General features: G+C 39.8%; 1 protein-coding gene and 1 long non-coding RNA gene across 2 annotated transcripts; one reads left to right on the top strand and one right to left on the bottom strand.

Moving 5' to 3' along the window:
* Positions 1-5,934: 5,934 nt before the first annotated feature.
* PTPRC (protein tyrosine phosphatase receptor type C) lies at positions 5,935-114,244 on the bottom strand. Its single transcript, XM_045028476.1, has 31 exons — positions 114,205-114,244; positions 114,003-114,120; positions 67,272-67,298; positions 63,537-63,677; positions 62,619-62,654; positions 59,002-59,226; positions 58,495-58,611; positions 52,687-52,755; positions 45,236-45,367; positions 42,872-43,006; positions 35,881-36,033; positions 32,141-32,331; positions 27,132-27,192; positions 25,478-25,586; positions 24,268-24,302; positions 21,560-21,669; positions 20,619-20,709; positions 20,423-20,499; positions 20,114-20,150; positions 19,538-19,635; positions 18,099-18,224; positions 15,030-15,187; positions 14,460-14,595; positions 13,622-13,771; positions 12,345-12,435; positions 11,868-12,001; positions 10,539-10,673; positions 10,061-10,183; positions 9,318-9,496; positions 8,140-8,275; positions 5,935-7,264 (listed from the first exon to the last, which is right to left on the bottom strand). The coding sequence occupies exons 2-31, from the start codon at positions 114,073-114,075 to the stop codon at positions 6,983-6,985; spliced, it is 3,567 nt and encodes a 1,188-aa protein (XP_044884411.1). The 5' UTR covers positions 114,076-114,120; positions 114,205-114,244; the 3' UTR covers positions 5,935-6,982.
* LOC123376469 lies at positions 106,074-120,582 on the top strand. The gene is made up of 3 exons (XR_006581796.1): positions 106,074-106,207; positions 114,355-114,492; positions 120,111-120,582. It is a non-coding gene; the product is annotated as an uncharacterized LOC123376469 (long non-coding RNA).
* Positions 120,583-134,181: the final 13,599 nt, after the last annotated feature.

Genomic DNA, 134,181 nt, shown 5'->3' on the forward strand with positions numbered 1-134,181 from the left:
CAGGTCCTTGACTTTCACGCGGCACTGCATCGCATCCCGGCTGTATCCTTTGTCTATCATGGCTTTGGAGACCTTCTCGAAGGTCTTTGCATTCCGCTTGTTGGAGCGCAGCTCCGAGAGCACAGACTCCTCGCCCCACACAGCGATCAGATCCATGACTTCCCGGTCAGTCCATGCTGGGGACCTCTTTCTATTCTTGGATTGCCCGGACTCCTCTGCTGGAGAGCTCTGCATCGTTGCAGGTGCTGCAGAGCTCGCCCCGATGTCCAACCAGGACGTCAGATTCAAAGTGCCCAGACAGGAAAAGGAATTCAAATTTTCCCGGGACGTTTCCTGTGTGGCTGGTCAGAGCATCGAAGCTCGGACTGCTGTCCAGAGCGTCAACAGACTGGTGCAGTGTGGGATAGCTCCCGGAGCTACTAAGTTCGATTAGCATCCACACCTAGCCTAATTCGAGCTAGCCATGTCGAATTTAGCGTTACTCCACCTGTCGGGGTGGAGTACCAAATTCGAACTAAAGAGCCCTCTAGTTCGAATTAAATGGCTTCCTGGTGTGGACGGTTGAGCGGTTAGTTCGAATTAACGCTGCTAAATTCAAATTAAAGTCCTAGTGTAGACCAGGCCTATGGCTGGATAATTTTAATGGCCGTTTTGTCATTTTGTGAAAATATATAAAAAGTCATTCAAATCTCATGTTTTTAGGGTCCTCTGAGGCTCAAAAGAGCATCTCACCTCACCACACCTCCTCTCACAGCTTTGCAGATATGGTGGGATTTATTATGGGGCATGACACCGACAGACTGGCCAACTTGGGAATGACCCATAATAAGTTAACAAAAGGTATTAAAATGTAATCAAGACAATCTACTAGTATGTAAATTTCAAAGAGATGCATTAGACCAGCAATCATTAACCCATTTATTTGTAGTAGAAATCAAGGGTACATGCTAAGTCTATTTGTATGTGTTACCTATCTCTTGTTAGAAGTTTAACAATATAACCAGACTAATTTGTAGATGCAAATTAAAATAGAATAGGATAGAATAGAATCTCAGGGTTGGAAGGGACCTGAGGAGGTCATCTAGTCCAACCCCCTGCTCAAAGCAGGACCAAACCCAACTAAATTCCCTTTCCTGTCTTAATTGCCTTATATTATGCATGCAGATGGTTCAATTAACCTTAAGAGCAAAGATGAAAGATACTGCAGGAAATTAAAAATATTATCTATATATCTATAAGTCTTCAACTTAACTATCTATGCTATAATGAAGTACCAGGCTAATTGCCTTATGTGAATGAATGCCACTAGCTTACCTGTGTATGCATAGTAAATAGAAGATTAGCTTCAAAGCAACAATCTGCACTGCCTATTCTTTCTTGGGGGAGGTCTTGCTGTGACAAGATGCTTGTCAGATTGCTAGAGAATTATAAAGGAAGCTTTGGGCCTGATTCTTTTTATCTCTAGTCTGCTTAAACTTTGAACGGGGAAAGTATAAGTTGTAAAATGGAGATCTTCCAAATAATGATTTGGTATAACCTGGGAAATGCATAGAAAGACTGTACACCTGGATAGCCTTTTGGACTATAACCCTTTAAATTGATTCCAGAAAGAATTTTACAAATCAGCAGTCTCACCTTCTCTGCTATGAAACTGACTTAAGGACTTTACATATATTTGTATGTCTAGAGAACTTTTAACCATTTTCAACTCTCCTCTTTCTTTTTCCCTTTATAATTAAACTTTTAGTTTTTAGTTACTAAAGGTTTGGAATCAGCATGAATATTGGGTAAGATCTGAAACTCATATTGACATGGGGATAAGTGTCCAGTCCCTGGGGATTGGAGAACCTCACAATGGTTTTCAGTAACCTCTCACTATATTACACTTGGCTGTCTAGATGGGAGTCAAGGACTGGAATGTTTAAAGGGAACTGTATTAGGCTTCTTGATAACTGGTGTGATATTACAGAGGCTGTTTTGTTACTGGCTTGGTGAATTTATCATAGAATAAACCACAGTTTTGGAGATTGTCCGCCCTATTCCTTGCAGTCTGCCCTGACTATAGCATTCTCAGTGTAGCCCATCCAGGAACCCATTCACATGGGGGTTCACTTTCCTTCCAAGCAACAGCCCTTGACCACTGTAGCAGATTACCCTTCTATACAGACCAATGATCTGACTCGCTCAAGCAACTGCTCTCTAATTCCAAGATTTTTCTGAGCCTTAGCTTGGCTGTGCAGCCTAAATTCAGCAATCCTCTGCCTTTTACTGGTTCATGTTTCAACCTTAATACTGTTTTGATATTGTTTCCTATTAATACTTAGTTTTAATAATATTGGCATTTAATATTAGTGATTATTTAGTTAGATATTTATTAAAACTAAGGTTGTTGCCCTGTTAAAAAATTAATCGTGCGGTTAAAAAAATCATGCACTGTTAATAATAGAATACTATTTATTTATATATTTTTGGATGTTTTCTACATTTTCAAATATATTGATTTCAATTACAACACAGAACACAAAGTGTACAGTTCTCATTTTGTATTTATTTTGTATTACAAATTTGTGCTATAAAAAACAAAAGAAATAGTAATTTTCAATTCACCTAGTACAAGTACTGTAATATAATCTCTTTATCATGAAAGTTGAACTTACAAATGTAGAATTATGTACAAAAAAATAATTGCATTCAAAAATAAAACAATGTAAAATTTTAGAGCCTACAAGTCCACTCAGTCCTACCTCTTGTTCAGTCAGTCACTCAGACAAACAAGTTTGTTTACATTTGCAGGAGATAATGCTGCCCACTTCTTATTTAAAATGTCACCTGAAAGTGTGAACAGGTGTTCACATGGCACGGTTGTAGCTGGCATCGCAAGATATTTACGTGCCAGATGCATTAAAGATTCATATGTTCGTCCCTTCATGCTTCAACCACCATTCCAAAGGACATGCGTCCATGCTAAAGAGGGGTTCTTCTTGATAATGATTCAAAGCAATTCAGACCGATGTATGTTCATTTTTATCATCATGAGTCAGATGCCACCAGCAGAAAGTAGATTTTCTTTTTTGGTGGTTCGGGTTCTGTAGTTTCCACATTGGAGTGTTGCTCTTTTAAGACTTCTGAAAGCATGCTCCACCCCTCATCCCGCTCAGATTTTGGAAGGCACTTCAGAATCTTAAGCCTTGGGTGGAGTGCTGTAGCTATCTTTAGAACTCTCACATTGGTACCTTCTTTAAATTTTGTCAAATCTGCAGTGAAAGTGTTCTTAAAATGAACATGTGCTGGGCCATCATCTGAGACTGCTATAACATGAAATATGTTGCAGAATATGTGTAAAACACAGAGCAAGAGACATACAATTCTCCCCTCAAGGAGTTCAGTCACAAGTTTAATTAATGCATTATTTTTTTAATGAGCGTCATCAGCATGGAAGCATGTCCTCTGGAATGGTGGCTGAAGCATGAAAGGGCTTATGAATGTTTAGCATATATGGCATGTAAATACCTTGCAATGCCGGCTACAAAAATGCCAAGTGAACACCTGTTCTCACTTTCAGGTGACATTGTAAATAAGAAGCCAGCAGCATTATCTCCCGTAAATGTACACAAACTTGTTTGTCTTAGTGACTGGCTGAACAAGTAGTAGGACTGAATGGAATTATAGGCTCTAAAGTTTTATATTGTTTTGTTTATGAGTGAAGTTACGTAACAAAAAAAAATCTACATTTGTAAGTTGCATTTTCATAATAAATTTGCACGATAGTACTTGTATGAGGTGAATTGAATACTATTCCTTTTGTTTATCATGTTTACAGTGCAAATATCTGTAATAAAAATAAAGTGAGTAGTGTACACTTTCTATTCTGTGTTGTAATTGAAATCAATCGATTTGAAAATGTAGAAAAAATATCCAAAAATATTATATAAGTTTCAATTGGTATTCTATTGTTTAACAGTGTGATTAAAACTGATTAATCATGATTAATTTTTAATCATGATTAATTTTGAGCTAATCGCATGAGTTAACAGTGATTAATCGACAGCCCTAGTTAAAACCCAAGGGCTCAGTTATCCTTCCGTTAATAAAAAGAACATTACTCCAAAAGTGGTTTACACTAGGCACCTGAGATGTTTAAATGTAATTCAATTACCCATTCATTAGGATAGAAATGTGGGTGTGAATTAGACAAGATTTAGCAGAGCTGTGAATCTCTCTTTGCTAGTGTCTATACAAATCAGGTCACAGCCTGCCATGCACTTTTGCAATAAATACGTAAAAGTCAGGAGAGCACTAAGTCACCTGCAGAAAGCAACTCAAGCAATAAGTATCCTCCAGAATTTCTACAGCCCCAGCAGCTTTGCAGGAATTTAAAAGAACTTGGGGTCCAGATTTTCAGATGTTGCAAATTAATGAAGCAACACTGATGTACACCAGAAGAACATTTAGCTCTAGGGCCCAGATTATCAAAAGGTATTTAAGCTCCTAACTTCTACTGATTTCAAGAGTTTAAATACCTTTTGAGGATCTGGGCCTAGCTGTCTACTGCCTTGGGAGATATTTACAGTTCTTCCTATAGTTCTGACATTCTCTGTTTTGTGCATACATACTACATAACCACATATCACTCTTGGTGTTTTTAGCTGGATGACACCTTGGGAAACAACTAGAGATTTGCTGAAGACCAAATCTTAGCGGGGGGGGGGGGAGCAAGGGGGACAAACTAAGAGGATTGCATGTTTCAGAGGTAGACCAAGCACCCTGATTGTGCCACAGGGAGGGGTCAGTTAACACAGGATCAGCCTGATCTGTACCCCATTCACTTATGGGGCATTCACGTTTTCCAGAAAACTCCTCAAATTGTTGGTGGCCTTTGCCTCTGAAAATACAGGAGGGGTTGGAGCTCTTCATCCCCAAAGCTGCCCCCTACATTTGCAACTCTGCTACATTGATCTTCTCAAAATATGCAAACAGGTTTGGTGTCCTAATTTTGTTTTACTGAGCGGGGCCAGGTTTGCCTGAGTCTCTTTGGCTATAGGTGCTCTTGTCTCCTGAAAGGATTCATAAGCCAGTGAGGCTTTGGCTGGAAAGGAAGGAAAGTTCAACTTGCAGGCAAGGAAGGTCCCACTGTTTGTGCATTCTTGCTGCTGTTTCTTCAAGTGAACTGCTTGTGTAAGCAGAGAATGAATGAAGCATCTGGCCTAGGAAAACTGAAAAATTAAGTTAACCCCTTTACACTTTCATTCTTTGGCTCTCAGGGGATCAATCACTTTTTTGGGCAGCTTTCAGATTCAGTGTTTTTTAATCAAGTATACACATAGCCTATGGCATGGCTCTCTACCTAGGAGTGTGGTCCAAATAATAGCATATTGGAATGGAAAGTTAGGAATCCTAGCTCTGCCACCTGTTGTATGACCTTGAATAAGCCATACTGTAACCCACACGCCTTCTGGGTGTGGTGTTCTGTCCCATCTAGTGGCACTGAGACAACTTAGAAAGAGAGATAAAATGAGTCTGCTCTACAGTCTGAGCTAACACCCTGCTGGCTTTTAGCCCATGTGGTAGAGGCTCATGCACTGAGGTCCCAAGTTCAATCTTGCCCACCTCTGACTGGGGTCTACCCATCGGCATAACAATATCACTTCTGTATTCCTTATCCCCATGTTACAGATGAGGAAGCTAATACTTACCTACCTTTCTAAAGTGTCTGATCTTTTCAGATGAAGCGAATGATACAAGAATTAAACACTACCATTGGTTCTGCTGAAATCAGCAGATAAAGGGAGCTACAAAACTATGCGCTGAGTGTAAATAAAAACCAACCCATTTGCATAGTCTACAAAAAGCAGGTGCATTTCAAGACCCTTCATTCTTTTACATATAAGTAATTTTACACAGAGTTTTACATATTTCAGAATAATTCCCACTGTGCAATTTATTAATTGTCCTTTTTATTTGGCTTTAAAAGATTAGGCTGAAATCCACTAAGGCAATAGTAAAATAATCCAAACTGTAACATACAAATCATCATCATATTACGAAACTACTAAATAAAATCAGCAATGTGCTAGTAGCATGTACTATTAGTAGCATAGTATTTTGGAATGTTGAATATACATAATAGGTACGACACTTTTGCAGAAGCTCTCTCTTTAAATTAGAAAAAATTAGCACAAGAAGCAGTTGTGGTAACACATGAGATCTCAAGTTGCCAAATGTCAATTCAATTAACTATCAAAGTTTCTCCAATCAATCAATACTCTGAGTTCTGGACTTTCTTCTTTCAAATATTGAAGCCTCAGATGGATTTGTATGGAGCAATGAGGACATCTTGAGGCCAGTTAGAAAAATGCAAAGCTTACAGTCCTAGATTGGTAAGGATGTGTGGGACCAGTTACTCAGCTAGTATAAAACCCCATAGACTTTGATGGAGCTGTAAGATATGACCCAGATATGGCTTTGCTGTTCTGCAAAGCACCTGCAAAGCAAGCACAACCCTAACTAAAGTCAATAGGAATTGCATTTCTGAAATTCAGGCCATATTCCTTACCCACTAAGTCAATTTAAAGATAGTAAGACAATAGTTACTTACAAGAAAACTCATATTTGCCATACTTCTAACTTTATATTTATGACTGTACATTGTTAGAGATTCCGGTCCTGGCTACTTACTTTCTTATAACAAAAAATAAGATTGAAAAAAGGTAGCATGACTTTTCTTTCCACTCCTGAATACCAGACCATAATGAAAATCAGCATTACAATATACAGATTTGTAAAAAGATCAAAAATAATTCAAATAATTTGAAAGGAATAAAATGCAAATCTACACAGACATTAAATTTTCACAGTGCATTACATTATCCACAAATTTCAAGTATTCTTTCCATACCGTACCTTTGAAAAATTAACTCAAGATCAAATCTCTACTACTTATTCTGTTTAAGATCCTTTGTACATCCAAATTTCATATAGTTTTCTATGCACTCTCAGTTAAAACTGGAGTCTTGGGTCCATTTGAAGAGCTTTCTGGTCCCTGAATGCCATCTGCAGATTTGGAATCTTCTCGCGCTTCCATATTCATATTGGCCTCTGACTCCAGTGAGATGATATCCATAGTAATCAAATTAGCTTCCTGATCTGTTTTATCTGCTTCCATGTCAATTTCAACTGTATCTTCCTGCTTGCTGTTTTTCTTTACTTGTCCATTCTGTGCAGGGTAGATGCTGCTAATAGTATCATACAGGAACTGGTATTGTTCCTAATACAAAAAAGAAGGGATTAGTGTAGATGAAATGCCATGTGATTGAGCCAGGATGGCTGATTTTTTTTTTTGTCTTAAGTGTTGACAATGTGAATCTTTCCATCTTATTGAAACATTCAGCGTAAGGTGGTCTCCATGGCTGCTGGCCCACATGAAGTTGAAGCACCTCCCTGCTATGCTCAATTCGGAGTTTTTGGTGACACGGCACTGAGGGCATCCCTAATTCCAGGTAGATCAGGTATAGGTCACTACCTATAATCACCCCAGTCCCAAGGCAGTTTCGCAGAATCCATCCCTCTTGATTCATATGGCAAACTATCAAAAGTGTGTTTAAAAGAGAATGAAGTAGGTGGATTAAGTGTATGGTAGTGACTACTGTTCAGTTCTCTAATAAACCACAGCAGAGTTAGCAAATCTAGATGATTTAGATGGATTGTCAGAGAGAAGAATGCATATTGCATGCACGCAGGAAAGCAGCTCCTTCTGTGCACTCTTCAGAAAATAAGGAGAGCATTTTCTAACCTGCCTAAGGGAGTTAGGCATACAACTCCCATGGAATTCAGTGGAAGATGTGCTCCCAAATCCCTTAGGCAGCTGCCAAAGTTCCAGCCTAAAATATTAATGGTTTACAAACAACATGTAGTGTTGATCTTTTCAGTTTCCAGAAACTGATTATTATAGCTGTGGATAGGTTGCAGACTAGTTCCTTCTTATCACCAATAGCTAATTCACAACTGCTGATGAATAATTACGGATGAGATCATTATAATACGTTTCCTATGCAGAAACAATGCCAGTGGTTATTAGAACGTTCATGACTAAAGATAAGCAAATCTATTGCATTGTTTGGTTAACTCATAGGATTTACTTACAAAAGTGGGGACCATTCCCGGCCTAGCACGTCGAAGAGATTTCACTACTTGGAAGACATCTATCACATCTTCTGTTTCTGCACTTTCCAAGAGGGTCAACAAGGCGCAAAATACACCAGTTTGTTCAGATCCATCACTAGAAGATACACATTATTGGAATTCAAAAATCTGTACAATTTATCACAAGCAGTTAGGTTTATTTTAAAGATTATTGTACTGACAACAGTCACAAAGATTCCTATCTCTGAAATATTTCTAACTGGAATGAGATTATAGTAACCAAGAGTACCGTTAAGATGCAAAGAGGACATCGATTTTTACTGTGCTACATTATACCTAGCCCTTATGTAGCCATTCAATTGTGAGGGGGGCTGGGGGGAAGGCAGCCTCTTAAGGATCAACCAGATTTAGCTCCTGCCTTTGGGGACTACAGGGCTACTATCATAATGGTCTCTCAGTGGTGCATGACGCTTACTAGTGGGTAGGGAGTAAGTGTAGCCATAACTCTTCCTTTCCCATCCCACCCCCAATATGCTCTCAGTGGCCAGAATTGCTGATTTGTCTTACAAGATGAGTAAACTGCCCCCCAGGGCAACACAGAGCCCTGAAGAGGCATTGTGCCTCTGTACTGGTGCTTCACGTCACTCCCAACTCAGGCCACATAAGACTTGGACCATACTGATGTTAACAGCTAGCCACGTGCGAGGTATAATGGCCAGCAAAGGACCCAAGTCCATATATACTAGGTTTGGTGAAATGTACACCTCCCTGAACAAGGCTGGCCATTCCAGCTGGTGGGTGCAGCCCTACAATCCACTGTGAGCTTCACAAGGACCCCTGCCAATAAAATGTTGGAAGAATGTGCTGAGCGGACCTTCCTCTGGTCATGGCTTTGTACCAGCCAGCACATCTACTTTTTAGGTAGCTCTCATCTTCTGCCCTAACCCATATCTCAATGGAGGGGAGGTTGTGGCCACTTTGCAATGTTGCATGATACACGGGTGGACGGTCTGCCCTGGGAGCCCTCTGCTGGGAGAAGCTAGCATACACTGTAGGGTGAATTGAGTCTCCGGGCTTTAGGAAAGCTTAGGAGCAACAGTAAGAATTATGAAACTGCTATTGCCAAGTATAACCAAACTGTAGAAATGCACTAAAATATCTATAGCATCCAGACCCACCGGCAGTGAATGACAATTGGAATGCTCCGGCTGCATCTGATGTCCTCAGTGACACATTTAACTGCAAGTTTTTGTTTGAGGTTCAGAATCATGGTGACTAAGTCTTTGGGATTTTCAGGAAGGTCCAAGCCATTCCACTTGTGGTACTGGTACATATACACATTTCGAGTTTCTTTCCTCTGCAAAACAGAGATTAACATATAGTAAATTCAAGGGATAACATAATGATCCACATTATATTTATTCCACGTGAATTTAAAAAAAAAATCCTGATAATCACTTAGGACTAGACTGACTTGAACTACGCCTGTGAAGGGTGATAACACTGTGGGTACTCAGACCTTGTGCACCCACTACCATCCATTTAGGAGGTAGATTGGGCCTGGGTGGAGACTTGACTGAATTACCTCACAGTGTGTCATAACTTGCTGTGGGACCAGGCCAGCAATAAATTACTGTCCACTGGAGACAGAGGAGAGAAAGGTGGGAGCTGTGCCTCACGGAGGTCTCTATCCCTCATTTTACTTATGTCTGACTTTGTAATTCAATGGTGACTGTAAGTCACATTTTAATAACTATTAAAATGTTTAAAGGAAGGAACTAATAAAACATCAGCTATCAAAACACAAACAGGTTTGTACTTGTCTTTTGATTGTCCTTATCTTGTTTGCCCTTTACAAAAGACAAAGTTAAAAATAGAAGAACAAGTGTCAAATTCCCATCTGTCATTTTTTATCTTTTACCTTCACATGTGTTACATCAAATGCGTGTATGGTGTAGCTAGAAGACAGGTTGACATCTTTCATTTCAACTTCTATACCTTCATATGTTTGCTTTCCTTCTCCCCAGTACTGTGCACAGAGTTGCTAGAAATGAAGTATAAATCAGTCCTTATTTTTATCATTGCTTTTGCTTTTCTTTCCAAATCAATTTAAAGGATGCATATATTCTATAACTATTCAGTTTCATTTTATCATAAAATACATCACTGATGAACTTCAAGGTGTAATAAAAAATTCCTTTCAGCACAATTTAAAATATAAGGATGGAATAAATCCTATTAGAAAACAAAATAGTTGATAGGTTGAGTCACTTTCTGACAGAGTCACATTTTTGGTTTGGAAATTAGAATTTCATTGCAATTTAGAGATTGGAATTCTGTTCTTTTCTCTTCTGAAGAGTATTGTATCATATACTTTACTTTGAAGATGACAAACTAACCTGATCTCCTTCTTTCAGCTCTGTCAACATAACAATTACTTTGACTTTTCTTTGAAAGATCATTTGCCAGAAGTCATTGATCGTTTCTGGTAGTGGCCCTTGTGTTGCAATCATTTCTTTTGGACCCCAGTAGCCCTAAAAAAAGACCATTTGAACATGTGATTTATTTTTACTAATTCATCTGAAAGGCAGTTATCATGTGTAAAGAAGTATTTACCATCTAAAGGGAGTTTGGTAGCCTACATGAAATGAGTTAATGGTCTCAGTATAGTTTCTAGAGGACAAGTATCCATTTTAAAAAACCATCATCACAATTGGCAATAGTTCATAGTGTCACCAGAAAGGACAAAAATTGGTGGGCACATGACTGACCCTCCATAACTAGCAGTCCTTTATCCAGGACAAAGTTGAGACACATTTGTACAGCTTTATGGGAAAGCTTAGACTGCCAATATCTGAGGCAGAATGCATTTTGGGGTTAAAAAGAAAGTTTACCACAGTTGGTATTAGAAACTGGATATTGAGTGATGCCTCTAGCAACATCACAGAGTAGCTAAGCAAGTCAATGCAGACTGACATTGTATCTATTAGTAAACAGATACAGTATTTACAATCAGTAGATATGCTAGCTGTATTTTTGTCTACAGAGTTCAGATAAATCCCATTCATTGCATACTCTTATAATCAGTTATATCTGTTAGTGTCCAACAAAGGCCCTCCAAAGATGGTATCTTTTAGATGTGACTCTGACACTAAAAGCTTGCTTTTCAATGCTAGCCTCTGTTTTAACTAGGCCAAATTTGTACCCACAAAAAACTACATAAAATTGACTGTAAGGGAAATTACTATATATAACTACCTGTGTGTACCTGGTATTCACATAGGTGGAAGTCTACCCATATATGTGCTGTCAAAAATATAGGTGGCACTGAAAAGCCTAGCTGAAAGTCAGGTTTTAAAAGAAACTATAAAAGATAATTATTTTACCATCACTCTGTTTATTGCAACAGTCACTAGACTTAAGGCTATTATGATTGAAGTATTTAACTCTTTGAGGCTGTATAGATTAGGACAGTGAAAGGTAAGAACTCTGTCTTTCTCCAATGGGACAGCCAATATTACAAGATCTTTATGATTCAGTCTATAAATGAACATCCAAATAAAGTGCCAGATCTTGATTGTCTTACTCACATAATTAGTACCATGCTAACGAAGCCAATAGGACTACTGGAGAAGGTAAGATGAGCAGAAATTGGCACATAGCTATTATCAGGGACTATCAGCGGAAAGCATATTAGATACAAGTAGTTTTATCCTCTAAATACATACAGTTATGAATGATGCATTTATGTATCTGCTTGCTTCCTCACAATCACTGTCCTCATCAGATGATTCCTCTGAATCATGTTCACTCTCTTTGCTTTTCTCCTCTTCATGTTTAATTGGTACTCTGTTAAAGTCATCTGAAAAAAAAAGTGTCACAACAATAGCTTCTACTGGTGGGAGGAAAGCAACCATCTCCCTTCTTAGTTTTGTTACAATGGAAAGGGAATGTAGAAAAAGTGCAGTTATTCAGCAGTTATGCAATGGCATAGAGGCAGCAGACATGCCACAATGGTGGTTTGGAAAAATAAATCAAGGACTCCTCACAGTTTATATTGTAACAAATCATTCACTTCCTAAATTTTCTAGGGTGGAGTACATATCAATACATCAATTTACTGTCCTGTTTTATCTGTAATCTTTCATAAGAAGCCTTCATACAATTAGAACAAACTGACTGCAGACATCATCGCAAACACTTACATGGAATCATTTTGGAATTCCGGTTTTTACTTTTATTTTCCTGTCGATTGCCAGTGTTCTGTGTCCGCCATCCCCTGTAGGATGGTAGCCTCTAAGGAAAGAAAGCATACAAGGTCATGCCATGTGCTAACCAGTGGTTTGCCAGCTTTATAAAATTGTGATACTCTCAGAGACCCATCTCCTCTCTTAATATCTCAGTCCCCCACGGCTTCATTTCATTCCATGGAAGTGCCTGGACCACAATTTACAAACCCTTGAACCTACCATGTGCAGTACCATAAGAAATCATGCAGAGAGAAACAATTTAAAAAGATCAAGCTGCTGTATTTTATGAACAATGTTAACAAAAAGGGAATAAAATTGCTATTTCTTTAAGACATTTCACCACTTTAAAAGTTTTTCCAGGAACACAAAGTTAATGTATTAAGTTTATTATGGTACTGCCATAGTATATATGCCACATAAAATACATCTGTATAATGATCTACCAACTATGGTACCCACTTTTCGTGGGCATCATAAGCAAACTGATTTTTTGTCAGATATATGGATCGCTAGTGGTAATTTGCACCCTCACATCCACATTGGCACAAAGACATTATTGCTACAAATAAATTGATAACCCTAGATTCAATTTTTTAAAACATTTTACATCTCTTTAAGGTCCTGATCCTACAAGCTATTCTACTCAGGCAGTTGCTTGTTCTGCATCCATGTGGAAAAGCTTGCTGGATTGGAGCCTAAATCTTTAATTTTATACACACTCCTGGTTCAGCCACAGGAAATTATATATTTGTCCATTATATTTTCTCTCTAGTTTCTCAGAAGGAAAAAGAAATAAAGCTATGGAACCCTAAGGGGAAAAACTGGAGAAAAAAAAAGAAATACTGTATGTTTTCAATAAGATAAAAATAATTAAAAATACAAAATATCAATTTACTATCAGAAAAACTGGAACTGGTAAAACTCAGTATGAATACTCCAGGGGCCAGATTTTTGTAAAATGGCCTAGCTCAGCTGAAGACAATGTCACTATGCCCATTTAGATCAGATGAATTTCTGGCTCCATCCCTATTCCCCAGCAACCAAATATTGGATCTAATTCTGCCACCCTCGCTTTGAGCAGTTCCTTAATCTGCTGACTTCATTTAAAATGACCAATTTAGTTGGCAGAATTTGGCTCTGAATTATTGGCTTATTTAAATTACCGCATGTCACTTTTTTGTTTAAAATCAGAACAGAGAGTCGAATAAAACAGAATGCACTATTATATTTACCTGGAATTCCGCTTCCAGCAGAGAGGGGTCACTGGGAGGATCTCTTTTCTTCAGATTATTAAGGTAGGTGTGCAGTTCAGAGAGAGTGACCTCTGTTTCACCAAACTGATTGTATTCCACCAGTGCTTGATGGATCAGGATGTACTGTGCCTAGTGGTCCCCAATGTAAGGATGAGGTGGATTTCAAAAATTGAAAATAATAATTAGAAAAATTTTTCAAATTGCTCTTGCTATCTAAAACATATAATAATATTCATGTATTCTTATTACTGTTGCTTTATTAAACTGGCAGTAGATACAGCGATTGCTATGTCAATTAAATGCAGTTGGCTGTGTTAGTGCAACATTTAGTGCTTTTGATCAAAGGTGCTATATAAATAAAATGTAACATAACTCAGGTTGTACAACTAAGAATTTGGGGTGTGGTTTTCCAAAACACCCACCTAAGTTAGGAGCTCAAGTCCCATCAGTTATTTTCAATGAAACTTGTGCTTCTAAGCACTTCTGAAAATCCCACACTAATGAAAAAAAAAACAGTGAATATGCATAGTTAACCTTGCCCCAAAATGTTCATGTTTTGGTGCCAAAAGAGAATAGGCTTCTATGTATTTTTGTCCCTTTTTTTTTGTTGCAATTCTAAATTTTTAAAAAATGGTTGAAATGTCAAACTTTGGAAAATGCTGACCATCCCTGCTTCACAAATGGTTTTCCTCCCCCTGTTCTTTCATAGTTTTATATTTCCCTGGACAACTGCAATGGAAAATCATGGCCATATTAGTTTTACCTAGGATTGAGGGAGATTAATAAATGGAACAAAGCAGCGAGCTGTAGAACATACCTCCACTTGAACCATGAGGCATCGCTGTCGACGGAGCTTTACAACATAGCCATAAACATCCACTCTGCCTTCTACCTCCAGCCCCTCCAGCATAGCGTCGATCGCAATATAGGTTCCAGTACGTCCAACACCAGCACTGACAAGTACAAAGTGATAGTTATTGAGAGAGGAGGATGAATGCCAGTCATGTTCTGCAAGGTGATGCAAAGCAGTGCAAAGTGTGTGGCTTATAATAAATTAATCCACAATTCAAAAGTCTGTTAAATGTACATTTTAAATATCTTTTAAATAAATAAGGACAATATTTTCAAACTAAATAAGTGTCTGCTTTTTAAAAGTTGCAAGCATCCTCAGGTCCCACTGATCTGAATAGGGGTTGTAGGCTTTTTATTACCTTTGAAAATCAGGCCTCTTATTTAGGTCTGTAAATATGGATTAGGTGCCTTACTTTAAAGCAACCAACTTTGAAAATTTTGGTCTAAGTAACTATTGCTAACCTTCCCTGACTTGTTTTTCTCGGTAGCTCTGGCTAGAATTTGTTTATTATTAGAGAGTTTCTGTAATATTTACCTGCAATGAATCACTACTGGGCCACTAAAAAAGTTGCTTAAAGCATTAACTCTGCGGCGTAATTTGAGGAGAAGATGAGGATCTTCAGGCACTCCATGGTCTGGCCAGCTAGTGAACTGAATGTGCGTCACATCTCTCCCAGGTGTCTTCTCCTTTCTCTGGACAACGTGGAATTGTTTCATTAGTACCACACCAAAATCAAATGTAAATATACAAAGTATAGAATAAAGCAGAAAAATAGGTACAGTAGGCATCTAGTATTGCAACAGCGATTCCAGACACTGTACAGTCACATGTTCTTTCAAAGGTTTCAGAAGTTGGAACATTTTCCAATTTTAATAACAAAAGAGTGGTTAAAAATAAGAGCCATACATGTAGAACATGCCTTAACTTGAAGAAAGAATATAATGACAATCCACTAAGGTGAAGTCCAGTATTATCATCATAAGAATACTTTATTTTGTGATTATGTAGAATGTACCATGTGTTCTCCACTGTACTTGTACATCATTTAGGAAGTCACCATAAAGGTCTATGTGCTGCCAAGTGTATTTGTTGGTTATTTTGCCATCTGTACTTTTAACTACCTGCTAAGGTCACACAGACCCACAGAGGAATGAAGGAAGTCTAAAAACAGCAACTCAGAATAGAAGTGGGGCTGTCAAACCTGTGACAATCAGTGAGGCTGCTCATGATTTCTAAGTCACTGTATTCAAGGCTTAAGGCATACCAGGTCCCATAGGGTCACAGACCCTGCTTTAATATGCTGTTGCCAGGATCAGGGAGAAGGGAAAACACATTTTGGTAGCTGGGGAACTATGACTGTGAATCCAAATAAGAAAAAAAATTACAATGGGGTGCACTTGGCCATTGACTACATGATGGAGATGAATCACAAGGACTAAACAACAATATACATCTTGACTGTTTCCATTCTCTTGTTGTGAATGGAGAGTTGAGGACAGAGATCTAACAGCAGAAGAACAATAAAACCTGTATTATTGTCTCTCAGGAAGCATTCTGCAGTCAGCAGACTATACCATCATTGTGGCAGTCTGAATATACCATGTGATATGTTCTCACCTTGTGCTTGGTTAGATATTAACCTGAAGCCATGCCTGTTTAGGATGTAATATACTGAAATTGAATTCTCTCACCCAGGCAAAGTGCTGGGATGCTACCACTGATTCATAACTGTATGCTTATCTTACATGCAAGCAATACTCCACACTCTGACTAGCTGATGTTTAATTTATACAATGACCATCTGCTTATTCCCCGATAACTATTCAGTAGGTGAATCTCCAAATAGGGTTGCCAATTTTGGTTGGCTGTATTCCTGGACATGACATAATCTTTAATTAAAGATTAATTTTTAATTCCTGGAGATTCCAGAACAATCCTGGAGGGTTGGCAACCCTAAGGCAACTGACTGAGAGTCCCAGGTAGCCAATCAGAGCATAGAATTTGCATAATTATTGTACAGTTGCTCCTACTAGGTTATGAGCTTTAATAACGTGTGTTTGGAAGTTTCATAAGGATTTCTGAGTTGTTGCTTTTTTCTCCATTCTTAGCCTACATAAAAATCAACTGATATTTTACAGTACTTTGAATGATAATCAGCTGTGACAGCAGTCACAAGGTATTTAATTTTAATTTTTTTGTTAATATGATCTTACAGCCAAGCAAGCAAGCACCAAACAAACTGATACATGACAAAAATTAATTCATATTACTTCTGATCTGCAACACTGTAGCTATTGTAATTTGGAGTCTCTCCTATGCATGATGCCACAGAGTTTTATTAACACTTAAGGGGCTTGGTATGGCCACCTTACTCACAGTAAGTGGTAACTATCTTAGGCTTAGTGGGACTAGTCCCAGGGTACGTCTTCACTACCCGCCTTATCGGCGGGTAGCAATCGATTTCTCGGGGATCGATATATCGCGTCTCATCTTGACGCGATATATCGATCCCCGAATGCGCTCCTGTCAACTCCGTAACTCCACCAACCCGAACGGCGGCAGCAGAGTCGACATGGGGAGCCTCGGACATCGATCCCGCGCCATGAGGACGGTAGGTAATTCGATATAAGATACTTCGACTTCAGCTGAAGTGGCGTATCTTATATCGATTTTCCTCCGTAGTGTAGACCTGCCTTCAGAGTAAGCTTCTACTCCATGTGAGGAAAGGTAGCAGAACTGGGGCCGAAAGATGAAAACATGGGAGCAAGATGGGTCTGGAAGGGTGCTATACTATTTATGTTTCAAGATGACCTGAACCTCCAGCACATTCAGTCCTTAAATCTAACACAACAAACAATAAATGGTGCCCTGACTAACACGCTATGTATCCCCACTGAAATAAAGTTGCAAGGAATAAAAGGGGAAAATGTATCCCTAAAGGGTAAATTCTACACTCAGTTACACTCTAGGAACTAGTGGTGCTTCACTGGTATAACTGAGATTGGGAATTGGCCTAAAAATCTTGAAAACTCCATATTGACCCCTCATAGCTCTGAACTACAGAAGTTTATAAATACAATAGAGGTTACCGTAAACTGTAATTGTCCCCGTACAGTTCAGACAAGGACAGGCAATACGGTTCTAAGAGCCACATTTCTGAGTGAATTTACTAGGGGGAAATAATATTCAATGTGGTGGTCTCAGTGTTAATTTAAAAATATATTATTCTATGTTCATAAACCAATAACAAGTTTTCCTAATTTAAAAGGGGTAAATCTCTGACAAAACCACAGTATATTGCATACAATTTATCCAGCCTTGTCAGCTGGCTTATAGAACAGAAAGTTACTGGTGTTCCTGTTAAGAATACCGGGCCCACGGTAAAGAGGGAAATCCTAGCTATGAGATAAGTTTCCAATTCATATTTGCCCTATGACATTATACACCATCTACTAGGTATTCTCTCAAGCTCTACGTTGCTTGGTAGAAACAGGGGGAAATACTAACTGTCACTGTTGTTCTGGAAGAATCTCTGATAATAGTCTCTTTATACCAACTATACAGACCAATTCAAATTATTCTCACATTAATAAGCCAACTCACATTTGTAATATGCAGTTTCTGAATAATGTAGTCAGGACACGTTTTACTTTCATTGCTCTTCACAACAATGTCCCCAAAAGTTTCAGTGCTATTCTCCGTTGTTGGCCAGTATTGGGCACATTTGTTCTATGAAAATACAAAGTTAATGGATTAGAAGCTGGATATCAAAGTGACAGTGAAATTAGGTTCTGAAGAAAGCTTGAAATAAAATAAAATCAATACCAGATAAAATACATAACCAATACTTCAGTACTATTTCAGTTTCTGATAAACACTGTAGTTTGTCCCTTAAAGAGATTGCCACTGCTTTAGTTAAACATTCAAAAACCCAAAGATCCAGATTCTGGCCTCATGCACAAAGCCTGAAGGGATTTACATAGAGAACAAGATGGGAAGGAATCCTATCCTCCAACCTAACTGCAGGGGCAAAACAGCTGTGCAGTCCATGCACAGTCATTGACTGCCTGAAGGCTACAGTAGAGATTGCAGCTCAGTCTGTGACTCCTACTTATATTTCTAGTCAGTGAATATACATAGCTGCAGATGCAATAGTCATGCACCATTGCCTCTCACAATTCATGCCCAAATGCCCTTCCACTCCTGTTAGAAGTGTGGCTATACTGCAAACATGTATGCTGCCAGCCAGCATTTTTCCTTAAAACAATCAGAATATCAATACTCCCCCAGCTGCATCTGAAACATGTGGCCCTACCAGGGTGGTGAGCACTCTCCTAATCCCTGCTTCCAAGTTTGGTTTCAGAAGTAGGAAAAAGAGGGCTAGGGTGACCAGACAGTAAGTGTGAAAAATCAGGGTGGGGGGTAATTGGAGCCTATATAAGAAAAAAGACCCAAAAATCGGGACTCTCTCTATAAAATCGGGACATCTGGTCACCCTAAGGAGGGTACAAAACAAAATGGCAGAGAACTGTGGAGGCAATGCCAAGACATTAGGACAGGATGCTGGGGGAAGAGGAGGAAAGTCCCAAATACAGAATACCCCCTCTTTCTCTAAGAGTTGTGACAGGTCTGCAAGGGTATGGGGGAGGGAGAGAGATTTTAGTGCAGCTTAGCAAATTCTAATTCAGGGAGTTTGAGGCAAGTTATACTCTCTGCAAGAAGGGTATCTGCAAGAAGGTGGTAGCTCCCTATTCCTTAGGACAGTGCGTCAGATGATATTATTGAGAATGCTGCTGATCAAATAGTCTAAAAGGCAGAACCATGTAGGCTTATTAATGTTATTCTGTTTCAGAGATTCTATCACAAATAGAGAGTAAAAACAAGAATGAACAAGGATTCAAAAGAAATACTTGAATGCAGAGAAAACATTTAAAGGAAAAAAGAACAGCATAATTCACCACAGCAGAGCAACCTCCTGTATATTGCAGTGAGTGTGTGTGTGTGTGTGTGTGTGTGTGTGTGTGTGTGTGTATCACACTCACCCTATTATTTTCTTCACAGCGAGTCACCATAACAATAATTGTTGCCTTGTGTTCCCAGATCATTCTCCAGAAATCATCAGTGGTCTCATCCTTGGGGCCTAGCAGATAACGTATTTAATAAGAGATCCCTTCCCAAAAATTAGGAAACACATAAAGACTAGAACATAGTTACTATACCTATTATGGCTCAGAAGCCATCCAAAGGTCATGCAATACTAGCCATAGACTGAATGACTTAATTATGATTCCACCATCTTAGTCTACATACTGCTAAAACTTTATTGGTGTGTGGCTGAGAAGGACAAAAATTCTCCAGTGTAACAATAAAGCAAATACTTATAGGCAATATGTATGAAGCATAATTTGAAAAAAGTTTATTCTGCACTCCTCAAATTCCCTTCTTTGGTTGGTTATAACTCCCCAAACCCAAACAGTCTAGCACTGCTTTATTTATTAAATTCCACATATGCTGGCCATCCAATTTTTGTTTAAATGTATTAATACTGTTTGACTCCACTACTTTGATTACAGAATAATTGGGTGAAGAATTAAATAAAAAATAAAGTAAAAATGTACCTTGGGCAGCAATGTACTTCCTTGGTTCTTTGAAACCCTGTTTTAAAAATATATATAATTACTAAGCATTTAAAGATAGCAGATGAAGATTGTGAAAAGATTTGTCACTTCAGAAATCTACGTATTTTACATGCACAATAATATGAACACCAATCCAATAGTACCAAACACAGCGTAAAGATAGAACTAAAGAAGTGGAAACAATCAGTTCAAGAAGAGTCAATCAAATGCATTTGGTGCCTGAAATGGGACATGTATAAACCATGTTTCATTTGTGCATCAAAATTTTTTCTGAGAGAAGTCACTCACATCAATATGGCTTGCATTTATATAGTCTGATCCTGGGTCTCCATCCATCTCTGAGAGTTCAACTCGGTTATAATCATCTGTTTAGATAATTTAAAACAAAGTAATGAAATTATTAACCAAGTTGCCTCAATATACTGATGTAAGCGAAAACAATGAAGTATTTACAGATTGTATGGAATTCACATTCAGTACTTACAAGGGAGAATATCAATGTAACGGTTTTTGTTTTGGTTGTAGTTTTTGCGTGCTTCCTTTATTGAGAACTTAGAGAAAACTCTGGGAATGCTCTGTAAAATATAATGCTTCTTTTATTCATGAAACACATTTTAGAAAACTTCAACTGGCAACAAAATTCACATACTTGTTAATAAGTTCTTAATGACAGTTGGAAGATAACAGTCTGTTATTCACAATATTATGATTCATGCTGATTAGCTTTTTGAACAAATATTAAGTTATATAAAGATTAATATATTTTCCATATAATCAAAAGATGCTTCTCTCTCCCTCAAAAGACTAATAAAGAAGCTCCATGTTGGATTCTAGTCTGAACAGAAATGAATAAAACTGCTCTGAAATGCAGCATGAAGGGGCCCTGGTTCTTGACTGGGGCTTCTATAAACTACCACAAAACAAACAAACAAACAAACAAATAAATAAATAAATAATAATACACTTCTAACTTCAACTCATAAAAGTAAAATCTTTAGAAACTGTCCTAAAACCCACAGCAGTTATGACCACCTTGGCTCAGCTTAAGTTTGTGTCTGCACTTTGAGCCGGGGGTGTAATTCCGAGCTTGAGAAGACATACCAGTGCTAGCTCTGATCAAGCTAGTGCACTAAAAATAGAATGTAGCCATGGCACTACAAGCGGCTAGATGTCCTGAGTACATACCCATCTGAGATGGTAGGCATATATTGGCTCTGCCTGATTCAGAGCCAGGTCTCTCAGATAAGTGCCTTATCCACCAGCCTATTGGCTATTCTGAGATGGAGGTGAGGTGTTCTTAATCTTAGATGTTTTGTAACACAAAACAAAAGGGGTTGGTTATTTAATGTGACAGATTTTTTTTAATGGCATGTTCCATAATATCTGGGTTTGGGATTTGTGTTACATTTCTGATTAGGCACAAACCTGAAACTCATCAAGGAAAAGTCTTCCTTCATCAGCAATCTTTCTCTTGTAGGTTTCCAACAACATTTCTGCAGGAATAGGCTCTACGTTCATCAGTTGTTTTTCGTCATCTTTAAATATACAGACATATATTTGATATTTATTTGTATTTGTTTTTAAAATGTACATAAAATCTCAGTAAATATATTTATTAAACAGTAAGATTAGCTAACGAGAACAGAAACATTCAAAGTGAGCCATATATGTTTATAGCACCAAGTCCCACCCCTTCATATGTGAGTAAACAGAGTCCCCAAAGCAACTGAACTTCTCCAGCAGGGTACATGTCAAAGAAACACTGCACACATGGACTATGTCCATATCTGGGCACTGCACTTTAGGAAAGATGTGGACAAATTGGAGAGAGTCCAGAAGAGAACAACAAAAATAATAAAAGATCTAGACAATCTGATCTATGAGGAAAGGTTAAAAACTGAGCTGATTTAGTCTTGAAATAAGAAGATGGAGCGGAGACCTGATAATAGTCTTCAGATATATTAAGGACTGTTATAAAGAGGATTGTGATCAATTTTTCTCCATGTCCACTGAAGGTAGAACAAGAAGTAATGGGCTTAATCTACAGCAAGGGATATTGAGGTTAGATACTAGGAAAAACTTTCTAACTGTAAGAGTAGTTAAGCTCTGGAACAGGCTTCCAAAAGAGTCTCTGGAATCCCCATCAATGGAGGTTTTTAAAAGCTGATTGGACAAACATCTGTCAGGGATGGTCTAACTTTACTTGGTCCTGCCACGGTGCAGGGGGCTGAACTTTATGATTTCCTGAGGTCACAACCAGCCCTACATTTCTATTATTCTAAGACTTCTGCACCTCCTGTGTGCAGAGAAGTAACATGCTGAGTGCACAGAGGTGACTTGGGAAAGTGGTGAGTGTGTGGCCAGTAAGGCCATAGCAACATCTGAACCTGGCACAAGACACTTCAACCCAAACAGGGACAATAGTTAGATCAGTGATCCCCAACCTTTTCGTCAGGTGGGCGCCAGACAAAGGACCATGGCAGCGGTGGAGCACCCGCCGAAATGCCACCAAATTTCGGCGGCATTTTGGTGGCGACGCCTCTCGATGACGCCGCTTGTCAGTGGCAAGCAGTGTCATTGAGAGGCGTCGCCGCTGAAATGCTGCAGAAATTCGGGGGCGACGCCTCTTGATGACATCACTTGTCGGCGGCAAGCAGCGTCATCAAGAGGCGTCGCCACCGAAATTCGGGGGCGACGCGTCTCGATGATGTCACTTGTCAGCGACAAGCAGCATCATCGAGAGGCGTCCCCACCAAAATGCCGCTGAAATTCGGCGGCATTTCGGCGGGTGCTCCACCGGGGGTCAGGACGCGGGCACTGTGTTGGGGACCCCTGAGTTAGATTGTGCTGCCACTTACATTTGAGTAATAATTAACAATTTATTAGCTGTAATAAATTATATTACTGTGTTATGCACAGTAACAGTAACCATTACACTGTCAGAAACTAATGTGAAAATCATTCTGTCTTCCATGAGTTATTATTGTTAATTACAGTGTTAAGTCCTTGTGCATTTTGATTCCAATTTAAATTAAATTTTTGCTATTCCATACAGAAACAGGACAAATGGATATAATTGTGAAAGTGTCATCTTCCAATTAGTATAATTAATTTTATAACCAGAAATAAGTTTATATTATTTCAATATGTCCATAGAAAAGTGGATTCTGATTTCTTTTAAATCAATAATAAAATAATATCAGCTGCACAAAAAATAGCAAAACATGTACAATGGAAACTCCAGTGTAATTTCTTCATATTATTGTTTCTCTACGAGAAATTACTCAGGGTGCTAGATCTGAAGGAAACAAGAAGAGGAAAGAGGGTGCAAAAATGGGCAACCCTGTCAAGTTACCCTCTGTAAATTAAAAAATGGAATTGAGACCATTAGTTCGTGCAAGAAATTTCCCAAAATTTATTACAGATAAATCCCAGTCAACACAGTCAAACTACTTTTCATCATCTAGTGAGAATAGCTTCCCATACTAAATGGAGCAATCTCCTGACATATCTGTTTTTAAACTCTTTGACCCTGGTATAAAAACTATTTGTTCTCAGTGAATTAATTTGGGATTAGTTGGTACTGTCTGCCAAACCAATCACTGGCTCTTTCTTTCCCATTTTTCAGGGGGATAAGGAATTTCTGGTAAGCTCAGGATGTGCAAAGTACTAGGAATAGGGCACCCAGAAAGACCTTTATAATGAAGCACAGATTTGAGGCACCTCTTCTTTATACTCAATTCTTGGATCATGTAAAGGTCTATTTGGGGTGAGTTCACTTCAGAGATGAATCTCATGAGGTTTTCTGAAGCCCCTTTCTGTATTCTGTTACAGCCATTGTTTGAGATACAGAAATGGTTTTACTGTCAAGATAATAAATACTAGATTTTCCAAGTTTTCCCAACATTTAATAAAGTTACAATCATTCACTTAAAGAACATGTATAGAATATTCACTGACTATTACCTTTGGCCTGGGCAAGGTCTGATTGTATTAATATCTAATAACTAATTTGTGTAAATTAACTAGACTTTAGCCATCTAAAATATAGATGGCTCTGAGATGGAATAACGCATTTGGCTAACATCTTATTTCCACTTACTAAACATATCTTATATGGAAAATGTACTTACCCCTCTTAACAAGCACCACATCTTCACCTGAATTGCTGTAAAAAGCATGAGTGTTTGTTAAGGCTTTGACTAATGTGATGTATGTATGACAATGAATTAAAGGATACAATTAATTAAATAAAGGTAGAGTCTTATAAGACTATGGGGAGTGGAGAGGAGTGCTGAGTGATCTTCAAACCAGGTAAAATTCCCTTTATGGCACTTCGTTGCCTGACAGAGGCAGCCAGAGATTCCTATATCATATGGGAGTCCCCTAGTTGTCCCAGGATCAGAGGAAGTGGAAGAGCAAATTATAACTACACTCGCCTTCCCATCTTTAGCTAAGCTGAGTATGAGCTTGGCACAGCTGAGGACTGAGACCTCAGTTTTAGAATGCTACTGCCATTTCATAAGTGGAACTCTGGCTAGTGCCCTCTGATTTGCCATTATGTATCTGAGGTAAAACTTCTGCATGAAACCCCGGTTCCCTTAACACTGTTCTGAAATCTTCTGTTTTAGCATAGTTCTGGAAGAAAAGTCTGTATAGCACCTTGATCACTGTGCACACTAAAGAAAGCCAGATACAACCTAATGTTCATATAAAAACAAAATATAAATGCTGGATATTTATTTCTCATGGTTTGGCAAGAATTCTGCTTATAGAAAACTTTTATAGATTCATAGATTTAGAGGCCAGAAGGAATCGTTAGATCATCTAGTCTGACCTCCTGTATAACAGGAGCCATAGAATTGAATCCAGTTACTCCTATAGTGAGCCCAGTAACTGTGTTTGATGAATCTAGAGTTATTCATTTTTATTCAAGGGTATTCTAACAGAGTTAATGTGCTGGCTCAATGAGTTGGCTTCCTGACTCAGGGCGGGAATGAAGCTGTTTGTACCAGCTGTACCAACAGCAGAACAGAGGTTGCCTTTGAGCACATTTATTTGTGAATTATCTGACCAGCTCTTTGGTAACTTGAATAACATTAAATCATAGATATTCTGTTATCTTACATTAGATTACTATATTGTGCCTGCTACAATGCAAGCCACCTAAATATCCATGATTTAGTTTTTCTTGGATTTTTTTTAAGGCAGAGGCATATCTTTTTCAAATATCAAATGAAATACCTAAGTCATATATTTAAAACATCATCACTTTCTTTTATAAAACCTTCAAAATGATTTTTCTACTTCTAAAAAAAGGAGATGTAGGAGGGAGAAACTTACCTTAATTTTTCTCTGTGGAGATCATAGATTTTATACAGAACAATAAGTAAGGCAATTGATGTCACAATAATCAAGAACGCCAGGAATATAATCAGGGCTTGAGAATTGTCTATCAACAAAAATCATGGCATGAGTACATTAATAAGTTATTTTTGAACAAACAATTAGAATTAGCATAGCAATTTTACTCATTTTATATTATATTTGTGTGTGTTCACACGCATTTAGAAGGATTGGTTGGAATTTGAAATGTATTTGTGTGAAATAACTTATTTTTTGTTTTGTTTTATGAAAAAATTCTAAATAAAAATTCCTGCTGGCAAGAGGGGATGGGAGAGGAAAGGGAAAATACCTGAAAAACAAAATACTTTTTAAAAAAAAATTAAAATGTTTGTTTTAAAATTTTCATCTAAAACAAAACATTTTGACCAAATTGAAAAATTTCCATTAACAACTTCATTTTTGTCCAACAGCTATTTTATAGTGGGAAAAATTGTTACAATTACAAAAAAATGACCAGCTCTAGTGTTTATGTATCTATCAAACCACGTCCTCTTTCCCTGGACATATTCCCTATAGCAACTTGATGCTTTGCACTCCCAGAACAGAACAAAGGAGCCTCAACAGAGCCAAGAATCTGGCCCTCTATCCTTTTCCTCTGATAATGATTTCTTCTCCAGCATTCCCCTGTCCTGGTATGAATTCTACTCTCTTTAAATATAAACTTTTTATTTCTGAAAAGCATCTAATCTTCCACCTCCTCCACTCTGTAATTCCCCATTGCATTTGTTCTTTGGGATGTCCCACTGCGAATGTCAGTCTTCGCCATCATTTTCTTTGGATAGCATGCAACTTTGTATTTCTATTGACTGACCCTCTGATCCTCTTATTCCTATATACCTGCCTGTCCCTTTTTTGTCAATTCTTGCTCATACTGCTGAATGCTTCAAAGACAAACAGTTAATAAGTGTGCTAAATACCATTTGGTGTAGATTTTGCTTCAGTCTGAACCTTTTCAGCCTGAACCATTTTATTGCCAGAGTGGATGCAGACTACATGAAATGATTCAACTAGTGCACTTGCTACTGTCTCACAGTGCACTGGGTGGCCAGAATGAATGGAATGTCTTGGATTATGGTGACCTTCGCAGAACTGTTTGCCAGGAGTTATGAGTGAAAGGTTTTGTAAACAGAAATAAAGTTGATGATGCGACAAACTGGTCTATAAATAATTGCCTGACATATCTGGAATTCGGAGTCAGACAGTGATCCAGAGCTCTGAAAAAGAAGAGGTGTGTAACACTGGCTCTCCACACCTTGTGATCGAACTGAATTTTAACTGGCCATCGGGATTTGCATTCTGACTTTTGGACTCTGGTGTTGTATGAAAGGGATGTGAATGTGGAGTGAGTGGGGTTTATATTGTAATCAATAAAAAGTATTTAGAGTATTGTATATCAACACTGTGTCCGGTATCTGCCTGCTCCCCCATCCCGTAGGGAGACCTCTATCAAAGCTTAACAGCACTAGTCACCTAAATATTGGAATTATGACAACAGCAGAGTTTAAAAGGCACACTAACATTAAATCTCAATGACACTTAAACAAGTCTGTAAATAAAAATGTTGACAAGTCCATTGAAAATATTTACTTACATTTTGTTGTTACTTCACGTTTGACAGGATCCCCCTGATACTCTCCATTGTACATGTAAATCTGAGTAGCAATAAATGGAGACATTCATAAAATTATTTGTACTAAGCAAAAGTGCTTCCAGAAACTTAAAATATTGATTTCCAAGGAGCTATGCAGATTTACACTAGCTGAGGATCTGTCCTCCAACCTTTTTCAGCTCTTAAACATGGCTGCCACTAAAATGAGGCACTGTGTTGCAGTATAAACTATTTTAAAAACTTTTTGCTGATATATCAATAGCATTTGCAGTACAAAATATCTGAAAAAATCAGTTAGAAATAACCAATCATAATAAGGGCACATTTTGCTGGATATATATTTTAATATGAAAGTAGATGTGCAATATATAATAAGTATCAGAGGGGTAGCCGTGTTAGTCTGGATCTGTAAAAGCAGCAAAGAGTCCTGTGGCATCTTATAGACTAACAGACGTTTCGGAGCATGAGCTTTCGTGGGTGATGCATCCGACGAAGTGGGTATTCACCCACGAAAGCTCATGCTCCAAAACGTCTGTTAGTCTATAAGGTGCCACAGGATTCTTTGCTGAATATATAATAAAACATTATAGTTTATTTAATTTTTCAATAACTATGACAATTATATTTTTATAAAAGGGATCATCATCTAATAAATAGTGTAATATTTTAATGCAGTTTTGTGTATACAAAGTACAAAATGTCAATTTGGAATCTCCAATTTGGAATCTCTTCATGTGTTCTCAAAGAAAATTTCCAAAGTGAAACTTCCATACAGGATTCACTGTACCAAATTTTCTGCATATGCATAACTTCTCTCACATTTATACACCAAGTTAAAAAGCAATATGTGCATCTAATTTCAAATACTATATCTTTCTACATTTCCTTTTGTGTATGTATTCTCTGATTTTTAAGTCATTCTTATGTAATATAATATTCTTAAAATGCAGCCTTTAATTTTGCAAAATATAATTCATTTTAACTAAATCTATAGCATCTTCTGACAGAGTATCTCAAAGCACTGTATAAACATTGTTTACAAATTTAAAGGTCACGACATCCCTAAGAATTAGACACCCAATCTTATATAGTACTTCAGTTACTCAGAAACTATTGATGTTAATGGAAGTTGAGACTGCTCAGCACCTTTCAGGATAAGGCCCTAAGTAAGCATTTTTGCCATTTAACAAATAGAAAAAGTGAGTGACAGTGAGATTTAGTAATTTGCCTGGAGTCAAAGTCTGTGGCAGAGCACAACAATTTCAAAGAATAAAGTCCTAACTGATGCTGGTGGCTGCTGACCATTAATGCCATCCCTTATCTGCCTTCACACCTTGGCTCCTCACAGAATTTTCATCTTGCAGGAAGAAGCACTCTGCCTTCTTGTGTTAGCCTGTCTTGCATGTATTAGCATCAGAGTTGTAAACAAGGCATGGAAAGTAATTCTTCCATTCTACTCAGCTCTGATAAGGCCTCAGTTGGAGTTCTGTGTCTGGGAACCACCCTTTAGGAAAGATGGGGATAAATTGGAGAAAGTATAGAGGGGAGCAACAAATATGATTAAAGGTCTAGAAAACACAGGCTTTAAGGAAAGATTGGTAAAATTGGGTGTGTTTAATCTGGAGAAGAGAAGACTGAGTGAGGATCTGATAACAGTCTACAAGTACGTAAATGGTTGTTATAAGGAAGAGGGTGGTAAATTGTTCTCCTTAACCACTGAGGGCAGATCAGGATGTGAAACATTTATAAATTGCAGCAAGGGAGATTCAGTTTGCGCATTGGGAAAAATGTCCTAACTTAAAAGGTAGTCAAGCACTGGAACAAATTATCAGGTGAGCTGTCAGGCATGTTTGAGATAATACTTAGTCCTGCCTCAGTGGAGGGGACTAGAGTAGATGCCTATTGAGGTACCCTCCAATTCTACATTTCTATGAATCTTCAGCTCAACAGCTGCTAGACAGGCTCTCTTGCAAGCTGGCTGGCTCTGTGCTAACTTGTGCTAGAGAGCCAAGGCTGTAGTTAAATAGCCCCATGGGCTACAACAAGCAACAGTATTTTTTCACCTGATTTGAGCATTACACTGTCATGGAGGGCCATGGTATTATTATGATAGTTATTATGATGGTACTATTCAAGATATTTAAAGGTTCTTTAGCAAATGAGAAAAACTGGGTCACCTTGAAACTGACATCTATTCCATGTATGCCCTAGACATGTATGAGGCATAGATGGAGGGTCCCACTTGGGCTATAGCCACCTGAGATTCATTCATAAAGCACCAGCTATTTTTCTATTTAAGATGTCCTTAAAAGCTCACACTGGCTTTCAGAGGAATAGTGGAAGTCACTGTGTGATAAACCAGTGAGATTGCATGTGAGATAAACACATACAAGAATTTAGTGACAATTAAGGTTGCATCAGGACACACTCCACCAAGTTAAAACCTGAAAAGGGTAGAGGAGATTTAAGAATCCTTGCTGCATCTACATACTTGATAAGTAAGTTCCCTTAGGAGACATCTTTCCTGAAAGGACTACTATTTCTGCCCGTGCACCATACAATTGAACATCATCATCCTCAGTGTCTACATGGACTCTCTGGACTCAGGGTAGGTTTACACTGCACACCAACCCCAGATTTTGACTCTGAGCCAAAGCGCCCCCACTCCTTACAACCACATGTAAATCACTTACTTGGGTCAGCAAGCACTCAGGACCTGGATCCAAGGACCCTGCCAAGGAGGTTGGTCAGAGCCTGAGTTTTGCTGTGACTTGGGCCCAATCCATGTTATTTTGCAGGTTGAGTAGAGCTCAAGCCACAGACCTTAGTCAGAAGGTCAGTATAGTGCATTATGGACGTGTTAGCATGATTGTAAGACCTGACTCCAACAATTATAGTTGCGAGTCCTGACTCCAGCCATTATAAAACCAGGTTTGAAATGGAGTGTGGACAGTCAAGAACAGACTTAGAAATACCAGGTCCACAAGCCTGGGTCCCACAGACATGGGTTTACAATGCAGTATAGACATACCATAAGAGACTGAAGAAATCTAAAAGGCTCAGAGTTCCTGAGTTTTGGAGCTGGGAAAAGAAACACCATTTGGGCAGGGTGTATATATATATATATATATAGAGAGAGAGAGAGAGAGAGAGAGAGAGAGAGAGAGAGAGAGAGAGAGTAAGGGGATGAGTGGCAGCAAATTTAGCAGTGAGAACAAGATAGTGAAGCTTATAAAGGAGAGAAAACCCAAAATCTAAGATCTCGTGAAAACCTTTTATCTTGTTTTGAGGTGTCAGGGTTGTCACAGACAGATACTGAATCTACAAAGCCACAATCAGTTCTGTGACATATTGAGGCCTGTACTGGAATTGAAAGCTATGACTTTAAGAGTTGGGGGTGGGGGGGTGTTCTTGTTTCTCCTCGTAGGCAGTCATCAGACAGCCTATAGTAAGGTGGGATGAGTTGTGCTTCTCTGTTTTAGGGAGCAGCCTGCCTATTCTTGCTCTGTTTCAGGGTTCTTGTGAGTTATCATTTTGAATTCTTAGAAATAAAATAGTTTGTTATGTTGCAACTTTCCAGCAAGTGTATTTATGTTTATGTTTTTTATCTAACTTCTGTGAACATAACAAGTTCCAGTGACTCTTGAGTAGACCCAGATGCAGAATCCTACTGTTGCTGCCTAGGAGACCCTGTCTGACTTCCCCAGCCAGGATCAGGCAGAACAGACTAAATCCTGGGCCACTCTTTGGAAACTACACCAGAATCTTAGTTGTTGTATATCCAGGTGGGGTTAGTGCAGGATGAGCCCACAAAAGAAGACTGCACTCTAGTCCAACAATTACGGCAATCTCAGTCCCTTTTCCTTTTTTTGGAGATTGTCTCTGAATTCAAACTATAAAATGAATGAACAAATCCCAGAGAGATTAGCATCCATTCTGAGAAGCTGCCATTCATTAAGGTAAGAAGAAGGTGGGAGAAGAGTGAAGAAAAAAAGGCAGATACTGATTCCTGAAAGAAGCTGAACTCCAAGCCTGCTTACTAGGTGCCTTCTTAGCTGAATTAATATATGGGAGCAGCTACCAGGGCCTGGAAATGTTCCAAAGAAGTGGTAAATATAGTAACAGACTTCATAAGGAGAGTAATAAATGCTACAAAGATAAAATGACAGGAGACGATCTCTGTCCCTGTCCATAGTGGAAGGGAGAAAGATGGGGGAGAAAACTTGAGGGAGGCATTCAGGAGAGGGAAAACTTTATCTGAGGGAGCTCAGAAGATAGATATGGTTTGAATAAGTAACACTGACACCCAGCAGCAGCAGGGATTGAACCCAAGACCACTAAATCTTAACATGTAAGTGTCTACTGCTTGAACTAAACAAATCATCCTCTCTTAACCGAGGCTGTAGCAAGCTCATCAATCTCTATTTGGCCTAGGCACCACTAAAGGGGAACAAAGCACTACACTGAGCAGGCATGACACAAGGATCAATTGAGGTGTGAAAAGTCTGCCAAAGTCTCATCTGGTGGGGATGAGATATGATCCCTGAGTCATCTTAATCAATCCATGAGTATATAATAAATATCAGGAATAATACTGGAGAATCTCAAAAGTCCATAGTGAAAAATTAGTAAATAATCTAGAAGTATTTATTTGCTAAGGATTATCTGCATAGCCCTACCCAAGCTCTTACACACAGGCATCCCTCAGTCTCCCACAATTGAAAATTACATATATTAGATATTACTGAGTCTGAAACATAAAATAAACACCAAAATGCAGATGTGGATTGTGATCAGTAATCATAACATTTACAAATATTTAAAACTATAACATATTAGTTCTACTAAGAAAAGAGCTTTACCATAGCAGAATAATTTTTGATTAAAAAGGAGACACAATACAACTTTTTTTCTAAAAAATGCCACTACCAATAATTTTGTGGTGAAATTAACAATATATCCATCTAAAGCCACGTATATATATAACTTACCTCAATGTCGTATGTGGTCAAGTAATAAAGATTGTATTGAAAAAATTCACACTTGGAATTGTTAAAGTCTCTTCCATCCCATTTCAATGTGAAATTTGTTAATTTGCCATTTGCCTTACCCCCCTGACATGTAATGTGGACCGCATTATTGGATAGAAGCTTTACATGGATATTCTTCACTGGATCTGGTTCTGTTTATAGAAGAAATTACACCATTTTGTATTTTAATATTTTGCAATCAAACATTTTAACAGTTATGTTTTACCCATTTTTCACGAAATGCTACCTACATGTATCACTGATAGATTTGTTATATTTCACCACCTAGTCCTGATTCAGCAAAATCAATAGCACTGCTCATATGCTTAAAGTTAAGCATGTGCTTAAGCACTTTGTTGAATTGGTTCCTCCATAAACTCGAATAAGACTGTGGTAGGAGATTGTTTAATAAGAGAGATCTGCCTGTGATACTGATATAAAGATAAATGGCACAGTAACTGCTCCATTTCCTCCTAGTATGATTCTGCATTTGGGAAACTGTTATACAGAAGAGAAGGGGGGGGGGTCAGTGCTCACGAGGCCAATTCAATTAGGGTAGATGAGGCCCATTCCCAACAGTTGACAAGAAGGGGTGAATGTCAACAGAGGGAAAATTATTTTTTGTAGTGACCCAGCCACTGCCAGTCTTTATTCAGGCCTAATTTGATGGTGTCAAGTTTGCAAATTAATTCCAGTTCTGCAGTTTCCTGTTGAAGTCTGTTTTTTAATTGAATTGGCCTCGTTAGCACTGACCCCCCCACACACACACACATAGTAAGGCAACTCCCATCTTTTCATGTGCTGTATATTTATACCTGCTTACTGTATTTTCCACTCCATGCATCTGATGAAGTGGGATTTAGCCCACGAAAGCTTATGCCCAAATAAATTTCTTAGTCTCTAAGGTGCCACCAGGACTCCTCGATGTTTATACCCAAGAAAGTAGCTTTGGAGGGGTCAGATTTGTTACCTGTTTTGCAATTCTGTCCTGGCTGTCAAGTAGAGGGCACAGAATCAGTGATGAAGCTAGCCAATAAACAGACAATGCAAAAGAGCCCAGACAAGATTGTAAAGGACCCCAAAGACACCAGATTTAGGGTCAGACCCATACCAGTAAGACTTAAGGATCAAAGAGTTTTTGGCTTCCTCTAGAGGAACAGACTTGAAGGGGGCATCTACTAGACCAGGGGTCGGCAACCGGTGGCTCGCGGCTCGCCAGGGTAAGCACCCTGGCGGGCCGGCCCGGTTTGTTTATCTGCCGCGTCGGCAAGTTCGGCCGATCGCGGCTCCCACTGGCTGCGGTTCGCGTCCCAGGCCATTGCGGGAGGCAGGAAGCGGCGCGAGCTGAGGGATGTTCTGGCCGCGGCTTCCTGCCTCCCGCATTGGCCTGGGACTGCGAACCGCGGCCAGTGGGAGCCGCGATCGGCCGAACTTGCCGACGCGGCAGATAAACAAACCGGGCCGGCCCGCCAGGGTGCTTACCCTGGCGAGCCGCGAGCCACTGGTTGCCGACCCCTGTACTAGACCAAAGTAGGTCTAATAGATAAGATTATCAGTGTACCACCTATCAATTACATTGCCTGCAGGGGTCCTTCAGCTACTAACTACATCTTGAGTATTCCGTCACTAAATAAGTAAAACTTTATATACAGCAGATGACCCAGAGCCAACATGAAGGTACAAGGATTCCCCAGGGAAGGATGATGTGCATGGTCTGCTGTACAATTGCCTCCCATTTAACACCGAGAAAGAGTACAAAACTTTATGATGAGATTATTGTGGAGCTTTTTTGTCCCCTAGAAATCAGATCTCACATCTCTAGATTCCTACACTAAGATTTTCACCTCCACTCTGTCCTCTTCATGATAGGTAAAGGGGATGGAGTGGCATAAAGTGGTTCTAAAAGTCTTGGATACAGTTTGGGGGAAGGAGAATTCTCCCATTGCAGGGACTGAAGACAGTTACACTCTGTTTTTTGAGGAACCCCCCCAAGCTCTGGCATAGAGGGTGTACTAGGGTTAGGGGACAGGAGGGGCATGTCAGGGATGAGGTTGGGAAAGTAGGGGTGTGTTGGAGACATAGCCACAGCTCACAGTGCTGCAGAGATTTTTGGCAGATGCTGTTTCCCATAGGGCAGCCCTGTAACTTAGAAAGGCCTTCTGGGGTATCTATACTATGCCGGTGGCTGCTTCAGCCTGGGAAGCAGCCCAGAACTGGAAGGATGCTTAGGTGGTTTAAAAACTTGTCCATGGCATTTAGAAGCACAGTGCAGAATCTCACCATTCGTCTGTTGCTCTCTGCTCTTTTCAGAAGATCTAAGATTGATAAGGGACTTTAATTGTTCCTAGCTAGCAGGAGAAAAAGAAATACACCTCTTTAAAGCGTCATAGCAGCAGCAGAGATGTAAAACAGACTGTTCTGCTTGTTTCTTCTCTAAAAGGAAAATCAGTTTCCAGAATTAAATGTAATCCAATTCATTCGAGAACTTTTTGATTAAGATGGAAACTACGGTTAATAAAGGCCGGAGAGAAAAATATTCATATGAACTTTGTACCTCTTTTATGTTTTTAGATAAGGATGTGGTTAAGCATGTCATTATTATAAAAAAAATCGAAGTAGTAGGCTGAGAACATCAAGCAATATTTCTTCAAGAAGAGGTCTTAAAGACACTTCTGTCTTCAGATGTAAGAGATACCATAGCAAGCATTAGCAGGACTTTTGCATCATAGCTTTTCAAAGCCATTAGACATTAACATTTATCAACCTAAGAGCAGAAGGATGAAGAGAAGAGGCAGAAAGAAAGCAAAGGGAAGAGAAAGATTCCGGAACTGGAAAAGGTTGAAAGAAACCATAGTACATAAAAAGAAGATCCTGAGCTTTATGATGAGATGTTGGAATGGCTTGGAACTTTTAAACAATGATGGCAACAATGATGGGAACATCGATATATTCAAGACACCAGCAACCACCAGGTCATGTTTTCCTTCTCTGATTAGGGTTAGATGCCACAAAGGTTAAAACACCTCTCATCAATCTACACTAGCACTTACGGCACTGCTGCCGGGGGTGATAGTGAACTGGCAGTAGCAATGGAGGGAAACTTTTGCAAACAATTCCTCTTGTAGACCGACTCTAAAAAATTGAACGAACAGGACAGACAAACAGGAAAAGGTTGATACCCTGAAAGTAGAGAAGGGGTTAAAAAAAAGAGAGAGATACTTTGGAGGCAGAGCTTGAGCCCTACACTGAGAAGGGCAAGGTCAAATAATCCAATCTAGCTAAATCTCCATATTTATTTATTTTACTTTTTTATTAGCATTGTGGTGCCATAAGTAAATATATTTTATATGCTTTTTTAAAACCTATATTTGCATTTTGTGTTAAACTTTAAAAGTTCAAGTGTGAAAAAACATTTAAGTTCTTCAGTGTAATAGGTATGAAAGAACTTTTAAAATGTCAGCGTTAAACAACATAATGTAAAGAACATGGTATCAATACTATGTGCTGAAAGTTTGCTAAGAACTAAACACACGATGTTTACACAACAATATTAACACAAACAGTCTGAACCAAAATTGTCAATTTATTGTAAATTGAGCAGAGTAATAAATTCATAACTAGTGATTCAAGTGACAATGAGCATAGTTGTATTCACATAGTAACTCTTTGTATTTCCCAGAGAAATAAATAAATAAACATACTTGATGAATTTGTGCATCCAGTAAAAGTCAAAAATTCCCCGAAAAGTTGTTGTCCTTTCTTTGTATTGGTGTATGCCTTAACTATCACATTATATTTTGTGTAAGGACTAAATCCTGTACAGTTATAAGAAGTGTTATGCCAAACGTCCACTTCTGTTTAAAAAAAAAAAGGAAAGATCAAGTTAGCATTTCATACTCTGAACATAGGAACTGGTATACTGTATCAAAGTCAATATTCTCATCTCCAAAGGATGGCCAGTAAAGGTGCTAGAATCCCTGAAATGGACAGTTATGGTTTAAACTGGCCAGAGGGGTTATTGTTTCTGGCCACCATCAGCTGGTGTTGCCTTATGTCCTGAAATATGCTTATATTTTTATCCTATATACTGTAACTATATATGTTCTCTCTCTCTCTCGCTCTCTCTCACACACACACGATTAAAAGTACCAAGCAAAAGTTAGGAAATGGCAGAATTAAGGTTGCCATTGATTAGGCCCTCTTGTGTATATGCTTCATGATGGTGTTAAATTATATCACAGACTACTTTTTTCCACAGGACCGCTACCTTTTTCAAATGGATGGGTAGCTATTAAATATTAATTTTTAATCCTCCACGTTCAACAGGTGGGCCCGAGGCCTTATTTAACACACAATTCAATTTCTGCACTGATTACACAATTATTCAAAGGTGTTTCTATGGTGCTCCCATCACAGTATCTGCGTGCTTCATAAATGTTGATGAATGTATCTATCCTGTGAGACTAGATGATATTATTATCCCTGTTTTAGAGCTGGAGATTGAGGCACAGATCAATTAAGGCCAAAATTGTCAACTGTTCATTTATTCTGGGTGCCCAACTTGAAAAACCTAGGAATTGATCTTTCAGAGTATTTAGCATTTGTATAGCAGTTTATATTTTCAAAGGACAAGCTACTATGGACTTCAGTTGTAATTATGAACATTCACCATTTCAGTACATCTAGCTATATAGTGACTCCTGTTGGGCAGTAAGAAAATGAGGAACACACAATTAGTGGCTGCCTATGAAAAGTTTGGTTTAAGTGACTTGACCAGTATCACAGGAACTCTCTGACCGAAGCAGGGATAAAATCCGATTTTCTAGGCTGGTGTTCAACATCCTTAACCAAGAGACAACCTTTTCTCTTGCAGTCTTATGCCTCTTTCATCACACATCTTCCAACTTCTACTACCAGTGATGCAGGGGTCCTGTACACAACAGTCTCCTTCACTACACAGCATTGATTCAGTTCGACAGCATTATCCGTCCCGTGCACTGAATGAGGTGGGGGTCCCGACAAATTAGTGTGTGATCATATAATTAAAGACAGTGTAATAATGCATGTGCACAAGGGGTCTGAATTAAGATTGCACAGGCAATCTTAATTTCACCATTCCTTACCTTGTTATGTATTGACTTTGCAACCTTAACATTCTTTTAGCATTGTTTTTAATGTAATTTCCAAATTTTTAAGTATTCTTAAAAAACAAAAATTCCATCATGATGAACCATAATGACCCCCAACTGAGGAGATCAGCATGGTTCACACTTTAGATCTACAGCACAGACTTGAACTATTGTTAGGCTGACCAGATGTCCCGATTTTATAGATACAGTCCCGATTTTGGGTCTTTTTCTTATATAGGATCCTATTACCCCCACCCCACCCTCTGACCCGATTTTTCACATTTGCTGTCTGGTCACCCTACCTAATGTACCACTTGAACTTAAACTAATGGCACAACTGGTAGCAGTCATGGCTGTTATCCTCTATGTGACCCAGGCACTCAAAGGTGGATGACACACATACTTTGCCAGTTGATTTCACAGCTATTTGCTGACAGAAGAGGAATAAAGAGATTCAGGACTCCTAGGTTCAGTTTCAGGTTCCTGTAAAGGGAATGCTCTCTAGTGATTATATATCTTTATTCCCCATCCCCCGTTTTATTAATTTTGATGGAATTTGTTTTTTTGTTTACTTTTTTAAAAAAATGTAGGCAATTACATTTGAGAAAAATACATTAAAATAAAGTTAAAGTTTCAAAGTCAAGAACTCAGAAGTTAGAAAATGCAACCTCAATTCTCCCCCTCTTATATATGCATTATGACACAGTGTTTAATTATATGAGGACATACTATATTTTCCATAGGACTCCTGCCTCCTCTAGGTCACAGGATGAACCTGCTTTGGGGATAAATCAGGGTTGTGTAGTGAAGGAGACTATTGTCTGTAGGACCTCTGCCTCATTTGTTAGAGAAACTGGAAGGTGTGTAGTGAATTAAGCAAGGGATTGTAGTAAGAGAAGGGATGTTCTCATGCTTAAGGCATGATCTGAACATATAAAATGGTATAAAAATGTTAAGTATGCTGAAGAATTAGGCTCTGAGCATCTCAAACTCATATCCCAAAATTAGTAGACATTTTTAACCTTAATTTCTATGTGCCTCAGTTCCCCACATGTAAAATAGGAATAATAATACCACCTCCCTACCTGAGAGGTGTTATGAAAATAAATTAATGTTTGTCAAGCATTCAGATACTAAGGTGATGAGCACAATAGAGAAACTCACAAGGAAATTAAAAATTCTCTATGTGGTATACAATTTGAATACTATTCAGTAAATGGTGCATTGAGCCACGCACTGAATGATGAAGATAAAAAGAAATAACAAATAGTTAACCATTCAGTGAGCATCATCTACACAGTTCATTGAATAAGGGCTGGGGAAAAAGTATGACCATGTCAGTAAAGACTGTATCTCAATGCATATGCCCAAGGGGGCTGAATTAAGGCTGCATAGATAATTCTGGCATTTCCTAAATTTTGAGCACTTGACTTTGCATCCTTAATGTTCTCGTAATGTAGGTTTTTTTGTTTGCTTTTGTGTAATTTTATATAAGTGACTGGACACGGAAGCACGTCCTGTAGCTGCTTGGTTCTCCTGCTTGTAGAATAAGGAATATAGCTTGTTTTGTACAGTATCTAGCTAAGTACTTGCCTGCCTTAAACAGTATGGAATGATTGTTAAACAAGTATGTGTTATTTCTTCTAGTGTGCATAACCTTGCATTTGCCAGCACTGAATTTCATCTGCTGCTCTCTCACCTATATCTAAAGTTCCTTAGGCCTGGTCTACACTGGGGGGGGGGGTCAAACTAAGGTACGCAAGTTCAGCTACACGAATAGCGAATAGCGTAGCTGAACTCGAACTACCTTAGTTCGAACTACTCACCCGTCCTGACGGCGCGGGATCAAAGTCCGCGGCTCCCCCGTCGACTCCGCCACCCGCCGTTCGCGGTGGTGGAGTTCCGGAGTCGACGGGAGCACGTTCGGAGTTCAATATATCGCGTCTAGATGAGACGCGATATATCGAACTCCGAGAAGTCGATTGCTACCCACCGATCTGGCGGGTAGTATGGACGTACCCTTAGTCTTCTCTAGTCTTGACTACCTAAATAATTTTGGGACATTGGCTAATGGTCACTTCACTGTTCATCCCCTTTCCCATATCATTAATGAATATAAACAATTCTGGTCCAACTACAAATCTTTAGCACATCACAATGTTAACTTTTACCATTATGTTGAAAATTTGCCATGTTTTCTTCTCTTTGTTCTCTGTATTTGAGCCAGATATAATTCATGACGGTATATTATTTCTTATCCTGTGACTATTCAGTTTCCTTAACTCTCTTTAATTTTTTAAACCACTTTTCCCTGTACTCTAGGCTCCCTGGTCTGTAATTCTCAGACTCAGCCCTACAACCATTAAAAAAAAAAAAAAAAAAAAAGATAGTCACATTTCCTCCCCTCCCCTTCTGGAATGTAGTAGTTGATTTTAATGAGAGATGGGACATTTTTGGTAACAACTCTTTCCCACTTTATTTCTATATTTCTTCAGAGATCTTGGATGTGTAACATCCAGTGCTGATGGTTAGTAGCTATGTAGCATATCTGTTTTTTCAGTCACCTTCTCTTTAGACACTTCAATTGTTGGCTGTCCCTAATTTTTTACTTCCTGGAAACATTTCTTATTAGAGTTTGCCAGTGGGTGTTATTTAGTCAAAGCTATAGTCTGGACTGGTCAGTTCAGTTTTTGATGGTGTTACAACTATCCACCAGCTCTCAGCCAGGAATAAGCAGAACCTCATCACTACAAAGAGGAGGTTCTTTCTTCCCATTATTGTAAAAGGGGAAAACAAAATGGAAATAAGGAAAAAGCTTTGGCTGAGATTCTGTGCTGCACCTCCAGGAGGCACAGCACAGGTACAGCCCATGGAGGGCAAGGAAAAGGTGTCTTGAAGTCACCTTGCTCCTTTGTAAGCGCTGGGGTGTGGCGCAGCCTCCAGTATGTTTATAGCCCCTTATGCATTAACCAGCAGTTTAAATGGGCTATAGCAGGAGGAGAAATCCTTCCCTTCCAAAAATACAAAACAAAACAAAAATGGTTTGTTCTGCCCTATTTTCCTTCCTCCTCCATTTAAAATAATGGATTTAGAGGTGTTTCCTTTTAAACTATCACAGAGTATGCCTGCAAAAACAGCTAAAGGGTGAAGTGTTCACCAATTCCTTTGCCAGACACTTGACTTCCCCCACACTTCTTGCACTTCACTTCTTCCATTCTCTCCTCATCTTAAGACACTGAACTGGGAGCTTTAAACCAGCTCCCCAGTTCAGGAGTGCCATCAATGGGACATCAAAGGAAAACCATCAAGTCCTCTCCCAGTCTAGCTAATTCACTTAATAAACGGCTGAGTTGCGTTAGTTAAACTATAAGCCCTTTGAGGCAGGAATAATCTTTTCACATGTGTTTTCACAGTAACTGATGCAATGGGGCTCTGATCCATGACTAAGGTTCCTAGACACTACCACAATACTACTAATAAATAATAACTAAACTGAAATTTAGAGTTGGGACCTGAACTGGAAACTGATACATTGTCAGGTTAAAATTCTTAAAAATAGAGTGTAGCAGGTTGGTTACCCACTCATGCTCTGAGTGGTTTAAAAAGCAGCCTGCAGATCTAAAAGCTGGGCTGATTGGGGAAGCGGCTGCAGCTGGGCCGCACCCTAATCAGGCCACAGCTGGCTTGTATAAAAAGGCCAGGGAAGCCAGGAGCAGACAGTCTCCCTCTGCTTGGTTGCAGGGAGTTAGACACAGGGTACCTGAGTGGAGCAGAGCTGGGGAAAGGCAGAGAAGCTGGGGGAGCCCCTGCCTGGAAAGCCCCAGGCTGTGGCCTAACATAAGGCCAAGCAGTACTGGGGGTTGCAGGGGGCAGCCCAAGGGGTAGGCAAAGGCAGCAGATCCAAACCCCTTTGCCTATGATGAGTGGCTGACACTGCAGTCTGCCTCTGTGAATGGGAGCTAGATAGAGACTGGGCAGTAGCCAAAACTGAGGCAAAGTGGGGATAGTGGGTTGGGGGTTCCCCAGAGAGTGGAGACTCAGATTGGTGGGGGACTGTCAGGGGGCAGCACCCCAGTTAAAATGGCACCGGGGTCCAGGGAGGGACACAGGGGCCAAAAGGCCAGGCAGATCACCGGCCTGTAGAGGGTGCTCCTGGCTGGAAAAAGAGCTAATTCCCTGAGAGACCAGCAGGAGGCACCGCAGGGGTGAGTCTGCACGTCTACAGAGAGTATAAATGCTGGGAGGCAAGCAGACTCTGACAGGTATAATCAAGCCACCCTGGCCATATAACTTCTGAGCAACCTCTACTAATTCTGCTACAATGGGGTACCTTTGAAAGCTGTGTGTGTGTGTGTGTGCGTGCCTCCAAAGCCATCCATCCAGTCTCTTGTTCATCCCAGAATCATTCCCATTCTTCCTTCCCCTCCATTATTCCAATATCAAAATTCATTCTTTCTCCCCCCTCCCCCCGCCAAAAATTTCTTTTTCTAACTTGGAGCTCAGTGTTTGGATCCAGCCTCCCAAATTCATAATAAATGTAGGCTGCCACCACATTGGGTTCACTTGAGACAGAAGCTGGTGTTAGCAAGACCCAGGTGTTTCTGTCATATCATTGGTTGCAGACAGGATCAGAATGACTTTCAGGAGGAAAAAACATTATCCAGCAGTTAAGCAGGAGCTTTGATACTATGTAGTCTTGTGGCAATGGCCTTTTGATGAAATAACAGCCTTACTAGCTATTTCAAATACATATTTCCATGCAGTGCCTGAGTCTGGGAGCAGACCAGATGTCCAGGCAGTCAGAGAAACTGGCACACTTGCTTGTTGGCCTGCTCTAGTCCTGAAGAGGATTAGAGTAGATGAACTACATAGCCTTTGGCTGCCTTTGATCCCAAAGCCTATATCATTATAAAGGAAAAGAAGCAGAAATCTTAAACCAGTTATGCTAATTGCAGGTAAGAGGGGATTGAGAGACAATACAAATAACAAAGAAAATATGTCTCTAATATTTTCCTTATTTTTCCTTTATCTTCCTCCTTTAAAGGATTTTTCATAATGGGATGAAACATTACCTATCCTCTCCCAACAAGGATCTCTTAATTTTTTTAAATTATACTTTTAAGTCATAGTCTAATAGGAATAAGCCACTCCAGAATATTCATTAGTTGATTATTGGTGCACTCTACCTACCTTCAGCACATTGCTTACAACTGACCCAAGATGGGCCCCAATAGCTTGTTAGTGGATACTGTTGTTTTGTCCTATTGCTAAATTCCTTGACTTTTTCAGAATACATGGTAACTGGCTGTGGTGAAACTAGTCCACTGAACTCAACCATGAAAAATTTCATGATATAAAAAATAAATTACATGATTGAACTGATATAATTTCAAAGGGAAAAAAACTTTTTAGAGATGTGATTGTGCAAGTAAACTATTATCTGTATTATGGTAGTGCCTAGAGGCTCTAATCAGTAACTGGGGTCCCCATTGTGCTAGGCACTGAACATAATGTAGAAATCCATCTCTGTTACACAGCAAATATCAAAGAAAAATATACTTGCCTTTACAGCTTTCATTACATTTCACTACATAGCCATCAATAGGGCCATTTGTTTTATCTGATGGTTCAGACCAGTTAAATGATACACTTGTAGGAGTTGTAGTTTCTGGACCACGTTTTGAAGGCTGCTTTGGTGCTGTTACACAAAACGAAGGGAGAGGGAATAACACTGTTTTAATGCATAAAATATTTTTCAAATTATAAAAACTCAGCAAATTTGAAATAAAAAATATGTATTGTATTCTAGCATTTGAAAAATACAGGCTGCAATTAAGATTTTATTGGATATTAGTGCAAGACATTAGCAGGCGATACTGTTGTGAATAATAATGCACAGAATTTATTGATCTCTAACCCATTTTACACAAATATCGTGCATATATAAGCTGTAGAAATTGCATATTTTAAAATGCAAACAATGACAGCTCAGAGAATAATCATGAATTTTTGGAATCATCACTGTAGTGTGGCAAATATTAAAGAAATAGGACTAACTGGAGCAGTAGTTTGTGTGGGTGACTGACTCGAGCAATAAGTACATAAATTAAAATCACATAAAAAGTAAAGTAATTTAAAATAACAGAATAAAAAAGTAGCTGAAATTACAAAAATAATTGGATGATGTGAGTATTCTTGTGTTCAGTTGGAACTTGGCTTTTTTAGCAAATTTTGCCCATTGTAATTGTATTAGGTAATATGTGTGTAAAGAATTTATATCTATGAGGCATAATACCAGGAGGAGAATCAGTAAGCCCATTTTCAGGAATTATAAAATGTGAGAGACTAATGTGAAATGCTTGTTTAGTAGGGGGATTCATAACAACTAAAAATTACATCAGGGTCCACTCTCCAAATAACAGGACTTACACAAATGGAAGAAAAATATTTAGTGAAGTGATCCAGAAGATCTGGAACCTAAAATTACCTAGGACTTCAGCCTACAACAAGAAAATGTACCAGTGGCATCACAAAGAGATCTCAGTTCAAAGCAATGGTGTTGACCAAAGCAGTCATACATGTAATGGGAGACCTGCTGCAGACCTATGAGATTATCTGAGGAAATGGTAACAATGTTAAATTATAAACAATATTTAAGATGTGCAACATAGTCTAGTGGGTAGGTCATTGTATGGGGGGGATCAGAAGACCTAGATTCTATTCTCAGCTCTACCACTGACCTGATGTAACATTTAGCAAGTCATTTTAGCTAGCTGTGTCTGTTTCCCTTGCCCGTTTAAATGGAAGGTTCCTCTTGGCAGGGACTGTCTCACTTGTTTTTTTGTACAGTGTCTAGCACACTGGTGGCCCTATTATCAGGTGGAGCTTCTAGGCTCTATCATAGTACAAATAACAATAATTAGAGCTGACCAAAAACTCCAAAAGTAGTTTTGTTGAACATTTAGGAATTTCAATCTTGTTTCATTTCAAACTGTTCAAAATGGAATTGTTTCTTGTTTTATGGAAAAAATGTGATTTTGAATAATATATTTGTTTCAAAATAAATATAGAAAATATCAAAATGGTTTTCAACATTGGCTGACAACCATTTTGATAACCTTTTTGATAATGTTTTCAATGGAATCTGGTGACAAATTAGCTCTTCCAGGGTGGATTTGGTTTTTAGAATTTAAACTGTAACATTTCACATCCCACAAAAATCCAAGGGAGTTTAGATATGAAGTTCTTGGTTTGGGCCTAATGTCTAATATTAATTAATTCAAAATAACAACTATCGCATAAGCCCAATGTGTCACCTCCTCCATCCCCCATATCTATATCCATTGACCAGTTTCCCTGCCAGTTCTGCAGAAACAAAATTGTTTTCACTTTGCAGAGTTCAAAATGTACCAGTTTGGGAGTAGAGGGAAGAGGACTGATATTTTTCATTTTTTGAAATTTTATTAAAATGAAAACTTATTTCAATTTCCTGTCTTTTTTGAAAATCAGATTTCAGCCATTTTTTAAAGGAAAAAGACAAGGAAAAAAAGTAAAGATGAAAAAATAAAAAACAAGAAAAATGAGAGGAATAAAAGGAAAAAAGACAGAAAGAGAGGGGAGAAGGAAGGAAAAACTAAATTCAGAAAAGAAACACAAAGATGAAAACATTTAGGTCAAAAAACAGAATACGTATTCTGTTTTCAGATTGTCAAAAATTTCAACCCTCAAAAATTTCAAAAATTCAAATATTTTTCATGAAAATATTCTGTTGCATAAAAAGGCTATTTTAACCCCCCCGCTCCCCCCCAAAATGTTTAAAATATTTGACTTGCTCTACAGTCCATTTAGCTGCTGAAATGTAAGAACCTACCACAGAAAAGCTCTTCTTTTTTAAAAAAAATTAAATAAAGGTAAATATTATACTCACTTCCATAATCTGTTGTTATATTTGCCGTACCTTCTTTGATCATTTTGTCAGTTTCAAACAAGATTTTTGAAGTACAATAATAAGGGGTGTTGGCTGACAGACCCGTCAGCTCTATACAGTGATTGTCCAAGCCTGCATTAAAATATGGAGACTTATTAACATTTTCACAGGACCAAATTCTCTCGTTATTACTTTATGTATTTTCATCTCAATGTTGCTAATTTACAAAAGGCAAGTAAGCACACTAGTTACAGCACCTTCAAATTAATGCAGTTGCACAATATCCACTTCATTTTTTAAGACTAAGAACGCCATTTTGCTCTTATAGTTTACACACGTGTATCCTTATTCCCTCTACATTCAATCTGAGGCCAAAAAAAAAACGTTTGCTCCAATGAATTCTGATCAGACATGATTCTAAGTACACAATTATGCACCAGCCTCTTCCTCGGTGAACACAGTCTAGACAATTGTGGATAGTATTTTACTTTAATTTTAAATACATATATTTTCAAATATATCCAGGGAGATTTTTAGTTTTCACTATAAAAAGAATTCATGCCATTCCTTACATGCAGTAATGCACAAACCTCAAAAGTCTGAAAGATTCAATAAGGCTAAAAGCCAAAATGTCTAGATGATTATTCAAGCTCTTTGAGACCAAGCTCATTATTCATGTCCTGTCCATCTGCTTCTTTTCTCACAACTCAACAAGACCATATCCCTTCCTTTAAATTCTTCTGCTCTTAACTCTGTTCTTCCCTTTCACCTCCATGTACAACAAGCTCTTTGTCAGTTCCATAGCCTGCATGATCTCCTTTCCCTGCAGTATTTCAGAGTGGCCCTATCTGTAGAGCAGTTTACAAGGAAAAGGCAAAGACTGGAGGATAGTTTCCAGAGGCATTAAGGACTGATGCCTACCTCCAGCTTGCCTTCTCTCTATGCTTAGTAATCCATAGAGGGGATGGCTGTGGCTGTCTGCTTTTTCCCTGTTGAATATCTTGGAGGGCAGGGAGAGGAATAGATTACCAGCGCTATGCCCATTATTACTATTTTGGGAAATGCCTTAGCAGGCCTCTCCATCTCCCTGCTGGATGTAGTGGATCCCTCTTTCTGCAATATATTGAAGAACTTCTCTCTATCAGTTGGGCTACCTTCTCTCTATTGTTGCCATGAGGGATTCCGCGCAGGATCCCTCTCAGCTGTCAGCAGTGGGCAGCAATCATCCCTCCTCTTACAAATTTTATTCTAAATGTGCATATTGTGCATATTTTATCTTCATTATCACTTTCTTACCAAATGATGAGTAGGAAAAATGTGACAACAACTCTTTGAAAGAGGTGTACCTTCTCAATAATCTTCACCAAACACACAATTGTGTATATATATATCATTTTTTTAAAAAGTATCTATCTATGTAAGAATAGATAAGAAACAGGTATGAATCAATATGAGAGATACAAGGTGGGTGACATAATATCTTTTATTGGACCAATTTTTGCTGGTGAAAAGGACAAGTTATCAAGCCTCACAAAGTTCTTCCTTGGGTCTGGGAAAGATAACCAGTCTCCAGGCCAGATACAAAGTGGGACAGATTGTTAAGCATAAACAGTTCACAAATGTTGTAGAAGACCACTTAATATGAACAGAGAAATTAACACATCTGTAGTCGTATGACAATGGAGGGTTAGTAGGCAGCAGAATGTGCTGCAAAATGTTATATTAGGCCATGCAATTCATGTCTGTATTAAGTCCATGGTTTTTAGTGTCTAGTAGAGTTATGAATTAAGTTTCCTAGCTCATCTTTTGAAGGCGGTGTACAGATGTCCTTTGAGTACAAGGACTAAGAGATCAGATATGGAGTGACCACTTTGTGAAAAGTGTTCGCCCACAGGTGATAGGGCATTTTTGTCTTTTAACATTTCTCTGTGCAAGTTCATTCACGAGCATAGTGATTGGTTTCACTCACACAGTTGGTGGTGGGACATCTGATGCCCTGGATGAAGTATGACATGTTGGGATAGGCAAGAGTGGGACCTGTGGATCTTGAAAATGTATGTTGTGGGAGGTGTTGATCATTGTAGCATCTGCTGTTCTGGAAGAGTCTGGTGAGTTGATGTACCTTGGTCTGTGGGGACCTTGCTTTTGATGATGAGCTTGGCGAGGTTAGGTATTGTTTGAAGGCCTGAAGAGGGTGTTGGGAAAGATTTCTTTCAGGATGTAGTCCTCATCAAGTATGGTTGTAATTGTTTGATGAAACTCCATATTGCTTCCAGTGTTGAGTGGTAGGTGAAAAGTAGAGGTGAGCGGTCAGTGGAGTTTTTTTCCCTGTATTGAACAGGTTCTCTAGAGTATGTGGGTGGTCTGTTTCATGATGAAATCTACTTCTCTGGTGGAGTGTCCTTGTTTAGTGTAGGCAGTTTTAAGTGTGTTAAGATATGTATCCTGAACTTTCTTTTCAGAGCACATTCTACAGTTTCTGAATGCCTGGCGGTAGACAATGTATTTCTTGGTGGTTGCTGGCTCTGTGAAGATAAGTATGATGGATCCATAGGTATTTTTGTATATACTTGTCTGTAGGGTTCCATTGCTGAAGCTGATCACAGTGTCTAAGAAGTTGATGCTGGTGTGGGAGTGTTCTAGAGAGAGTCTGATGGGTGGGTGGGGTGGTGGTTGAAGTTATGGTGTAAATCTAGGAGGGAGTTTAGGTTGTCTGTCCAGAGGATGAAAATGTCATGGCTGTATATCATTGGTTTCATGGGGCATTTTTCTAGAAATTCTTCCTCAAGGTGGCCCATGAAGAGGTTGGTATATTGGGAGCCATTCTCGTACCCATGGTTGTTCCTACGGTATTGACAAAATTAAATGTTGTTATGGAAACAATGAAATGGATGAGTTTGGGTATGTGTTTGGGGTAGATTTATGAACGTTGTCCCCATTATCTTGTAGATATTTGGAGCAGAGAGTGATGCCATCACAGTGAAGGAATTTGGTTTATAGGGAGGAGACATCCATGGTGGCAAGAATGGTGTTCTGAGGGAGGTGATTAATATTGCAGAGTTTCTGGAGGAAGTCAGTTGTGTCCTGGAGGTAACTGCTCTTTGTGTGATGAATGGTTTGAGGATGGCATTTATGAGTGCTGATATTCCTTCTGTAAGACTGCTGTGGCCAGATATGATGGGTCTGCCTGGATTCCCTTGCTTGTTTATTTTTGGAAATATGTGGAAGGCCACTGGGGAGTGTTCCTGGGGCATGAGGTTGTAGATTTTCTCTTAGAGTTGTTTGGGAAAGGACTTGTTGATATCCTTAAATTCCTGTGTGAATTGTGCAGTGGACTCTTATTTGAGTTCTTTATAGCAAGTAATGTCAGAGTTGTTGGGTGGCTTGGATATGTTGGTTACCTTCCCCAGACCTGAAGAAGAGTTCTGTGAAGCTTGAAAGTTTGTCCATGTCACGAATCCATGTTGGTCCAAGAAAAAATATTATCTTGTTGCTCTCGTATCCTGGACCCACACGATTACAACAACAATCCAAATATATAAAAACAGAGAGAGAGAATGAATAGCCTGGCAGTTCAGATAGCAAAAATTTGATCTGATACATATTAAATAAATATAGTACCTAAATACAGTTGCACACCACTAATTGTGCTGCTCTTCTAGTTCAAATACTATAATGTTTCCATAAAATGATATTATTGATTAATTAGTCCTCTTTATAAACTCTGAACACTGGCAACCGAAAGACAGAAGTCTCTCTTGAGGAGGTTGGGTGTTGGAGACTGGGACTGGGTGACCATGGAGACTGGGGCAAGGAACCTAGGGAGGGTGACAAACTGTGAACTGGGTCTGGGGTGGGGGGAATTCTGGGACCTGGATGGAGATTCTCAAGGGAAAGACTAGGAGTAGCTGGGCAAGCAGGCAGGGACTGGATTGAGGAGCCCAAGGGATGGAGACCGGGACTGGTTAAGAGAATGGAACAAGGAGGAGGAGTGAAGGGGGAAGATTAGGATGAGGAGTCAGGGAGAGGGAGACAGAACGGGAATAGGATAGAGAGAATGAGGCTGAAGGGATTAGGCTTGGGGAAAACAGAAGCAGAAGGGTCTGTGATGACTAGAGCATACTCTCCTCAAGAACCTAGAATGAAACCCAAGATTCCTGAGTCTCATCATTCCTCTGCTATTAGCAAATATGTAAAATCACTGACAAAGTGAGTGACTCATCCCTTCTAGTGCTGGTCCACAAAGAGGATGAAAAACTGCTACTACTATGAGTTATAGTGTTAGCTCAAGCAGCAGAGGTCTGTGTGGTGGGTCTAAACCTTTTAGCCCTACTGTTGAGTCATGTGGGGGTCAATATGATTATAAATGATGGATTTTTTGTTTTTTCAGTCTGCTTTTCATAAAAATTAGGAAGTTACACAAATAAGCTATTTTAATAATGTTAAGGTTTCTAAGTTCGGCAATCAAAAGTTAGAAAATATTGGAATTAAAGTTGCCTTTGTGATCCCTGGTTCATTCACTGCACTGGATGAACCAATGCTCTGACCCACTCAGTTGTGTAGTGAAGGATACTGTTTTCTAAAGCATGCCTACCTTATTTGTTGCAGATGTTGGAAGGCATGTAGCAAATGAGAAATGGGAGTTGCAGGAATAGAGAGGATGGTTGCATGGTCAAGGCAATTGAATGCTGCCTTTGAGAATTGGATTATATCCCTGCCTCTACCACACAGTTTGTATAGGGTACTAGACAAGTCATTTAAATCCAACTTTTCATAGGTGGTTGCTAATTGTGTGTTCATTTTCTGGATACTCAGCTTGAGACCAAAGCGCTGAACATTAGCAGCCACAACTGAAGTCAATGGGACCTATATTGTGAGTACATAAGGTGTGATATAATACTAAATACTCTGGAAAAGCAGGTCTTAGGCTTCTACAAATGGGAACCCAGAATTAGTAATCCTTTTCTTTTATCTTAAATCTTTTTTGTGCCTCAGCTTCCCATCTGTAAAATGGGAATAATACTATCACCTATCCTCGGAGAAATATTGTGAAAATCATTCACTAAATGTTTGTGAAGCACTCAGAGTTGTGATGAGCACCACAGAAAAGTTAATGAGGAAATTAACAATTCTTTGTTCAGAGCAGGGGTTGAAAAGGTGTGCAGTCAATAAAGTCTGAGGCCACATATTGAACAATAAAGATAAAACAAAATATTGTATAGCAGCTTGTTCAATTAGCACTGTCCACACTGTGGACTGAATAAGACAGAATCCTGTGGAAAAAATAGTATATAATCATGTATTTAAAGACTATATAATAATGCATACACACACAAGGAGGGGTTGGATTAATGCTGCACAGGCAACCTCAATTTTGGCACTTTCAAACTTTCAAGTGCTTTGCTTTACAATCTTCATGTTCTAAATCATGTAGGTTTTTGTAGATATTTGCAATACAGAGGGCACATAAGAACATAAAAACTAAGCCAGACCAAAGGTCCATCTATCCCAGTATCTTGTCTTCCGACAGTGGCCAGTTTCAGGCGCTTCAGAGGAAATGAACAGAACAGGTAATCCTCAATTGATCCATCCCCTTCTCCATTCCCAGCTTCTGACAAACAGAAGCTAGTGATACCATCCCTGCCCATCCTGGATAATAACTATTGATGGACCTATCTTGGTTCTTTTTTGAACCCTGTTATAATCTTGGCCTTTACAACATCCTCTGGCAAGGAGTTCCACGGCTGACTGTGCGTTGTGTGAAGAAATATTTCCTTTTGATTGTTTTAAACCCGCTGCCTATTAATTTCGTTTGGTGGCCCCTAGTTCTTGTGTTATGAGAAGGAGTAAATAACACTTCCTTAATTATTTTCTCCATGACAGTTATGATTTTCCTGGAATCATAGAACTGGAAGGGACCTCAAGAGGTCATCTAGTCCAGTCCCCTGCACTCAAGGCAGAACTAAGTTTTACCTAGACCATCTATGACAGGTGTTTGTTCAACCTGCTCTTAAAAATCCCCAATGACGGAGAGTCCACAACCTCCCTAAGCAATTAATTCCAGTGCTTAACCACTCTGACAGTTAACAAGTTTTTCCTGATGTCCAACCTAAACCACCCTTGCTGCAATTTAAGCCCATTGCTTCTTGTCCTGTCCTCAGAGGTTAAGAACATTTTTTCTCCTTCCTCCTTGTAACAACCTTTTATGTACTTGAAAACTCTTGTCATGTCTCCTCTCAGTCTTCTCTTCTCCAGATTAAATAAAACCCAGTTTTTTCAATCTTCCCACAGAGGTCATGTTTTCTAGACCTTTAATCATTTTTGTTGCTCTTCGCTGGACTTTCCCCAATTTGTCCACATATTTCCTGAAATGTGGCACCCAGAACTGGACACAATAGTCCAGTTCAGGCCTAATCAGTGTGGAGTAGAGTGGAAGAATTACTTCGTAGGTCTTGCTTACAATACTCCTGCTAATACGTCCCAGAATGATGTTTGCTTCTTTTGCAACAGTCAGTATTACACTGTTGACTCATACTTGGCTTGTGATCCACTATGACCCACAGATCCCTTTCTGCAGTACTCTTTCCTAGGCATATGGGTAGCTCAGTGGTTTGAGCATTGGCCTACTAAACTCAGAGTTATGAGTTCAATCCTTGAGGGGGCCATTTAGGGATCTGGGGCAAAAATCTGCCTGGGGATTGATCCTGCTTTGAGTAGGAGGTTCAACTAGATGACCTCCTGATGTCCCTTCCAACCCTGATATTCTATCATATCCTCCCACAGTATCTTTTTTCCAAGCTGAAAAGTCCCAGTCTTATTAATCTCTCTTCATGTGGAAGGTGTTCCAGATCTCAAATCATTTTTTCCCTTTTCTGTACCTTTTCCAGTTCCAATACATCTTTTTTGAGATGAGGCAACCACGTCTGCACACAGTATTCAAGATATGGGTGTACCATGGATTTATACAGAGGCAACATGATATTTTCTGTCTTATAAGAAAGGGATTGATAAATGATTCTGTTAGGAATATTTTTCTTACTTTATATACAATATATACCTGTCTCCCTTGTTTCAGAGAGAGAGTCTGATGAAAGTGGATTTTAGCCCATGAAAGCTTATGCCCAAATAAATTTGTTAGTGTTTAAGGTGCCACAAGGACTTCTCATTGTTTTTGTCTCCCTTGTGTGTCTCTCTCTATCAGGGATCATGTCAAATGCTAGTGATTAATTTCAGACATTTAATTTCAGACTTCTAGATTTCATGACATCTTAGCATATTTATTCACTCATTGAATGTAAAAATTATGCTCTGTTGTTCAACATTCCTTTAAATCAGGTAGCTCACCTTAAAGTATATGCCATGAGGCAAAAAAAATGCAATTAAAACCATGGTTATAAAAGGTATTAAAAAGTACCTACCATTACTATGTCTATAGAAGTCAGTCAACTTACATTTTCTAGTCCACGTAGGCAAAGAGCTGTCACTTATTCCATCATATGTAAAGTTGAAATTTGTTGTACCTGTAATGATGAAGACATAATGCAATATAGTCAGATTTTATTTTAATGTGCTTTTGAAGGTATTTATTCCCAGTATTCATTTATAACATTATGTTTGGTTATTAATACAAGCATGTGTTTGTGGAGCGGGGGAACCAAAAGTATGTATTAAGGTAAGTAAAATCATGTGTAACAAGGCATTTTGGTGAGTTACTAAAAAAAGTTTGGCAACTCAACTTTAAACATCTGATAACCTATGGAATTCTCTGTGCAAATCGTGGGTCGAAACATTACCCAGCTTTCATAGCTGCATAAGGCAGTATGGGAGCATATATGGTGACCGTTCTCTCCCTCATGCAGCTACACTGGTGTCATGGGTAGCAGCTCAAGTGGTGAAGCAGGTACCAAAGAGCCCTTGTGTTCCATCCCCATGTGGGTGAGTGGGAGGGGACAAGAAATTAGTAGAGCTATGGCTCCAGCTTCACTGTACCAGATAATAACCAAGTACAGTTTACTCTCTCCTTGGAACATAGGGTAAATTTGAAGAGGGATTGTGTCTCTGAATCACAGTCTCCCTCCAGGGATACAAAAATACCCTATAACCTGTGGGCAAACACTTTTCACAAAGCGGTCACTCCATATCTGATCTCTTAGTCCTTGTCTTCAAAGGACATCTGTACAGCACCTTCAAAATATGAGTTGGGAAACTTAATTTATAACTCTACTAGACACTAAAAAACATGGACTTAATAGAGACATAGTGTGTTGAATAATATAAATGCTTATGCTGTCTCTCTATACTATTGTTCCAAACTCTATTCAGAACTTTTGGTGATTACATCTCGCCAATCCTACCAACTGGCCTCTCTTAACAAAACATTCACAGAAATGATAGCACAAACATACCATTCCTATTAAATGAAAATCCTGAATTAATACAATGTAGAGGAGGAGTGAATTCCCCCTCCATCAAAACAGCAGCAGTGCTCTGAAAGCTGCTTCTATCTCCAAAGCCCTGATTGCCAAGGGGATAAGCAAACAGGAATTGGGCAGAGATGGCAGGAAATTCTGCACTAACTTCATTGGGCAAGGTCTCTTGGGAAGAAGGGACAGCTAGGGGAGACAGCAACTCAGGGACAGCAACTGCTGCTGCTGCAAAGCAGGGCCAGGCACCAGAGAGCCAGTCCAGGACAGCACAGGGACTGTGGTGGCAGGTGCCATTTGCAACAGAGACGTGGAGGTGGCACTTTTAGTTCACACCATAGACATACTGGAGATGGGGAGATTTGGACTCTGATTTGGCCTGTTGCTGATCAAGGTGCCCGTTGCTAAACTTACAGCACTTACTCTTTGAGTACAGAATAATTGTTCTGAGAATTTGGAAGTAAATCCATTAATTATTTTGAGTTAAAAATCATTAAAAACTGGGACCTTTAAGAAATTTAGCATTTGTGGCAGTATTTCCTGTTTCTGAGTGACCTCAACAATGCAATAACACAGACTCTTCAAACTTTCCATATAGATAAAATTTATTGAAATGTCATGCATAGACTATATTTGAAGGAATAACTAAGATTTTAATTATTGTACCACGTAATTGTTATGATTACAGAGAATACAGACAAGTACAGGTCGATAGCTCAGGTAACTCTTAACTGAGGCCACTGAAATTGTTAAAAATTTTTAAAAAATGAATTAATGTTGATATTACATAACTTAAAATATTTCTAAATATCACATTATTTTATGGTTTCTTGTTTAGTGTTTGTGTATGAAACTTTTAATAATTAAAAACAAAAAACCCTAAGGAAATTTCCAGACCAAAAAAACTTCATTCAGATGGAGGAATTAAGGTTGAGAGTGCATATCAATAACTTAAAGATAATTATTTCCAAAAACAAGCATTAGAAGTCTAGAAAATTGAGTGTTAATTTTACACTTAAATAGAAAATGTAACTAACTCTGAATTTCTAGGGTTTGTAATGCTTAGTTTGGGGAGAATTACATCTAATACATACTGTCAGTCTTAACTCTGTTTTAACATAGTTGTTTTTTTTTAAATCTTGGAATATATTAAACCACATATTTAAGAGGAAAAACATGAATAGAAAGTACTACATCTTTCTAATGAGGCCAATTTAATTATGTTTTTTACCCTAAATCAAATCTAATTATTCATACAAAGCAAAGACTGTCTTCAGTGAACACTAGATCCTCACCATATTTCTACTTTCAAACTTGTGCATGCAGAACTAGAGGCAAAGTTTTCATAATTATACTATTATGTACCATAAAGACTGAGGCAAGAGTTTCACGAGTGACTGGATATTTGAGATATCTTAGAAAGGCCTGATTGTCACACAGTGCTGAACAATCATCAAATAAAAATCAGACTCTTAAGTAGTCTTAGGTTTGGCACCCAAATAATTACTCACTTCTGAAACTCTTCGCCTCAAAGCTTTACAGTACACAACGGGCCTGATTATGGAAACCTTGCCTCCAGTTCTGCACCCACAAGTACTACAGAGAGACTTTGAACCCCAAATAACTATTGAGATCTATCTATTCTGTTGGAAGATGGTTTCTGAAACTCTGCATCATAAACAATTTAATTCTGATTTTGCTGAATAAACACTTATATAATGAATAAAAACTGTACTTACCAGGTGGGACATGATTTTATTTCAATGTCATATGTTTGATATTCCTGAAGTCCTTCAATATGGTCATTGTTTGCTACACTACAATTGGATTGACAACCTGCTACTTCAAGCAGCAGAGGTCTGTGTGGTGGGTCTAAACCTTTTAGCCCTACTGTTGAGTCATATGGGGGTCAATATGATTATAAATGATGGAATTTTTGTTTTTTCAGTCTGCTTTTCATAAAAATTAGGAAGTTACACAAATAAGCTATTTTAATAATCTTAAGGTTTCTAAGTTAAGCACTCAAAAGTTAGAAAATATCGGAATTAAAGTTGCCTTTGTGATCCCTGGTTCATTCACTGCACTGGATGGACCAATGCTCTGACCCACTCAGTAGTGTAGTGAAGGATACTGTTTTCTAAAGCATGCCTACCTTATTTGTTGCAGATGTTGGAAGGCATGTAGCAAATGAGAAATGGGAGTTGCAGGAATAGAGAGGATGGTTGAATGGTTAAAGCAATTGAATGCTGCCTTTGAGAATTGGATTATATCCCTGCCTCTACCACACAGTTGGTATAGGGTACTAGACAAGTCATTTAAATCCAACTTTTCGTAGGTGGTCGCTAATTTGTGTGTTCATTTTCTGGATACTCAGCTTGAGACCAAAGCGCTGAACATTAGCAGCCACAACTGAAGTCAATGGGACCTATATTGTGAGTACATAAGGTGTGATATAATACTAAATACTCTGGAAAAGCAGGTCTTAGGCTTCTACAAATGGGAACCCAGAATTAGTAATCCTTTTCTTTTATCTTAAATCTTTTTTGTGCCTCAGTTTCCCATTTGTAAAATGGGAATAATACTATCACCTATCCTCGGAGAAATATTGTGAAAATAATTCACTAAATGTTTGTGAAGCACTCAGTGTTGTGATGAGCACCACAGAAAAGTTAATGAGGAAATTAACAATTCTTTGTTCAGAGCAGGGGTTGAAAAGGTGTGCAGTCAATAAAGTCTGGGGCCACGTATTGAACAATAAAGATAAAACAAAATATTGTATAGCTGCTCATTCAATGAGCACTGTCCATGCTGTGGACTGAATAAGGCAGAATCCTGTAGAAAAAATAGTATATAATCATGTATTTAAAGACTATATAATAATGCATACACACACAAGGAGGGGTTGGATTAATGCTGCACAGGCAACCTCAATTTTGGCACTTTCAAACTTTCAAGTGCTTTGCTTTACAATCTTCATGTTCTAAATCATGTAGGTTTTTGTAGATATTTGCAATACAGAGGGCACATAAGAACATAAAAACTAAGCCAGACCAAAGGTCCATCTATCCCAGTATCTTGTCTTCCGACAGTGGCCAGTTTCAGGCGCTTCAGAGGAAATGAACAGAACAGGTAATCCTCAATTGATCCATCCCCTTCTCCATTCCCAGCTTCTGACAAACAGAAGCTAGTGATACCATCCCTGCCCATCCTGGATAATAACTATTGATGGACCTATCTTGGTTCTTTTTTGAACCCTGTTATAATCTTGGCCTTTACAACATCCTCTGGCAAGGAGTTCCACAGGCTGACTGTGCGTTGCGTGAAGAAATATTTCCTTTTGATTGTTTTAAACCCGCTGCCTATTAATTTCGTTTGGTGGCCCCTAGTTCTTGTGTTATGAGAAGGAGTAAATAACACTTCCTTAATTATTTTCTCCATGACAGTCATGATTTTCATAAAACTGGAAGGGACCTCAAGAGGTCATCTAGTCCAGTCCCCTGCACTCAAGGCAGGACTAAGTATTATCTAGACCATCTATGACAGGTGTTTGTTCAACCTGCTCTTAAAAATCCCCAATGACGGAGAGTCCACAACCTCCCTAGGCAATTAATTCCAGTGCTTAACCACTCTGAAAGTTAACAAGTTTTTCCTGATGTCCAACCTAAACCACCCTTGCTGCAATTTAAGCCCATTGCTTCTTGTCCTGTCCTCAGAGGTTAAGAACAACATTTTTTCTCCTTCCTCCTTGTAGCAACCTTTTATGTACTTGAAAACTGTTGTCATGTCTCCTCTCAGTCTTCTCTTCTCCAGACTAAACAAACCCAGTTTTTTCAATCTTCCCACAGAGGTCATGTTTTCTAGACCTTTAATCATTTTTGTTGCTCTTTGCTGGACTTTCCCCAATTTGTCCACATATTTCCTGAAATGTGGCACCCAGAACTAGACACAATAGTCCAGTTCAGGCCTAATCAGTGTGGAGTAGAGTGGAAGAATTACTTCTTGGGTCTTGCTTACAATACTCCTGCTAATACGTCCCAGAATGATGTTTGCTTCTTTTGCAATAGCGTTACACTGTTGACTCATATTTGGCTTGTGATCCACTATGACCCACAGATCCCTTTCTGCAGTACTCTTTCCTAGGCATAGGGGTAGCTCAGTGGTTTGGGCATTAGCCTACTAAACCCAGAATTGTAAGTTCAATCCTTGAGAGGGCCATCTAGGGCAAAAATCTGTCTGGGAATTGATCCTGCTTTGAGTAGGGGGTTCAACTAGATGACCTCCTGACATCTCTTCCAACCCTGATATTCTATCATATCCTCGCACAGTTATCTTTTTTCCAAGCTGAAAAGTGCCAGTCTTATTAATCTCTCCTCATGTGGAAGATGCTTCAGATCCCTAATCATTTTTGTTGCCCTATTCTGTACCTTTTCCAGTTCCAATACATTTTTTGAGATGAGGCAACCACGTCTGCACACAATATTCAAGATGTAGGTGTACCATGGATTTAAATAGAAGCAATATGATATTTGCTGTGTTATTATCAATCCCTTTCTTAATGATTCCCAACATTCTGGTAGGAATATTTTTCTAACATTATATACAATATATGCCTGTCTCCCTTTTGTCTCTCTATCAGGGATCATGTCAAATGCTATTGATTAATTTAAGACATTTACGTTCTAGATTTCATGATATTTTAGCATATATTCACTCACTGAATGTAAAAATTAAGCTCTGTTGTTCAACATTCCTTTAAATCAGACATCTCACCTTAAAGTCTATGCAAAAAAAATACAATTAAAACCCTGGTTATAAAAGGTATTAAAAAGTACCTACCATTATGACAGGCATACGAATAGGTCAAATTACATTTAAGTGAGGAGTTTCTAGTCCAACTTAAACGCAAAGAGCTGTTACTTATTCCTTCATATGTAAAGTTGAAATTTGTTTTATCTGTAATGATGAAGACATAATGCAATATAGTCAGATTTTATTTTAATGTGCTTTTGAATTTATTCCCAGTATTCATTTATAACATTATGTTTGATTATTAATACAAGCATGTGTTTGTGGGAGCGGGGGAACCAAAAGTATGTATTAACGTGAGTAAAATCATGTGTAACAAGGCATTATGGTGAATTGCTAAAAAAAAAAGTTTGGCAACTCAACTTTAAACATCTGATAACCTATGGAATTCTCTGTGCAAATCGTGGGTCGAAACATGACTCAGCTTTTATAGCTGCACAAGGCAGTATGGGAGCATATATGGTGACCGCTCTCTCTCTCTTCATCACAAACAATTTAATTATGATTTTGCTGAATAAACCCTTAAGGGTTACTTACCAGGTGGGACATGAATTGGATATAAAGTGGTGTTACAAACTTCTATTTCAATGTCATATGTTTGACATTCCTGAAGTCCTCCGATAGTATCGTTTTCTATAGTACAATTGGATTTACATTTAAGAGTGAGTGGAGTTATTTCTTTATTTTGATCCCAAACTTTCAGTTTTCCATTGCCTGAGTTCTGAGTGTAGGTGTAATTTTCCATTGTAAGAGTAATTTTGCCTGAAAGAGGCGAAAAAAAAATTTTAACGCCACACTTAAAACAACAATTTTTCATTTTTCATTCTTACACTTGAATTTTAATTTTGGCACTGGTGACCTCCTCACTTTATGATACAGGTAGCATAAATTATAATAAATAAAATCATTTCAACTCATTGTTTTATGGTATTTATACAACTGATTTTTTGAAACACCAATGAAAGATTCATTTGTCCAAACTCCAGCACACTCCATTCTTTAAAGATCTCAGAAAAAAAGATATGAGGAAGTATATGAAACTTAGGCCTGGTCTACAGTAGGAATTTACATTGGTAAAGCTACCTCTCTCGAGGGTGTGAAAAATCCACACCCCTGAGAGACATAGCTATACTAACCGAACCCCTGGTGTAGACAGCACTGGGTTGATTGAAGAATTTTTCCATTGACCTAGCTACCGCCTCTTGGTGAGGTAGATTACCTACACCGACAAAAGAATTCCTCCCATTGGTGTAGGTAGTGTCTACACCGAAGTGCTACAGCAGCACAGCTGCAGAAGGGCAGCTGTGCTGCTGTAGCATTTTAAGCATAGACATGCCCCTAGAAATGTCCTTCTACTTCCGCCATCAGTGTATAGACATGTTATCAAAAATGGTTTGTGATGAGGCCTCCACCCCACACAAGACAGAGCAGGTTAAGTTAGGCCACTGAACCTCATAGGCTGCAGCCAAGGACTAATAAAGGTGAACCGATGATGAAGCCTAGATGAGCAAGGGAAGGCTGAGCTTGTATAAAGCCAGCAAGCTAAGAAGAGAGTGGTGTTGCAGGGGGTTGCAATCGCTCCCTGGAAGAAGGGAGGTTTGTTTGGGCTACAGAGCCTGGCAAGAAGTCAGAAAGGGGAAGTAATTTACAGTTAGTCCCTGGGAGAAGGGAGTTTGGACTGGTAAACCTAAGTGGGGAGAAGATAGAGAAGGGAAATACAAAGGAGTCCAGAGAAATAGCAACAGGGTCAGGGAGCAAGCAGACCATAGCTGCTAGACATAGGGTCCCTGGGCTGGACCACAGATTAGTGCATGGGCCTGGGTTTTCCTACCAGATGCTGGGAAAGTGGCACAAGACTAGCCTTGGACTAGAAGACTGTCTGGAATGGCATACAGATAAGTAATCCAGTGGCACTTTGATACCCTGAAAGGGGAGGACTATGCAGTGATCTGGTCAGAGCACTGAGTCATGAAAATGAAATTCTGCAAGTCCTGGCAAGTGAGGGGGGACACAGTGTGAGCAATCATCAGAAGTGGGGGCATCAGACCTGATTAGAGCTAATCCGCAGATGTGGCCACAAGAAGCCAGTCCAGCGGTGAATGGACCCAGTTATATGCTCTTTTTAATTGGGCTAGATTGTCCCTTTCCGTGGAAAAATCCACAGGACAGAGGAAATATTGTAGAAAATGCCCAAATTGCTTGGGGAGGTGCCCTTCCCCATTAGAACAGATTGTGGGTCCAGCCCTGGATCCATAGGAAACCAGGGTGATTTGCACTAAGACCCTGTACCCCAGTACTGTCCTCTGGTAGTATAATTCCAGTGGAACCATGCTATTTGGACTTCTGCAGTCAGCAACTGCACCAGCCTCACCCATATAGCGAGATCTCTAGTGGAGCCATGGAGCCTATAAAAATAAATAAGCTGGGTACTGCATTACATTTCTACCCTGAGCTCCATGGGACAGATGGAAGACAATGAGCCTCCTCCCATCCTATCTAGTCTCAGATTTGTCCACTTGTATTCACACCAAGCCTTCCACATAGGGAAATGGGCATGTTACCATGGAGGCCCCTGATGCTCTTTCCTATGTGGGTGGGGAGATCTGTGCATAGAAAGACTCATGTGCTTTTGGATCGGGGGAGGGGACACCATCTGTCCATCTGTTACAATACCAACTAATGTATGTATTGATATTATGCATTACAAAGTGACTAGCAAACAAATAGGTGTGAATAAATTATACTCTGCCATCCATCATGACTGTACAAGATATACCAGGATCATTACACACACGGGATAGACAGGAGTCTAAGAGTAGATAAAAAGCAACAGAGTGATGGTAGAGTTGGAAGCTGGCACTCATATTGGTTGGGATATTTTAGGACATTGTGTGAGCTGGGAGGTAGCATGGTAATGTAACAAGACTGAGAGGTATCCAAAGGATAGAGTATTGGGGACAGAAAGAGGTGTCTCTGGAGAGCAAGAGTAGTGACAGCACACTTGTCTCCCTACAAAAAGTGAACACTCTACACTACTCTACCCATTTTTGCAGCATTTACAAGCTCTAGTGGCAGACAAGTTCAACCCTCTTCAGAGACATAGTCTCTCCATTGAACAAGGATGCTAGGATGGGAAGCAAATTCTCTTTGGGGCTCCAAGAAACAAATGAAGCACCCTATCTGGGCAATTTAATTTACAGTTTTAATATTACAATTTAAAAGAAATAAATATCAATTAATACTTGAAGATATTTTCTGATAGCTAAAAATCATGTAACCCATACAGCACTATGTATATTATACATGGACTGTTAAGGTCCTCTGGGCCCTCAGAACAAAATGTAAAATCCACTTCTTCAATATAGACTTCTCTCAGTAACATCACTAAAATCACATATTTAAAAAAATATGGTCTCTTCAGACTGGGGAAGTAGAGTCATGTAGAGATCAACTTAAATTTATTTTATGAATTTTGTGATGCATTCAGAGACCATGATGAAGGACATAATATAAAAATCTAAATAGATATGAGATGAATAGATCATGGCTATAGTACAACTCATTACTATGGTTGTAATGATTTTATCCCATCTACACAGGCAAGGGGAAACCCTGTTATAACATAATCTGTAAACTATTGTATTACTGCACAGTTCCCTGGCTAAGCATGCTGTCCGGTCTCCAATTCACCTTCCAGTCCAGTATGCTCTGCCTATGGGCTGGGGAAGACAGATAAGACTAGTTTTATCAGTTATTCTCTAAAGCCTGCAGTTTTCTTATTCTGTCTCTCACAGGATATAAAATTAGATGATTAAAGAGAGAATCTTAGAGAGCACCTTGGTACTGAACAAACCAGGCACTTTTCTCCCATAGGCAGACAGTATGCTGTAGCACTGGTGAGCTGTGTTACTACTTCCCAGATGAGTGCATAGTGGGTTGTCTGAGCAGTTTGAGAATTGGGCAAAAGCAGTCCAAAAATTTCTGAAGACCCGCAGAATAACCCTCCAAAACAGTAAGAAAGCCCATAAAACAAAATAAAATGCTTAAATACCTGCTGATTTGGTTTGTTTGGGCATTTAGTTGTTTACAGTGAAGTGGGGGGTGTTATTTCTGGTTTAAAAAGTTGCACTTCACCTTTATTAAACATAACTTACCACAAATTATGGGAGGAGTCGTTACTGCTGTGGTTCCTGTAAGAACAGGGGGAAAATAAGACAACAGCATTCCATTAATAATTTTGGGGAAGGATGGTTAATGCATTTGTACTTATATCACCAGACATTTATTTCAAAATAATGTTTAGCTTTTACATGTTAAAATGGTTGTACTTTGATTAACTCATAGAATCTTAGAATCTCAGGTTTGGAAGGGACCTCAGGAGGTCATCTAGTCCAACCCCTCATATTTCTGTCTTCAACCTTAAAGTATAATTTGTATGCATTTCATTATTTCCCTTTGCATGGTTGATTGCAAATTAGACTGCTCCTTAATCATGTTTCACAACTGTAGTTCTACACAAGCAAGTTGCATTATTTCTCTTATAGGCATGATATGCAAATCAACATGATATTCAAATCTACAACAGTCTCTTTTATAGCCAGAATAAGGGGACAGTAAGTATCTTGATTGGAATGGCGCTTTTGCAAGATTTCAGTGATGCAGGTGGCATTTGCAAGATGGCCATGTCCCTTTGAGAACTGTCGTGATGGTGGTGATGAAGTGTCTCAGTTTTGACTGCCGTTAAACAAAAAGAATCAAACCATTGTGAATTAATTACCCTAAGCAAGTAAGAAGTGCAATATTGGGCGTCACCATTGTTTTTTACCGAGAAAAAGCAAGTAATATTTTCTGTTTATGATTGTGAGGAAGTGAATATGGCCTTTTAAACATAATTTGATAATTAAATTAACAGTAATAAGCTTCCTAAGAGACTTTAGTTTCATGCAGTTTCTTCAGTTGTATCTGTGATAAAAATATTTGTTAAGGTTTCAAAGATAACGTTACTTCAGTGGCTAACACATTTCTCATGCATGAGGTGTTAGGATTGCTATTACTGTGTGCAAGTTTGTCACCATTTTTGAAAGGTGGAGTAGTCGTTGTCATGGAATGTGTGGTGTCTGAGGAAGACTCAGGCATGTTTGATGTAGTGCTGGTTGGAGTAAGGCTCATAGATGGTGAAATGGTGCTGTGCAAGGATGTCATACTGGAATTATCTGCAAGGAAATAAACAGAACAAATTAATGTCAGAAAGTCAGTCCTTTGTGCGGTCATATCATAAATGGGTTTTAACCTATGCTTTCTTTTTATTATCCTATCACTACTCTCTTAAAATGGAGGTGCAACTGAGGCTGTGTTAGTATTTGCATTTAAAAAAACAAAACAGGAGTCTGTTAGTATAATTTAAAATAATATCAAACTTCTACAGGTTAAATAATCCTAAAATATACTGGGCTGAATTCTGCAGTCACTACTCAGACAAAACCCCTAATGAAGTCAATGGCAGTTTTGCCTGAATAAAGGTTTCAGGGTTTAGCTCATTATACAAACTAGAAAAGACCACAATTCTCATCCTTATTTCTTACCACACGGCTCAATTCTGCTAACAGTTATTACCAAGCATAGCGCTTATTCCAACTGAGACACCTCATGGTAGTAAGTATCAGAAGGGTAGCCGTGTTAGTCTGGTCCTTTTTTTTTTTTTTAATAGCTAATCTGTAAAAGCACAAAAGAATCCTGTGGCACCTTATAGACTAACAGACATATTGGAGCATGAGCTTTCGTGGGTGAATACCCACTTCGTCGGATGCATGGTAGTAATCACTACTCTCCATAGTAGATGTTTGCAAGATCAGATTCATAAGTACCTAGGTACTATACACAACATAATTTTGTTTTCTTAATTAGAAACAATTATTACTTATTTATTCAGTTTTATATGGAGCCCACTCCTGAAGTTCTTACTTCGGGAAAACTGTCATTGACTGCAGTAGGAGTTTTGCCAGAGTAATGACTGCAAGATCAAACTATCAGATGTTGTCCTCTGGATATAAAATGCAGAAGCCCCTTGCACTCTGGCACCAATTGTGCAGCTTAGAAACACTTTCTCAGTTTGTTGAGCAATTAATGTAATAAGAATTAACCTAACTGCTGAACTATACAATTTTCACTCTAGCAACTGTACTATTGACAGCCTGGGCATCTAAAGGAATACAGCAAACCTGGTGGTTTATGCATGGTGGTAGCAGGAGTGAGTGAAGTAAGGGCAGCAGTGCTGCTGTGTGGCTGATTGTTGGATCCCATGGAAGAGTCTGAGTATGCATGAGTGAGATTTGCGCTGCTTGTTGGAATGACACCTGTAGTAAGGAAGTACAATAGTTTGTTATTGCTTCCTAACATAACATACACAGACAAGGACAATAAAGGACAATAAAGTCACATGTAAGCATGGCTGCTATACCTGGAAAGATAATGTTAGAAGTTCTTGCTCTTATATTTAGGCAGACACACAATTTCTTTTTGTTTCTTATGTATTCGGCTAATGGAAAAGCCTTCAAAATGCATTCCAAAAGAAAGGTAACCAGAATTACAAAGCACCTACAAAGTGAGCAGGTGAATGTTGAGTGTCCTCAGTTCTCACTGGGACTGATTGCTGTTGCTGAAGTCAAAAGTGAGACTCTCATTAGCTTCAATGGGATTAGGATAAAGCTCTTTGATTTTGATGGTAGCTGAGGGTGCTCATCCCCCCGTGTAGGTTCAGATTCCTTGTGTTTTAAGAAATGGTCATTGTCATGCAGAAAGAGAGGTCTACACTTGTAATTTTAATAACTGTTCCAACACAATAATATAAATGTCACCACTACCCTGTAATACTCTCTGATGTATAAAACCATTATAAAAACTAATTAGCCTGTCTATTGTTCCAGCACACTTGTATAACTCTATAAGGATCAGATTCTGTTGGCAAATTCTATTACAGTCATTTTACAGGTGAGTACAAGATCATATATCCCAGTAAATGGTAAAGACCTGGAACAGACTCGGGAATCCTGACTCTCAGTCTCCTGATCTAACCACCACCAACACTCAGACAAACTGTCATATATGAAATTTTTACCAGGATTCTCAGTTGATTAATATTCTTTAGATTTAGCTAGTGGGACCTTCAAGTTTTAGCTGAACATCCAGTATGTATAATACCTTATATCTTCTCATGCATTTTCATTATAGAAAATTTTTAATCCACGAGGATGATTGACAATTTTGTAGGCTTACAGTTTCGGGGAGAATGAAGACAGTTGTGAAGGCAAATAGCTCTTCCTTCATTTCAGAGAGAGCATAACTTTTCAATGACCACATAACAAAACAAGAATATGAAGATGGACAAAAAATTAAGGCCTCAGGACATCAATACTATGTCAACTTGTCCTTAATGCCGATGATTTTACAAAGCATTTTATATGGGATATGTATCCACATAATCAGCAGCATAATAGATCCAGTCTATGGTTTTTAGGCTAGTTTGAAAGAAGCTATGAATAAATATATGCCCCCAAAATTGCTTGAAATCAGTACTCCTTTCTTTGTCTCTCTGAATAGGAAATAGGAACTAAAATTCATCACTTGCAATAGCTTTATGAAATATATACCTGTAAATAACCTATTAACCATTGAATGTCATCATTACTTCACAGAAGGAAAACAAAATAAATCATCTTTTATCTAACAATAAATCATTACTTCAAATTGGACTATATTTTTAATATTGATTGATTTGCCATTTCGCAGTGGTCCACTTTTGTCCAACAGTTCTGTCTGTTTTTCATGTTCTGAATGTCCATGGAGCACACTGGTACCTCTCACTGGAATATTCTGCTGCTATTTCGGTCTCCCTGTAGTGTTTCTCTGCTTTCAGTCCCAGTTTCACTGTCCTTTCTCTCATTCTCATCTCTGACCTCTTAACTCTTGATTTACAGATAAAGATTAGATGGTCATGTAACTGTGCGGTAAAGTGTTCTTACCAGATGAAGAACCTGAAATTCTTACTCAGTGGTAAGTAGAAAGCATATCAATGACATATGCTGAGTACCATTTGCAAATAAAGATGCTTAATACCCTACAGTTTCATCTTGCATTTTTCACTCAGACAAAAATACCAGGTAAATCAATTGAAATTTTGCCTCATGATGTGAAGTACTGTCTAGAGGACTGAATTCCTGGAATTATTCATCTAATACAATATAAAAACGGCATGATAAATATGAGTCTCATTTTTTAGCTTCTTATCAGCTTTTTAAATTCTGTCTGATTTTCTGTAATTCTTGTAAAAGTTTAACTCTTCTGTGGGATAAGATAAATGTGAAAACACTATCCGGGATTAACAAAATCAAACAATTATAAACACATTTTCTGTTTAAACTAGCACACACAATTAAGAACCTACCATGTTCTATTATTTTTATTATTAATTATTTGTATTACAAACATATAACAAATACACAGTCCCACCCTGAGGAACTTACAGTCTAAATGAATATGCTAAGTGGATGAGATGTGTTCAGTGAAATACTTGTAAACCACAAATTCAGACAGAAGCAAATTGGTTCATTTGATTCCTCCTTTTTAAACCAGTCTATATTATTTCACATGTGATCTCACTGTTCTAAATGTAAAGGCATTGAACATTCTAGAAGATAATACTTGTACACACAAAGCATGTGTCTTATTGGAAGTGAACACAACCACAATACAAGCACATTTCATAGAGAAGTGTTGCAGTTCTGTAAGGAAAGTAAAAATAGTTCTCTTACCAGTTACAGTAGAGTTCTGACTTTGCCCTAAAAGGAATAAAAACAGGAATAAATACAGTATATCAACAGAAGGTTATACATATTTGTGTCCATACATTAAGGCCCCAATCCAGCAATCAGATTCATGCAAACAGATCCTTGCCCTGTGCAGGAAAAGGGCTTAGGGACCTGACTCATCGAGGTATGTGAGCACATGCCTGACTTTAAGCACGAGTAGTCCTGGAGAAAGCAATGAATTAAGTTGCAGCATACAAAAAGCACATGCATTCTAGGCTCTTTAGTTCCTGCCGTTTACTTGAAAGGGAGCTGATTCACCTGAATCACTGACCGCTCTTTATGTGCCTCACGTGATCAGCACATGCCAAAAGTGTGCCAGTGTTAAACAGCACTGAAAACTGAGAACTGGAAGCACATATATCAGGAAAGGGGTCAGTGAAGCTTTACCACGTTATATCCGAATTCGTGTTATATCGAGTCGCGTTATATCGGGGTAGAGGTGTATCTCCACTTAAGTCATTGGAGCTGGCTAGATTTACACCACCTGAAGATCTGAAGATACTACTGAGTGAGATTAACTGGTGCTATGCCAAAGAGTGCTTTTCAGTTGTCCATGGGGAGAGAGAAGAACCATTCTTTTCTTCCCAACTTCACACTGACTGCTCCTGGGCTTCCCCTGTAATCTAAAAAGATTTTAACCTTGTAGGTCACTCAACCCATTGTAATAAGATTTATTTGGGGAGTTATCTTGTATCTTGATATTGGTAGTTTGGGATTCTGATGGAACGGGCGTGGGATGGAGACTTCCCCAAGATGTTTTAACTAGAGGTGAAATGATTCTCTCAGGTGTAGAAGATGTAAAAATGGAGGTTCAATACCAGTCTATAAAACCCTATAACACCTGGTGATACATAATTGACAGGAACTTAACTGTGAAATGTACAGTATAAATAGTAATTGTCTTTATGCGTAGTGCTTTCTTTAATCCAGAATGTGAATTCAAGGCATGAGACATTGAGCTTCCATTCTTTCATCCAGGTGCTTAATAATCTGTCATGCAGTACAGTGTCTACCGTAGAACAACATGTACTATACAAGAAACAAGTTAAAACTTGTTTAATTTGTTAATTCTCTGTGACAGGCTGTGACACCTGAGCCAGGGAAACCTCCACATCTGAGTTGGAGTTCAAGCACTTGGGAGGCAAAGGTAGAATGAGAACTCAAACAATGCCTGATGCCTTTAAGGCCATTTTTGTCTAAACATATATATATATATATATATATATATATATATATATATATATATATATATATATATATATATATAAAATAAAAGAAGGCTTCCCTCAGCTGTGGGCTTCAGATATAGTACAAATATATGATGCTGAGCCCAATCCCTTCCAGCACCTCTGTGGGTTCCCTTCATCATATCACACCCCCATATTGGTATTTTTGGTAAACAGCCTACAATGAACTATTCCCAGTTCACTGTAGATGTTTGCAAGATCAGATTCATAAGTACCTAGGTACTATACACAACATAATTTTGTTTTCTTAATTAGAAACAATTATTACTTATTTATTCAGTTTTATATGGAGCCCACTCCTGAAGTTCTTACTTCAGCAAAACTGTCATTGACTGCAGTAGGAGTTTTGCCAGAGTAATGACTGCAAGATCAAACTATCAGATGTTGTCCTCTGGATATAAAATGCAGAAGCCCCTTGCACTCTGGCACCAATTGTGCAGCTTAGAAACACTTTCTCAGTTTGTTGAGCAATTAATGTAATAAGAATTAACCTAACTGCTGAACTATACAATTTTCACTCCAGCAACTGTACTATTGACACCTGGGCATCTAAAGGAATACAGCAAACCTGGTGGTTTATGCATGGTGGTAGCAGGAGTGAGTGAAGTAAGGGCAGCAGTGCTGCTGTGTGGCTGATTGTTGGATCCCATGGAAGAGTCTGAGTATGCATGAGTGAGATTTGCGCTGCTTGTTGGAATGACACCTGTAGTAAGGAAGTAAAACAGTTCACTGTTAGGAAATGTAGCTTTAGAAGTATCAGGACTATGGGTCAGATTTTACAATATGGCTACCTAAATTGCACATGCACCTGCACCATGCTCATGCTTTTATGCATGCAAAGTGGATACTTATGCATGCACTTACCTGCCATGCACGCACAAATTCTATGGATACAATTAGCAATAGGTGCCTGCATTTGAGAATGTGGCCCTGTGTTTCTAAGAAAGAAATTACATTAAATTGGCTATTAGCTAGGATGGACAGGGACGCAAAACCATCCTCTAAAGTGTTCCTAGCCTCTGTTTGCCAGAATCTGGGAATGGGCGACAGGGGATGGGATCACTTGATGATTACCATGCCTTCTGGGGCACCTGGCATTGGCCACTGTCAGAAGACAGGATACTGGGCTAGATGAACCATTGTTCTGACCCAGTATGTCCATTCTTATGTTCTTATGTTTTAAGCATTAAGAGTCTGATTCTCTTTTACCTAAAGCCTCTTTGCATTTTGTTCTGGCAGCATCAAGATGTCTTAATGTAAATGAGAATCAGATACTAAATATACCAAGGATATACAAATATTTTTAAATATTTTCCTAATTTAATTATTTAATATACTATTCATATGAGGTAAGCCAGTGTGAACAACTGTAAAGGATTGTTGTAACATCTGTGTGGTGGAGCTGGATGTCAGTTCAGGGAAAACAATGAGAACAAAACTGTGCCCCGTGTTTCACTTTTACCTTCATTGTCGCCTGCAGGTGAGTGTGGAGTGGCGCGTGCAGGTAGAGGTGATATGCTTGTGGGCATGGGAGAATTTGTAATTTCTGTTGTTCTTTCTCCTGTCACATGATGGGGAAAATATTATTAATTGAATAGTGTACATAGCAGAAAAGTACAATTTAAATAGAAAAAAAATGTCAGCTGCCATTACTTTTCCAGCTAAGACCATATTTCTTATTACAGCATTGATTACAGTGGGATAACTTCACGATGCTCTCTTATATTATATATACACAATAAGAAGGCAGAGGTGTTTAATGCCTATTATGCTTCAGCCTTCACTAAAAAAGGCAAATTGTGACCAAATATTTAACACAATTAATATTTACAACAAGAGACATGGCAAGCAAGTCAAAATAGGGAAAGAACAGGATAAAGAATATTTAGATAAGTTAGATGTATTCAAGTCAGCAAGGGTCTGATGAAATTCACCTTCGGGTACATCAGGAACCAGCAGAAGCAATCTTGAAATCAGTAGTGATTATCTTTGAGAATTCATGAGGATGGGTTACATCCCAGAGGACTGGAGAAGGGCAAACATAGTACCTATGTTTAAAAACTGGGGACGGGGGGAGAAGACCTGGGGAATTATAGACTAGTCAGCCTAATTTTGATACCTGGAAAGATACCGGAACAATCAATTTGTGAGCACCTAAAGGATAATAGGATTGTAGGTAATACACAACATGGGTTTGTCAAGAACAAATTATGCCAAACCAACCTATTTTCCTGCTTTTACAGGGTTACTGGACTAGTGCATGGGTAGAAGCCACAGAGGGGATATATCTTGTTTTTAGTAAGGCTTTTGACACTGTCCCATGACATTCTCATAAGCAAACTGGGGGCTGGTCTACACTAAGGGGAAAAATCGATATAAGATACGCAACTTCAGCTACGTGAATAATGTAGCTGAAGTCGAAGTATCTTATATCGATAACTTACCTGTCCTCACGGCGCGGGATCGATCTCCGGGGCTCTCCATATCGACGACGCCACCGCCGTTCGCGGTGGTGGAGTTCCGGAATCGATATAAGCGCGTTCGGGGATCGATATATCGCGTCTAGATGAGACACGATATATCGATCCCTGAAAAATCGATCGCTACCCGCCGATACGGCGGGTAGTGTAGACGTAGCCTAGGGAAATGAGATCTAGATGAAATTACTCTAAGATAGGGGCACAACTTGTTGAAAGACTGTACTCAAAGAGTAATTATCAATGGTTCACTGTCAAACTGAGGGACATATCTAGTGGGGCTCCCTAGGGGTCTCTCCTGTGTCTGGTACTATTTGACATTTTCATTAATGACTTGGATAACGGAATGGAAAGCATGCTTATAAAATGTGTGGATGACACTAAAATGGAGGGAATTGCAAGTACGTTGAAGGACAGAATTAGAATTCAAGATGACCTTGAAAAATTAGAGAATTGGTCTGAACTCAAGATGAGATTTAATAAAGACAAGTGTAAAGTATTACACTTAGGAAAAATCAAATACACAACTAGACAATGGGGAATAACTGACAAGGCAGTAGTACCACTCAGAAGGTGCTAGGGATTATACTGGATTACAAAATGAACATGAATCAACAATGTGATGGAAGAAAAAAACTAATATTCTAGGGCATATTAATAACAGTGTCACATGTAAGACACAGGAGGTAATTGTCCCACTCTGCTCAGCACTGATGAGTCCTCCGCTGGAGCACTATGTCCAGTTTGGGGTGCTACGCTCTAGAAAAGGTGTGGACAAACTGGAGAGAATCCACAAGAGAGATACAAAAAATGTTAAGTTTAGAAAACCTGATCTATAAGTAAAGGTTAAAAAGCATGGGCATGTTTTATCTTGAGGAAAGATGACTGAGAGGGGAACCTGCCTCAGTGCAGGGGGCTGGACTAAATGACCTCTTGAGCACCCATGTTTTCTGACTTCACTGGAGCTGTGGTCCTTCAGCAGCTCTGAAAGTCAAGTTCCATATTTACATGTCTAAATTCACATAAATATCTTCCAAGAAGGCATTCGGTCTTGCTTTTAAGATATCAAGAGATGGATACTCCACCACTTCCCTTTGTTTGTTCCAATGGCTAGTCACCATTACTCTTAAGAAATTATGCTTGCTTTCTAATTTGAGTTTGTCTGGCTTCAGCTTCCAGCCATTGGGTCTTATGCCTTTCTCTGCCAGATTAAAGAGCCATTTAATACCCACAAAAAGAACAGGAGTATTTGTGACACCTTAGAGACTAACAAATTTATTTGAACATAAGCTTTCGTGGGCTAAAACCCACTCCTGTTCTTTTTACGGATACAGACTAACAAGGCTACTACTCTGAAACCTGTCGTTTAGTACTCAGTAATTTCTCCCTGTGAAGATACCGCTACACAATACTCAAATCTCCTCTCAATCTTCTTCTTGACAAGTGAAACTGATTGAGTTCTTTAAGTCTCTCATGTAAGGCATTTTTTCCAGTCCTCAAATCTTTCATGTGTCTCTTTTTCACACCCTTCCAAATTTTTCAACAGCCTTTTTAAAATGCGGACACCAAAACTGGAGCCAGTATTGTAGGACAGATTTCATCAATGGATACAGTGCTTTATACAGATGACTACAGGTGCCCTTAGGCCTTTAGATGTCCTAAGAGCCCTGAATTCAGTAAAATTAGTATTATGTCGGAAGGAGGGAGACAGAAATAAATGACTCTGGCTGTCTGAGTGTAACATCAACAGACCCCAATCGTCAGCGGGTGGGATTGAACCAGGGACCTCAGAAGTTTAGTGCATGGGTCTCTACTGCAAGAGCTAAAAGCCAACTGGCTGTTACTTAAGGCTGTAGAGCAAACTCAGTAATTTCTCTCTAAGTGGTCTTGATGTCACTCAATGGGACAGAGCACCACATCCTGAAGGTGGGGGGGTTACATGAGCAAGTCAAGTAACAGCAGAATGAGCACACTTTGGAGAAGAACAGGAACAACCAAAATGCCACTTAAGGCTCGGTCCTTCACATCTGAAGGCTTTATTATCTTCCCCCTTACACACAAGGGTCCAAATTGGTTTCTAGTCTCCAGCACAGAGGCTCGCCATAGGCAGACCATCAGGGACTCAAAGGGATTTCTCCTCATCGGCCTGACAAGCAACATCATAATAGTTCACCTGCTCAAAAGATGCTACAAGTTCCACAATCCATCTGGGCAGTTTTAAAAAAAACCCAAAATGTAGCCACAAAGTTTAAAGAAGGCACCCCAGGAAAATTCTCAGTTGCTAAGTAGCCAAAAGCCTGATGAACTTTGAAAAAGCTCACGTACAGTAAAAAAAAATGAGACAGGAAGAAACCAGAGGTGAAATCCTGACTCCAGCGAAGTCAATGATAAAAACTCCCATCAACTTCACTGGGGCCAGGATTTCACCCTAGGTCTCTTTTTACTAACATTTGTAAAAAGCCAATAACTTAGTGTATTAGAGCAGATGTATTAGCTAGAACTAAAATAAAACTGGTAGAAAGATAATGCTGAAACAGCCATCCTAGTATTAATGTGTACGAGTAAGGTTTTTCTAGTGGGTTCATTCCTGTTATCGACCATACAGCACCACCATAGACACTCCAAAACCACCTACACGTCTCACTGCTATTAAGGCAGTAATGGTTGAACCTCACCAAGCTCAGAGATTGGGTACAGACACATATCCAAAAGTATAGATGCTCATCTGAACTATCCAAATCTCTTGAGCATGCATATCTACTGCGTATGGATAGGCAGCTACTTTATTAACATTTGTATACATGCAAATACATGAACAAAATTGGAAATCTTATGAGATAAGACAGCAAATTTGGGCCTGTAGATTGGCCATGAACTCTTCACTTAGAATATGCCTTTAAATGTTTTAAATTACATATTTGAGCTCTCTGGTTTGGTCCCTTTCAACCAGTTTACTTACCCTTCTTAAACTATTCCCAAATCTAATTTTGTTTCAATGTATTAATTTGGTCTTAGCCTTGAACCCAAATTTCACATTATTTGAACTTTCATAGTAAAGGTAGAACTTCATTTGAATGCATGTTTGCAGAAACTGAATAAGGAGTTGCAAACCAAGTCAAAGCGAAATTCTTTTTAGAAAGTATTGAAATGCTCACAATGAGTTCTTCTCTCTATTCATCCATCTCCAGTGTAAATCCGATGAAGATATGGTCAGACACTCTAAGATGTAGTGCTTCAAGAGAGGCAGGGCCACCCAGAGGGGGGGGCAAAGGGGGCAATTTGCCCCGGGCCCCGGGCTCCGCAGGGGCCCCCAAGAGAAGAGCGGAGGCTCCCGCCTCCGCCCCTCTCCTCGAGCCTCAGCGCATCAAGCGCCGAGTCTCCGCTGGGGCCCCTGAGCCCCACCCCGCTCAGAGCCGCGTGGTGAGGGGGCGGGGCTGGGAGCTCCAACGGGGCCTGAGCCCCGCCCCGCTCAGAGCGGCGTGGGGAGGGGGCGGGGCAGCTGCCTCCGCTCGGCATGGAGCTCACAGCCCCGCCCCCTCACCACGCGGCTCTGAGCGGGACGGAGCTCAGGCTCCGCCGGAGACGCGCTCGGGTAAGAGGCTGAGGCCGAGGCCGAAGCCGGGGCCGGGGCGGGAAGCGGGACCCGCCGCTGTCGCCACCGCCGTCGTGGAAGCGCAGCCCGGTCTTCGGTGGCGGGGGGCCCCTTCTGTTCCGGGACCCGCTGCCGAAGTGCCCCGAAGGCCCGCGGCGGGGACCCCCCCCCCCGCCACCGAATTACCGCCGAAGACCGGGCTGCGCTTCGGCGGCGGGTCCCGCTTCGGCGGTAATTCGGCGGCGGGGGGGTCCCGCCGCGGGTCTTCGGGGCACTTTGGCGGCGGGTCCCGGAACGGAAGGGCCCCCCGCCGCCGAAGACCCCGGGCCCCCGGAATCCTCTGGGCGGCCCTGAAGAGAGGTATACTCTGTTGATCTGAGCACAAGATGGAACCAGAAATCACTGAATTCTAATCCTCTCTGTGACACTGGCTCCTTTTGTGACTTGGGCAGATCCCTTAACCTCTCTATGCCTCTAAAAATGTGGAATAAATGGTACTAACTTAACTACCATTCAGGGATGTTTGAAGGATTCATTAATTGTTTGTAAATCTCTTTGATGATGACTTCTGCCAAGTATTATTATTAAATAGCTTTGCTACAGTGCTATCTTTCCTTTTCTTGTATTGTTCTCTGAACAGATTTTTGTGGCAATTTTAAGACAAACATTCTGTATGCCTCATTTTCTTTTTAATTTAATTTATTATAGTAGCAGAATAAGATGCAGTTAGTATTAACTCAGTAGGTGGCACCATAACACCAAAAAATTCTCAAACATTGTGCAGTTGTATCTCCTATTATAATCCTGTTGTGAGATACCAGACAAATTGAATAGCTCCTTTTAAAAAGATGAAAATGGAGATCACAGAGCTCTTGATCTTAAAATAACATTACTCCAATACCAATACATGTATTTTTACCATGAATTTACTTTTCCTAATGTGGTCCACTACAATTCAAAATATTTCAGTGACTGTACTGGCAAAATCACGCTTGAGGTCACAACTTTCTGCCCCTGGTCACATCAATCAGCAAGCATGTTTCTAAAATTCGTAGCTGGAATGAAACTCAAGGATATCTCCAAAGCTCTACATGTAAGTTGTTCTGAATACAAAAAGTACAATATGTTGTAAGAAAGTCTGACAATCACTGAGACATTAAGGGATTGGCAACCCAGTCTGGATGAAATAGGGAACATCCCAAACCTTTAATGAAATCTCAGACTTAATCAAACCTTAAATAATTTTTTAGATGATACGGATGTTATTGACTCGTACATATAAGCACCTGGAAGGGGAGGAAAATGTAAGGGATGCAAAGAGCTTCCTCTAACTAAGACATGTAGGCCTTCCCCTCTTGGCTCACCTGATAGATTTTCAGCCTATTAACCATGAAGGTCCAGATTATATCCTTATTCAGATAAGCAGAAAGCACATTCACAGCAAGTCCAGCCAATAGATGGAAGACTTGGCTAATTGCTTTAGTTCACTCCAACGTCTGGCCACTAGTTGGTGGACACAATTGCAGCTGCTTCTTGGAAAAGGCTTCAGATGCGGAAGGAAGACTCCCAAAGTTATAAACCCAGAACACCTGAGCTGACAGTCCTTTTCTTTGGAAGCAGTTAGACACCCAGGCCCAAAGAGGGAAAAGCAGGACTACTGCATTTTAAAGAGACCTTTTAAATGTTAAATAAGATGAGCAAATTCAAGGACTGCTGTGAAGAAACTAGGATAAAAAAAAGTTGAGTGTTTGAAATCCCTGGAACTTTAGGATGTACTAGCTACATTCAGAAACAGCAGCAACAGCTTTTTGCTTGGAACCATGACTATGGACTTGATATACTGTGCAATGGTCACTCAAATAACCTACTTATAATTCTGTCCCTTCTGTCCATTCAGAAAAGACAACATACAAATTCTTTGCATCAGACTAATTTGACAGATGTAACACGTCATTCAAGGACAATTAAAACCAAAAAAGCTTGAAAAGTTTCAGACTAACATGTTTAGGGATTAATTTTACCCAATACAAGTGTTGGGTATTATGTGTATGTGCAAGAGAAATCTAACAAGCAGGACAGAGATGCAAATCTGCATTAAAAACTGAAAACAATGCTGCTTAGCTATAAGATTACTCTGAGCACTTAAATCCATGTCTCAAAAGACATGTGCATTCTCCACCCCCTTTCTTACTTTACAGGTGCACAAGTGGCACACAAGTGGCCAGGGCCGCCCAGAGGAGGGGGCAAGTGGGGCAATTTGTGGGGGCCCCATGAGAGTTTTTTGGGGGCCCTGGAGCAGGGTCCTTTGCTTGCTCCGGGGGCCCCGGAAAACTCTGGCGGGGCCCAGGCCCCCGGAGCTTCTTCTGCTCCGGGTCTTTGATGGCGAGGGGTCCTTCCGCCAGGGCAGAAGGATCTCCCGCCACCGAATTACTGCTGAAGCAGGACCTGCAGCCAAAGTGCCGGGTCTTCGGTGGTAATTCAGCAGCGGGGGGGGGGCCCCGCTGCGGGTCTTCGGGGCACTTCAGCAGCGGGTCCCAGAGTGGAAGGACCTCCCGCCGCTGAATTACCGCCAAAGCAGGGGCCCCCTGCTAACGAAGACCCCAGGCCACCTGAATCCTCTGGGCGGCCCTGCAAGTGGATTGAGATTTACTATGGCTCTATGCAAAGGACTGTGCCTAGTCCTCAAGGTTACTGCCACCCAGGATTATCCCCTCAGTATATACCGATGCTGAATTGCAACAACTTTGCATTTCCTGCTGCAAACAAGCACAAGGAGCCAATGAAGTTGGGCCCCCTAACACCAATGGCATATTTGGCTTTTAACTACTTTAATTCAGTTTCTTGAGTCGTGAAGCTAAAGTGACTGGGCTATGCCCTGTGATTCTTCGGTGTGGGGAGAGGGAAGGGGAAGTTATGCTTCCCGACAGGCTTTGGAGCCCCTCAGTCTAAAGGCTGCAGTAGCACTGGCAGATGATGTGACTTCCCCCTCCACAGGGGAAAATGGTCAGTGATTCTGCATAGTTGCAAATCCCCACCTCTGCCCTTCCCCAGCACCCCTCAAATGTCCAGCACATTGTAACACAGGAGCCCCCACTGAGGAGAGCTCTGGAGTGACTTGGGGGTGTAGGAGATAGGCTGCATTAGTTCTTCAGGGTCAGAGCCTTCCACATCTGCAGAGGATGCAGCAGGATGTGACCTACTTGAAGGGGAGAGGAAAGCTCTTTGTGTGGGTCTTCTAGAAAACAGAATAGATTTGGACATTAGTCAGCTCCACTGCACGCCAGCAGTGAATTGCAACTCAGAGAGGAACTGGTGGGAGGGAGAGGGTGAGTAAGGCGAGAAGCCTTAGAAGCTGCTTCTAGCAGGCCTCTTTGGAATTATTTTTAAACTTCAAGTGGGATGAGATGTAATTTACACCCACTTTAAGGCCCCTTTACACTTCCAGCCTGGTGTAAAGAGCCTCAGTGTAAGTGAGAATGGGGCCCTGAGACTTTACTGTTTCTTTGTGAAGGAAGTTAAGAGATTGGTGCTACTTTACAAACAGCCTGTATAAACACAGGCCTTGATCCTGTAAACACTTACATGTGAGTAACTTTATATGGTGAGGAACCCCATCAAAATCAATAAAACTAATCACGTGTGTAAAGTTACTTGCGTGCAAAAGTGTTTGGGGTTCAGGACTATATAGTTAGATTTTATTCTTTATCATGAATTGTTTTGAAAAATATTTTCCATTTTGTTCTAAGCCATTCTGTGCCCAGACCTGTTGATTCCCAAATTGGGACCAAAAACTGAAATTTTGAAAATCATGTAAAGGAAATTCTGGAAAATGTTTCATTTTGACACATTTGATTGAGGCAAAACATTTTGACATTCCAAAATAGAAATGTTTTGTGTTGGTTTATTAACTGTCCAAAACCACTTTGTTTCAAATCAGTTCAGTATTAAACTGCATTTACTCATAGTGGTGCATTATCTTATGGGAGTTGTATATCAGGAACCTGATGCTGGCATTCACCTCTATGAACCAGAAGTTTGATCTGCTGGTCTGAGCATAACTTAGCCAGACTACATCTCCCATAATGCACCCAGAGTCATGTGACTCACATGAGGCCCTGCACAGTGTGGACCCACACTGCATTATGGAAGATGTAGTCCTCTAGGGAGCCTGGGCAAGCATGGCAGATAATGAGAAATTACATCTCTCATCTGGCAATATTACACAAAGGAAATGCTAAACTAAAGTTCTGTTGAACTGATCTAAAATGAAGCCTTTCAGGTCAGTTCAAAATATGAATGTTCTGATTCAATTGATTTGTTTGAGCCAACCAAAAATGAAATATTTCACTTATATTTGCCAGATAGAAAATCAATATTTTTTTGGCAAGAATCAAAATTTTCCCAGAGAAAACTTCAATTTTGAAGAAACTACATTTTCTGACAGAAAATCATTCGACTGGAAAACTCCCAATCAGCCCTCCTGAGAATCTTCCCCCAAACCCTTAAAGAAATACAAAAAAGAAATGCAGCAATCCAAATTTAAGTTTTGCCATGCACATAATTAATCTAAACTAAAAACAAAGCTTTGCTAGAATCATAATTACTTAAGAATCCCACCTATTATCAGATATACAGGAAAAGCAAGTCTGTCAGTTGTATTATACATTAAACTTAATGTCATCCATCATCTTCACAGGCTTAGAGCAAGTCTCATAGACTGCTTGTAGAACTACAGCTAACAACGCCTTTGCTGCTCTGTGGTTTCTCTCATTCTGTTTACTTCTGTTTTTCTTCTTCAGAACCCTACTAAAAAGGAAGAGGGTGCAGTGTACTGTGGTTTAGAGCTTAAGCGCTTCCAAATGGTGAAACTGGGTTACTATAGCACCCGTATGCTCAAGTAATCAGCCCTATCTTGGTGCTAAACCACAACTTCTCTAGAGCAGTCATGCAGTTTCCTGATTAACTTCTTTTCACCAAATTTGCATTTCTAATTATTTTTAGTTGTACAGGCCCACTTATATGATAGAAAGCAGGGTTTCCAACATGAAGATACCGGTAATCTTTGGAAATACAACGAAATGTGCTTTTCAGGGAGTATTTGTGAACGCATGAAATATGCCTGCAAGAGGGGAGCGGCTCTAATTCTGGCTTAATATTTATTACAATTGCAAAATGCTGTTTTTTGTGCACAGTCATAAACATCCTCTGTATGTGAGGAATGCAATAAAAAAGAATGAAAATATTTAGCTAGCAAGACTGTATATGTATAAGCTGCCGTATGAAACAATTTCAGTGGTATTTATTGACACTGTGATGTTTACTTGGCAATTCTATGTTGAATCAAAAGAGAGCCTACATCTTTGTTTGCTTTTTCCTTTTGAATATTTCCAGTATTCATGAAAGTGAAAAGCTGAGAGCTATACTTAAGTAGATACAATGTTAAACATTTGTTTTGCAAGTCTCACCACCCAGCGTTAGCAATGAATCTTCCGGCACTTCTATATTATTGATCTTCCTTTCCAGAATTGACTATGAGCAGACTAGCATTTGTACCAAGATGATGGTTTTGTGGACAGAACCACCAGGGACACTGGATTGAAACTGCTAAATGCCTATTGCTTGTGACCAATGGAGAAAATGTGGGGAAATAATTACTAGGCTACCATCCCCCCCGTATTCTCATTGCTGCTTCTCCCAGCACCATTGGGGTGGGGGGATTGAACAGGTGAAGGACAGAGCACAGTCCTGAAGAGGGTTGAAAGGGGTAGGAGGCTGAAACCAACAGTGCCTTGTAATGGATCAGAATAGAGTCAGATGTGGTGTTCATCATGTCAGACCATCTCATTGGAATTGTGGGGTGTTTGGCTCTCAGATTTCTTTTCTAACTATATTCCACTGAGTTCCATTACAATTCTAGTGCTACCCGTGACCTGGAAAATATTGGGAGAAACTATTTCTGCCTGGAAACTACATTCCAATAATGCTGGGTACAAGTGGTGTACATTTTTTGCACAAAATGTTTCTTTTTCTTTTAAAAAAGGCCATTTTCCAGTTATTATAATCTTTTTGGAAAAATTATAAACATAAACATGTAACACTTTTAAGAAGATGTGTTCTTTTCAAAGTTTATTTAGTTTATTACAGTAGTGCTTAGAGGCCCCAACTGAAATCAAAGACCCTTTGTGCTAGGTGCTGTACAAAAATAAAGAGCTTACAGTCTCAGTAGACAAGATGGACAAAGGGTCAGAGAAAGGAAGTGCTGTTCCAATTTTATAGCTGTGAAATTAAGGCAGAGAGAGACAAGCTTGAGAGTGACTTGCCCAAGGGTACACAAGAAGTCCGTGGTAGAACAGAATGTAGCTCTACCGAGTCCCAGTCCAATACCTTAACCACAAGTTCTTGCTTTCCCCACCAGTAGGATATAGCCTGAAGGATATATCACTTTCCTCCTCTATTTGTTTGGGGATGGTTTTTGTTTTGTTTTTTATGAAGATATAAACTTCCTTGCAGTTATTCTTAAAAGTGCTCACTCTAAAATTTCTGGCTACTGGATTTTTGTTGTTGCTGCCTGTATTTTTTGTGTGCTTTTTAAATGAAGCCATAATATAGAGAGTGTAAATAAACCTCGTATTTGTCTAAAATATTAAACTTTCCACATTGCAGCACTTCCTCCGGACATCTGTACAAACTGTTAAGTTCATTTAAGGAGCAAATTGGTAGGCAATGGTACAAAGAAGTAGATGCTGTAAATCTTCCAATATATAATGGGTAAAGTTACAGCAGTACAGTACAATTTAATTTGAGTCTTTCCTAAAACCACAATGTATCACAACGTGCTTTTTATTTAATTGTGCAATTAAATGTCTGTGTGTGTGCGCTGCGTACCGTACTTCCATAGAGTCAGGTAAGTCAGCAAATCAATGTACACATTCTGACAGACTAGTAATTCAACAAGGCTATGAAAAGTGCGCATTTCCTAGGGGCACTAAGTATGCAGTTACCTATGTGTGCAAGTTATTATTGCATTTCCCACTGTAATTGCAAAATCAAAGTGTTGTCATTTGTGCTATAGAAGTACTACAGGTGGAGGTTTAAAACTGCTTTTAATCAATAAAGATTATTACTATGGACTAAATCCTGATCTGGAGTATTTCAGCATAGCTCCATTGACTTCAAAGGACTACAGTGCACTGATTTACACCAACTAAGTATCTGGCCCTTAATGTATCTACTGTAAAATTGCAGATTCTAACATATACCTTATTGACGTCAATAAATTGGACAGCATTTCAGTGCAAAATTTGACTCCATGGGGTCTTTTGAAGTGAAGGGCGGGATGGTGTAAATCAGCACAAAATAGCTCCACATATTTAGACAAGAGACTCACTTAATAGACATGGAGTAATAATTTGAGAGTTGCAATGATACTTTACTTAGGATGACCAGACAAGTGTGAAAAATTGGGTCCCTTTTGGGGGGTTGAAGATGGCGGGGGGACATAGTTGCCTATATAAGACAAAGTCCCTAATAACAGGACATTGATCACTCTAACTTTACTACTGATGGAGAAATCGTCAAATTAGGACCTGATTCTGCCCCACTGAAGTCAATGGGAGTTTTGCCATTGACTTTAATGGGAACAATATCAGGGCCTTAGAGAAGATAACTTGAATTTTATCTGAATCAGGCAAGAATCAAACTGTACCTGACCGCTTAGATGATAAGATGGATCTGTATAATTCCTCTAGGGCTGTGCATTTCAAGCTTTTGGGCGGAGTGGGCAGAAATGGAACCAAATATAGGAGTCTTATTTCAGAATGGAGTAATCTGTATGCCATTGCGCTACACCTGTAACGTGCAGTATTGTTTTTATTATACCGCTACTCTGCCTGCTGTAGCCCTAGGAGGGCTTTGAAGAATCCTTAACAACATCAGAGATATCTGAAGCAGAATAAAGATACAATTACATCAAACCCTCCAAAAGAACTTGATTTTCCAGTGAACTGTCACTTGTGATTCTACAACTTCTTGCTCCGAGTCTGACTGAGCCTTCAGCAGTTGTTGTGCTTTCTGAATCTGAATTCCAGCCCTCACCTCACTAAGAAACTGTGCTCTAAACTGCATTGCTAGTCTCATTCATCTTCCATGACCCAGATTCCTTCCAACGTTAAGAAAAATATCAAACAAGCACTGGCTGATAGAGATCCTGTACCTGTTTCCTAAAAGGTAGAGAACTTTAAAAAAAATCCATCCAGCTGGGCAGAAAAAGCTTAACCTCATTTCAGCTTCATGCCTAATGCTTGCATATGCCATTTGGCAGGTTCGTCCATTTTAAAGTTGGCTGAATACAATTAATCAAGTACATTGATTAATTTTTAACCAGCTGTAGCTCACTAGATAAACTAGATAAATGCAGACATGTAAAACTATTCTTGCAAAACAAAGGCTTGTCAACTATAAAAAACATCATCTTATATAGTCTCTGTTCTTACGTTCATTTGGAATTCTCCTCTCACTGATGTACAAAGAGGAAGGAAGATCCAGAGGCAGGGTGCTGCACTTGGACTCATGAAACCTGGTTTCAATTCTCTGCTTCACCTTTGACTTTGTGGGAACTTGGGCAAGTCACTTAGTTGCTCTGTGCCTCCATTTCCCCATCTTCTAAATGGTTATAATAGTACTACCCTGCCTCAGAGGGGTGCTATGAGGATAAATACATTAAAGATTGTGAGGTGCTCAGATAATAGGGACCATATAAGTACCATAGAGAGCAATACACAAAAGACTGTAGCTGCTTATGCCTCTAGTTCTGCTGCTCTTATAATGGGTAGTACCCTCTTGCCCAGAATTTGCTCTCTCATCATGCTGAGTCATCTTAGTAGTATCTGGCAGTACCTTACTCCACAAGTAGTGCTGTTGAAGAAAATGGGACAAGTCACAGAGTATACTCTTTAATGTGAGCAAAGGTGGAAGTATCTTAAGTTTGGGACTACTCACCATGAGTAAGGATGGCAAACAGTGGCATTGAACCAATTTTTACAGTGGGGTGCTGAAAGCCATTGACCAAAACTGTAAACCCTGTATATAATGGAAACCACTTCAAGTCAGAGGGTGCCATCTCACTCCCAGCACCCTTACTTTCGGCATGCGATGGCATGGCAGAACCTGGTCTTTATACAGATTAAGCTCAGCTCCATACAGTATCAACCTATGACTTATGGTGCAGCGAAATGCCGCATCACAAGTTGCCTAGAGTCAGACAAAAGGGGACTAATTTTTATAATTGAAAAAGGTTAAGTAAATGAAACATAAAAGAAGTGTCCAGGTTGTTCCACCAGCTTTTAATTTACTCACTATTCCTAAATGAATGTTACAACAAAATGAATCAGACATGAAAACTGGTTGTTTTCTTTCTGCTGGTTTATAGGGACAGAGTTATGAAGGCATTTGGCTAATGGCAGAACTATCCTCAAGATCAAAATTCACTTTTCAATCTTTTGTTGTGCAAAATTAAGATAAGATTTATATATGACAAGATGTAAGGGCCTGATTCAGAGCCTGCAGATATCAGTGGAGTCTTTGCATTGACTTCAGTGGGCTTTGGTTCAGGCCTGATATGAAGTATTTGACAGAAACAGCCCGAACGGATTTTTGATTCTATTAATTCATCTTGTTAGGGATTCTTTATTATCTTATTTTACACAGAATCAGATTTAACCTTCCTTTCTAATCCCCCACTCGCTGTATTTTTCTAGAGTCTACTCAGTTCCCATTTTTCCATACACACAGTGATACTCAATACCTAGAGTGAACTAACTGCATTCCTAGCACAAGACCCCAGCAAGTTCAGCAGTGTCATTTCTAGCCTCAGCACTATACTTCATTCAGAGAACTGGAACTCTCCCTCTGAGTCCTCACTTCACTGTAAAGACATTCTGGGACATTCTGGCAAGGGTAGCCACTGCACGTGCTTTATAACCTAAGGGCTTTATTACTGAACAACCATATCCACATTGTCGAGCACTTACATCCATCATCCCACTCCCTTTGAAGGGATAACTCCCGTGAGGAAGCACTTGCCTGTAGAAATGTAACATCCATAGTTGGGGCCTAGAGTTTTGTTAAAATGTAGGTGAAAAATAAGAATCTGCCTGAATCTGAATTCTTAGGGAAAGGTTGTATGGAGAAAAATAAGAGGAAACAAAGGAACGAGAATGGTGGTGCACAGAAAGATACAATACAAATAATAAAAACAAAAAACACCACCAACCAACAAACCAACTCTCACAGTGTACTAACGTGCATGATCCTATACCCAGGAGGGATTTTAACTATTCAGATATCTATATGGTAAAAAAAACTTGCCAAACAGGAATCAAAGAGTTTTAGAAGATAATATTATGATTCAAAAAGCAACAAATCCAACTAATAGAGAAGCCACTCTGTATCTGCCTCTGATCTTCAGTTGATGAGCTTGGAATGGGTAGCAATTGAGAGAATTGCAAGCGAGCTTAGATGACGTGAACAGAGAATCATAGAAGAATCACAGAAGATTAAGGTTGGAAGAGACCTCAGGAGGTCATCTAGTCCAACCCCCTTCTCAAACCAGGACCAACACCAACTAAATCATCCCAGCCAGGGCTTTGTCAAGCTGGGCCTTAAAAACCTCCAGGAGATTCCACCACCTCCCTAGGTAACCCATTCCAGTGCTTCACCACCCTCCTAGTGAAATAGTGTTTCCTAATATCCAACCTAGACCTCCCCCACTGCAACTTGAGACCATTGCTCCTTGCTCTGTCATCTGCCACCACTGAGAACAGCAGAGCTCCATCCTCTTTGGAACCCCCCTTCAGGCAGTTGAAGCTGCTATCAAATCCCCCATCATTCTTCTCTTCTGCAGACTAAATAAGCCAAGTTCCCGCAGCCTCTCCTCGCAAGTCATGTGCCTCAGCCCCCCAATAATTTTCATTGCCCTCCACTGGACTCTCTCCAATTTATCCACATCCTTTCTGTAGTTGTGGGGGGGGGGAGAGCGGGGACGAAACTGGACTCAATACTCCAGATGTGGCCTCACCAGTGCTGAATAGAGGGGAATCTATCTGCTGGCAATGCTCCTACTAATGCAGCCCAATATGTTAGCCTTCTTGGCAACAAGGGCACATTGCTGACTCACATCCAACTTCTTATCCACTGTAATCCCCATGTCCTTTTTTGCAGAACTGCTACTTAGCCAGTCGGTCCCCAGCCTGTAGCAGTGCATGGGATTCTTCTGTCCTAAGTGCAGGACTCTGCACTTGTCCTTGATGAATCTCATCAGATTTCTTTTGGCCCAATCCTCCAATTTGTCTAGGTTACTCTGGACCCTATCCCTACCCTCCAGCATATCTACCTCTCCCCCCAGCTTAGTGTCATGAATTACCTGATTTCAGCAGTGTGCTGAGTGGCCATAATTACCACTGAAGTTAGAGAGAATTGTGGGTACTCTTCCTCTCCAAAAATCAAGCCAGCTATTTAAGTGCCTAAGTCAGATATAGATACCTAACTTTAGACACTTAAGTGTGTCCTAAATGCTTTCCCTTCTCTTCCCCACAGGCTATTATCAAATGTTATATGAAATATGAACCTTGACTTCAATATGAATAATGTATCTAGACATGGTATATAAAATAGAAAAAATGCTCATCTGATTTTATTTTAACATCTAGCAGGAACATTTCTGTACAAAAGGAAATTTTTGGAGAAATCTATGAAAATGAAAATTGGGATTCAAATTGGAAGAACTCTAGCAATCTGTGTTTATGGGATTGTGATGTTCACTCACCTTACCAAAGAAATTGGGTGGCACAAAACTCAAATTTCTCATGATCTTAGTGAGAACACTTAAATTAATATTGTTTTAAATACTTTCTTTACATAGACAGACTATTTTTTCTTCTTTTGAATGTAACACACAATATTTGAAGTTTTTTGTAAAATCTTTGCACTTCACTTTTAATGCTTTGAAATGTGCAGCATGGGTACTTTAAGCAAAAAAGCTGGCAAAGAAAAGTGAAAGCAAAGATATCAGGTATACAATGTAACACAGCGATTTATTTTATAAAAGTATGTTGTAGACTTTTAAAAATATAGGGACCCAGATAAAGCCCTTAGGCCATAACTGGGAGAACATCTGATTTCATGCTCCAGTTACTCTCAAACTCCTTCTCTTTCACAGACACAGCAGTGAGGTACACAAACCAGGGAATTTAGCAGACCTGTAAACATTTTCCTGACCTGGACAATAAGGCATTTTCTGAAGCATGCAGTGGCATTTCAGATAGTACCAGCCAGAATTCACAACCTTGAGAAGAAACTCTTACAAACAGAAGAACATCAAAGCTGTTTATTTTATCAACAAAACAAACCTTGATTTGTAGCCACAAAAAATAAAGATGTTTTATGTAGCAGAATGTGTAATACCACCTGTAGGATTGTGAGGACAGATGGAAAAGCTGGTTTAAGAGGCTTGATGCCTCCAAAGGTGGTAAGACTTCACCATTTCAAAGCCTAAACTCCACAGAAATCTAGTTGAAATTAATGCAGATGAATATATGAAAGAGAATAATTTACTACTCTTTAAAATCCATTCATTGTAGCTTTCTATAAATAAATGGATTGGGAGCTCATTAAAATAAGGTATTCATGCACACTGCTGTATATATACTGTATACCATATATGTAACGGAAGACATGCAGAGGTAGGGAGTTCTGATGAATGTTGAGGAAAGCACTTCAGCATTCATTTTAACCACTGACTTCAATGGTACATGCTTAAGTACTTTCATGAACAGCGATGGTTTTCTGAATCAGGACCCTGTGAGGATTGCTGCAGCAGAAAGCTGCAGACCTGACACTCTAATCCTAGGATCACCCTAGCAAGAAATAACTGTACTTGTTATTCGGGGAATTGATAAAGCATTTAATCAACTTTCATCCATACTGGCTAATGTGTACATGTGAACCACTACTCTGCCTACTACTAAATTTTAAACAGACTGGCTCCTGTGTTTGTAACAGTTTGACATTCTAAGGGCTGGCCTGCACCAAGGGTGTCCGCCATTACGGCTGTTTAAATCAAGTTGACTCTGATCAACATCCTGTGTAATCTGCATCAAGCTAGACCTGAACTCTGTGTCACAGTCCCTGGAGTCTGTAGCCTCCTGGTGTGGCAGACTGGAAATTCTGAAGCAACTTCATTGAAATTAAAAACTGAGGAAGCCAAATTGTATAGCATGCCCCTTTAGAGGCAGCACACAGAAGGCAGAGCCCTGGAGACGGTATGGGATTATGGGACAAGCACATTAGCAACTGAACATTTCTCGCTAAAATGTTGAAATTTAAAAAGCCATCTGTAGTTTTCAAAGTTAACAACATTTTCTACTGGATCAGAAAGTTCCTACCTCTGAGAGCTATTGTTTCAGGATGTCTGCAGCCTCAGATTGACCACATTTACACTTAGTTCAAGTTTTCAAAGTCTTCTACACAACCAGAAGAGCTAGAAACACTTTAAAAAAACTGAAACCCAAGATTCTAGAACATGGTTCTGCTTCAAAGAGTAGATTCCGGGGGAAATTCCATAGTCACGGTATACACGAGGCCGTCCTTGTGCCTGTTGCAGAATCAATGCACTGTAACAGAGACTACAGACTCCATTACAAATGCAGTACAATATTTAAGCAGCATATAAGGGAACTGACTTAGTCATTCCCAGGGTGCTCTGGAATGCTGCAACAAAAGGAGAGCAGGGAGCCCCCAGGCCTTCACAGGCTGACAAGGCCAGAAGACATATGAATCACCAGGAATGGGGAAGATAAGTAATAGACCACCAAAAATATCATATCTGGTACCTGAGTTATTCAGGGATAACAAGCCAGGGAGTGGATATATTTGTGACTGATGTTAGGGAGGGAACTGTTAACTATCTGGGAACCTGGCTGGGAATAAGGCTAATTGCTGGTTCCTACCTGTGGCAGGTGCAAGTACTTGTTCCATAGGGTCCAGTTTTCTGATAAACCAGAATGGGAAGTGGCCCCTCGGGAAGGCATCTCCTAATGAATCTGGGGAATGGTTTTGGTGCTCCTAACCAATAGTAACAGTGAGGAGACAACTCCTTGCCTCATCCCCTTAATGCTCAGACAAGGGGAGAGTTCTCGGGTACCAACAATGGATTGGGTACTAGCTGTGAAGGCATGGGAGACTGAAAGCAGCCCTCCATGAAGTGGAAACAATTGAGGAGGGAATCATGAGCTACTTTGTACCAGTTATTGCTGGGTGGTTCCGGGTGAATTAAGTTAATAGAGTTGAGGCCTAATTAAATCACATCCCTTGCATATTGTCTTTCTTCCCACATGTCCAGGAAAATACATGAGGCCCTGCCTATGCTGTAGTGTCTGCTGCAGAATTAATGCATTGCAACAGAGATTATAGACTTCATTACTGATGCAACCACTGATGCAATCATTAAGCAGCCTAAGCTGGCTAATTTTTCTGTTAGTGATAGCTCATGGAGGCCGTCCTATAACAGAAGTAGTGGAGATGTGTGTTGTTGTAAAGATTGGAGATGATTGGATCTATTTTATATGCTGCAGGTACATTATATTTAGTTGCTGTACTTGGTCTCTGTATGTAGACTATGTGGCTATCATTACAGTTAGCCTGTTACATAAATAAAGTTCAACTTCCGTCTAAGTCAACCTTAGTACAGATCCTACAGGCCTAACAATAGGAGCACTTCCCTTTAGCTGGTGCAGTTTCTGCCTGTGGGCCATATGTGTTGCAGTGGTGTATGGCTATTGGTTGGCTGTGAAGTCACACTCCATCTTTGTGGTTTGATGGTTTGGTGACAGTAACGTGGGTTGTGATGTCATATATAAAACCTGTGTGACCCAGGACCTGTTTAAGAGGAGGTTCAGTACTTGAAAAAAAATTAAAATTGTCTGTTAAATGCATTTCGTATTTAACGACAAAATGTGTCAAACAATTTATTCACTGCATAATATTCAATCATCTGTACTTTTCTTTCACAGTTTCTACTTCTCTTACTACCTAAATTGACAGCATTTCTATATTTCTGACTTATAAAAAAGAAGACTGAAAAAATTATGTCTGGGTAGCTTTCAGTCCTGGAATGTTTCATACTAGAGTTCTGTACAGCATTAGGATGATATTGTGAAGGGTGTATTAAGAGGTTACTTTCAGTATTTTTTCTCAGCTAATTGCAGCTCCCAGATTCTCTGCTGGGCCCCTTACCTTGGAGCAGTTTTGAGCAGAGTAGTAGGTTGATCTAATTTTCACCATCTGTAATGGTTCTCACAGGACTATCTGCCAGCTGAGAATAGCACATTCTGATCAGGCCTCTTTTCCATCTCCTTCTACCCCCACCACTTTCTATTCTAAAGCAACCAGCCAGAAGGATTGTCTAGGAGCTCACGGGTGACTCCCTCCAGGGAAATCCCCTGCTACATGGATATGACCAGTGTCCACTCTCTTTGTGCCACTTACAGTAGAATAAGGCAGAGACTCTGCCCTGTAGAGTCAAACACTGACCCTTTTCTATGCAGGAGTAGTAAGGAGCATGATAGATGTTTAGAACTATTAGCTCAGTTTGCTCAGTCTAAGATGCTTGGGACCATTTGGTATCTCCCAGCTCGGTTGTTTCTGCCCCCATCTAATTAAAAATGCTAATGCTACAGAAGTTGGATTGCGATCCTATTTTCAGGAACCTCACTATTCAGAGGTGATCAGATCAAGGATTTTGGTTCAGCTTGTTATAAAGGCAGTAGTTTAGATTTCCAATGTGAAGAAGCGTATGACACAAGTGACGTTGTCCCAGCCCATTTTAATCCCCAGCTCTGACCAGCTATCAGTTCACTTAGGACATTTTTATTGTTTGAGGCCAAATGGAAAAAAGATGTCAAAATTATTTGGTTCCCTTACAGACGACGCCTAAACAGAAGCAGCCTGAAGAAGAAAATCGCCCCTGAGCTTTAGAGGAATTTCAGAAATAGCCTCTTGATCCAGATTAAGTTCAATTGAAGTTTACTGAGAAGAATTACAGACCTTCAGCTCTGCCAGACTCCTACCCATCATAAATATAAATGCTCGATTAGAATTCCTAAGAAAAAATGGATTCCTAAAGTACTGCCCACACTCTGCATTCTATCTCTTCAGAGCATACCACATTTGCAAACTTGTTCTTGTCAACCACAGTGAAAAGGAAGTGCTGATCCACTGCCCACAATGTAACTAAAACTGCAATTTTTATATATTTCAAAGAGAGAATATTTATCTCCCACTGTTGTTCTTTAATAATTTAGGTATTGTACATTTTGCTTCTTTATCAGCATTCATAAGAATAGACACAGTAACTAATAACAAATAATGTTTTTAGGACAATCAAGATAGATACTTTAAAAACAGAACAAAAGAGGAACGTCCATGTTCACAAACAAAACTAATAAGGGCAGATGACAACCTGACACAAATTTTCAGAGCTCCACTGACATAATGAATCTATTTTGATTTTCACCAAATGAGGATCTGGGGCAAGGTACAGGTTCAACTGTACATCATATGTAAGAAATAAATAATTACTTTTTAATATTTGAGTACATTAGTGGTGGCTGGAGCTAATGGATTTCATTTTTATTTCCGGATAAGGGACAGCGTGCTAGAACAATTTAGAGTCAACCGGATGTGGGTGCCTTAATTTAATCTCCGTTTTGCAGATCACTCGGTTGTATTTCAGCAAGCAGCTAGCACTTGGCTTGCACTCTATAGCAAGCACCCTACCGGTTCCCATGGCCAGGGCTGCTTGTAAACCCACAAGTGAGTTAACTTCCTCACTGAGGCAAAGTGAATTGCAGCAACGTTCAAAAATATTAACACTTCAGCCTACATGGTTTGAAATGTAGAATTTTGCAAAAGTAAAACCCCAGAGAGCGTGATTAGCCAATGACTCATCTTCCCTTTTTAACATGTTTTCACGGCTATAGAACTATATTTAATTGGCTTTTGAATTGATAGAAGCCTCATAGAAGATTCCAATCTAGTATGTAAGGCATTTTATTGCACAATAATGTATATTTTTGAGGTTTATTCTCTCAAGCACATTACATTAAGTTTAAATAAAGAGAGAGAAAGTTTATTGAATGAAGAATATTTGCACAAAATTATCATAAATTAAGTGGTATAGGAAAAGCAGTGGAAGTTCCAGTTTCCCCACATAGTCCTGCCATTGTTCTTCAATCTTGGCTTGTAGAAGCCACCTCCAGGTTCGGGCTTTATGCCCATTCAGTTCTTGGCTTCTCAGATAACACTTCCAAATATTGCAAAAATGTGGAGGAGGATACGGACACCTGTCCAATAGGAACTGGATGGAGAACTCCAGATCCGTACAAAAAGGTCATTGAACTGTTGTTCAAGAATAGAAGTGAAGACACAGTAAAGCATGTTGTAGCTTTTTTTCCAATGCAACACATCTAGCGTGAAATTTTCAAAGTTGCCTAAGAGTAATGAGAACTGAGCATGCAAATCCCTTACATGACTGAAAATCTCAGCCACAAAGTATAGTAATCAGGAAATTAGGGCATTTGCACATAGGCATTTTGTTTTAGTTTCATTTCCAACTACCATACAGTTCTAGAATATTATGGGGAAAAACAAACATTTGGGTACATTTACAAGCAACTCTAATTATGAATAATGGTAGATATCACTTGAGATTGCTTCTAAGTACACTACATATATTTAGGTAGACAGAATGTCATGATTTAACAAGAAACTTTCTCACTTCTTTTAATAATTTACATTACCCTACAGAGTTTCTTTTTAAGAACATAAGAACGGCCATACTGGTTCAGACCAAAGGTTCATCTAGCCCAGTATCGTGTCTTCCGACAGTGGCCGATGCCAGGAGCTTCAGAGGGAATGAACAGAACACATTATCACCAAGTGATCCATACCCCGTTGGCCATTCCCAGCTTCTGGAAAACAGAGGCTAGGGACACCATCCCTGCCCAAGCTGGCTAATAGCCATTGATGGATCTATCTTCCATTAACTTATCTAGTTCTTTTTTGAACCCTGTTATAGTCTTGGCCTTCACAACATCCTCTACCAAAGAGTTCCACGGATTGACAGTGTGTTGTGTGAAGAAATACTTCCTTTTGTTTGTTTTAAACATGCTGCCTATTAATTTCATTTAAGGACCCTAGTGGTTTGAGCATTGGCCTGCTAAACCCAGGGTTGTGAGTTCAATCCTTGAGGGGGCCACTTAGGGATCTGTGGCAAAAATCAGTACTTGGTCCTGCTAGTGAAGGCAGGGGGCTGGACTCGATGACCTTTCGAGGTCCCTTCCAGTTCTAGGAGATAGGTATATCTCCAATTATTATTGTGTTTTGAGAAGGAGTAAATAACAATTCCTTATTTACTTTCTTTAAAAGGTTCTTACTTGTGAAAATGATAATTTTAATTTAAAATAAACTACAGAAGTGGACACTTTACGCAGTCTATTTTGAAAAGTTAAGAACATCACAGAATTTTACTTAAGATAAGTATAAGATGCTTGTGTATATTGTTTTCATAAGAAAGACTATGACAATTTAATTCTGAAATTGTTGGTTTCAATAAGGTTGCATTGTTGAACTGACCTTAAATAAAATAACCATTAAGGGCCACAGTCTTCTCTGGGATTAAAATCAGTGTGATGAAATTTAATCATAATGATCTTAAAATATCTCAGCCCAATTTCACTCATACTCAAGTCTGCTGATACTATGCACTCAGGACATGATCCCTGTGGTAGGAGTTGGATTTGACCATGGTAAATTTGTGGCATGGCTGGTCAATACAGTAGGAAGAAGGGCCATGTACTCCCAGGACAAAAGTTCCTTTAAGACATCCCCACGATACACAGGATTTGGGGGATCTTTAGAGTTTTGGAACTGAACTCTCTGCTTCTTCTGTGGAGAGTGAGAAACTCCTATCCCAATGGGGAAAAAATCAGAGGAAACTTTACAAGGAGAACTTTGGTGAGTTTTCCTCCCCCCAGAGCTTTATCTGCAGGAAAGTATCAACTAAGATGGTAGTTCCCAGCTTTTCTGGTCAATATAATGCACCAGAAACAGTATCAAAAAGTATGAGTAAGATTGTAAATAAAGGGCATTAGAATAACTGAGGTGAATACAGAATCCAATCATCTTTGACAAAGAAACATTTAAAGAGGTCAAACGATTTTTTTTTTCAGATTTTACATCAACAATTACCAAGTGTGTGTGCAGCATAGGAAACATCAGTGTTCAGCAAAACCAAGCTATAATCTGTTTCCAGTCATATTTGGCATCTACCTTAACAACTGCTCTATGAAACTTCTGGACAGAAGTTATGTACCAGGAAATCAAGATGCAGTACTTCAAATGATCATCCTACTTCATTCAGTCCCAACAGTCTTCATCACAAAAGTAAAATCTCCTGTATCAGTATGGGGAAAAGTCTTTTGGAGGAGGTGGGGGCCAGGGCTGTTTTTAAGCTGAAAGCGTTGGAGCATTTTTTTGTTCTGAAATATGACACAACAGCAAATTGCATGACAGGTCATTTCCCTAATGATAATATTGCTTGTAGCAAGACAGCATGAATACTGGGTTCGAACACACACTAGCTAAAGTTCAGTATCCAATGGAAATGCTATTTTACACACTTAGTTTTGATAGAAATCGAAGATGCGGTCTGTCATTTTGTGGGTGTCGGTTAAGATACAGGACTATATTTCAGCAGCAACACTCAACAGAAGTCTGACAACTAAACTACCTAGACAATCACATTTAATGCAGTTTCATAAAACATTGTAGACTATCCAGATCTTCCGGTTACTCACATTTTGCACATGCAAAACTTCTATTGCCTTAATAGGAATTTGGCCTCAGTGGATACGTTTACATTGCCAGTAAGTACCACAACTGCTCATCAGCTGACACGGGCCAGCTGCTGGTGTATAATTGCAGCGTAGACATACCCAGTAAGGGCCAAATGCTCAGGGCCTATCTTTATAGCCCAGCTCGTGCTAGTTTTCAATTGCTCTTCATGTGCTTTATTAGATGCTTGGTTTCCAAAGCACAAAATGAAGTAAAGCTGGTGCATCTGTCACAATATAGAAGTGGCTGATACTATTTGCATTGTTCCTATTTCCCAGCTTATGATGTACTCTTTGCATTTGCTGGTGCTCCTGGACATTTGAAGCAGGTTTGCCCTTCGATCTTACTCACTATTCGAAAACAGCCAGTTGGCATGCCACCTTTACTTGGAAAAAAGCAGAGAACTTCATTTGAAGCCAATAGCAGTCTTCTCTCAGCAAGAAATGTACTTAATGAGCCAGCAAGAAATATTAATACCTTTTCATCTTTCCCCAGTAAAACAGGCCTTGTCTTTGCTGATCCTCAAGATAAGCTCTTGCACCCATCCTTCTTTTAGGATAAAATTTATCCCTATTCAGAGAGCTAGCATGGGACTTCTGCAAAGCCACATAAGTCATGCTTGAATGGTCCATAGGCCTCATGTTGGCCCCCTGCAAAGGGATCAACTCCATTGTGACCAACAAGCACCAAATGAACGGACTGTTCTGTTTAAAAGCTGATGGTACAATATGCCCCTATCTTTTTACACTGTTACTTTTTTCTTTTTTTGGCTTGAACTTATGGGCTTGCTGACAAATGTCTCCATTTCATTTATGAAATAATCATAAATTGTCCCAAACAACTATAAAGCCCAAGAATAAAATAATATTTCCTACCCGTAGATCTCCCACCTTCTACTTTAAGAAAGGCAATGTAGCCAAATCAAAAGGGTCCTTGACTTAGCTTCTATTCCTCTACTGGTGACTGCCAGTGAGTCACTTTGACTCCCTGTACCGGTTTCTATCTTTAAAAATGGGGATAACAATACCTTGGTAAAGCACTTTGAGATCCATGGATGAAAAGGGCTCTGTAACAGCTAAATATAACTATTATGGGGCCCTGAAGTCCAATGACAGCAATATTTTTACACCTACTATGCATGAAGTAACAAAAGTAATTGATAACGATGAATAGGTGCCCCAAAGTTATTTCTTTTGTATTTCATTGCAAAACAGATCTTTAACATGATTTATTACAACAAATATGCCATCTCAAATTCAGTAAATAAATGCTGTCCCCTCCAACCACATGAATATGCTTCAAGATAATATAGTAATATAACAAGTTCCGTGTTTCTCTTGCGAGGAAACTGCTTCAATTTCTTATGCTAGTTCTCTAGAAGATTAAAATGGTGTTACCATTGAGATTATATCCACCGCAATGTATGTACTGAGATCAAGTTATTTCCTGAATGCAGAAATCTATCTAGGATAAAACCCACTAACTTGTAAGAAGGTTTTCTATAGTTTGTGCTTATGCACGTAAGACTTGGATCTGGAGAGAATGCTAATAATTCTATTAACTTTATGGTAAGCCTGAAATGTACTACTACATGTAGTTATGTAATGGAGTAAATATTTTGAGTTGTAATTTTAATATATTTTATATTTTTTTTATGCTGTTAGCCAAATATTTAGGTTCTGAACCTACAAATGCCATGCACATACTTAGCTTTACTCCTTTAAGTTCTCCCACTGAAGTCAGTGTTTAAAGTTAAACATATGCACAAATGTTTGCAGAATCAGGAACATAGATTGTAAATCACTATAAACTCTAATATTTTAGAAAAAGATTAGGAGACTAGCCTTGTCATCCTTTCTTAGGGTACGTTTATGCTACGGACTGTATACCAGCATAGCTACCTCACCATAGCTATGCCAGCCTAACACTGAAGTGTAGCTGCAGCCTATACCAATGGCAAGGATTTTCCAGCTGTGTAGAAACACCACCTCCCAGAATGATGGCAAATATGTTGACAGAATCATTTATCCATTGACAGAGCTGCATCTACACAGAGGGTCAGATCAGCATAGCTCCATCAGTCAGAGGTGTACATTTTTCATACCCCAGACTGATGTGGCTATGTAGACCTAACTGCTAAGTATAGACCAGGTATTAGGCAAACCTCCCAATCACATGAAAGGGAGGTTTATCAGCATAAGGCCTGCAGGATTGAGGGCTTTTTTTCCTGAATAAATGCCTCATAGTGAGAACCACTATTAACCATTATAGTGGTAACCACTATTAAGATATGAATAAAATGTACCAGTGAGAAATAACATGATTTTCTTTGTTACGTCACTGCTTCTAACTAAAAGGAAAAAAAGTGATTACTTAGCATTAACCCAGCTATTCATGAATGCAGAACAGAACTATATTCTCTGTAGCTGGAAAAAAGAGATATGGTGCCTCTGAACTGCTCTATTGAGAGATTCCATAATGTGTCTAAAAGAATTACCTGTTCATTCTTATTACTATTACTACTATTAATAATGCAGGAATGGTACCATTCTGCCTACACTTCCTGAAAACAGATAATAGGTCTGTATGTCTGCCATTATCAAAAGATCCATCAAAGGTCAGGTAATTTTCCATACTCATTTAGAAACAAAGAAGCTACCTATTCTGGTAAAACTGTTCCAGGTTTTCAATGTTTGTGCCTCAGACATGAAGCAGATGTAATCAGTGAGAAAATGAAGGCCGTTATTTCCATGACAACATCAACACAGAGGTGTTTGGGTTTACTCAGCCCTGTGCTCAGAATTGGAACCTTATCCTGTCAGGAGCTGAGTGCTGAGAGCTATCAAAACCCTTTGAGCCAAATGTCCCACATCTTTACAAGATCATCCCATTTCCATGAAGGGATCTCCACAGGACCCAGGATGAATGTCTGGAAAGGTGAAGGGGCAGGGAGGTCGGGGCATGGAATCAGGATATACAACATCCTGTCTGGCCACCAATGATACATCTAACAAAAGAGTCAATGTTGCCTGGACTAGATTAACTCTTCCCTAGCATCCCCCACTCCTAAGATGTGGGAAATCCACTGGGAAAGGATTCCAGGGGTATTTGTTGATAAGGAAAAACCCTTGCGTTGGTACCACATTCCAAGCCATTATGAAGGCACAAAACCTCAGTATAGACCCATCCTCTTGATCTAGTGGAAGATCTTCACAGATCTGAAGGGGTCTATGGGATTTAGGGACAGAACACCTCATTTGTTCTTTAGTGGAATGATTCTGGAGAAACTCCACAAGGGGAACATCTCTCAGAGATTTATTCACAGGAAAGGGTGATCAAGTCCTCAATATTTACTCAGACCTGAAGTAGGCAAAAATTCCAGTGACTTATAGTAACAAGCCCTAATTATTCGTTTCTACATAAAGACTACAGTTATCTTAATGAAATCCATGATAAACAGAGTTCATTTCAAAAGTACCTAATGTAACTTTGGAACCTAAGTCCCATTTTCAAAAGTGACAGACATTTAGGATCCTTAGTGCCTAAAGCAGGCGTTGGCGACCTTTCAGCAGTGCTGTGCCAAGTCTTCATTTATTCTCTCTAATGTAAGGTTTCGTGGGCCAGTAATACATTGTAACATTTTTAGAAGGGCTCTTTCTATAAGTCTATAATATATAACTAAACTATTGTTGTATGTAAAGTAAATAAGGTTTTTTAAATATTTAAGAAGCTTAATTTAAAATTAAATTAAACTGCAGAGCCCCCCGGGCCGGTGGCCAGGACTCGGGCAGTGTGAGTGCCACTGACAATCAGCTCACATGCCGCCTTCCGCACCCGTGCCATAGGTTGCCTACCCCTGGCCTTAAGGTACGTCTACATTGCACATGCAGCCTGTAAAGTACATACACTACATAACTGCTAACATGGGTATAAAAAGCAGTGTAGTCAGTGAGCCACTGCTTAGGAGAGTAAAGAGACTCCTGATCCCTTTGGTTATGTACCTGGGTATATACCCTACAGGGTTTTCTACATACCCAAGCAGCGCCTCCCAGTCTATACTGCTATTTTTATCAGCATAGTGGCCCACTGCTGGAGCCTTCCCCTGTGGCAGGAATTGGTCCCGGCAGCAGGGAAAGACTCCAGCAGCATGGAAAGCTACCTCAGGAAACTGCTGGTACCTTTCCCTGCTACAAGGAAAGGCAGCTCCCTGTTGCAGGGAAAGATTCCAGCGGTGGGGAAAGACTCTGGCGGTGGGAGGCAGAAGGGAAAGGCTCTGGCAGCTTCCTGCTGCTGAGGCTTTTGCCTGATGCCTCCTTGCTGCCAGAGCCTTTCGCTGGCAAGTGTAGTTACAAACCACAGTGTGGACACAGCTCACTTTTCACTACACTTTGTAGCTATATATGACGTGCAGTGTAGACATAGCCTATGTCAGTTTTGAAAATGGGATTTATGCTCACAAGTCACTGTAGATACCCTCTGTGCCTAGTAAACCTCCTAAAGGAGTGCACCATATCTACCCAAAGTGCTAACTCATCCAAACAGAAGGCCCAATTCTGGTGTAAATTTTACTGACATAAATCCAGAGTAATTCCATTGAAGGCAATCTTACATCAGTGCAGCTGAGATCAGACCTTGACCCAGAGTAACTGATATATATATATATAGATATATAGATATTTATTCTATTTTATACTCATTTATGCCATTAAAAGTGGTAACATGAAGTATGCTAGACATTTTCTGAACAGCTTTTATACATTCTGAGTAGTTGACATGACACTTCATTTTCCTTTTTTTCTAGTAGCTGTTACCCCAGAACAAAGTAAAAATTTTCCAATCTAATGTTTTACATTTGATTGTCCAACCAGTGTATACTTTTCAAGTGAGGGTGGTGTGCTGGGGTCAAAAGCTTTTATTTAAAAAAATGTATCAGGTGAGGAGAATTATTTGATCATAAAATTCTACATTTTAAACTTAGTGGCTCTATCGAACTGGTGTTATATTGTCCTTATCCAATTTAAAACTCAAACATCAAAATTCGAATTATATGTTTTTTGGCAATGTCTAAACCTAGCAAAATAATTTATTTATAATAAAAAGAACAGTACTGCATTAGATCTATTTTTAAAATATGAAAAATGTTTGTTTTCTGGGAGCAAAATATCTCACAAAACACCTTAAGAGAGAGAGAGAGAGAGAGAGAGAGAGAGAGAGAGAGAGAAATTCATAGGAACAATAATACTAATTTTATTCTGGCTGGTTTATAGTTAGTACAATTATTACTAAATCCTTATATCACAACCACTAATAGCAAGACCCCACAAACTGTACTAAACATCTGTCCTCTGTGATAAGGTGCTTAAGGAAGCATAGCTCCTCAATAGAAGAGAAGCAGGGGCCAAAAGATGACTTCGAATCAGGGAGTATCATCTCAAAAGAAACAGTAAAAAAGGAGGTCTGGAATCAGATCAATGTACTAAACTATATTGTTTCACATTTTAATAGAAAACAGGCAAATTTTGAATTATGGGGTTATAGTTCAGTCTCAAAATTATATAAACTGCTGAGATTTGTTCTTTGGTATATATCATTATCAGAACCTGTGACACAATTATATCCAATAAATCACAGTTACCTGCTCTTTTTTCAATATATGATTGTTATTTAATAACGTAACAAACAGGTAGCATTACTAACATCTCATATGGAAAGGAAAACATCAGAAGGGTTGTTCTTTGTTCTTTTTTTGAAGACTTTAGTCTATAGGTCCTGATTCAGCAAACCACTTAAGCGCGTGCATAGTTTTAAGCATTTAAGTTGTCTTTCTACAGTTAAACCATTTTCTGAACAAATATTTATCAAAATATAATGATACATTTTTGGAACATTTTGAAAATACCATTAAGCAAAGAGTGAAAGTGTGTCAGATGTAAATTAGATGATGTATCACCCTTTCAATCAGTGTGGTGGCTCTCAAAGTCTACAATAAAAATTTTAAATGACTTTAAAATAGACTTTGTGGTGCTGCCCATTTCCTAATATGCCAATTATCATGAAGACAAGCTGTGGGCCAATTGTAAGACAAGCTAATGTGACAGGTTATTTTCAGAGAGAGCAAATGGTTATTGTCATTAAAGAATTTCTATATAAATCTAAGCAAATATTTTTTATTCTGGGGCCAAAGCAAAAAATTCTCCCAAATTTGCTTTGAATTGAATTGAAATTGATATTTTTTAAAATTTTTCACCAAAGCAAGGACACAAAATGTTTTTGTTTGGAACTGACAAAAACATTTTGGGTCAACCCAAAATTAATTTTTTGACTTTTTTTGTTTCAATGCGGTCATTGGAGGGGCTTTTTCCACCTTTTTCTTGTGGCTTTTTAAAAAAAATGTCCAAAATTCAAAATGAGACAATATTTTGGAACAAAAATAACTAAAAGAAACATTTTCAAATGTTCAAAATGAAACATTTTGAAACCAAAAAGTTGACCAAAACATTTAGAAATGGTCAAATCTATTTTTTTTTACTTTTTCAAAATAAATCAGCCAAAACTATTAATCAAATTTGACCGAAATTTGAAAATAAAGTTTCAGACCCTCACCTCCAAAATGCATTTTTTCAGTGACAATACTATTTACTGAAAAGATTTCACCCAGCTTTTTTAGTGTACCATGTATCTGCTTCAGTATTTCAAGACTTTGTCACAATCCCTTTTCAGTGAACATTTTATATCTTACTAATAAACTCAGCCACTCAAATCCCTTTGCAATTTAAAAGTAAAACATTTCCAAAACACATACAGCTGCATACGACCTGATTTTCAAAAGTGCTAAGCACCACAATTCCAATTATTTAGTTCAATAACTATCTCCTTCCAATACTGAATGTTGCAGTGTGGATCTGGACCTTACTTTCGTTCACTGAAGACAATTTCCAAAGCTATCTTTGTCTCCACTTTATCTGCAACATGCACTTCATGAAATGTGATGTCAAACCCTTGCACTCTAGCTGTTAAATCCTGTATTTCCTTTCATACATATATATTATGTGTTTTTCTTTTTGATGAAGGGTGGAGAGTTATAGTACAATACTTTTCTGTGGAGGTAAATCTTTTAGGGCAATGACATGTCTGGAGTGAGAATTAATTCCTTATTATTATGATTATATTTGGTTTTATGAGTGCTCAGATACCGGTGAATCTGGGACAAGATTCTGAATAGAATAGAATAGAATATTGTCCCTTCCCTTTGGTATGTAGGTAGGGCAACCAGACAGCAAATGTGAAAAATGGGGACAGCGGGTGAGGGGTAATAGGAGCCTATATAAGAAAAAGACCCAAAAATCGGGACTGTCCCTATAAAATCGGGACATCTGGTCACCCTATATGTAGGTACCATTACACACTTGCATTCCATACAGATGGAATATCTGTAATGTGAATTGCATGTCAGGAGCATAAAAAATTTATATTTTCATACTCTCTGGAATCATACACACATGGGCATATCTTATTATATACAAAGTACATATACAACACACAGCAACCTGCACAGCTATATTAAAATTCATTTACATGACTACTAACTAGTTACTATACTGTTACAAGTGTGAAACCAGAGTGGGTTTAGGGATGGGTTAAACACTGGTGCCAAATAAATAATGTTAATAAGTGCAATGCTTTTGTATATGTCCTTATATATAGTTCATTCACATAAGAGAGAATAAAAATAATTACATGGGTGTCTAAAGGTTGTTTTTAGCAGGGTTTTATATTAAAATGTACACTACCAAGTTCTGTACTGTATCATCTGCTGCAATATAAAAATTGCAAGGGCACAGTGACCAGTGTGAATAATAGTTTGTGGACCTATGTGTGAAATGTTATTTTGGGTGCAGAGAATGATTCATTATTCAAAGATGGTGCTACTTTGAATAAGATAACAGCAGGTCCACTCCTCAGCAGAAGACATTAATTGCATAGGGGATTATAAAAACAATATGACTTGATCATCCTCATCCGCGCTCCCTTGTTCCTTCCTTTTTTAAAAAACCACTGTTGTATTTTGCCTTAAATTAGATTGTGAGCTCTTTGGGGCAAGTATTGTTTTTCATTCTGTATTAGTACAGTGCCAAGGAGGATGGAGTCGCCCTGATCTTGATTGCAATCATTAGGTTCAATTGTAGTAATAAAGAACAATAATATAATATTCACGGCAGAATATACAAGGCAACAACAGCCACAATGTCAAAAATGCTAATGGACTGATGTTCCATGTGCTCAGTACCCGCTATTAGGGCCACGTTTTCCTCTCTCATCTCAGCACCTAAACAAAGGCCAGACTTTCAAAAGAGCTCAAAACCCACCCATCAAAATCTGGAGACTTATTCTGATGTCTGAATGATCACCAAGTTCTTTTGAACATATTGCCCCATTTGCAGGTGCTGGTCCTAAATACCTTGTATGGGAAATTAAATGCTGAAGCAAAGCTGTAGCATTTGAGGACCCAAAAACTATCCTATTGTGAATATAACCCAAGAGCATGATATTAGCATTATCTTATCATAGGAAAGTAAAGAAAATTCAACAAACTACTGAAAAAGAAAAAGAAAAAGAAAAAAGAAAAAAACCACAGAGAAAAAATAATACTTGTAAGTTTGAATGCGTTGTGCTGCTGCCTTTGTGGACTTTCCATTGACGTCACTGTGGAGGTGAGGCTTAGGTGAATAACATTTTGAGCGGGGAGAGAAAACAAGAGATTTAATGTGAGAGGGAATGACTGCCAATGGTGTGAGGTAATGTGATGGATAAAATGTCATTTCTGTTCAGTAGAAAGTCATTTTTAGAGGCTTTGGTTTGGTGACCATCCTTCCCTTGACATAATCCTGCGGCCATTGAAATCAGTGACAAAACTCCTATTGACCTCTATGGCACAGGATCATGTCCATATATGCCCGCTCCTCAACACTGCCACATGTACTAAAATCCCAAATTGTAGCATATGCAGGATAGTCTTCAACTACAACTAAACCTGGTAGATCTTGATCACAAACGTTAATCATGACAAGGAGACAAATGCAGCTAGAGCATCTTGATCTTTGTTTATCTAACAAAGCACTCCTGAACTCTTGTGGGTTTTGCTATAAAGATGTGAAGTTATTTCCTGAACTATACTGTGACATTGCAATGGTTTTAATATGTCCTATGTTCCACTCAAAAAGGAGTCTACAGGCATGGTTTTCATATCATATTGTGACTCCCTAAAAATCCACCATCTTTCTTCATCTAGAACACTTTTCTTTTTCATTGATTCTATTTTAGTGGCCAAACAGTCCAATATTCCTAACAATATAACATGCCAAATTCAGGAGATCAACAGCTATATTTCACTGAAATTCATGAAAGTTTTACCTCTGTCTCCCTCACAACATTGAGTTCACTGGTATCCAAGAAAAATTTGTCTTTCCACCCACCAGTCTTCCCTTTTTGTCACCATCATATTTAGACCTTATATCCCTGCCAGGGCTTCTTAAATCAGAGCTCTCTCTCTCTCTCTCTTGCCTGCCTTTGTGTCCTCTCCAGCACCTGAGTTCACCTTGGCTTAAGTTATCATAGACCCTAATATTCTGTAGGGGAAAGAGCATCTATTGGGGAGGCTCTTAGAAGGTTTTATTTCTAAGTCCTTTAATTCACTTCTCAGGCAATCAAAATGCCCTAACAAACACTACTAGATGAGGAGTAGCACTGACCCAGAACCCCCTAGTAGCTATGTAACTTTATTGCCATTTCACATCTTTCACTGAAACCTAAACCACATGCCATGCTTCTTATGTGAAATGTGAAGCAGGTGCAGAGGATATAGAAATGCCTTTTGATTCTGATGAGCCAACACAATTGAACACAGAAGCATTAAACAAAAACCCAGCAAACAAGACTGAGCCTTACAATAGCTTATCTATTTTAAGGCCTCTCCCATATATCGAAATGCTACAACTATTGCAATTTTTCTACTGTATATATTCTCCAGTTCTTTTCATTGATTACTCAAAAATTAAGATGATATTTTATCATTGCAACAAAGTACCGAACATAAAATTATTAAAATTATATATAATTTTTAAAAGAAAACGTTAATTGGACGTAAATTTTACAAGAAGGACTGATTCTGAGAATAAAATCTCTTTGGTGTATCCGCTCCAAAACACTATAAAACAAAATGATTTCTCTAGTATTTGTGCATGTTACCTTACATTCATTTTTAAATCATTTAGAAGTATATAGAAAAGAGACTGATACAGAATGGAACTGCAATAGCCAAATCAACTGTTGACCAATGGAGAAAAGTCCAGAAGTAAGAATGGGAAAACTTTCTTTTACCTTGTTTTGAGGTCTGGTTTCTAAGAGATCCTTGACCTGGTTTCCATTTTTGTGCAACCAGTTGATTCCTGAAATAATTTGTACCCACAAATGCTACCATTTAAACATCTAAATTGCCTTTCTCAGTTTGACATTCTTATGGTAGCATTTACTTCAACAAAATGGAAAACACTTTTCAAAATCAGGCCTTTTATATCTATGGTTTCTTGAGGGACATGGTTTTCTGATTTATGAAGTAGATTGGAAGCCAGGAAACCACCGTACCAGTCTGGCCTCGAACAGCGACTCACTGTGTGATTTTAGTCATTCCACTTAACCTCTCTGTATCCCAATTTCCACATTTGTTAAAATGGAGACTAAATGTAATTTAAAGGAGACAAGAGAGGGTTAATCATATGGGGCCTGGTTCTGCTACTTTTACTCAAGCTGAGTAGTTCTTTACTCTCAGAACAGTCCCACTGATTTGACTGTGGCTGCACAGAATAATTTTTTTTACATGAGTAGTTGTTACACTGCAAAAACATCACCTTACCATTGTCCACTCCTATGCTCCAGGTGTGAGGACAGAGATCAATCCTATGCCATATATTCAGTCAGTCACTTGCTTTATACTTTCTGCACTTCTTGTGGATAGCTCTATGTCCTAAGACAATGTTTCCTGAGATCAGACAGCTTCTTCAGAATAACTCTTTTGTGATAATTTAAGGGTAGTCAATAACTGTTACCTTGTTAAATGTTAATGAATTGTGGCTCAAAATATCACCATGAGGTAGGTATTATCCACAATTTAGAAAGGGAGAAACTGAGATTTAGAGAGTTTACATGACTTAAGCTAGTTCATACAATATGTCTCTGGGACAAGGTGGGTGAGATAATATCTTTTATTGGACCAGCTTCTAGTGGTGAGAGAGAAGTTTTGAGCCACACCAGTCTTCTTCAGGTCAGGGAGAGGTACTCTGAGAGTCAAAAGCTTGTCTCTCTCACCAATAGAAGTTAGTCCAATAAGAGAGGTTACCTCACCCACCTTGTCTCTCTAATATTCCGGAACCAACACGGTTCCAGCATACAACATGTCTGTGACAGAGCCTGGAATAGAATCCACAGAACCTGACACCTACTTCTGTGCTCTAGCCACTTGGCCATACTCCATCATTTATCTTCCCCCTTTTTTCTTATCCACTTCATTCCTTCTTATCCCCCGCCATCTAGAAGCAGTTCAGGAACTCACTACTGCTTAAGGTAACCTGTTCACAGTTTCAAGGGGGCGAGTGCCTCTGCAGTAACTAGTTAATTATCTGAAAGTGTCTTAATACCATATGCCTATACACCAATCCTTCTGAGACAGAAATTATTGCTATCCTTGTGTATTGCCTTACATTTTCCTGATGATATAGCTTTGCAGGTGCTAGGAGATAGCTAATATATTTAATGATCTGCTAGTTGCTATATGTAGTACAGAAATATTCTTTGATTTGACCTCTCTCTCCCCACCCCCCATGTTATAACGCTATTAGTCTGATTTGTGTGTGTCCTGTTTCATCACGTGTCAGGAAAAGACTATTTCAAAGGCTATTTCAAAAATTGCTCCACAGAGTCCACATTTTTGTGACAAAAAAAGTCCTCCATGCACAATGAAATATATTGTTAGAGCTGACAACTGTCTATAGAGTGGTGAGATTGTGAATGAGGAGCACGGTTGTAAGAGAAGTCTTTGAATTTGCAAAACAGAAACCCAAGAAAGCATACCAGCTGAGTGTACGTTGACACAGAAGGAATAACTAGGAGTACAGTACTGAGAAAGAAGTAGAAAAGAAAAGAAAGGAAATAGGTTCTGTAGCTATACAACATTATGGATAATGACACTGAAATGCTCACAAAGTCAATTTTTAAAACCCTGATACTGAAGCACCCAATCTGTTTTTATTAGAAAGAGAAAAAAACCTGGAAATAGATAAAATGGTTTAACAATTATTGAAACACCAGTGAACATGACCTGTCTGCAAGTGCACAAATAACCTGGAAATATATCTAGACACGCAATGCAGCAGTCTGAGTCTCCATTTCAACTGAGAAAATCAAAGCACTGTAGGTTGTTTTTGTTGTTTAATCTTGATATTTACAGGAAGAAATCAATGTTTTACCATTTCAGGGCTTTACACCGTTATGATGCATCAATTTGATTCCAGACTGATTCAGTGCCTGACTTCAGCTTCAAAGATAGTAAACATTCCATGCAAAAACTGCCTACTAGCTCAGAGTGGTTTTCCCAACTGAAATTACATGAACTAGCTGAAATCAAACATCCTCTTGACTGTTAATCAGACATGAGTATAACAGCAATGTGTGACAGTGGGCACCCTGAAGTAATGGAAATGGCAATAGGCTACCCGAGGTGACATATTTCTAGACTGTACTGCCATTTCCTGGATGGGCCTGGCAATCCAATCCCCATTAAACAGCTTAACTGAGAAAATAACTAAGGCCCTGGCCACGGGTGAGTGGAGACTTAAGAGGCAACAGCCATTTAGGCAAAGGTGTCCTCAGAGTGGCAGAACTCAGGAAAATTGACAATTAGATATAATATCTAACTAGACCACAAATACGAAGAGAGGACACCGTGGCATTAAACTCTTTATGGTCTTCCCCTGCGTCTCACTCTCAGCATGGTACAGAATGTATCTCCATGCAGCTTCTCAAGGGAAGAAATATCTATTAAATACTCCTTCAGAGATTTAATGTGTTAGTGATTGAGTATGAAGACCTCCAGGTTATTCAATACACATAAGTAATGTCAGGGATGCAGCAGGGTCTAGTGGATAGGTCAAGGGACAAGGAGTCAGGAAACCAGCATTCTGTTCCTAATTCTAACCTCGACCTCTTATGATACTTTTGGAAAGTCACTTCACCTCCATTTCCTCTTTCTCCCCTTCCCTTTGTCTGTCTTTCCAAAACAGGGACTGTGTTTCTCTATGTATTTGTGTAGTTCTTAATACATTGGGTCCCTAGTCTATGTTGGGGCCTTTGGAATACAAATATATAAACATAATAGCATTGGAGTAAAATTTAGAGGTAAAGGGAATGACTGTAGTGTGACATGTTTCAAAAAGAACTTTCCTTCTAATCAAACTCTACATGGCAGCTCTGTGATTGTAGGAGTATATTGGTAGTACATTCTAAATGTGAGGCATCTGGTGGCACCTTAAAGGCTAACGGATTTATTTGAGCATAAGCTTTTGTGGGTAAAAAAAACCCACTTCTTCAGATGCATGGAGTGAAAATTACAGATACAGGCATAAATATATTGGCACATGAAGAGAAAGGAGTTACCTTACAAGTGGAGAACCAGTGTTGACAAGATCAATTCAGTCAGGTTGGATGTGGTCCACTCCCAATAATTGATGAGGAGGTGTCAATACCAAGAGAGGGAAAATTGCTTTTGTAGTGAGCCAGCCACTCTCAGTCCCTATTCAAGCCCAAGTTAATGGTGTTAAGTTTGCAAATGAATTGTAGCTCTGCAGTTTCTCTTTGAAGTCTGTTTTTGAAGTTTTTTTGATGAAGGATGGCTACTTTTAAATCTATTACGGAATGTCCAGGGAGATTGAAGTGTTCTCCTACTGGCTGTTGTATGTTACCATTCCTGATGTCTGATTTGTGTCCATTTATTCTTTTACATAGAGACTGTCCGCTTTGGCCAGTGGTGTTCTGTTATTTTCCTTGTTGGGCCTGTCCTGTAGTAGGTGACTTCTGGGTACCTGTCTCACTCTATCAATCTGTTTCCTCACTTCCCCAGGTGGGTACTGTAGTTTTAAGAATGCTTGATAAGGAAAACAACAGAACACCACTGGCCATCACATACAGCCCCCAGTGGAAACCTCTCCAGCACATCATCAACAATCTACAACCTATCCTGGAAAATGATCCCTCACTCTCACAGACATTAGGAGGCAGGCCAGTACTCCCTTACAGACAGTCCCCCAGCAACTACACACCACAGCACAGAAACACTAACCCAGGAACCAATCCCTGTAACAAACCCCATTGCCTACTCTGTCCCCATATCTACTCTAGCAACACCATCAGATGACCCAACCACATCAACCACATCATTAGGGGCTCATTCACCTGCACATCTACTAATCTGATATATGCCATCATGTGCCAGCAATGCCTCCGCCATGTACATTGGCCAAACTGGACAATCTCTATGTAAAAGAATAAATGGACACAAATCAGACATCAGGAAAGATAACGTACAAAAGCCAGTAGAACACTTCAGTCTTCCTGGACATTCCATGATAGATTTAAAAGTAGCCATCCTTCATCAAAAAAACTTCAAAAACAGACTTCAAAGAGAAACTGCAGAGCTACAATTCATTTGCAAACTTAACACCATTAATTTGGGCTTGAATAGAGACTGGGAGTGGCTGGCTAACCACAAAAGCATTTTTTCCTCTCTTGGTATTGACACTTCCTTATCAATTATTGGGAGTGGACCACATTCACCCTGACTGAGTTGGCCTTGTCAACACTGGTTCTCCACTTGTAAGGTAACTCCCTTCTCTTCATGTGCCAATATATTTATGCCTGTATCTGTAATTTTAACTGCATGCATCTGAAGAAGTGGGGATTTTTACCCATGAAAGCTTATGCCCAAATAAATTGATTAGTCTTTAAGGTGCCACCGGACTCCTCGTTGTTTTTGTGGATACAGACTGACATGCTACCCCTCTGATTCTAAATGTGGTTTGCTGCATTTCAGTTTGTAAATATAAATGCTTTAATGAAGAAATCTAAATGAATTATATGGTTGGAATCAGAGGTCTGCCATGCAGAGTGTAAAGAAAACTTGTTGGCCTTGAACCAACAGTCCTTTCCCTATATTCCTTAGATAACAGCCAATACACCTCAACAATAATCCTATCATATTACATGCTCTTCACTCTTCCCTCCCTCTCTCTGTCTCTCTTACCCTCCACTCCTTCCTCTCTTGTTTTTCGTGCTTCTGGTTCCCATCTATTATCAGATTTTGAAATACCAGAAGTGAGCAGAACACTGAAAAGTCACTGACTTGTCACAAACAAGGTCCCTGCCTCAGAGAACTTGCTGTCTACATGCACTATTGAAAACAACACAGTGAAATACCCGACACATCTTCAAGAGACAGGTGGCTGTTGTAAGTGAAAAGCGTCACAGAAGAGAGTGTATTTCAGAACACTCTCTCTTCCCCTCTTCCTCCTCTAATATCTTGCTCTTGTTTTTGCAATTCTGTTTTTCTTAACTACTCCACCTTCCCAGCATTACCATGGCTTTCAACAGTTATAATTTATAACTACAACATGGCTCCACTAGATCTTTCCAGAAGGGTAGCCTGAGTTGCACTCCAGCACAATCCATTCAGGAGGCCAAAGACGTAGGGGAGCTCTGCCAAAGGTTGTGGCCAAAGCAAAGAAGAAAAGGCATTTAGACCAAGCTCATTAGCTGTTAAGGTTGGAAGTTGTTCAGGCAGTGATTTTCCTGAGGCTGCAGAAGCCTTTTAATTAATAAATAATAATAATAACAACAATAAATAATATTAATAAAGTCAAACCAAAATTATTAAGTGGAACTTGGAGTTTCTTGTGAAAAGGAAGTGGCTCAGTGGTGGGTAAAAGGCTTGTGAAAATTGTTGCCGTGCCAGTTCTTTAGTGGGTGGAAAGGATGGCCTGAAGCCATGGGACGAGAGAATGTTCAGCCAGCATGTGTTTAAAGAAATCTGAGAACAATTGTAGCTTCAATATGCACTGTAGATAGACCCCAGAAATACAAGACTTACATTTTGATTGTTTGTCAGAAAACCAAGTTAGACAAAAGAGCATATTATGACACTGATCGTTATAAAGCCCCATAGCATATGCCAGACAGCATTAGGCCCTGATATTACAAGCTGTTCTGTGCAAGTGGACTTGAGAGCGACGGACACCACATTGAAAAAGTGACCTGAATGGGATGTTTCATGGATGCAAATGTCTCCCTGTACAGACCAAGTTTCAGGAATGGAGCCTAAGTGCACTTGGTAACTTGGAGATGTTTTACTTCAGTGTCAGTATGGAAGTTTTCAGTGTTCATTAGAAAATGGGTACTGAACAGCTACAAATAATATTACTCCTATATTTATTACTGACACACTGCAGATGGCCACTTATATTTCATTTCTTGAAATTTCTAACAATATACATAAAAAGGCACCTTTCCCAGATTCTAGCTATCATTGACATTCTTTAAAAACATAGGTCAAGATTCTTAAATGTGACCAGTGTTTCTAAATGCCACAATGTTGGGGTGCCCAACCTTACAGGGCTCTGACTGGCAGAGGGTCGGTGCTTTGCACTTTGAGAGAATCAAGCTGTTTTAAAACATCTCAGAGTGGGCCCCACAAATTGAGCCCCCCCACCCCCCCAAAAAAATCACTAAGCATATTTGAATCTTGGCCACAAATCATAATGTAAAGACAAATCCAGCAACAAACTCACCATTGACTAACAATAACCAGCAAACTATTTCTGCAGCAAGATTAAAGACCCTCTCCTTCCCTCCCCGTATAACCCCTCGGGCAACAAACCACTCCAGATAAGACCTAGCACCTACTCCATCCCTACCAGCCAGTGGTAACCAATGCAAAAAATATCAAGTCCACCAATACACCTGTCCTAACAGAAAGATCCACACCCATCAAACTCTTCCCTACCCAATAACAGGAAAAATAGATAGGCATTGAACATGTCTTGAAAGTCAAATGTAAACTATTTTGCACAAGGGGGGGGGGAAGGAAGGTTACAACGACTGACCATAATTTGTGTCAGTAAGGCATGGGGATAGGAGTCTCTCAAATAAGCACGTGCCAAATTATATAGGGAAAAGCAATGCCTTAAATTCCACCTGGTAACCAACAGGCAGACAGTGCAGATCCCAGAGCCTTGGTGTTTTGTGCTCCCTCCCTGCTACATCTTTGATTTTAGTCACAATAGGACCTACAGTGTCTATACTGTTGGATATTTGACATAGTGGATTCAGTAAATTAATATGGTATGGCTAATCACAAGCAATAACAACTAGCTCTTGTACTGTGCTTTTCATCTGTAGATTTCAACATGGTTTACAAAGATGGTAAATAGCTTTATCCCCATTTAACAAAAGGGGAGACAGAGATACAAAGGGGTGAAGTGACTTGCCCAAAATCACAGAGGAAGATGCGAGAGGAAAGAATTCCTTCCTTCCAAGAAATGGAGACCGAGCAAAGTTTTAAGCCAAATATTTTCTCCCTCATAATTCTCCAATACCTTAATGCCATTTCAGTATTTGAACTTTTACTGACTTTATTCTGTTTTTCTGCCTTCTGTGGCTCCTATAACGATTGTATTAGCAATTTGATAGGGAGGAACTGGCAGAAGCCAGACCAGACTATGCAGAAAAGAAGATAAAATCTGTCTTTTGAGGAAAAGTAATGCTACCCTTTCCCCCTCATCCCCTCTTCCAGCCCCCTCTGTTAGCCATTGCACCGACTCACAAGAGGGGTGGCAATGGAGGCAGGCATTGACCTGCCCTTGCTGAAGAAAAGGGAGCAGCAGGCATCTGTCGACGTGAGTTATAAAAATGAAAAATGGGAGAGCAGATTAAAAAAAGAGAATTCTGCTCTTTTGCTTTATAGTGCAGGATTCACTTGTTTCCATATAATATCCAACAGCGACTAACCAGATCTACTTAGTACCCACCTTCTATAGGCTCTCAAAGATTATAGAACTAATACCCAGCCTCCAAACCAGCTAAAAACATGTTAGCAACTAAGGGTCTGATTCTTCTCTCACTTACACCAGTGTAAATCAGGAATAACTCCACTGAAATCAATTAATAATAAATTATTAATAATACACCTGTGTAAAACGGCTTTAGATGAGGGGAGAATCAGTCCATGCCATTTGCTACTATCTGGAATTAAGTGAATTAAGGACCACTTTTAGGATGAACATTGCTTAACAAACAGCTGCCGTAGCTAACATGAATGCGTCAACATCCTCAATTATATAAACTAGCTAACTGGAAGGGTGGTAGAGGGTGGGAGGGGGGCAATCATGCTGCAACACTGTGCCTTCTTTAATTGAAAACTGTATCATCATAGGATCCAGATTCTACAGACACTGATGGCCATTTGTAATACTTACTACTTTGACTTAATTGACTACTCACATTGACTAAGCCATTGACTTAATTGTCTACTCACATTAGCAAGCACTAAACCTAGCTGTCAATGTTGCAGGATCAGGCCCTTAGACTATATCATTCTTTTTCAAGTCTGACAAGTGAAGATTGAGCTAACTTCACTTATAATGGAAAGTAGTTGCGGACCATTCTAAATTCTAAGTCCCTCTAATTAATTTTCACTAACTACAAAGCGGATGTCCCAACAAAATTACTTTATTTCTTGAAAACTGTCAATGGTAATTACACAAATTCTACAATTTCCCATCACCACAGTCAGTTTTTTGATTTCTTTCTAGACTCTTTACGATACAAATCTAAATTTGAGGAACTGTATGCCATCGGCATCAGGGAATGTCTTAAATACAAAGAGAGTTTTACTTTTTAAAGATTCTTTCAGTGATGTTTTTAATGTTTTTAAATAGTGAAGGAATAAAATGTTGACTCTTAAAAAATGAACTGGCATTCCACTGAACTGACATTTATGAGAGCTCCAAATCAATTATTTTTTCAAAATTATTTGAATAAAAGACAATTAAAATATAAAATGCAAAGCTTTCTTTAAAAAAGTTTATACAATATTCACGGATGGCTACACAGGAAACATTTTTTCTCTTGCACATTCTAAGCCACGTCTTCCTGTTCTAGTGTAGCCTTTGCCACATTATGGCTGCAGTACAAATATATTATAGTTTCTGGACAAAGTTGTCAATTCTCCTCTTTGCAAAGCTTCAACATTCTGTTTTGCTAAAAGAACTTTACGGTATCAGATTTAGAAAATGAAATATCAGTTGGTACCTACCTTTGACAAAAACATTGTTGTCCAGAAGGGCAAAGCCAAATGCCAAGAGTTCAAGCCACAAAAACATGGTCATATCTGGAAATCAGGAGTATCCTTATGAAACAGCATGTGTCTCTCTCTGGAAAGCAAAATAATTGTTATTTTTCTGTAAAAGTATTTTTCGGCAAAACTTGAATCAAAAGCAGAATAACTGTGCACGTACATTGCAGTGCCTGCTTATCAGTCAGGGAGCAGTTTCCTCTGTCACCCAAAGACTAACCACTCGCAATCTCACTATATAGCTAAGTGATGTCAGAGACAATCTTACCTACTTCTTTAAAATGCCGCTTTTTTTTTTCTTGTCCGTTTCCAGGAAGTCAAGAGGGTTTTTCTTAAGTTGCTGCACTAATGTTTAACTTCCTTAATTCAACCAAATAGATCATTTTAAACCATTTCTGCGGAAGAACTGAAGAAGAGTTGAAAAGAATTTCATGTTTCAAATGATGGGATAGTAAGTAAAGACCTTAGTACTTCTAATATTAGCTTTTCTGTAACTTAGCTCTGTTCCAGTGCCTGGTCATTCATGAACCATGTATTCTTTCAAGCTATACCAAGGAAGAAAAAATATCCTTCTGAGGACATAATGAATCAACATATTAAGCTGACAATACAGCCATAATAAAAATAGCCAGTTCTTATTGAAGTGAATATCGGTTAAATGAATAACATTTGAACATTGGTCTAAAAAGTACTTTTGATAACAGTCTCTCCTAACATGGCAGTACTCAATACCAAATGGCTATGGATGACCTATATTCTGTTTCTTGTGCTGTTCTGTATCTAGGCAGTCAACACGCTGTAGTTGTCTAAGGCTTTCATACCACCACCTACAATATGCTGAATCTGAATTTTGGCATAGTCAGTTCCGCAAAAAGTTGACACATCCCTAAGATGGAAAATTTAGTCCCTTTCTAGTATTTACCAGGGGGCAGCACAGTCCTGGAGGACTTTAGTCCCTCCTGCTGAGTAGGCAAAGGACTGCAGATGTCTTCCTTCGTTGCGGACACTGGAATGGTACCCAACAGCTGATTAGGGTCCAGTTGGATGGTGAAGAGCAGAAGAGAGGTTAAAGGGGGAAAAATGCTGGAATTGCCTCTTTCATTGGGAGTTTGAACCAACTACCACCACTTTAGTGATCAACATTAAGATTACCAACATTTACCAGCAGCACCATGAGTTCAGAGGATTGCTAAAAAAGGGAAGAAAGCCTCATTCATTTATGTTTATTGGTCTTATACAATAAATTATGTAAAGACTGTCCAAATAGCATACTATCTGAGATATTACAGGTTTCCCCTATACTTAACATAGGAAATAAGGGTGCTACCTCAGACTGGGGGTGGAAGCACTCTACTGTGTCCCAGAAAGCCTCATGTAGGGACCTCCCTGTCTCACTTACCTCTGTCAGTTCAGCCACTCTGGTCTCAAGAGCCTGTCATTGATCTCTGAGGGTCATGAGCTACTTGCACTGAATACACATATATGCCACCTGCCCACAAGGCAGGCAATCATACATGCTGTATTCAGTGCAATAAATTGAATAGTTCCCGCTCTACTGCCAGACTTCTCCCTGAGTATTTTTATTCTTGAGGGGGGTTGTGTGTTTTCGGGGGTGAAGGGGAAAGAGAGAGAGCTGGTCTGTGGCCTAGGTTTAAAGAATGTTTATCTGGCTCTCACACATCCTCTCTAAACTTCCTTACAAAACTCCTGTTTGCTAGTTCCTCTGGTCACTTATGAGCTGGCTGTTCTTCCCGAGTTAGCCCTGCCCCCTTGTCAAGAGATCTTCAAGAGATCAAAGAATGGCAGGCTAGGGCCTCTTTAGGAAGCTCTCAGCCTGGCCTAGAAGGCTGCGAGGCTCAGCACACAGCCTCCCTCCCCTCCCCCCCAACCAGACCATACTGTAAACTTCAATCAAGCAGGCGCATGGCAAGCAAGCAAAACCACAACAGACAGACAACAAACTTATCCCAAAGGTGGAATGTCTTTGCACCAATTCTTTAAAAAAAAAAAAATACTGAACATTATATGGATCAGAGCTTTAGTGGGTGTCAAATGGATATAGTTCCATGGGAGTAAATGGAGCTACTTCAATTTACATCAGGTGAAGATGTGGCCCTATCACCTCTAAGCTTACAAATATGCACCATATAAAGTTTAATCAGATAGAGGATTCTTTACTCAAAAACAATGAAAAATTCATGATTGTATGTATTTTTGAACTGACATGTATTTCCATGGCATTTAACACTGTCTTTTAAATCACTTAATGAGACTTGAGATTAGCTCACATTGTGAGCTTTCTGTCAAAAATTTAGTAACAACCGCCTGTATTGTTCCAGGTTTGCAAGATTTAAACCCAACAACTCCAGGGAGTTATTATAAAACTTGACATGACCTGAAACTGTTTGGAGTCTAAATTCCTTTTTATAGATTGTAAACTCCTTGGGACAGGGATCATGTCTTCCTTTGTTTCTTGTACAAGGCCAAGCACACCATTGGCATAGCTTGCTGTTTCTGAACTATTAACAATCAATCAAAGTCAAATTGTGTAATGGAAAAATCAGCAAATTCTAATTTTATAAGACATCAGAGTTTTCCTAATACGCCATTGAACTCTGAGATATCAAAGCTAAGAGGCCAACAGTTCTGTATCTAGGCAGTCAACAGTGGGGGGAGGGATAGCTCAGTGGTTTGAGCATGGGCCTGCTAAACCCAGGGTTGTGAGTTCAATCCTTGAGGGGGCCATTTAGAGATCTGGGGCAAAAATTGGTCCTGCTAGTGAAGGCAGGGGGCTGGACTTGATAACCTTTCAAGGTCCCTTCTAGTTCTAGGAGATTGGTATATCTCAGATTATTATCTTTACCTAACAGCTAGTTACATCATTAGCCTTCCCTCTGAAGCTCAATGTGTGGCCACAGAAAGAGACAGTAGCACTATGACTCCCTAGTGAGTTAAACTGTTTAGGCAGTGGGGAGTCAGTGAATATCATAGGGAGTCTGCCTTTCCATATGGTGTAAAATGAGTATAAAACAGAATGCTACCACCAGCATAGAGGACCAGAGAATTTTTATGTGGAAGCAATTTACACTTTGCACAGGTGAAAATGCAGCACCAGGTTTACAATGGCATCAGTGGTGCCAGGCCCACACTCAGAAGGGGCCCCAGTGCTTGGACTGTGGTCACATACCTCCGCTCCACCTCAAGGACCTGCACCCACTCAGCTTCTTCCCCCCAAGACTCTGCCCACCACTCGCTCCTCTCTGCCCCCTGCCGCCCTCACTCCCTCCTCACTCATCTCCGCCCCCTCCCCTCCCATGCGAATGGCAGACAAGGCCTCAGGCGGAGAGTGGGCGGGCCCTTTGTGGGAAGAGGCCAAGCGTGGGCAGGGCCTCGGGGCCCACAAAAGATTAATCCGGCCCTGTGAAAATGATTACACAAAATGCAAAGCAGTGGGGAATTGGGCCCCATGAGCTTTAATTTGCAGAGATTTCAGAAAATCCATTGACTTCAATTGCTATGTCAATTTACAGCAGCCCCGCGGAACAGGCCCAGTATTTCTATTTTTTAGAAGAATTACTGACTAGCTAGAAGACAGTAAGGATGAACTTTCCTTCTCTACCTTTTTTCACCCCACTCCCCACAAAATTCAACAATTCCACTCACTGAGTTTCAGAGAGAAAAAAATATTTGCATTGAACTGTCCTCTCCCACTCAGTGGTAAAGGATCAACAGTCCTATTTTTAGCAGGGTAGTCCCAGTGTTTCACACACTCTTTTGAGATGCCTAAAATATTGCAGTTTTCATTTTATCAGAGGAAGCATTTGAGATTTTTATAGCTATACAATGTTTGTTCAAAACATAGTTACTGACTCCACTGTGGGGAGCCTGAGAGTGTTACGCTACACCAGCCACTAAATGTGTGACAGGGTATAGAGTGTACAATGTGTTCACAGGCAAGAGCTGTAGGTACTCCAAGCACAAAGCCCTTCAGGTTCTTGTCCTTGGATGTACAACTATGGTGGCTGCACATTTGAACTGAGTTTTCTGCAAAGCAAATAGTGTGAATCAAGCAAAATGCACATAATTCATTTAGGGTGAATGTACAGGAGTGGATTTCATTTGTACTGAATTAGATTTTCTATGCGTCCTGAGAGCAACCTTCCAAAGGCGGGGCGGTGGGGGAGGGAGAAACTCAAATACAATTTGTTGGAATAACTAAGTTAAAAAGAAACTTTAAACTCAAACTCAGTACACATAAAATATAACATCAGGTTAGGGGCCAGTGGGGAGCACTATTTCCTGATTAAAAATCTAGTTAAAATTCTCTTCAATGACTAGTTGAGAGCACTGAATAGAGCATCTGGAAATCAGAATTCAGGCAGGGCCACCCGAGGTGGGGGTGGGGGCAAATGGGGCAATTTGCCCCGGGCCCCCACGAGAATATAATATTCTATAGGTTTGCAACTTTTTTTATGGAAGGGGCCCCTGAAATTGCTTTGCCCCAGGCCCCCTGAATCCTCTGGGTGGCCCTGAATTCAGGGATGACAACAGGTGAGAATATCTTTCTGATCATTACATGGCTCAATTAATGGACATAAGTAGAATGCTAGAAGTATGAAGCTATATCAAAGGAAGATAGTAAGAGTGCAATGTTAGGGTTTGTTTATGGCTTTTAGCCACTAGCCTGTTTTGGGGCAATGAACGGAGCACGCACCAGGAGTAAATGGGCTTTTGGGAAGCACAAGACTTGTTGGAGGTGTTTAGCATGCAGGGTGAGACTTGCTGCCATGCCATGCCATGCCAAGCCACACCCTCCCCCATGTGCCTTCCATCCTTGTTAACTCCTGCAGGAGCTGGACACAAGCTGACCTTTATTGAGAATGACTATTAATTTTTCAAAACACTATTTGTTTTTATCTGAAAGCGAATGTTAGTACTTGTGAAAGGCACTAGATGGACAGCTCTGGAGAAAAAAGCAACCTGATTATCCACAGAACAAGTATAAAAAAGCCTGGCAGCTGCAGAGCTATCGCCCCCCTTCCCACCACTGGCCAGCCAACATGTCTCCTCCCTGACCAGCAGGGACCACTGCTAATAGACGTAACCATGTTTTCAAAATAAAGAGCTGGGAAGTGTTTGTGGCAACAAAATGCTAAAGTGCTCTTCAGTCTGGCTCCTTTCTTTAATCTGCTCTGTCTGGGTCAGAAAAACTTCACCAAAGAGAGGTGAAGCCAGAGGTGAAAGTAAGCCGGTGCCATACCAGGGCAGCCCGGCTTCCCCAGGTGGCAATTTAAAGGGCCTGGGGCTCCCAGCAGTGGGGAAATTAAATTGCCACCAGAGCCCTGCTGCTGGAGCCCTGGGGTAGCGGCAGCGGGGCTGCGGGGGGTTATTTAAAGGGCCGGGCCTTCCACTGCCTCTACTGCTACCCCAGGGCTCCAGGGGCTATTTAAAGGGCCCAGGGTGGTAGCAGCAGCCAAGCCCTGGGCCCTTTAAACTGCTGCCGGAGCCCCCGGCTGCCACTGCTACTCAAGCAGGGGAGGGCACTTGCCGGTACAGGGTGGGCCGGGGCTGGCTCTGAGCCCCCATCCTCGCCCCTTCTGCCTGAGGCCCCACCCCTTCCAGGGGCCAGAGGCGGCCCCAACCCAGCCCCGTACCGGTAAGTCCCTATTTTTACTTTCACCCCTAGGTGGAGCTCGGCCTCTTACCCCTGTGCAACTACCTCCCTCCGCTCTATAGTTCTGGTGTATGTACAGAGGAGAGCAACTGGGGACAGATTTGCTGCCAGATATGTTAACCCTCTCCCACCAAGGCCCTCCCCTCTTGGGGTCAGAGCAGTGGTTTTGCACTGACTAGAATAGGTCACCAATTACTTGCAGCATATTGCAATGTTGTAACCTGGCACATTATGGCAAGCTTTGGCCTTGCACAGTGTTTGGTGCAAAACACACACTTGTGATGTCATAAGAGTGAAACAGAGACATACATGACATTTTATAGCACTACTGTAATGAACCTGTTGGCTCCTTACTAGGAACTGTGTTAACCCTCTGTGCAACATTCATTCAATAGAGTGCTCCCTCATGCCTCCAGCACAGGAAGGAGAAGTACTCGCACAGGTCAGGGTGGGACCTGGCTCTGGAGGCTGCAGGTTGAGAGGTGGCTGCAGAGAGAAAGTTGGATATGTTAGAAGACGAGACTGAAAAGATGAGAACCAGGCTGTGAAGCAGCCTATTGCTGGCCAGAATTTCAGTGGTAGCCATGACAGATGGTTACTTGGAAGAGGCCTGCAGATAAAGGGACTATGCAGACAGGTCTAAAGAAGATGGATGAAAAGACTGGACTCTGGCTGTGAGATCTGCAGGCCAGTACATGACGCCTTCAGGACAGGGTGGGCTGGAGTGACATATGCCTGGCACTAGTCCTGGGGGGTGCCCCTTTGTACTTCCGTTCTGGACTTACCTTCAGGGCTGGGTTAGGAATTGTTGGTCCATCTTTCCTTCTAGTTTAAAGTCATTGTGCCAAGGTAACTGCAATGTTTATTTCTGACCACCGTAGTAAAGCAACCTTTCGTTATTCATCAGACTCATGTTAGCTCAAGTTATTGTAAAGCCAAGTGTACACACACACACACACACACACACTCTTTCTCTTCAAAGAACTTTTTTGCTCTCTCTTTTGTTTAGCAATACTGCTGTTCTGATATTTGACATCTTCACTTCATGTGTTATCTGTATGAACTAGATTTTAAAGCTGATCAGGACAGAGACCTTAGTTTGGTATCTCCAAAGCACCACGCAGGCCTTAAATTAACCATGATTATGGGCTGGACCCTGAGACCATATCTATCATCTCTCATTCAGTGTCAAAAGGTCAACTCCCACCTCCAGCTCGCCCATGATGCCAGCCTGTGTCACCCACTTGTTAAGATTTTCAAAACAAGCACTCTCATGCTTTCTCCTATGTTATCCCTCAGTCTTGGGAGAAGGTCTCCATAAACATCCACAAAACTAACTCATTATCCTCCTTCAAATCTCTCCTTCAAATTCTCCTCTGGCACAAAGCCTACAAAAATTGTGACAGCCTGTTAGCCTGTTGGTGTGGAAAAACTACTGCCCATCATGTTGACCAATAATGTCTCATTGTTTCCTTCGACTCCTCCATTTGTCTGTCTATATCCATCTGTTGTTTCTTGTCTTGTACTTAGATCAATTCCATGGAAAGATTCCCATAGGCGTTGAATCAGACTCCTGCCGGAACTCACCACTCTGACTTCTAAGGGAGTGATGGGTGCTCAGTATTTCTCAGGAATTGGCCCTGTGTTGTTGGACACATACACAATGAACCAGTTCATTTCACATTATGCATCAGCAAATGAACAACAGCCCTTCATTCTACCTTCAGCCTCTACGCTCATGAGAGAGAGAGAGAGAGAGAGAGAGAGAATGAATATGGGAAATTACCTGTTTTGTAACTTCCTAAGAAATGGGGAGGAAGGAGAGCACATAAACGAAAGGAAGACAAGAAAAAAAGAAGAGATTAAAGGAAAAAGAAATGTGGATAAAATTACAGCAGGCACATTGTATTTCTTGACATACAAGATATCTTGGCTGCTTGTTTTCATGCCTCTTTGTTAACAGCCTACAAAGACCCTCTTTGTTATTGCCTACTAGTTCACACTCTTGTTGGAGGGCATAGGTGCCAGGCAAAGATGGGTTTTGATAGGAAGCTGACATAATATTACAAGTGCTCTCTCTACTGCAGGAAATCTCTCCTCTATCCTACCAGTTGAACACCAGCATAACGCTACTCCTTATATTTAACATTTTTTTTATACCTTCAGGGTGTTCAGTGAAAGAAAGGCTTGTCAATGTCCTGTATGGTAAAAGAATGGAAGATGTGGAGTTTGTGCACGCTTTGATGTCATTTAGCCAGATTTTTGTTCCAGCAGTTACCAAGGTAACCCAGAACACAATGTAACACATTTAAATTTGTATACATCATCCCCAATATGGAAAATCACAAAATGCTCCGAAGCGCATCAGTTAAGGAGAACAGGAAGGTCTAAAGATGAGCTTTAAAGAGACAAAGGACACAGAGGAAAGGAAGAGAGAATTCAGAATTGATGACAAAGGTCTGCAATTGTGGACAGTAGCAGGTTAGAGACAGAGAGCAGGCTGGGGTAGAGGAACACTGTGAGGGATGTGGTGATGTGGGAAGATCAATATCTGGAAAGGGAAAGTGTACTAGATCCGTGGTGAATTTGAAAAAAATCAGGAGGGCAGTTTTAAAGTGAATTCTGAGATTAACATGAAAACAATGAAGATGATGGAGGATGAGATTGATTTTAATTCTATTTCCTGCTCTGCCATAAACTTCTTGGGTGAACTTGGGCTCTGTGCCTCAGTTTCCCCGCATGCAAAATGGAAACAAGACTGCTATCACTTGTCTAATCCACAGGGATGTTGTGAAGCTTAATAAATTAATTAATGGCTGTAAAGTGCTTTGAGATCTTCAGCTGGAAAGTGCTATAAAAGTGCAAAGTATTGTTAATCATCATATTTTTCTGCTTCCTCGAGCAAGATGGTTACCTGGCTAAAGCAGTGATTAAGAATACTTGGTGTATCAAATAAACATGATGTATTAATATAATTCCATTTCAGGCATGGCCACAAAGGGGTAAACTAGACCAAAGTGGAATTAAATCACATATAATTAGGGATCCGTGTTTGTCATGGAAGTCGCGGATTCTGTGATTTTCCATGACCTCCATGACTTCTGCAGTTGCCAGTGTGGCTGAGCAACTGGTGCCTAAGCAGTTGGCACCAGCTGACGGTGGAGCAGCTCTGCAACCAGCCGCTGCTCAGGGGCTCCCCAGGGCCAGCCACACCAGCCGCTGCTCAGGCGGCCCCTGGGGCCAGCCACACCAGCTGCTGCTCAGGCAGTACCTAAGGTGGCCGGAGCAGCCGTTGTCGGCAGCCGGAGCTGCAGTCCCCAGGCAACCGGAGCAGCCACTGCTCCGGCAGTCCCCAGCAGCTTGTGCTGCTGCCCCCTGCACCTCCAGGAGTGGCTTCCCAAGATTTAGTCAGGGGTATTTTTAGTAAAAGTCATGGACAGGTCACGGGTCGTGAATTTTTGTTTATTGCCCGTGACCTGTCCATGACTTTTACTAAAAATACCCTTAACTAAATGGTAGCCTTACATATAATTAAAAGGCTAGAGCTGATCAAAATGTTTTTAATAATTTTATTTTCTTGCTAAGTGATTTTTTTTACTATTGGAATTTTTCATCATTTTTATGGGGTTTTTTTTCAATTAACTTGGAAAATGAAAAATTTAGACAGAAACACTGTGGGGGGGTTAAAAACTTTCTTTTTTATTCTTAATTTTCCTTCCTTGCCTCCTTTTAGAGAGAGGAAAAGGAAAAGAGAGAGAAAAGCATGGAAAAGCAAAAAACAGAATATTTCAAAAATAATTTCAAAACCCAAAAATTTTTATTTCAAAATTTTCATGCAAAATTTCCAATTAATGAAAATTCATCCCTTTTCTAAACCTGGGGAATAAAAGGGCTTTGAATTTTTCCAAATTTTGTATGAAATATTTTTCCATTATCTGTATTCAGGACACAAATTGAACCCGTTCCAAAAAATATAAGGAACTAGCCAAAGGGGAATAATTACCACTGCTCAATAATAATAAGTTTTACATAACAAAGACAAATAAAAGACTTTGCACATGTTTGTACCAGATCGTAACAGAAGATTAGATACACATAGGGCAGCTCATCTCTCTAATCCACAGTAAAATCATAAAGTTGTAAAAATTAAAGATAGGAAAGATTTATTAACCTGGCCATCCCCATGCCACGTGAGGCTTGTTTTCTACCATGTTCTAACACTTGGTCCCATATGATTTTAAATGATTCAAATGGCTGGGTTTCCAGTTTTTCATTTGAGGGTTTACTCTACAATCTAATACATCTCAGCTCAGGTTTTTCCTGATTTTCAGCCTAAATTTTCTTTTGCTCAGTTTCATTCTTTTTGGTTACAACAAATAGGATCGTCATAAACAATTCCTCTCCCTCTGCAGCATATACATCCTTCAGATGCTTGTAGGCAAATCAGACTGCTCTGCAAAACCATATTCTGAAGTGTCCCGAGCCTCTGTTTGCCAGAAACTGGAAATGGGCGACCGCAGATTGGCTCACTTGATGATTACCTGTTCTGTTCATTCCCTCAGAAGCATCTGGCATCAGCCACTGTTGGAAGACAGGATACTGGGCTAGATTGACCATTGGTCTGACCCAGTATGGTAGTTGTTATATTCTCATATACACAGTAGATGCCATCTTACCATTGCCATATAGAGGTCATAGCAGTGACATATTTACTGTGGGCCAGAGGGGTCATGAACTGGAGTAATGCTAAGCAAAGAGCAGCAACCTATGGTCAAAAAAAGGATATACAGATTCTTTCCCAATGTATTTTTGTCTTGCTTTCAGTGTGACACAGTCCTGTATTTCATTTGGCTCACTGGATGTCCTCTTATCACTTGTTTCCAGAGCATTCTCACCCACATTTTAAGATTTATCAGTTTACTGAGTTTGGTGCCAGTGCTTTAGGCAAACAATAGGGATTGTGGGTGATACTGTAAAAATTTGATCCTTTAGGTGAATTATGCCAAAGGGCGACATACCTGTCCTAGCGCAGAACAGGTGCATTAAGAGACTATCATTTTACTTTGTGATTCCTTTGTCTATGTAGCTTACAACTGCAATGCCTTTGGGAGGTATGTCTGCAGCTGTCACATTGCAGGTCTCTGTGTCCTGTTTACTGTACACTATGCCTTCTGCCTTTTATGCCATTACTGCTTTTCCCACTCAATATCTGCATTTTGGGCTACCTTCTTTCACTGTAATAAGTTGTATATTCTTAGGTTGAATCTCAGTTTTATTTTCTGCCCATTTATCACACCCTCCTCATCTTCTTTGTGTCATTTCACTGTCCCCTCTGATATTACTTTGGGAAATATCGCATAAGTCTATTAATTTAATTACTGTTTACCTCCAGCACCTTAGTCTGTCTCTGCCCCTGCTTGCTACCTACCCAGAGCTGGCTGCATTGTCATATAGCATTATCATTTGTCTACTGTTCTTTAGGTCTTTTCAACCTGTCATCTGACTCTGCTCATATCCAAGCCTATTTACATTCATTTTGCAAGTGAGATTTTATGAGTCTTTGTTATCAAATGCTTTACTAACATCCAGACGGTGATGTAACCAGTGGATACAAATGTATTCCCAGAGCAGGCAGAAAATGCCTGTTAGCAAAGTACTTACAAGCATAAGTATTTACCTAGAAGGCTAATCTGCTTGCAGTCATGTTGTTGGTCAGTCTGTGTGTTGACATGAGGATGTGTTGACATCTTTATGGGGATGTCCAGCTGAGTTACACAGATGTCACCAAAGATGGGTATATTCACAGGCTTTACTTCTTCCTCCGTGGTTTGTCAAGGAAGCGTTGTTAGAGAAGTGCAAAAAGTGCAGAGAACATCTACAATGCCTCTGCAAACTTGACTCAATGAGGCTGCAGCAAAGGCCTACAATGTAAACCTTGGAGAAGAAATTACAGTCTGTAGACTTAGACTGTAGATAATAAGAACTATAGTGCTTCTGATAATTCACTTAACCTCTCCGTGCCTCTGTTTCCCCATCTGTAAGATAGCTTATGCCACAGGGCTGGCCTGAGACCTAATTGGCTCATAACGTTTGTCAAGTGCTTTGAAGTCCTCAGATGGAAGGCTATAAAAATTGTAAATATTTATTATTATTATTATTCCTAAAACTAATCCATCTGTGCTGTCAAATATTAGTATATTACTTCATTGGAAGATCAAATAAGTGAAGATGGGTAGACAGCTGCTGTGCTGTGACTGTTACTTACTGCACTAACCATAGCAGTCTAGTGTAACTTTTTGCTCCTCTGCAAAGGGGACAGAGAAGAGTGCTCTTGGCTTACACCGAGTTCCTAGATACAAGGACTGTCTTTTTGGTGAGTAGGTGTGCACGCATGTGTGTGCATGTGAATACGTACAGTACCTAGCACACTGGGGCCCAAATCCCTGTCTGGGACCTGTAGGCACAAATAAATAATACAGGCTGTGAAGAAGTAAGTCTTTACTTAACCAAAACCAGAGTGGATAATTAGAAAAATAGTGGAAGTAAAATTATGAAAAAAAAGACAGGAAATGTATCTGAAGTTTTCTCCAGTATTAAGGGTTCCTTCTAATGATCAAAATCCCAATGAGATAAATCCTATGAAATATGTTTCAGACGTAATTAATATTGGTTTCTCTGGCACCACTGATCCATTTTCAATTTACATATTAGAGTGTCTTCCTTCCTCACTTGTTTCATCAGTAATAACAGTTACAAATTTGCAGAAACATTTACTTCTTTGGCTGTCTCAGACTGGCTTAGTTTATTTACTAGATGACCACTTGATGTCCCTTCCAGCTCTACATATATATGATCCTAACATAGTTTTTACATAGCAGTTGAAGAATGGGGGATGGGGGAGAAGAGGGAGGAAGAAACAGCCTATGACATACACGGCAGTAGAGCAGCAGAGCAGTTATTTCCTGTACCTGTTAGATGTGCTTCATCGGTCTCAGTATTTCAAGTTAGTTGATTCTCAGCAATAATAGTTAAATGTAGACCCAACAAGCTGTTAACACTGTCTGCTTTTCTCTGGTACCTCCGTAATAGCTTGATTGTTGTCCCTCTTCCTTCAAGGTTTCCAACACGCCATTTCTTCCTCCCATAACAAAGGTTTATTACAAATTGCATTGTTTTCTAGGTTTACGGAACACTTAAGAGGGCTGAATTTTGACTAAGCAAATGCTGTGAGACGTCAAATACTTCCACAAGGGAAAAGCAGCACACACATTTCTGTGGATTATCATGACGTGGGGGTGGACTGTAACCAGAGGTACACATTGCAGACAGCAAGGATATATGTCACTTGACAGCAACAGTATGATATTCTAAAGCACATTCAAAGGAACTTTAGAGAAAAGATAGCTATGGATTTGAGGGAATTCCCTCTCAAATAAAAGAAAAGGGAAGGCAGAGGTATATTGTTGGCAAAAGGTGACCCTCACAAATAGTATAGATGCTTCTTATATTGATGGAAGGGGGTTTTCCATTGGTGGCTGCCAAAATGTAGATGGTTTAGATCCATTTGAATCAGATGCTAATTCAGATTTTGCCTGAGCTTCTCAAGTATAAAACTAAATCTAGAAATCCTGTGAGAATAAGCTCTGTTTTGAGATTACTGGTGTTTCCAGAAAGGTCTTTCCAGTGATATTTGGACAGAGTGGACTTTAGTCCCAGTTCAAACTGGGAAGTGCAAAGCTAAGCAAAAATGAAAAATAGTTAAGAGAGTCAACTAAGCACTTCACACTATGATAAAGATGTGGCTCAAGTGCTGAGCAATGGCTCAAGTCACTTTTTACTGAGGGTATGTCTACACCAGGACTGGCCAACCTGTGACTCCAGAGCCACATGCGGCTCTTCAGAAGTTAATATGCTGCTCCTTGTAAAGGCACCAACTCCAGAGCTGGAGCTACAGGAGCCAACTTTCCAATGTGCCGGGGGGTGCTCACTGCTCAACCCCTGGCTCTGCCACAGGCCCTGCCCCCACTCCACTCCTTCCCGCATCCTCCCCGAGCCTGCCGTACCCTCACTCCTCCTCCTTCCCCCGCAGAGCCTCCTGCGTGCCATGAAACAGCTGATCTGGAGTTGTGGGGAGGGAGGGGAAGATGCCGATCAGTGGGGCTGCCGGTGGGTGGAAGACGCTGGGAGCGGGGGGGAGCTGGTGGGGACGGGGGACTGCTGACGTATTACTGTGGCTCTTTGGCAATGTACATTGGTAAATTCTGGCTCCTTCTCAGGCTCAGATTGGCCACCCCTGGTCTACACTATAGCAGCACACCTATGGTGCTGCAGCTGTGCTGCCCTAGTATAGATGCTTCCTACATTGATGGAAGGGGTTTTTTCATCAATGTAGTTAATCTACCTCTCCAGGAGGCAGTAGCTAGGTCAATGGAAGAATCCTTCCATTGACCTAGCCGTGTCTACACCATGGGTTAGGTCAACGAAACTTAGGGTATGGCTACACTTGCAGCTGTACAGTGCTGGGAGTTAAACCTGTCTTCGTACAGCTGAGTAGGGAAAGTGCTGCAGTCTGTCCACACTGACAGCTGACAGCGCACTGTCGTGGCCACATTTGCAGCATCTGCAGCGGCATTGGGAGCAGTGCATTATGCAGCTATCCCAGCGTTCAAGTGGCTGCAACATGCTTTTCAAAAGGGGGTGTGTGTGGAGTGTGACAGGGAGCGTGGGGGAGAGAGAGAGAGTGGATTTTTGGAGCCGACACTCTGTCAGCAGCTGCAAGTTCCGACCCCCTCCCCCACCCCCTCTCGCTCACTGAAAGCAAATAGCCCTCTTTGTTTTTTTCCTCACAGACCACATAAGCAGCCTCCCCGAAACGGACCCCCCTTCCCTCCCTCCCTCCCGCAAGCTGTGCTGCTTCTCTCCTCAAGTCCCCTCTCTTCAAGCAAACACTAGCTGTGGGCATTCCAAAGGGAGCTCATTCACAGCAAACAGGAGCTGTGTTTGTTTTTTTGATAAGCAGCTTCGGGAGCCCGCAGTTCACAACAAAACAAACAGAGGCATCACAACAAAACAAAGAGCGTAATCTTTACTTAAAAGCATTATGGGAAGCTTCCGGAGGTCAGTTAAAGTGTAGTAAGATTATTCCCTGTTTACACTGGCACCCCAGCGCTGCAGCACCAGCGCTATTCTCTTTATGTCTCTTGTTGAGGTGAAGTACATGCAGCGCTGTAGCCAGGGAGATACAGTGCTGTATGTGCCTTGCCAGTGCGGACGGGGAGTGAGTTACAGTGCTGTAAAGCCACCACCAGCGCTGTAACTCTCAAGTGTAGCCAAGGCCACAGTGCCCAAGACACAAAAATTTTCACAGCTCTGAGCAATGCAGCTAGGCCAATCTAATTTTCAAGTTTACACCAGGTCTTAATCTGAACTGGTTCGCCCATTGCTCCTAGTAAAGAAGGGTGATTACAGTTCTCTGTTCTGTTAACCAAAGAGAGGAAGTTTTAAATTAAAAATAGTAAAAAGTACAAGGAGCCAAGTGTTAAAAAGTAGATGCCAGTGTGAAATGTGGACTGTGGCAGAGAGCCAAGAAACTAAAAGGTGATTTAAGAATATGTATAAGAAGAAAGACAGACCAGAACCTGGGAAATGAAACACTTGGAAATGGAAGGGTTTGCTTCATGGATGTCTTTGTTTTATGTCTTGCTTCTGTTTCATTTTTTATTATTTTGTAATAAATGCTCAAAGAGCTCTGGCACAAATTAGTTGATATCATTTTAGCTGTGTCAGAAAATACTCAAGAAACACATACCATCGGCTCTTACAAGCATACACATTTTCTGAATAGAAAAATAAAAGACAACAGGATAAAAAAACCTTAAAACCTATTATGACAAACTGTTCAGATAGTACTATGCTCAGAACAATGTCTCATGATGCCCATAAAGAGCCATTAAAATTGTACAACACAGTGAACTTCCTTACTTGCATATAAGACACACACACACACAGAGGAAGTTTGCATAATGCTGGAAATCTAGTCTCTGCCCAGAGAGAATCTGGCCTAGAGTTTAGTCAATTTCTTTTCTATTTGTTTAAAAAACTCCATTAAATTTTAGTAATTTCACTTGCAATAGAATAAAAACAAACAATCTTTCCTATCTCAAGTTGATAATGCCCAGATTGAATCGACTGGCAGACCAATTGCAGTTTGCAGAAGTCTGAGGTAATGTATGCCCCCTCCCCCCAGAGATCAGAGTGCGATATTTGCATATCCTCTTTCGGCCTTTTACAACACTTCCTGCTTTACCTAGTCAGTGAAAAATACTACACAAGGTGAAGCCCTGCGCAATGATTACTTAGCAAGAGGCTCCACCTCTGTAGTCATAACAAATAATTTTATATTATAATTTATGAAATTCTGTGTTCAATCACAAATATGTAATTAAAACCTGACTTTAGACACACACACAAAACCTGTTGAATGAGTCTTGCCAGTTCAGAATCAGAGCTGTGTCTTAGCAGTTCATTGTAATCAGGCCTGTAAACTGCCTGGTATTAAAAAAAAAAATTTCCCGTCATAGGCAAACAAAGATACAGTGAAGTCAGACAGGTAACAGCATTAGTTCCTAGTTTAATCTCCAGACTTTGTGGAGCCAAATTACTCTCCACCAATCAGAAATGAGCAATGAAGGGTGGTATCTGTGGGTTTAATACATTTTACCATGTGGGCTGGAACTCCGGAAGCCATGGGTAGCGGGAGAGAATATTGTTTCACAAATACGGTCTTGTAAAAAAAAGCTAGAAACCTATTCTTCAATATTATTTCCCACAAAAATGGGAATGTGTTTTAAGGATGTATGAACTGGTTGGAATATAAAGAACATCCTTCTCCATTACCTACATCACCCCTTAGGGTATGTTTACACTGCAATAAAACACTTACGGCTGACTCAGGTCACCTGACTTGGGCTCATGGGGCTCATGCTGCAGATCTATAAAACTGCTGTGTAGTCATTTGGGATCTGGCTGGGAACACACTGCCTCACAGGATCCTAGAACCTGGACTTGGGCTCGAGCCAGAACATCTACACTACAATGTTATAGTCCAGGGATCTCAAATTCAAATCACCACGAGGGCCACATGAGGACTAAGAGGGCTGCATCACTGACACCTTTACATACAAAGATACAAAAGCCCTGCCCCCTGCCCCCGCCCCCATTCCACCCCTTCCATGAGGCCCCGCCTCTGCCCACCCATTCCCCACCCCCATTCTAACCCGTTCCCCAAAGTCTCCTCCCGCTCCCTGCCCCTATTCCAACCTCTTCCCCTTAGCGCCGCATCCTTGCTCCTCCCCCTTGCCTTCTGGAAAGCCCTAAGCGCCACCAAACAGCTGTTTCGTGGGGGCAAGTGCTGGGAGGTAGGCAGAGGAGCAGGATGCAATTCACTTCCGGGGGACAGAGGCAGGAGACAGAGGGTGAGGGGAGCTATGGCAGGCCACAGGAACTAACTCTGTGGGACACATGCAGCCCACGGGTCGCGTGTTTGAGACCCCTGTTATAGTCCAACAGTCTGAGTCCCACTAGCCTAAGTCAGCTGAACCCAGACAGCTGCAAGTGTTTTACTGCAGTGTAGTCATACCCACATGTACATACATGCTCTTTCTTCCATGCCATCCTTGGATTCTTCATTGAACTGGCTGATAGGACACTAACATCTCATATTTCAAATCCCACTCAAACCTGCAGGAAATGTATGCCTACACTGACAAGGTAGAAAGGCAGATGGATAAATATGAAAACTTGCACTAAATGTTTCATATGCCACCCTTTGTAGATGGTTTGTCTTCTCAAATCATAATCGCTTAGGTGCTGGAATTGTGTTTCCTTATAGATGATCACAGTACCACGTGCATTTGGTGTGCTACTTCAGCACAAACATTCAAATAATAATGGCAACATATAACAAACCCTAGTAAAACAGAACCCAAAACAAACTTTCTTTAAGGTTCAAAAATGTTCAGTTCACTTTTGTTTGCATGTGCAAGAGAAAGGGATGGGACTGAAAAAAGAAGTGCCAAAATAAGACAAGAGAAGCTGATCTTTGCTGTTTCCAAAGGAAGATTGTGGTGTGTCTGGCCTGAATAGAAACAGGAAGCAATAGAAGTGTTTCAAGAAGGCCTGTTTTAAAAAGATGTCTAAGCCAAGTTCTGCAAACCCCAGGAGGTTAAAATTGTTAATATGCTTTGGATAAACATCCAAACACATGGAATATCTGAGCTGTTTGAAGCACACACACCATTAATATCTTTCTTCTAGAGTTTTAGACATGCATTAAAAATTAAGCTAATTATTAAAAGAACAAAAATAGATTTTATCTTGCCTATCATCACATTTTTTCAGTGACAGATTGCTTAACTCCTATTTTATAAACCTTTTACACCACATCTCAAAATGTCTATTGTTTGGTTATCGACGGGTAATAAACCACAGATATAAAGAAAACAGCTTGGTAGCCTTATTTAACATGAATCTAGTGAACATACATCCTGCTAGACTACTATACTGTAGACACCCTTTTTTTAAACTACAGACAACAATGGCCTGTACATAAAAAGTGAATTTTGTTTCATTTAATTTAGAGATATGTTTAGCATCCTTACTATTAGCTGCTATTCACACAAGGCAGACAGTATATTTTGCAAGGCTCAGAGTACACAGTTTAGTTAAAGAGACCCTGTCAGGTTAAAAACACATATTTTAAAACCAAATTTCCTTACCTATGATACTCAATGAATATTAAAAAATATTACTTTAATACTCTTTATTTTCTGCACTCTACTCAATATGCACAGTGAAAATACGCTAGTCTTACCATTTCAAGTAAGTTTCACTTTCTGATTCCTGCACATTAATTAGCATAATGATACAATATGCAGTAATAGGTTTGCAAAAGACTAAACTAGGGCCCTGGTTATATCCTTCCCAATGGCTGTTTTTCTCACATTTCAGGTGAGAAACTCCAAATTTGTGCTTACAGGGTGAAATATTGGCCCTACTGAAATCAATTCAGATTTGCCATTGTCTTCAATAGAGCTACAATTTCACTTGCAGTGTTTCCATCAGACCATTCCCTTGGGGAGGTAGCTCTCCACCCATTCTTCAGAACAGGTACGGGGTTTAGACCAAAAAAATTGTTGAACTCCTGGTGCTAGGCATGTGTTGGGAATTAATGACATTGCTGTTCTTTCTCTTAGGATGACAGATTTAAGGCCTGGGAGTCAGTAGCTGACCCATATCCTCTGGAGATGTCTCTATGCCTTTGGAGTAGTTTGATGGAGGAATTAGTGCTCTTGGGAAATGGATGACATAATGGACCAGTTTCTCTAATTTCTTAAATTACAGATCACAAAATTGGTTGCCATCAAACTGACTCATACCTGACAGCCAAGTGGCTCAATCTGCTGCATCACAAGCTAATACATAATCAGTTATTATAACTAGTATGTCTGCATGGAAATTGCTGCATTTCCCACCTCCCCTTGTGGAATATCACAATGCACAAGTTGCGGGAGGGATGGACAAGGGTAACTGCCAATGGGATAGATAGCAATAGCCAATTACTACCCAAATCCTCTGGGCCATGATCTTAGCGGGTGCAACGTGTGGGCTCAGCACAACCTTTTCAGTGACTTGCCTCAGGTTCTTTTAGACTGATTCTAGAAGCTCTTGTTAAGATGCATCTGAGCAGTTCTTGGTTTGCACTGCATTGAAGGGTGCATGGCAATAACTCTCAGGTTTTCTAAACCAACTAAACCTGCTCTGGGGCAATGGTGAGGCTGAAAGTATGTGAGAAGTGTGGAGCTGAGTAGAGTGAAAGTGCTACAAACACATCTCTCCCTCTCACCATCTGGCTCTGGGCTGCTGTTCCAGCATGTTGAGGGCTCCCAATTGATTAAATCGCAGTTGAACAACATATTTAAAAGGGGGAAAACCTTCATGAGGGAGCATATCAAAGACTTTGGAACCATTTATTCAATACTGAGCAGGTGGGTTTTCTTCCCAGTGCATTTGCATCATTGGCACTCCAGCCACCAGAGGTCACAACTGCACATTCCTCCTTCCCTCCATCCCTCCAGGCAACAAGTTAACAGTAATGAGGGGTGCATTTGGTTTTCCTCTTTTAAGAAGTTGTGCTGTAAGTTGTTGATTTATAGGCATTTCTGCAGCACTTGCTACCACAGTTTCTGAGCACCTCACAACATGAAAGCTATATCACATTACCTCTAGTAGGTAGACCCCTCCACCTTTCTCCTCTTAAGCTGGTGTCACACAGTGACAGGAACTGGTAGCTGATTCTTTCTTCCCTGGGTGTCATTATAGTATGGTTGATTGGAGCAATGCCCATTTCTTAGCTCAATTTCCTGCAGACATTAGTGCATAATTTTTCACCTTTCCTAAGATGAAACC

Source organism: Mauremys mutica, chromosome 8, assembly GCF_020497125.1.
Source record: "Mauremys mutica isolate MM-2020 ecotype Southern chromosome 8, ASM2049712v1, whole genome shotgun sequence".
In the NCBI taxonomy this organism is placed as follows: domain Eukaryota; kingdom Metazoa; phylum Chordata; order Testudines; family Geoemydidae; genus Mauremys; species Mauremys mutica.

Coding starts and splice junctions, on each gene's coding strand:
- PTPRC (XM_045028476.1), bottom strand. CDS start 114,075: ATGACCATGTTTTTGTGGCTTGAACTCTTGGCATTTGGCTTTGCCCTT. Junction 32,332..35,880: donor TGGATGCACAAATTCATCAA/GTATGTTTATTT, acceptor TTCTATAAACAG/AACCAGATCCAGTGAAGAAT. Junction 20,151..20,422: donor TAAATGCAAGCCATATTGAT/GTGAGTGACTTC, acceptor TTTTTAAAACAG/GGTTTCAAAGAACCAAGGAA.